Genomic DNA, 136535 nt, shown 5'->3' on the forward strand with positions numbered 1-136535 from the left:
CACACAGCCAACCCTTGCTGGTTTCATCAAAACCCCTGCTGCTCCAGCATTTCCATCCTTCCCTGGTCATTCATCCTGTGCATGGATACACCACACTTCTTGCTTTTTCACCCATTAAATCCCCATCACATCCTGCAGTGCCCCTTGTTCATATATGTGGCACAAACTAATCAAATTCCTACAGAATTCAGCCTTTCAGGAGCCTATTTGCTTTCTCCTGGGCCCATGGAGGATTTGTTGGAAGGCACTGTCTGAGGAAGAAGGATGGGAAGTCGTTGCGCTTGGATTTTGTGAGCGTATGGAGATTTTTCATATTGAGGCTGACACTGAGGGGTGCTGGTGGCTGCCAGACACAATGAAGCAGCATGAAGATGATGGAATGATGACAGGGAACAGCTCAGGAAAATGCTTTCCATCAAGCTCTGGGGCACAGCACGCATCCGATCCCTGCCGGGGGAATTCCAGCGCTACACGGCCCCACAGTGAGTGGATTGTTGTGGCACCAGCCAGCCCTGCCACACTCACCACAGGCACTTGGGAAATGTGACAAGAGACTGCCAAGTCATTAAACCTGCAGAAGGGACAATTAAGGACAAATCTTTCCCTCGTTAGCTCTCCTCCTCGCTGAATCACAGGGTGCAGCACACAGGCAAAAAAAGGGGAATAACCTCTGGATGGACAGAGCTGCAGGACGTGGGAGTCAGCAGTTTGTCAGAGGTGGGCTGGGATGGATGGGATGAGGGGACATGGCAAGATGTGGGGTTGGGGGATGCATTCCCGTTATCAGGAATTAACTTGATTCTCCCAGCTCCGCTCTGCCCACAGAGCCTGGATCTCCTGGAGAGGAAGGAGATTTAGCAGGGAGAGCTGTTGGCACTCAGGATGAAGCACATGCCTGAAAGAGCCAACAAACCTCACAGCAAGCCTCAGGAATGATGCTCTTCCCTACCCTTCCAGCACCATTCCCACCACAGGGATCCACAGGAGGTTATATGCTGAATTAATAATGAGGAATTAATCTGCTCGGGAATATTTCACCTGTTAATAATTTGCTATTATTTTACCACTTGATAAATTCCTCCGGTGGTTGATTTCTCTGCCAATGAAATCCTGAGTGCCCTGAGCAGATGTTTTTTACCTATTGATTGCTTTAGAGAAATAAAATCAGGATAAGAGGTTGGACAGACAGAATCATGCATGGGATGCTTGGGAATATCTACTGTAAAGTGCCTAAAGCACAGCTGGGAAAGGCAGAATTCCCAAACCCAGCCCACAGCAAGCAGGATTTGTTGCTAACATGGTTTCACCTTGTTTTGCCTGCAGGAAATGCTGTGCTTGGCCAGCCTGCCCTGAACGTGTCCAGAATGATCAGTACTATGAGAAAAACAGGAATTGTTTCCCATGGAAGGCTGGAGCTGTGTCCTCAGTCATGGTGTATCTTTCCTTATTCATCCCTGAGACAGGAGATGCTGGTGTGACTGATCCCTGCAGTACATGCTGGATTTGACAGGAAAAGCCTGGAGAAGGAGGTCACTGTGTTTTCCCACCTCAGGAACTCCACATTAATGGATTTAATTCATGGATGTGCACCGCAACATTCCAGCTGTGGGGGCTACCAGAGAAACCCAAGGCCTGGCACTTCAGTGACAAAGTGAAAGGAACTCCATTCAGACGTTCCATGGGAATCAGCACATGGATTTGGGATGGTGCAGACATCCAGACTGCCCATTGACAAACAAGGTGGCAAAATGTCCCTGTGTTTGTCCAGGAAAAGGGTTGAGAGCAAGAGGTTTGATAAGCATCTGCCAGTACCTGAGGGGAGTAGAACCAAATTAATACATCAGAGCCCTGATGTGGAGATGAATTCATTGGGAAAATGGATGGAATGAGGGCTCCAACAAGGCAAACAAATGTTCCTGTCAGACTGCAGGAAATGCTCTGGCATGGAGATGCCCACAAGGACAAAATGGAAGAGGAGGAAGGAGATGGAAGATGCTGCCTGTGAGGGTTGGCTGGAGCTGCTGAAGGAATCTGAGGGATCAGAGGGGGCTGGAATTTGCCAGCATGGACTGGAAGGTGTGTGTGGGGATGCCCTCTGCACCCTGGGACAGCTCCAGGCGTGTCAGAAAGCAGGGAAGAGGAGCAGCCTTCAGACCCTCCGTCAAACATTCCCTAGGCCTCAATGGGTCACTGCTGATAGGAGCAGGTAAATGCTGATTCCATGGAGGAAAAAGCAGGTAACAGGAAGGTGGATAGAGTCCCACAGCATTCCTGCTGGACAGAGGCTTCCTGCCTGAGCAGGACTGACTTCCCTTGCTGTAGTAACAGCCGAGCCTCCTGCCAGCCTGGATTCATCCCCAATAGCTTCAGACCCTTCCTGTGGCCCCAAAAATAGGAGCCCACCCACTCCAGGCCCGCTGTCATCAATGGAGAAGGGGAAGGTGGGCGGAAGGGTTGGAGTCCTCCGCATGAATCATCTCTGGAAATAGCTCCTTGCTTCCCCTGAACCACAGAGGAGGTGGCAGGTGATTTGGGGCCTTTGTAGGAGCTCTGGAAATACCCATGGAAGGAGGTGGAAGGGATCTGCCTCTGTGCCGCTTCCCGGCCTGCAGGGAACGTGGAAAGCCCAAACACTGGGCTCTCCAGCATCCCATTTATTTGTATCACAGCTATTCAGGGTGGAAAAGATCTTTCAGATCATGGAGTCTGACATCCCCCCAGAACTGCCAAGGCCACCAAGTCAAAAGTTGATGGAGAGAAAAGCTCCTCAAGCAGGAGGAGGGGGAGATCCAGGAGCTCTGCAGGATGTGAGGAGCTTTAGGCTGCCAGCTCCAGCCAAGGCTCCTGGCAGCAGCCACCATGACAGAGCAGAAAAAAAGCAGCTGCTATAATGTTTTTGGAGTGAAAAAAAGCTGCTTTTGTCTCAAAAGGAGGAGCCAAAAGTGACACCAACTGAGCATCAGCCCCGTTCCAGAGTAACAGAGCTGGGATTTTTACTGTTTCGCCCTTAATCTGACAGTCTGGGGGGGAAAAAACATGCTGAGGCTGCTGAGGTGGATCCAGCTGGATGGGCACTATGGAGCTACGGAGCATTATGGAGCTATCATGCAGTCTTTCTGGAAGAGAAGAGGGACTTCATGCACCACTTACAGAAAATAATGATAACCCTGAAATTAGAAGGACCAAATGGCCAATTTCTTCTTGCTACCAACAAGATACCAAAAAGTGCCTTGCTTGGAAAATCCAGGCATGGAGAGCCAGCCTGCAAATTCACAGGGAATAAACAGCAGGGACACCAAGAGTGGAGGGCTCTGGAGAGGCTTTTGGAGCTCACCAGCCTGGACACTTCCAGGCAGTTGAACATGTGCTTATCACCTGCCAAGATCTGCAGAACAGCAAGCTTTTGGGCATCTGAGAGAGGTAAAATGAGAGGATGCTGCAGCCCCTGAATGTTGTTCTCACTATCTCTCGGCCATGTGCAGGGAGCTGCTGCCTGCCTTGGATTTTTCATTTCCTGTGCTCAAAATCCAAGTGAGATGGCAGATACCCGTCTTGTTCATTATTTTCTGGAAGCAGGAGAGGATGTTTATGAAGTCAGCCTATTTCTCTGCCTCTGTGGTTCAGTAATTCCAGATATGGAGCTGCCTAAACCAGATAAACACGAGAACATTTATGTTTTAAATTACTCAAAGATTCCTCAGTACTCTTTGCAGCATCTCCCTGGAAGCACAGGCAATTTTCACTATTCACAGATCTTTCCCACAAACTAACTGCTCTCATTATCCACGTTGTAGGGATTGGGAAGTTTTATAATCCCTGAGGTGTGTGATAATGCAGCATCTCACTGGGCCAATTCACATATTAATACATTAAATAAATAAATGTGGAAACCACAGAAGCAGAACTAAAGGCAAGACTTGGATGAGCCTGAGGATAAGCCCAAATGCATTCCACAGAGCCTGCAGGCAGCACAGATTACCATGAAATGTCTCCAAATGTGAGAGATTGGGAAGCTGCACAAAGAACAGGGAGGATGCAGCATTCTTACCTGTGGGAGATGATGGTGGGGGGCAGCTGCTTGTGATCCCCCGCCAGGATGCACTTGGGAGCCTTCAGCAGAGGGATCCAACAGCTGGCTTCCAGAGCCTGGGCACACTCATCAATCACCACCAGGTCAAAGTGGGTTTCAGGCAGCAGCTTCAGGGGGCCGTCTGAGGAAGCACCTGGTGGAAGGAGAAGGTTCCCAAATGAGCAGGGAGGCGAGGAAGAGCAAGGAACCTGCTCTGGAAACAAACCTCACAAGTTGTAATAGTGATTGAGACAATTGAAATAATGTTTCTTTGCAGAGATTTAGGAATTCAGCCCTGCCAAACACGTATCCATTGATGTGTGTAAGTCAGGATTGTTTTTGCCAGTTCCTCTTTGTCCTTTTTTTCCCTGGCATCTGGGCCCAGAAGCTTCCAAGTATCTTTGGGAACAGCAGTGAAGCCCAGATGCCAAAGAGAACAATATGCTCCAGTGCTTCATCTGGAGCAGAGCAAGGAACACCCACCTTCCTGCTGCCCCCCAGTGCCAACAAAACTCCTCATTCCCAAGTGAGAGGGTGAGGGACTGACTGGGGATCCACCTGTCTGGTAACTGAGGGACACCCCGAGAGGGGGAGATGGGCTGAGACCCCTATGCCTCTGCTCCTCCTCGTGGCACTGGGAAAAGGGAAAGGAGACTGGAACCAGAGAACCACAGCAAGAGCTGATTTTTAACATCAGAATTCCATTTGTAACATTTGTCTCCTAACAGACATCCTGCTCTATCCCAGACCCACAGATAAGTGATCCAGGCACTGACCAGAAATCTGAATTCCAGAAGCCCTGAAGTTCACAAAGAAGAAGGGTGCAAAAGGAGGAGGGCAGTCTCCCAGCCTAGGGGATTCTTATTCACAGAAATGTTTTTTCCAAAGCTCCTGTGCTATTGCAGCTCTGAGAGCAGAGATTTGGCTTTACCACTGTAAATCCTGTTGCCTCTGCAGCTCTGCATCACTTCAGACATTCAAGTTTGCCATCAAAGACACTGTTTTCCTTCCAAAACCATTTTCTAGCCTGTATGAATCCGCTCTGGTGAGTAGTACAGTTATAACTCGATTTTTGCCACTTGCACAGACCCCCAGCTGGCTGGGAAGCTCCAGTCCCAGGGATAATCAGAGCTGACCAACAAAAATACCAGTTTTACTGGGAGGAGGAAATCTCCCCCTTTCTTTCAGGCAAGTAAAAAGGAGTGACAGGCCAGCTCCCAGGGACTAAGACACAGAAGGATTTATCTTTCCACTAACATTCATTCCAGTAACTTGCTTTTTTATGATGTAAAATTATTGATGTTTCCTTTCAGCAAATGACCCTTGAGCAACCAGATCTGAAGATTGTAAGTGAGCCCTGGGGTATGAAAAGCTCCCGGTGTCCCAGCCCAGTCAGGCCAGCCAGAAAAGCCCTTCCACATGTGCCAAACCTTCCCACCTGCAGCTGCCTGATGGACACCTGGAACTGCTCCCTAAAATCCCATGTCACATCATTTGGGTGAGTGCAGAACCAGCCACACGCAGCCTTGGGAGCAGGCTCTGGAAACACATGCTGGATTCCATCAGTCCTGGAAAGGGTCCAAGCAGGGAAGCGATCCCATGTGATTTATGCAATCGGGAGCAGATTGCACACCTCCAGCAGCACTTGTTTACTCACTGCACTCCCAGCTCCTACTCAGAGCCAACAGGGGCCCTTCCACATCCATATTCTGTGCTCAACAACATCCTGTGCCACAGTGGAAGCTGGGAGAATCCCACTGCCCGTGGTTTACCTGGCAAAGGGAAGGAAAACAACAAGCAGGAGGACCTCACACCTGTGTTGGTGGCAAGGACAACGCTGGCCTGGCTGAGGGCTGTAGCCATGGCAGCCTCTTCCCGCTCCTTCAGCTCCTTCCTCAGGGTTTTAATCTCACTCAGAAAATGGCTTCGCTCTCCCTTGTCTTGGGCCTTTTTGGTTTTTGCCTAGAAAACAGAAAAAAATGGGATAGAGCCAACTGCTGCTACTCAGTTCTGGTCATGTCTATGACCAGCCAAAGCATCTGGGCATGGGGCACGGAGGAATATTTGGGAAGAGGAGTCTTGTTTCTCTGCTGGGGGAGAGACTGGGATTTCTGATCTTGTTCTGAGGAAGCAGAGCCTTTCTGGAAGCAGGAGGGCTCCCCAAGCCCCAGCAGCAGTTCTGCCACCTCAAACTGGCCTCTCTGAGCTGCTGGAAAGGATCCAGAGCAGGATCCAGATAGGCCCAGGGCTTTTTTTAGCAGGTATTATCCACCACCCCAATCCACCAGCACTGGGCACCAGCACTGCCAGAGCAGCAGCCATGGGACCACAGCTCAGCTATGGCTCACTGAGCAATCCCAGATGGAAACTGGGATTATTTCCCTGGAGGAAAGGCTGATGATTTGGGAAGGATGAAAAGGCTGCAGACAGAAGTTCTTATATGCAGCCAAAACAGTAAGACCTACTGGTTCCTAGATTTATGCCATGGATGGATGGATGGATGGATGGATGGATGGATGAGCTCAGCCCCCTGTTTTGGTTAAACTCGGGAATTTAAAACTGTGACACCTCCATGTGTCTGTCAGGTGTGGTCGAAATGGGCTCAGGAATTCCAGGGGTGGGATCACCGGCCCTGAGGATGAGGTCAGTCTGGATGTCACCCATTCCTAGCTAGGGATTATTCCTGATTATCAGGAATATCACCTTTAATCATCCCCACCTGCCTCATATGAATGGACTTTCTCATCCACTCAGTGGTTTGGGAATCTACTTAAGGCCAGCTCATGGAGTGAGCTTTGTTTCTTTCTTGGATTCCCTGCCTCATTCTCCTGGACTGTTCCCAGATCCTCCTCAGCATCCCTGGAGCTGGACTGGCCCTGGACTGTGCTGCATTTCTTTCTCAGTACTGTGGGGCTGAAACCTTGCTGGGGCAAGGAGTATCCAGAAGCTGAGTTCCAGGGAATCTCGAAGCCAGGTGAGGGATGGAGGCACAAAGGGGTAGGAAATGCCTCAGGAGGGCACAGGTTTTCATTTCTGTTACTGCTCCTTCTGTGGCCTGGGGTGAAGGGAAGGAGAGAGAAGAGTCAAAATGTGGAGCTGCAAAGGGTGAAATTGTTCCAGTGAAAAGCAGGGAATGTGGCAGTGGAGAAACAGAGGCAGGAGGAAGAAAAGATGGGTCAGGACCTTGGAGATGAGCTCTCTGCAGTCAAGGGCAGCTTCTGTGACAGACTCCTCCCAAGGAGATAAAAGGGAAAATTAATCACCAGTGAGAAAGATGGAAAATAAATTAAGTAAAAAAATGGCTTTTGGACAGTGCTGCCACCAGAAAAGGGAAGGAAAATAACCTAACTAGCATCAAATCCTCACCCCAAGTACTGGAGCTATGTTGTGAGAGAATGTTAGGAAAAATTAGGGTGAGAAAGAAGAAATTAAGGATGCATTTTAAAATGTGCTCTGCTTTCTACTTGAGGTGGCTGAGAGTGGGAGGGAGTATCAGGACAGGCAGACAGCTTGTTAGGAAGTGAATTAATGATGGGAATGTTTCTCTGGTAAAGACGAGGGCATGGATCAGGCCAGACAGGTGATGTGAGGGGCAGCAGCTCCCCACACAGCAGCAGGGCCTGGAATTTTCCCACTTCCATGAGGGATTCAGGCAGGAGGAGTTCTGCCCTCCAGCACATGAAGATTAGAGAATTTCAAAATGGTTTTGGATTAGAAGGGATCTCATGGATCATCTCATTCCAGCCCCTGCCACGGGCAGGGACACCTTCCACTATCCCAGGTTGTCCCAAGCCCTGTCCAACCTGGCCTTGGACACTTCCAGGGATGGGGCAGCCACATCTTCTGTGAGACATCCACTCCAGGGCCTTCTCACCCTCCCAGCAAAGAACTTCTCCCTGATACCCGTGGGATACACATTCCCACCCCCGCGGGATGCGCTGCAGGGCCACGCACCCATGCCTGGTCCATGTCCCTCCTGATGTCAGCCACGATCTGGGCGTTGTCCCCTCGGGCCAGCACGGCGTCCAGGGAGTGCTGCTGGATGGGCTGCAGCAGGCGGGCGGGGTGGCCCAGCCGCAGCAGCCGCGCCCCGCGGCCGGCCAGCCGCTCCACCAGATTATCCACAGCCACGTTGGACGGGGCACAGCACAGTACCTGCCGGGGGACAAACACGGCCTTGGCACCTCTGAGGGCACCCAAAGGCTGCAGCAGAGGTATCCAAGCAGGAAGAGGCAGGGAGAGGGAGACTGGTGTGCTTCTGTTGGGAATAAACCGCTGGCATCACCACGGGTGATTCCCTCCTGGCTTTGCAGCACTTCCCTAGGGACCCCAGTGAGCACCAAACCTGAGCTCTGTCAGCACTGAGCTGTGGGGAAGTCCCTGGTCCCTTCAGGCTGAGACAGGCTCTGGACTAGTGCTGCTCCAATGGGAGCTGTTCCAGCTGCCACAAAGCCCAGGAGTGCGCAAAATAATCACAGAAACCTGGAATGGTCTGGGTGGGACCTTAAAGCCCATCCAGTGCCACCCCCTGCCATGGGCAGGGACACCTTCCACTATCCCAGGCTGCTCCAAGCCCCATCCAATCTGGCCATGGATGCTTCCAGGGATGGGGCAGCCACAGCTTCTCTGGGCAACCTGTGCCAGGGCCCCTCCACCCTCACAGGGAAGGATTTCTTCCCAATATCCAACCTAAATTTTCTCTCTTCCCATTTGATGCCATCTCCCCTTGTGGGATCCAACCCAGTTCCTGATGAAGAATCCCTGTAAAGCTTCCCTGTATGCCCCTCCCATGACTGGAATGCTGCTCTGAGGTCTCCACGCAAGGCCAGCTGGTCACTGGTGGCCACCTGAGGTGGTCCCTGTCACCACAGCCCTGGCACCAAGTCTCACCTTCAGGCCCTGCTGCACAGCCTGCAGGATGATCTCCACCAGGGTCGTGGTTTTCCCTGTGCCGGGAGGCCCGTGGATGATGGCAAGCTCCCTCTGAGCCAATGAGAAGGACACAGCTTCCTGCTGAGACTCATCCAGGGAGGCATTGAAGAACTCCAGAGGTTCTGGGGAGACAGCAGGAGAGTCACTGGGACCTCAGCCCCCACTGGGAAGAGGCTGGAAAGCACAAATCCAGAAATACATGGAGCTCTCTGCACCCAGCCCAATTTCATTTGATAATGAGGAGAACCTTGGGAGGAAAGCACTGTGGGTCATGGAGGACCCGAGAAGGTAAAAATAAGCTTTTTATGCTTCCAAAACATACAGGCTCTCTCCCCATCCTGCACTCATGCTTCCCCAGCCCTGATAATTTGCCTTCAGCCAGTCAGTGGTGGAATTCCAAGAATTTAAGAGGCATTTAGCTGCTCCAGCATCAAACAGGTAGGTTTTCCTGGCTCTGGAGGGAGCTCTGGGTTTGTTTTGCAGGGGAACCAGCATCTTTAGTGGAATCTTCAATGAAAACTGGGGAGGAAGTAGCAGATCTGGCAAACAAATCCCTGCCAGAGAACAAACCCAATGCAGCACCAGTGAAAAACCAGAAAAACCTCTGTGAGCAGAACAGAGCAGCCCTGTGGTGGTCAGCCAAGACTGGGAATGAAGGCAGGAAAAGGTACAAACAGCAATTTAAATTATAAAACTAAAATTAGTTTCTTCTTTGATAAGTGAGGGGAAAAAAAGAGAAAAGAATATGCAAATCGCAATAGAAGAGAATTGGTTTCACTGCAGAGACTGAATTCCCAAAAGCTGCTTTTTAACCTCCCAGATTTATCTCATTTAGGCCCAAATTTATTCTCATCCCCCCCTCCCCTAATCCTAATGCTAATCTCCTTGTTCATTATGGGAGTTAATTACAGCAGGGATGATGACTCATTACACCGAGGTTTCCTGAAAATAACGTTCCCACAAAAGCTTATATAAGACACATCTCTGGGCATCCTTCCCTGCTGGGCATCATGTGGCTCATCCCTGCCTTTGCATTAAGGGCTGGATTAAAAACATGGGGGTTTCTTCTGGTTTTAGGCAGGTGAACCTGTAGCTTTTGAAGCAGCACCACTAAATGAGGTTAAGCAAGAGACACTCATTGAGAAGGTGATGATGAAGAGAGAAATGGCGCTTAAATGTGCTTTTTGCTGTCACCCTGGCTCTTGGTTTATATGTAAATTTGGGGTGAGTGTGTTAATGACTAAGACAAAAGCAGGAAGCATCCCATGGGCTGGGGAAAAAGCAAGAACAGCTTCAAACCTGAAAGGCTTTTCCCACAGCGAGGAACAGCCGGGATGTGGGAGTCATTGATGCTTCCTTGCTCAAGGATGAGCCCAGGAACTTCTCCAGGCCTGTGCCCACCCTCATCCCTCCTAACCACAGGCTGCCAGGAGCTGCTGTGTGGGAAGGCTGGGATTGTGCCTCTCCTGGGCTGGCCACACTGGTGGGGAGAAGAGAAGAGCATCTTATGGGATGCTGTGGCTCCTCCAAACTCTTCTCCCTGCAGCAGCTGGGCTCCAGGTATCCTCAACTGAAGAAATCCCTGGAATGTGTCCCACTGGTGGCCAGGTAATTGTTCCCTGATGCACAAGTCCATTTATTAGTGTTAAAAACCAAATCACCTTGGCCAGGTTGGTGCCCCAGCATTCCCAGGAACTGAGATTATTTTTTTTTTTTGCACAATTTCAGCAGCTCTGGTGAGGCAGTGGGTTGGGGGCATGATATCCAAGCCCAGGAAAGGGGTATTTGCACCAAAAAGGAATGGGAACAGCCCTTCCTGGGAAGAAGAGCCCAGGTTTTCCAGAGCTGGAGGTCCTTTCCATGGTATATTCCTCTCCAAGAGCAATCCAGGCCTCCCCAGCAGCTATTCCCTGGTACAACCTCACTGCAGCCAATGCTGCTGGACAAAATCCAGGTGGGTACTTCAGCCTGGATCAGAACTTCTCCTGTTCTCCAGAGGAAATATCTGGCAGCTGAGTTGTCTGGACTGCTTAGTCTTCCCCAAGAATCTCAGAGGCCTCTCCACAGTCCCTGTGATGACAAGAGGTGTCACAGGGCACAGGGATGAGAAGCATTTCAGGTTTTTTTGCAAGTGCCAAAATGCCAAGAAAGTCTTGCTGGAAATCCTGGTGCTTCCCCAGTACTCTGCTGCCAGACTGGCTTTTCCTGAGGACATTCCTGCCCTTTCACCAGGATTTTTAATTGCTTTTTTCCCTTTTCAAATGTTTTTACAACTATGGGCAGAGCTGGACATGAGCCAGGAACAAAAAGGAACATTCCTGACTTTCTGCAGCCCAGGAGCACAGGAGAGAGCTGGCAGCTATCAGCACAGGTAAAGCAGAACCTGCTTTCCAAAGGGAAAAGGGACATGTCCCTCTTGGACGGCCAGGAGGAGCACAGCAAGCAGAGCAATGCTGGCCTCTGCTGGCAAGCAAAGCCTCTCCACTCGCCCAACCATTCCCAAAATGTATGGATCCCACATGGATGCTGGGATCAGGGGAGGATTGTTTGGAGATTCCAGGTGTGGAAGCTCCAGCAGGGCCACGAGTGCAGGTCAAATTGGGAGACAAGGAGGGAATTTTTGATGGGGGAGCACCCGGATTCTGCTTCCCAGGGAGTCTGATAAGGGCAAAATTCCTGCTCAGTTCAGACTCTGCCCTTTTTGGAAAAATTGTTCTTCCACTTGGCACCTTCCTGGAGGCAGCAAGGTGAGGTGGGGAAGTGCTTTGAGCCAGTCCCAATCTTCGCTGCAGATACTACATATCCACTGGAGAGCCCTTCCTTTCCTTTTTCCTTAGGTTGTTCTTCCCACAGCCTGTCCCATGTTTTTGTGTTATGCCAAGGGTATTTATTGTTGCATATTTAAGTGTTTTGAAAGGACTTGGGCCTTGATGTGTTGTGTTGGGCTGCTGCTGTCTGGTAATTAATTACTGAAATGCACAGCGGTGTCAGAACCCACCTACAAGATTCCCTGATTGCAAAATTAGGATTCTCCTCTTGTCCCCCACACTTAAATAAAAAAAAAAAAAAATCAGATTCAGGCTTCTGCAGCTGCACATTTCACCTGCTGGAGTGGATTCTGCCCTCTCTCCCACCTGTGGCTCCCTGGTTTCTGACGGAAGCGAGCTCGTCTCGCATCCCAGAACGGTGTTGACACAGATGTGTGTCTAGACAGCCAATTTCATCAGCTGTCCAGGGTTTATTGACTCAGCCTGCTGCTGATGGGTTTGTTTGAAACCAGGTAACGGAGGGGATGAGACAGGTCCCCAAAGAAACCAGGCTAATGGGTGCTTTGTCATGGAAGGAGAGGCTGTGACATGGAAAAGCTGCCTGAGTGCTGTGAGGTTTGTCTGGCAGAGCCCTTCAGCTCAGGGCAGGCTTATTCCAAGTTATTATCTCTTAATTCCTGGCTGGTACAACATCTCTCTAGCTGGGGAGAAAGCAGCTCTGAAGGGAGGAGGTAACTGCAAGGCCTTTGTGTTCATATTACACCTCTTCTGTCTGTCTAGTGTGGCTCAATCTATCCATCAATATTCCCAGTGCTGAGATGGAAAATTCATCTCTGCTCAGCCTGGCCCAGCTGAGCAATGTGGTGAAAAGTTTTCCTTTATTAGAGGCAGTTCTGCTCCCTCAGGGGTAAAAGTACTGTTGAGGAAAGTTGGTTGATTAAAATTTAATTATTTTATTTAATATTAAAATCTTGAGTGCACCAAGGTCCCCAGGCAGCCAAAGGGCTAAAAGGTTTCACTCAGACTGGGATCAGTGCTTAGAGAAATGGGGATAGGACTCATTAACACCCATTTTTTGTCCTTGGCACATCCTATCAGAAGTCAAGCCTGGCTGAAGGGAATGGGAGAGAGGCAAACCATGGTGGGCAGCCAAATCTGGGAATCCAAGGAAGGCAAACAGTGCAGGGAGCTGTGGAGGGGAGGAAAAGGGACAGAAGCCTGGCAGGGATGGATAGCAGGAGTGGGAAGAGCAGAGCTGAGCTCTGTACATGGCTTAGACACAGCTCACCCTCCTGGGCAGCTCAGCCCCACCCTCAGTGCCCCTCATTCCCTGACTTTTGCATCCTTCCCTTCTGTCAAGGGATAATATCCATTAGCAGTTGTTGATACCTGACACAGCTGTTGATCAGAGGCTTTGCTCTCCCCGTGGCTTCTCTGAAAGGCGAAGCTGCATAATTTCATCTTTGCTTTTTTCAAACAGGCACAACAGAGTGGATACTACTTATATCCAAGTTTTTGTCAAGGTTCTTTCCACGAGGAAAGTGTGCCCAGTATAAACCAATATGAACATAATGCTACCAGGTGCAGCACCACTGATGACTTGGATTGAACACTGGGGTCTTTTCTGGAGCAAAGTGGCTGCATGTGTGGATAAAAACAGGGATCAGAGCTGTTTGTGTTCTCGGGGGCAATTCCCAAGGATGCCCATCAAGCCTGATAAAAAAAGGATCCTTACTTGTTTCAGGGAATGCCCTGGGAGCAGAGGCAAAGAAGAGGACATCGATCAGGTCAGAGGCTGGGCCACCACGGTACTGCTTGAGTGCAGTTAAAGCTCTGCCAGAGAAGAGAATATCCAGGTTACAGGCGCAGCAGGAATTCTTTGGAGACTCCCAAGTGCTCAGAGACAGGCTATGAGTAAGGACTCAACTATTCCAAAGCTGAACAATTCTACCCCACAAGACTAATCCCACACAATTCCTTCATCTCCCAACCTGTGCTGGTCAGGCTTCCACTTCTCATTGTCCCTGCTTGGTACAGCCAAATCTGCTTTTTCAGGGTGTTTATCCAGCAAGGAGCTGTTCACTCCTACCAGGATGGAAAATGCCCTACAAGAGTGTTCCAGAGGCGATGCAGCAGGACCAAAACACAGCTGGGAGAGGGAAAGGGAAGAGCAGGACCAGCCAGCAGGTGGCTAAACTGAGGCTGTTGTGAGGCTCTAGAAGGACAAATCCAAACTGGGAAGGCTCTGGGAAGAGCTTTTCCAGACTAAACTTGTCACTCCTCCTCCTGCTGGGCAGAGTGAGCCTGGGTGAGCCCTCACCTTTTGAGCCTGTTGTAGGTGACGTCGTTGGCCAGCTTGAGCAGGCGGAAGGAGCGCTCGTGGTCCACGGCCAGCTCCCCATCCCGGGGCTCTTCCAGGGCCACCGTCACTGCCTTGGGGGTGACACGTGTCACCACGCCCGTGCACAGCGGGTCCCCCTGCCCAGCTGACTCATAGAGCCCCACGATGTCCCCTGCAAAGGTTTGAAGGGACAGACAAATGTGTCACTATCCAGGGAAGCTGCAGCTGCCCCATTCCTGGAAGTGTCCAAGGCCAGGCTGGACAGGCTTGGAGCAACCTGGGCTAGTGGAAGGCATTCCTGCCCACAGCAGGGGTGGGACTGGGTAAGCTTTAAGGTCCTTCCCAACCCAAACCATTCTAGGACTGTATGATCTCTTTCTTTGGAAAGAAAGGAGTGTCACTGACCAGGCCCAAAGCTGTTGGAGGGCAGTTCGGCGTCCGAATCCCACTTCCTGGGCTGGAATGTCACGAGGAGACGCCCGTAGAGGCCGGTTCTCTGGCTGGTGACCTGGAGCTTGAGCAAGCAGACGCCCCTCCGCTGCAATTCCTTCAGGGAGACGCTCTCCTGCCATGCCCTGGGAACCACACACGGGTGGGATCACCATGGGGTGAGGCTGAGGGTCACAGCTCCAGGAGACAGAGCAGAATGACCTATTCCTGCCTCCCGGCACCTCCATCCTCATGGCTGGGTGTCTGTACCGCCAAGGGCATCTGAGAGGATGGCTTGGTGCTACGGGGGTGAGTCCAGCAGGATTCCCCATGGATCAGGGCCCTGTGGGGTGAGCTGCTTAGGAAGGTGGGATTCCAGCAGCATTCCCACAGGTGACAGGAGGGCTTCCTAGAGGTGACAGGGGGCCCCAGGGGAGGGCTCCCTCTGTGTTGCCCATGGGTGACAGCAGCTCCCAGCTGAGGGTCCCTCTGCGTTCCCCACAGGTGACAGCGCTCCCGTGTCCCCCCCACAGCCGCTGTGGCCGCCCCGTAACCCCCCGGCGGCCGGTGCCGTGTGCCCGGCGGCCGGTGCCTGTGCCGTGAGTGCCGCACCTGCTCTGTTCCAACTCGGCCTCCCGCTCGTCCCGCAGCAGCTCCAGGTGCCGCTCCGCCGCCTCGGCCGCCATGGCCCGCGCAGGCCCCGCCCCCCGGCCCTCAGGGCCCGCCCCCCGGGCTCCCTGGCCCCGCCCCCGCGGTTCCGCGTCCGGCGCGAGGTCACCGCGATGGCGGCGGCGCGAGCGCGGCGGGCGGGAGGTGAGCGGGGACCGGGGACAGGGACCGGGGACAGGGACAGGGAGGAACAGGCTCTGCTGCTGGGAGGGAATGAGGGAGGAAGATGGCCTGCCTGCAGCTGAAAGGTGGGGAGGGAAGGAAAGGAAGGAGCTGTGGTTGCTGCTGGAATGGATGGACTGGTCTGTCGCTGCTGCTGGGATGGAAGGAGGGAAGGAGAGAGTGAAGCAGGGAGCTCTGCCAGCTGCTGGGGTGGAAGGAGGGAAGGAAGGAGGCTGACAGGGTCTCTACCGCTGACTCCTGGCCCCTCTGAGCTCTGGAGCTCTTCCCTGGGCGGAGGTGGAAGGGATTTGGGTCATTCCCAGCATCCGCCTGGGAGCTGCCTGAAAGCTGAGGAATGTTAACAAAAGAGGAGAATCAGCTTTACACAGTTCTTTCCACCTTGGCATGGACCCTTCAGCAAAATCCAAGGGGTGGGAGGGAGAAGAGACTTCATCAATCTTGGGGCTGCCCAGGGAGGTGGTGGATTTCCCATCCCTGGAGGTGTCCCCAGCTTGGATGTGGCACTCAGGGCTGGGTGACAACGTGGTGACCAGTCACAGGTTGGACTCAGTGGTCAGGGAGGACTTTTCCAGTCTGGATAATTCTGGAATTCTGTAAAGGCCCAGCAGCTGCTGCCTGTGTTTAATTCCCTTTTTTCTCCCTTTCAGCCTCCCTGCTTTCGGCTGTGGTCCGGCACCAGAGTTCCCAGAGCTCATCCCCACAGCCAGGGTAATGTCACACATCATTTTGCCTCTTCCCCCTGGGATGCTGGCCTGCAGGGTGGGGAGGGTGACTGGTTTTCCTCTGGGAAGGAGTCTTGGCTGCTCTTTGGTCACTGTCTACCTTCTGTCACCTGTTCCAGAAAGCTGCTTCCCTTCATTTTTTTTTTTCTTTTTTTTTTTATTTGTCCCAAGCCTGGGAATGTTCAAAGCCTGGTTGAAGAGGGCTTGGAGCAGCCTGGTCTGGTGGAAAGTGTCCCTGCCTTGGGTTGTGACTGGATGAGCTTTAACATCCCTTCCAAGCCAAACCCTTCTGGAATCCTGTAATACCTCTTCCAGTAGGACCTCCAGGCTTCACTTTTTCCAGCACTTTGGGAGCTGCTTGTTGTGCCTTTACTCCATTCCCTGTGCCGGGATCTCCCGCAGGACTGAGCTGCTGCTGGCTGTGACCAGGAGGGGACACTGCAGGAGCAGAGAATTCCTGCTGGGAGAATGGCAGGATGTACTGTTCCCTCTTCCTGCTCATCCTCAAGGATCAGAGATCCTTGGATCTCTGCCTGGATGATGCAGCACCCAAAATCCTCACTAAACCGTGTGAGGCTGGAGCCTGTGGTCATGTACTCACAGGTACTTGCAGTTCCTGTTAAATTAAAGCCCTTTGGGATGTTTGGCTCAGGGTTACAGAGTAAATCGATCATTGCAAAGGATTTGGAGTCAATTTTGCTTTCTCCACTGCATCTCATGTTGATTCCTGAATATTTTATGCATTTGGTGCCTCCTGTGTTATTTAGGCAAAGTGTGGATTTCTGTGTGCAGGAAAACCTGAACTGCTCACTCCTGAGGGGGATGGTATTTACTTTTTATTTTGGGATGGGATTTACAAAATCTACTACATTTTCAGATTTCAGAAATCATGATCTTTGTGTTCATCTCATGGAGTTTTCCAAGAGAAATCTCCCTCCTCTTTATATCTAAGATTGGTTTTGTGCTATTGTAGATTCTTGACTAATTGTTAACTGTAATCTGATGCCTTTTGTGAGTAATATCCATTTCTACTCCAACTCCTTTTTCCTTCTTTCCTCTCCCTGTTTTCCATCTCTTGGCAGTATCTGTTTGCTGCAGTGAGTTTTACCTTGTCCTTCACAGACTTGTTGCCAAAACTTCCCTGACTTCGCCCCCGTGGCCTGAAGTGAAACTTCCAGATCCGGTGGAAGAAGCCAAATATCATGCAGGTAAAAGTCTCAAATGTGGTCTTCCAGCATTGCCTTGAGGTCTGATTGAGCATAAATGTCTTCTGCTGGAAGTTTATGTCCTTCACTTTTTTTTTTTTTTCGTTTATCACGTGTTTTAGTGTTGCTGGAATTGTGCTCCAGCTGCTCTCCAGGTTTGGGAGATTTGGGTACAATATGATTTCTCTTTAGCTTATGGCAGCTTGCCACGCTTCCTGAGGAACCTTACCTGATGTGATGTGTGACATGAAACACTATATTAAAAAAAAATTAAAGAATAGAAAAGCATTTTGGGCAGGAGAAACGAGTTCTTTTCCATTCACTGGCTAAATCAAAGCCAGCAGGAGCAGTTGGATGGTGGGCACACGGAGAGCTGGTGTATTTTGGTGCATAAAACAGAACATCCAGCCAGCAGGAGCAGTTGGATGGTGGGCACAGACCTGCAGAGGTGGGACACAGCGTGACAGAACGTTGATGGTCGTGTCCCTGTCCCCCCAGCTTGTCAGGACTGCTGGGTGAGAGGAGATGGCCTCAAGCTGTGCCAGGGAAGAGTCAAGTTGGACACCAGGAGGAATTTCTTCCTGGAAAGGGCTATCAGCCACTGGAAGGGGCTGCCCAGGGAGGTGTTGGGGTCCCCACCCCTGGGGGTGTCCAAGGAATGACCAGACGTGGCCCTCAGTGCTCAGGGCTGGGTGACAAGGCTGATGAGCTGAGCTGACCTTCCTGCAGATCTCCCCATCACATGGATGGAGCGTGTCCCTGACTGAGGGATGTGCTTTGGAGAGAGCCTCCTGCTCCGTGTCTCCTCCTGGGCCGTTTTGATCCTGCTTTTTATCTGCTCCGTGCTCCTGGGATGGCTCAAGTGACAGATGGGTGCTGTCCCTGTGTGTGAAATAACCCAGCGGTGAACCACAAACTGCTCCATGTGAGCTCTGTGGGGAGCAGGCCCCATCCTCAGGGATTGATCCCATCCTTCTCCCATCCCATTCCCTCCTGCTGCTGCTGAGCATTGAATCGTTATCTCCTGGCTGTGCTTATCCAAAGGGAACAGCAGCGGGAGCATTTCAGTTCTGCCTCCCATCTCCTGCTGGCCATGGAAACAGCCCCGGATATTTTAGGATGGGTCTCTCCACATGGTGCTGAGATCCAAGCCAGCAGTCACTTGATGTTTCCTGCCACTGGAGGTGTTGGAAGAGTCATCAACAACTCTTTATCCTGGTGGGAGCTGCAGCAGCTCCTGCCCTGCAAATAATTTGTGTTCCTACCTCTACCTTTAAGTTTGTATCCTAGGGCTGGAAGCTTGGACCTTTTCCGAGCGTTCCTGTAAGGATTGGGTTGGGTTTGCTTGGCTGCTGGATTCCCGTCTGTCCCAAAGGGATGTTCTGTTTGCATTCCAAGGAAAAAAACAAAAATTATTCAGCCACATTTTAGGACAATGTGTTTTTCTCAGTGGCTCAGGAGGGTGGGAAGCTGCTGTTTGGCAGTGGGATGGTGTCAGGGAGCAATGCCTTTTGGTGTTCCCATGAAAACTGGGGTTGGATTCACTGCCCAGGAAGCTGATCACAGGGAATGGAGTTTGTCCATGTGCAGGACCTGGTCTCTGGGATCTGTTCTGCTCCTGGCATCACTCTGCATGCACGTGGGAAGAGGTTTTTCTGGGAAAGAGCGTGGCACGGGTCTCTCTTGTCCTTGCTGCAGGTACAAGTTCTCAGGCCAGGCTTTGCCCTGTGCTGGAAGCCTCTTCCCTGGTACTTTGCCAAGCTCTTCCCGACGTTCCTGTGTGCCTTAGGCACCACTCAGAGTCCTGGGCTGTCTGCATATGAAATGGAAATGGAGGGAATTTCCTCCAGACACAGGACGCGCAGACAAGAGCTCTTTTCTGGAATGCTTTATATCCAAGTACAGTGTATTTTGGGATGCCTGAGGAATGGACAGAGAGTCAGCAGTGTAGAGAAGCTGCACAGTGTATACAAGATGTTTACTTATGTGTGGCTTTGCCAGCACCTAAAATACAAATAAATCATTAATTTTAAGAAAAGGAGGCTCACACATCTGGGAAGCAACACTGCTGTTGATCCTTGCTTAAAGATTCCCAGGAGATAAGAGCGCTGGGGGTGGAGGCGGGGGAGAGCAGGGTGGCTGGGTGAGTTTTCCCAGCCCTTCCCAGCTCCCTGGGTGTGCTGCCCTGATCCCTGCCCTGCTGTTTGCCAGCAGAAGTGGTGCGGAAGGTGAACGGGCTGATCTCTGCGGGGCAATATGGGCGGCTCTTCGCCGTCGTCCACTTCGCCAGCAAGCAGTGGAAAATCACCAATGAAGACCTGATCATGATGGACAATGTCCTGGAGGCTGAGTGTGGGGATCGAATCCGGATGGAAAAGGTGAAAAAAACAGAGCAGATTCCCTGCAAATGTTCCTGGAGGCAAAACCCATCACCAGTTTTAACACCACATCCCAAAGTGCTGCTGGGGGTCTCCCACCTTCATTCCAGGCCTTTGCTTTGTTCCAATTCCCTTAGTTTTGTTCCAGTTTCAGATATTACAGTGATTTCTGTTCAACAGGGCTGTAGTGAGTCTTGCCAGACTCTGTGGGGAGACAGATTTTTGTTGTCCTAACTCCTTCCAAAAAAAGAAAATGACAGTTGTTGTTTCCAGAGCCGGCAGCGAAAGAGACTCCAGCACCCCGGATCACAGAATCATTTAGGCTGGAAAAGACCTCTAAGATCATCGAGTCCAACCTCTTAATTCCTTGCAGGTCTCCCAGAGGGATTGTAAACTCCTCAGGGCTCTGCAAGATCCTTATCGTGCTGGGCCGGGTGGAGGCAGAGGGATGGGGCACGGAGGGGAGGATTGCCAAGATCCAATTAATATCTTTATCCTCAGCCTTGGACAACCAGCAGGGACTTGCAGAGGCTCATTAATCCAGACTGAAGGGAAATATTATGGAGCAGGATTCTGTTGGCTTCACCTTCGTGTTGGTTGTTAGAGTAATTAAGGAGAGCTGCGGTGCTTTTGTGCTCGTCCATTGCTTTGAAGCCCAGTTTTGAAGCAGCTTTTTAGGGATGTCCTCAGCTGTGTCCCACATCCCTGTGTCCAGCAGAGAGGAGGGATTTCTGTGGTGTAGCCAGCTCAGAATGCAAAAGTCTAGATGGGAGTGAAGGAGAAAATTTGCCCGAACACCAGAGCCCTGCAGGGGATTTTTCCTGTCTAAAACAAAAGCCAGGACTTCTCCTGACCATTTCTGTGTGGTTTTTAAGTGCTGCCAGAGGGTTTGTGAGGCAGCCCTGGGAGAAGTGGCTCTGGATGTGGCACTTGGGGGACATGGTTTAGGGAAGATTATGATAGTGCTGGGTTTGATGGTTGGACTCCATGACCCTGAAGGTCGCTTCCAAACTCGATTCAGTGAAATGCAGCCTCTTCCTATTGTATCCTCTCTTATCCTGCCTGTTCCTTTAGATGTGGCTGAAATGCCCCAAAACAGCAGGGGCTGGTGAACCCCCAGATGTTAATTTCTTCATTTCCCATCTTGAGGCCTTACAGAGGAGAATGAGGGAATTGCTTCTCCACTTTTGTAGCAATTTGCTACAAATTGATTTGTAGCAATTGCTGTAAAAAATCCAGCGGTTTAGGAGCTGCCATTTGTCGTGATCCCACATGAGGCAGGTTATTCATCCCTGATTGCTTTCCATGTTTTTTTTCAGCTGCTGGTAAGCCAGGACAGGGAGGTTCAGTGTGTTCTGATCATGGAGAAAGATACTTCTGCAGTCTGTTTTAGTGGGATGAGCTCTCTGGAAGAGTAATGGCTCTGTCTCCAGCCTGTTAGCAGCTTTCTCCACTACCCCTCCAGTTAGTGTCAGGTTTGAAATGTGGGAAGGCCTGGTTTGAAGCAATTTGACTCCTTTATGGCTGTAGAATTTGAAAGGTCTTGTTTGCATTTCTGCCAGGACAATGAGCAGTGATTTGTGCCTGATTTATTTCCCCCAGGTTTTGCTGGTTGGTGCTGACGACTTCACGCTCATTGGAAGGCCGCTGCTGGGGTGAGATGCTTCATAAAGGAATTATATGACATTTTTGTACTTAATTGTGGCTTCAGGGCTCTGCAGTCCCTGAAACTGGGATTTATCAGCACTAACTTTGATCCCAGCCCCATGGCTTTTGAAAGAATCACCAATAAAACAGCTCATCAGCCTCTGGTGACTCTCACCCACCCCAGTGCCGGGAGAGCAGCAGGTCTCAGTTCTGAGGTAGCTCTTGGATATTCACCTCAGCTGGATTTTTTCCTCCTTGCACAAGCTAGCAGAACATGTTGCACTTCCAACATCTCTTCCCTCTTACCCTGAAGTTGATGGTAATCATCTTGAAATAAGCCAGAAATCCTTCTCCTTAGTCCCTTGAGCTGGGTTTTTTAACCTCTTTGCTTTTGCCATTGTCTTACCCCAGCAAGCCTTAACCCCAATTTCGGTGTTCCTAATCTTTTCCTTCCTCTTAATCACGTGGTCCAGCTGCCACAGAACTTGGGAGAAGTTTATCCCTTGGCACTGCCTCCATCCCAATGCTGTAGGACTTGCTGTACAGAACCCCAGGTTCCTCAGCCTTTTCCTTCCCAAAAGGAAGGGGGGTGTGAACCAGGTGTTACTGCTGGTGTCATTTAGAAGTTATTTGTGCACTGATAACATGGCTTGAGAGGCACTCGTGGTACCAGGTCCTCGGGTCCCTGTGTTGGACAGGATTTTGGGAGCTGCCAGTCCTTGTAACAGCACTGGGAGTGGATCTGGAATAGCAGATCATCAGGATTCTGAGCTGCTGACAGATACTGCCCTTGGGGAAGGTTTTAGGAAGGGAAATCTCATTTTTAGGACTAGAAAGGGGCTTTTAGTTTTGGGATGTGCCATGTCAGGCAAGTGAGGAGCAGCTTCCTTCCCCAGCTGATCCAGGGGCCCTGGGGTGGTTCTTTGCAGCTCTCTGTGCTGGGTTTGGCACGGGGATAGCCAGGAGCTCCAGGACAGAAAGAAAACCAGCTGTTGACTCCTGCAGGTGCTCTGAGGGTGTGGGAAGTGTTGGCATCTGCTTGAGGCAGGCCAGGCTGCGCATCTGGCCTGGCCTCCAGGGCCTTTGGCTGAAGGGAATCAGTGGGAGGAGGAAGAGGCTGGCCAGGAAGAGTGAAGGCTGAGGGGGAGATGCCATCACCCTCTGAGCTGCAGGGAAACCACCCAAATCCCAGCTCTCCGGTACAGGATGAGGAAAAGGAGAAGGGGGAAGGGAAAAAGGGTGTCACCACAGCAACGTGCACTGCAGTTCTCTTTCACAGTCCCCTAACCCACAGACATTTTGGGGAGGAGGGAAGAGGCTGGATGAGAAGAGAGGCAGTTCTGTGTTCCTGTTCCTGCATAAATAAACACCCAGTGAGTGCTCGCAGCCCGAGACACTTCACTGGAGCCGCTTCCTGTCAGCTCCCAAACCTGTCCTGTTTGGGACAGCTGGACAGGCCTTGTTCCTCTGATACCTCCTGGCATGACACTTCTTTAAATCCTGAAATGCACCATCTGTGTGGTGGAGGCTATTCTGGGAGCTTGTGACTGGCTCCTGCTCTGGAATCTGTTGGGCTCCGTGTTTGTCCAAGTCACCGCCAGCCCCGGCTGGCACGAGGGCTGGAGCCTGCATTAGGCATGAGTGGAGGGAAAGTTTGGCTTATTTCTAGACAAAATGGAGCTGATGGGAATTTTTCCCTCTAGGAAACCTCGCTGTTTCTTCTGCTACCTGCCCCTTTTTGCAGTGGAAGTGCCAAAGGCTTTGGACCTGTTCTTGTCCCAGACAGCTGGGCTGGGATTCAGTCCTGCGGGGAGCCGGCTTGGCAGCTGGAGTTATGACCTCCAAGAGTTATGATCCTGTGGGCTTGTAGCCTGCCTGCATCTTTTTCTCTGCTTCTTGACAGCATCTTTCAGCCCAGCTCAGATCCATGAGATTGCAGGCTGAGTTTTTCTCAACTCCTGCAAAAATCCAATCCGTGGAACATTTTGCTGCTGAAGGCAGCAGGCCCAGCTGTTTCGGGCTCTGGGAAATGTGTGACCCCCTTCTTATTTTTATGGACATTCCAGTCATACCTAAAACGTTTGATAGAGATTTTTATTTTTTCCTTGGGCTCTGTTTTGCTGAGAACTTGTCCTGCCCACGAGCTCTTCTCCAGAAAGTTGGTTTCTGTTGTGCTTCAGCCTCCCGCCAGCAGTTCCTAGAGCTAAGTGTCACAGAGAAACTCATCAGGGCCTTAAATCCAGGAAGTTTGGTCCCAAATTAGTGGTAAACCACGGCTGGAGTGCAGTTTGCTTTCTGGATTCTCCCTCAGGGTTGCAGGGTTTGTGTGTAGTTCAGTGGTGCTGGATCTGGAGTAAGTCCTGGAGCTGGAATGTCAGGGTCACACAGTGGTCTCTTAAAATCTGTATTATTTTATGTCCCTTTTCTTCTGTGCTGGTCACTAACTGCAGATAAATCAGTTTCCTCCAGGATGCAGTGTTTGATTTAATCACACCCCCAGGGTGGATTTTAAGAGATGGTGGCTGTCTGAAGCCTTTGGCCTCCCCGTGACCTTGCTGGAACAATTTCAGCTGGATGGGCTTCCCCCTCTTCCCCCCTCAAGTGCAGACAGAGCCGTTTGTCAGCAAAATGGTCTTTAAATGTCTTCCTGTGGCAAACTTAACGAGCTTTTAATGGAATTCTGCAGTGCTGTGCATGGAAGAGCAGCTCCTCCTCCTTCCCTGTGGCTGCTGACTAAAACCCCCCTGTCCAAAGCTCCAGTCTGGATCCTGCCTGGGGGTTCTCACCTTCCGAGACCCTTGAAGCATGTCAAGGTTGATTACAGTTGTTTTAGCAAAACTTAGTTTCTGTAATTTTCCCAAAAGTTGTGTTCCCACAGCAGCAGCTTCTGGCAAGCCTTGCTAAATGCTGGCTACAGTGGAAAATTGCTTATGGTTCACTTAAACAATTAATTGGAAAATTATTGGGAAAATTACAGCGTTTCCAACAAGGTGACATTTTTCTTCCAGCTGTCTCTGATGCTTTAGAGGAGGAGGAAGGACTTGTGTGGGGAGCAGGATGGGAGGAGGAAGGTGACCAGGGGCAGGGATGGGCTCATCCTGTGCCAAAACCGAAACAGGGCACGTGAGATCACCTGGAGGTGCCAGGGAATTTGTCTTGCCGCAATCCTACGAGTTCCTGCAGGTCCCTGTCTCTCCTGCCTGCTGTGATGGGACGATCTCATCCCTGACATGACAGGGAAGTTGTGACCTGTCACATCTCCTGATCCAGGTACAGCACCTGGAGGCTTTTGGCTGTGCCTGGGCAGGGGGCCCTCCTCCCATAGAGGATCCGTAATTCCCAGGATCTGGCTCTGTCAGGCAGGATGTGTTATCCCTTTGTCTCCTCTCCCAGGAACCTGCTGCCCAGAGTAGGAGGTAAATAACTAAAGCCTGGTGCTTCTCACACTCATTTTTAAGGAAGGACCTGGTCCGTGTGGAGGCCACAGTGATTGAGAAGACGGAGTCGTGGCCCAAAGTCAACCTGCGCTTCTGGAGGAGGCACAACTACCAGAGGAAGAAAAGTAAGAGGGAAAGGACACATTTCCTTCCCTGCTGGATGTGGGAGGGGATCCCAGCACAAGGACCTGAGGCAGGGGCTCATTCTCTGTGTCCCCAGAGCCCCTCAGGGACCAGCCCCTCTCCCATGTGTGCCCACAGAGCACCAGGATTCCCTCAGTGTTCCCTGAAATTCCTGGGTAGGAAAGCAATCCCAGTCTCTTCCCAAAGGCTTAAACATTGGATGTGTCATCACAGCTCCCAGCAAGCCTGAACAGGGTCCCACACAGGTTTTGGTTGCCACATTTCCTTCTCTGAGAGAGGAAAGAATTATGACTGTTTTTATATGGGATGGATGGTAAAGCCTTGACCAGGCTGCCCCAGTGACACTCTGCTGTCCTTGGCATCCTCATGGAATGTTGCTCTCTGCCAGCACAGCCCTCCAGGAGCCCTGGGATGAGGTAGGAACCAGGTTTATGCTGTTACCTGATCCCTTTTTTTTTTTTTCACCCTTCTTTTTCAGTCATTGCAAACCCCCAGACCGTCCTGCGGATCAACACCATCGAAATCTACCCCTGCTTGTCCTGACTGGGGGGTGTGCCTGGGAATCTTTGTTGCTCCAGGCAATTGTGGAAATAAAACTGCCTCGGCACTGGAAAGTTCTGGACTTGTTGCTGTGGTGGGAAATGGAAACCTCTATTGTGCTTTCTTTTTAAAATAATGAAATATTTTTTAAACTGTTGCTTCAGCCTTGCTTGGTGTTTATTTGCCAGGGGTTTTAAACCACCCAGGATCCATTGCTGGCTCTCCAGCCTTTTTGTGCTTAATGGATCTTTTTGCCTCTGCACCTCCCTGAACTTTATGAATTCAGGAATTCTGATCATGTAATTCCTGGCATTGTGTGGCTCCAGGGAATATCCTGGGATACAGTATGGCCCTCAGCCTGTGGGACTTAACAGAGCAGTGAAACCAGGTGACTGCAGGGTCTCAAATCTGCTCCCAGATCATGCCAAGAGGTGAAAATCCTTAACGATTAGCACTGGGAAGTGGAGCTGAAAAATTCCCATCTTGAAGGTGAGCAGCAATAAATTGTGTGTGTGCGTGTGTAACACCATCAAAATGAGACACTGGTGGCTCAGGAGGGATTCTGTGCCTATTTCAGAGTTGAGGTTTGCCCTGCTGAGTGTATTCCATGTCTAGATCCTGGTCTTTTTTCTCTTCTGTGGCTGCACGTTGAGCACTGTACTTTCCTGAGCAGCCCATACAAGGCCAGGGGGATCCAGCTGAGGTCTGCTGCTGTTTCCAGGCTGGATATCCACCAGGAAGCAGGTTTCCTGAAGTTTCCTGGAGTCTCTTGAACTGTGGGGTTCTCAGTAGCTACCGTGGGAAGGGATAACAGGCCCTGCTCACCTTGTATTCCCTAGGGAATATCTTGCTTCAAACTGGGAGTAAAAACCACGTTTGAGTGCCCTTTGCACTCCCACCGTGGCTCCTCCTGGGACAAAGGTTGCCACAACCCTGTGCTGAGGGAAATGGGATTTTTTTTCTCCATCTGGAGCTGGCCCCTGGCTGTCCAATCTCACAATTCCTTTGGGGGTCCCTTCAGGCACCACTGTGGTGGCTATGGCTGCATCTCGCCTTCAGCTGGAGAAGGATCCAGCTGTGCCAGGGTCAAGCTGCTTCTTCAGCCACTGGAGACATCTGGATCTGCAGGGGTGGACTCAGCCCTTCCCATTTCAGATCCTCTGGCACAAACAGCCCTTGGGAATGCTGTTCTTTCCCTGCTGCTGAGGTTGAACACAGAGCTTTTAGCAGCTGATGGAACATGGAGGCAGGGACAGCTTGGATCATCGCATCCTTGTTCTCAATCTCTTCCAAACGGAAAGAGTGGGGAGGCCCCCCCAAAAATCATCTCCCACCTGTTCCCCTTCTCCCACAGGTGATTGCAGTTCCATGCTGGGACCAGCAGATCCCAGCAGCAGGCAGAGTGTGCTGTGGGCTGGCACAGGGACCACAGCCTCCGGATGCAGGCTGTTCCCGGTCCACAGCGGAATTGGCGTTGCCAGCCAAAGGAATTGGACTGGAAACCCTCAGTCCCTCTGTGTTTGAGTTCTGGGGCTAAGAAACAGCATGTCTTGGCTTTAAGGGGATGTAGCAGGAATGTTCTGTCCTTCCCAAATAGGAAGAAACACTTGGAAATAACACGAGATTCAGGGCTCAGCAATACGGAGGGCAGAGGCTGCTGTGGAGTCAAAGGAAAAGCAAAGGGCTTGAGTTCTGTGAGTCTGATTCCCCCAAAAAGCCCTTGGGAATGTAGTTCTGATCCAAGTGAGATACTGCACAAAATTTGGGTGGTTTCACGGCATTTTGAGGGGGACAAAAATTCAGGAAGGGAAAAATCCAACCAGTATCAGGAAGTTTTTAGTTTGAAAAGTTTATAATGCAAAATAGGCAGGTTTTGTTGGAATTATTTATTCAGACCAAGGTAAAAAGGGATTATTTTAATGTTTTCTTCAGAAGAATCTAAATCTAAAGCTTTTTGTCATTCCAAGTGGAAGCAGGAATGCCCAGCTCCCAGGGATGAAGTCACAGGTCTCCATGGGGCTCCATGTGTCAGGGGGGTGATCCTTGTCACCCTTCCTGCTGCTAAATAGCACTGAAATAGTTTAAGAGCAGGAATTTCTCAACAAAACAGGTTTGGGATTTTTTTTTTTTTCCCCTGAACTACTGATTCACGGTGGAAATTTATCTGCCAGGACAAAACAGATCCGGGTGGAATTTGAGATGCTTTGCCCGGAGCTGAAGATCCACGTGGGTCAGACAAGAAGCAGGCCTGGGCTCCGGCCACCCCAGTGGTGTCTGTCCCCCCCGGGAGGGAGGCTGGAGAGCCGGAGCAGAGGGCATGTGCTGGGAACTGGGAGTGAATTCCAGCCCTGATCCCTGCCCGCTGGCCACAAAGCCGCTGCCTGTGCTGCTCCTGCTGTGCTTTCCAAGAATGCCGGCAGAGCTCTGCGGCAGCAGGACAACTGGCTCCGCAGCCCTGACATTTCCCATCATAAGGAAGCGTTGTTTTCTTGCCAGCTGCAAGGTTTGCTCGGGAATAGCTTTCGGGAATGATTTGGGAGGTGCCGTTGCTGCTCTCTCAGTTCCCCATGGCATCCCTTGTTTTGGGCAGGGGCACCAAGCGGATCCCTGGATCTCCCTGGATCTCCCTGGATCCCCCTGGATCCCAGGTGTGTCCCCCGAGATCCCTCCTTGTCCTCCCCTCTCCGGGAGAGGTTGAATCCCTGATTTCTGTATGCGCTAAGCCCAGCCCTGACCTCCTCCTCTGCCCTTTCAAGAGTGGCCTATGGCACCAGAATTTCTTTGTGGCTCCAGGTTTTTCCCTCCCCCTTAGCTCCAGCTGCTTTTAGGAGCCTCTTTGGAGCGAGGTTTCCATCATTTCAAAGGCTGGTCCTTTTCCAAATCCCTCCAATACTCTGGATGTTGCACCTTCGCGGGACTAGGACTTGTGTTTCACATAAAACCCTTCTTGTGACTGAAGGTAGAACAGCCCCATCCTGGTCATCATCCCACAGGATCGCTTTCTGCAGCGTTTATGGAGGTTTAAGTTACTTCCACGATGGGATTTGTCTTCCTTCCCTCAGCACAGCGCGCTGTGTTCTAAAATCAGCTTCCCAAGCAAAGCCATTCCCGCAGCGGGAAGCTTCCCGCCGTGAGGAGCTGTTTGTGGAGTCTGATGGAGCCTGACAGGCGGGGTCTGTGCCAGTGTCCTCCTTCCCAACAGCCAGCTCCTGGGGGAAAACAAAGTGCAGGACACTCTCTTTGGAACCCACGGGGCAGCAGAGGGATTTAGCAGCTTTGTCAGGACATTTGGATCACGGGCTCTGCCAGCCCACGAGCTGCCGGTGTTTATCCAGTGGCAAAGCAGCTCGGAAAGCTCTCGGGACATGTTGTTCAGGCCCTGGGGCGGGAGGGAAATGTTGTTAATTTGCCCCTTCCCTGTGTTTTTTATCCCTCACAGCTTTGGGAAGGAGCCTTTGAGCTCTGACGTGGAGCCAGATTTGTTTTCTCAGCGTGATCCGGCCGCGTGTCGGAATCCGCTTCAGCACAGACAGGAACAGGACATCAGGAAACTCTGTTGGTTGGGTTTCTATTGCACTAGAGGCTTTATTGTCTCCCGTGACCTAAAAACCAGCCTTTTATTAAAGAAAAGAAAGGGAACGTGTACCCAGTGGGTCCGTGTTGATGTGAATCCCACAGGGAGAAGTCCAACCGTGGCCGGCACACCTGGACACTGGGCCTTTCATCTGTTTTCCCTCTCCTTATTTATAGCAAATGGAGAAGCAACTGGGACCTGTGTCCCTGTGCTTTGTCCTGGATGCGAATGCAGAGGTTTCACAGCAGGATTGGTGTCAGAAGGAACAGAGCTGAATCAAGGAAGGTGAGGGGCTGAAGGCTGGGAGGACCCTGGGCCATGCTGGGTTTGCTGCAGCAACCCAAAATATGTTTATGGACAGGGCAGTGTGGCTTTGGTTGTACCCTTGGAGAGCATTCCCTGGCGGAGCTGCACATGGGAACATTTGTGCAGTAATTAATGAGTGGCAATTAAATGGGGTGGGTGAGCTGGAAAAGGGTTTGAGCCCTTCAAATGGAGGCTTGGGAGAGGAGCTAAACCTTGGGGAACCAAAGTTTGAGATACCTCAGTCATTTTTGAACCGGAGTTGGCTCCTGCATGGATCTGTTGGCATTCCATGTCTTTGGATCACCTCATGGAAAGAAGAGGGACTGGTGTTACTTCATCTTCCTTTCCTAAGTGAAAAAACACCATTGCCCAGTTTCAGAAGCTTTAGAGTTCAGTTTCTGGGCAGCTCTCAAAACAGCTGCAAGTGGTTTGAACCGTGGAGCGGGATCCCCTCGATCCGAGGCTACAGCCCAAGGGGATTTGGCTCTTTGCTTTAGGCCAACTTTTCATTTCAGCTGATTTTCTGTTTGCAGGGCTGTGATTCATGGGAGCTTCTGGCATGGTTCCCAGAGCAGACTCCGTGTCTTGAAGGACCGGCAAGTATGGAATAGCCTGACCACAAATATTTCACCAGGACACAATATCTCCTGCACCTTTCCCACCTGGCTCTGCTGCGGAGCACCGGAGGTGGATTATTCAGCGATCACTGCTGATAAAGTCCTGTTTCCACTGTCATCCAGCCAAATATTCCCTGGCAAACGTGGGATGTGGCGCTGAGCGCTCCTGTGGGAACACGCATGTGGCTTCCACCACGCCAAGGAGAGCTGTGCGTGAGGAGCAGGAGTTTCCCCCAGCTGTGCTGTCAGGGACACAAACTCCCCAGCTCCGGGACTCACACTGATCTCTTCCTAAAGAATCCAGGGGTACATTTTTCTGGAGCAGCTGGTATTGGATTAGAAGCTCATAGTGGTCCTGGAGGTGGTGGGAAGGGAGCCGACTTTCCCAAGGTGGCATTGGAATTCTGTGGCATGAGTGCAGCTGTGCTTCCATTTTGATTCCATCCTTCTCGTCCCTCTGTTCCCTCATCCCCAAAAATCCATGTGCTGTCAACACACTTGGAATTAAGGCAAGTGTGACTGCTGTGCTGCTGAGGTGCTGCAGCTGAGGTGAGCACAGCAGGAACCTGGAGCAGCAGGAATTGTTACTCTGCACTCCCCCAGCCAGTTCCTGCCTTCCAAAGTGCAAGGCTTGATTTTCCATGAAATTTTCCCATTTGTTGTCACACAACTCACAGGAAAACAGTTTTTTCTGTGGCTTCTCCCTCATTTGCCTGGAATCAGGCAATGTATTAAAAGTGGTCTTAGAGAGGATCAGGCAAGAAGAGGACTTGATTGCACACATCTCATTTCCGTAGGAAATGGGGCTAAAAATAGGGAAGGAATGCAACGGAGACTTCTTTTTCTTGATGCCTCTCTGTTCCCCAGCTGGGAATCAGCTTTTGTCCCAAAATCTGTTTATTGCCTCGCTGTTGTTTTCTGGACCCCAGATGTAGCCATGGGGCTGATTTTTGGCTTTGGAGAAGCTGGAGCAGGGCTGTTTCCAGGAGCTGATGCACAAGGAAGACACACATGATGGCAAGATGGGTTTCTGGGAGAGATCTTCTGGCTCTCCAGGCTTTCCACAACAGTCCCTGTGTTATCCAGGAACCTCCCTCCAGCACTAATCCTGCTGGCAGCAGCTGTGATCCCGATAACCCTGCGGCTGGTTGAGTGCTGATGTCCCTGTAAGGCACCAGGACGTTCCCTTTGGACACCCGATAGGGGCTATAAATACCAGCAGGGTTCATGTTCCCTCAAGCACCAAGTGGGCTGTGCCAAGTCACCCCAGATGGTTGAGATCCCTGTGCCAAAAGTGACTGCAGCCTTTGGAAAAGGGGCTGAGTCCCTGATGTGGGCATTTGAAGGCTCCACACCCTTGGCCAGGTCCCTTCTCCCAGCTTCTTTTTTTGCAGCACTGGTGTCACCTGGGATCTGAATCCCATGGGTCAGAAGCATTCTAGGGTCTGATGGAGAGAGTCAAGATGCTGTTCAAGGTGTTGCCAGGCTTGTCCCTTCTTCCCAGGATGCCCAAGGCACATCCATGCCAGCTGCAGGTGGTGCTCCGAGTTGTTACAGTTCCCTGCACCTGGGTACACCCTCACACTGCTACTTACCAGCCTGGGGGTGCTGCTGCACCAAAACGCACAAAGTTCGGTCCCAGGCCTGGTGTGGAGTCCTTGCTCTTGGATATCCGTGGGGATTTAGTTGCTGGTTTGTGCAGAGCCAGGATTCACTCCTTGCCCTGTTCCCGGGACAAGGGAGGAGGCCGGGGCTAAGTCAGCTCCTCTTGTCTCTACTAACTTGTCTTGTGCACCAACACGGGGAAAATGATGATAATTATGATTTCAGGCAGAGTTTTGGGGGCAGGCAGCACTCTGGCTGTGTTACTCTGGCTGGGGAGGTGCCGCATCACTTCCCTCTTTCCTCACTCAGGGAATCCCAGGAAGGTTTTGGGCTGGAAGGGACCTCGCAGCCATGCCGGCCTCTGCCATGCGTAGGGACATCTTCCAAAGCCCAGGTGGCTCCGAGCCCCGTCCAACCGTGCCTTTGCCCCTTTGAGTAGAGCAGCTTTCCCAGTCCGGGAAGCGCCGCCCGGCGCTGCTGCGTGCTGGGAAACTGAGGCACAATTCCCGAACCGCCTCCGGGACGGGATGAGGACCGCCTCCGCGGGCCGGGAGGAGGAGGAGGAGGGCGGCATCAGCCGGGGCCAGCTGAGCCCAGCCCGGCCCTCGGGGCGGAGCAGCGGCCGGCGGAGCGGGGAGCGGCGGATCCCGGGGCAGCCCCGGCGCGGCTCCGGGATGAGCTTCCCGCGGCCCCTGCGCCGCTCCGTGAGCCTCAGCCCGGCCCGCACCCTGCGCCTCGTCGTGCTGGGACAGAGCGCCGTGGGCAAGACAGGTAGGACGGGGCTCCCCGGTATCGCCCCAGTGTCCCTCGGTATCCCCCGCATCCCTCCGGCATCCCCCCAGCACCTCTCCGGCATCTTCCTGCATCCCTCTGGCATCGCCCTGGCATCTCCCCGGTATTCCCTCTCCCGGGAGAGAGACCAACACTCCCATGTCCCTTAGAAAGCCGGGACGAGGGACGTTCTCCCGGTGCCCCCGCAACCGGTGGGGTTTAAGGGCACTGAGTTCCCTTCCCCTCGAGTTTCTCGCATGGACGCTGCAGCCGGGGCTCGTTTCCCTTGCCCGCGGGCTCCCCAGCTGCGTGGGGGCCCGGGGTGGACATCACTGACCGGGAGAACTTTCCTAAAAGCTGGGCTCGGGATTGGGTTTTCCCGGGTGTGAGGAGTTCTCTGCTCATTCCCAGCGCCCACGGCAGCTTTGTGGAGCCTCCTCCACAGCGCCGGGCTGTTTTCCTTCGGGAAAACTCCCTTTCCCTGCGCCTTGTTCAGCGCTCTCCGTCTGTGCCTGCTGAGGTGGGGGTTTGGGATACTGTGCTGGGAGCACTGCTGCTCCACTCCTTCCTTAGGATCATCCTTCCCTACCTCCCACTCCTCCATCCCGACCTGTGAGCACTGGAGGACGAAGGTGTCGCCGTTAGCACCCAGAGTTCCAGGGCTGGAGTCAGAGGCAGGGAAAGCTGCGGATCCATCCACACTGAACCGGGCAAAGCCTGGTAGGACACAGCTATGCTGCCGCTCCCCTGGGGACAGCGAATGTCCTGCCCCTCTGGAAAAGGGAAGGCACCACAGCAGTGGCACCTGTGCCAGACTTTCGGAGCCTCTGGAATTGTGTTTCCATGTACAGCAACCGGCATTAAAGAAAAATCCGAATTCCCTGATTAAACTGAAGGAAGGAACTCCCAGCTGTCCCTGAGCAATGCTGGAGCACGGGATGGAGCTCAGCTCCGGGGTACCCAGAGCCCCGGGGGGGGTCCCTGGCGGCCTGGAAGGATCAGGTGGTTTTATGGGGTGTACGAAGCCTTTGGCTCGCCCCCACCCCAAACGCGTGTGCCTTCCTGCTTGTGGGCATCCCACCCGGCACACAGCAGATTCCTGGCAGCTTTGGGCCCCTCCTGTGGGCAGGTGCGGGGTTTTTGTGCCGCCTCCTTCTTAGGGTGGGATCGTGCCGAGGGTCTTTAGAAGTTCCTCCGGTTAGGTTCGGCTGTCAGCGTGTGTGCCTTGCAGCAGCGGGGTGACAGTGTGACAGTGACATGGGCCATGGAATGGGGGCATAGGGAGGTAATCGATACCTCGTGAAGAGGAGAGCTGGAGCGTGCCAGGAGCAGGGAGCAGCCCCCGGGAACGGCAGGCATGCAGCCTCCCTGAGTGAGTCCCTCCCCATCTGTGTCCCCTGGGCGCTGTTCTGCACGTCCTCCCCTGCCAGGGGACAATTGTGTCACCTTCCTCGGCGGCTGTGCCCGAGCTACCGGGTCCTGCTGCCCGCCAGCCCCTGCGCTGGGGACGAGGACACCTGTCCTGCTGTCCCTGCCCAGCTGGCAGGTGACATCCCAGGTGATGGATCTAGTGCGGGAGAGGCGAGGGAGGAGCCAAGAGCAGCAGCAGCGTCATTGCTTGGGCTCCTGTGGGGGGGACGAGGGAGGCAGCTGTGTCCCCAAGGTGGGGGTCACATCTCTTCTGGCCAGGGTGTGAAGCAGGGGAGGCCGAAGGTGGGTTTCATCGCCGAGCTGCCAAGCTCCCATCCTGGCAGGGTGTGAGTGGGCCCCACTCAGGAGCATCCCCGGGACGAGCTGCGATGCATCCATGGGATACAGAGTCAGGTCGGGAGAGTTGAGGGCTGGGAACAACCAAAGGGTAAATCCCACACGGGCAGCTGCAAAAGGAAAAAAACAAACCTTGATTCTAAGCAAGTTAGGGGCTTTTTTTTTGAGCAGTTTGGAAACCTTCAGGATCTGGTGACCCCAGGTCCCAGACCTCCCGAGCAGGGATGGTTTTGGGTGCAGCCGTGTGTGCATCAGGGCTGTGTGAATCAGCAGCGGGGGCTGGAAATCCAGCCCAGCTGGGGCTTGTGCTATCCTCTGCTGCTGCTGCCCAGCGTAAACTTTGCCATAATCCAGAGCAGAGCTCTGCCTGCAGCACGTGGAGCAAAGATGGATCGGCGCTGGAGCCGCTCGGCAGCGGCACAAACCGGGCAGCACGTGGGCGCGCACTCGGTGCCATCCCCAGGTGCCCAGGCTGACTCCTCGGCAGGTAAATCACCCCTGGAGCCCGCAGCCACCCCCCCGCCCCACGTTCAAAGCACAATTAACCCTTTCAGCTCCAAGGAAAGTCCTTTCCGCCGTGACTGATGTTCGGGATGGGGAGAAAAAGCTCCTTATAAGGCTGGGTGGCCGCGGCCGCTCCGCCTGCAGCCGCTTCCCCCACTGGCAGCTCCCCTCGTGTTCCTGCGCTCCAGCCAATTTTTAATCAATCTAATTGGCTCCTCTTCTCATCCCACACCATGTGCTCCAGCTTTGGGTGGCTGCCTGACATATGACACACAATCAGGTGCTTTCTAGAGACCGAGCCTGCCTCGTCCCGCTCCCCCCGATAATTCTGTCGCCTCTTTGAAGGTGCCTGCAGGTGCCTCCTGTGGGATCCCTGGTTATCTCCTCAGAGCGGTTTGGCTAAATTACCTGCTTTTTTCTTCAAATCACTTCCCTGCTGGCCAGGTTTTTAACCCACAGACAGACTGCAGCAGGTGAGAGGATGGTGAAGCCCCCAAAGAGGAGCCCAGCAGGTATGGGAGGCAGAAGTTCCTGCATCCCTCTTTCCCATCGTGTGGTTATTTAAGCCTGGCCTATGTGGAGTGCCACATTCCTGGGATAAACGCACAGATCCTGATCGGCTTGGTGAGGGCAGGACACCAGCAACATCTGCTGGTGGGCAGCTGGGACAAACTGACCCTGGGTTACAAGGGAAAGGGAGCTCCGAGTGTTGTTCCAACTCGGTGTTGGCTTTTCATTTCCCTTTTTGTTTCTGGAAGGGTTTTCATCACATCCTGGTTTTGGTGAGGTTTATCCTCCTGTCACACTCCTGATCTGTTTTCCATTCCTCCTCTCCCTCCTGGTTCTGTGCTCCTGCCTAGCTCTTTTGGGTTTTTTTCCCCCCATCTTTTCCCCCATTCCATTATTTTCAGTTTCCATTCCTGTTGCCTTTCCAAGCCAGCTGTCAGCCTCTTCACTACCTTTCACTCCCTTCTCCATTATCATCATTAACACCTCGAAGGGCTCAAGCACCACTTCCACCCTCCACTCCTGCACTCTCTGCACCCTCCCAACCGTGGCTTTATCCAGAAATTCCCACTCCAGGCATCAGCACTACGTTTCCAAAGCAGCTTCCTGGAAAAGATGTTAGGTCCAAAGGCCCCACGGAGGGTTTTGCCAGCAATTTGGGCTTTGCCTTGCCCAGGCTGTGGTGCAGGGAGATGTGTAATCAGATGAGAGGGTTTAATTGTCTGAGCTGTGGCTGCTTTTGCTGCTTCTTTGCCCTTGCAAGGAGGAAAAATGAGTCCAGAAGACTGACAACTCCAACAGGGTTCATTGTGTTTTTTTCTAGCGCTGACCGTACGATTCATCACCAGGAGATTCATTGGAGACTATGACCCAACCCTAGGTAGGAAACTTTTTTTCCTTGGAGCAAACTCCTTTTCCTCCATGGCAGAGCCAACCCTGCTCCCAAATTCACCATATCCCCTCTTCTTCCTCCTCAACCAGACAGGCAGCCCATGGACATCCTGACACCCCCCTGGGCCCTGCATGCCTTTTTCCCTTTCTGTTATTCAGGCAAAATCTATTTGGACCAGCCATTGGATTTCACAGGGAAGTGCTGCAGGCTCAGTCATGGGATCATGGAATCATTTAGAATCATAGGATCACACAGAATCATTTAGGTTGGCAAAGACCTCTGAGAGCCCAGCCACCAAACCAACAGTTCCTCCTCAGTTCGTCAAATTCCTTCCCAATCTGCTGGGAGGCGGCTTTTAAGGGACAGGAGGCTTCTAAGCTCCTGGAGCCTGTGCTCTCCTGAATTCTAGGATTTTGTGGGGGTTTTTTTTGGTTTTTTTTCCATTTGGGTTGTTTTCTGAGCACTGAAGCCATGTCCCTGCTGGAATGCCCCAGAAATATTCCCTCCTCCCACTCTCCTGCGGAGCCCCTCTCCCTCCCTTGTTGCTCTCACACTGTTGTCACTGCTGCCCTCTTGGCCACCTGGGCTGTGACTGCTCCCTGGGGGTTCTCTCACACACCTTTCCTGTGTGTCCTGCCCAGAAATGATCTACAGGCACGTGGCTGTCATCGATGGGGAGATGGTGCACTTCGAGATCCTCGACACAGCCGGACAGGTGAGCTCAGCCAGGAAAACGCCATCGGAGCAGAGCGGCCTGCCAGGCAAGGCAGTCCCTACTCTTCCACTGGCCTCATTCCTGGTGTCTGGAACATCGTGGTGGTTACCTCAGGAAAAGGGTGTTTTGGTGAATTTATGTCTAGCCTCAGTCACAGTGCAGCTTAGAGTAAATATTCCCCTATTTCTGTGCGCGGCATAGCTCTGCTTCCTGTGCCAGTGGAGCATCCTGGCAGCTCAAGGGAGCACTGATTCCCCAATATCCACACCAGGACAGGGCTGATGGCCGTCCCCACCTGCCACACCACCTAAGCCACCCCATCCCTGCCCCAAGATGCCAATATTAGCACTGCTGTCCCCAAACCCTTCATGGAGAAGGCGCCGTGCCCTCGGGAGGTTTTCCAGGGTTGCACCCGGCAGTGCTGGCATTCCAGCGGTGCTAACGGGAGCCTGTGTGCCCGAGCAGGAGGAGGACTCGCTGCAGATCGAGGAGAAGATCAAGTGGGGCGATGGCTTTGCCGTGGTGTACTCGGTGACCGACCGCTGCAGCTTTGACGAGGTGATGCGGCTCTGCTTCCTCATCAACCACCTGCACGCCAGCCCCAAGCGCAGCGGCGCCGCTGAGCAGCCCCCCGTCGTCATCGTGGGCAACAAGAAGGACCTGCAGTTCGACAGGATGGTGTCCACTGAGGATGGGGAGAATCTCTCCAAAGCCCTCAAGATTCCCTTCTATGAGATCTCCACCCGGGACAGCTACGAGGAGCCGGTGGCGGTGTTCAGCAGCCTCTACCAGGAGCTGCTCAGGCAGGGGCACTTCTCCCCGGGCTCCTTCAAGAGGAGGACAGTGTCCAAGCTCATGGAGAAGATTCCCAAGATGCAAGCCAGCTCCACCCTGAACTCCACGGGCCGGAGCCTCAGCTTTAACTCCTTCAGGGACTACATTCCCGAGTGAGCGGCCTGGCTCCAGCCTGCCATGGGGGCGGCTGCTGGGGCTGTGCCGCCTCTCTGCAGGGGAAGGTCAGGAGCGGAGAGGGTGGCACTGGGGTACAAAAGACTGTGGGTTCTTCTTACAAGGGGCTTTGTGCCAGCAGGGAAGGTTTTCTTCATCCATCTGATCCCTTTGTTCCCTCCTCCCCCTCTGGTGTGGCCCTGATGGCTCCAGTGGTGCTGGGACAGCCCTTGGAGGGAGGCTCAGCTGTGTTTTGGTGGGGCTCAGACCCAGCACAGACACATCTGGGGGGGGTTCCCCCCTCTACTGAGCTGGCTGGGTGTGTCTGTACCCCAAATCCAGCACCCACCCTGCTGGGTGACCCCAAGGGCCTTGCTGGCTCCTGGGCCAGCACCAGCCATTCCCTGGGAATGGAGCCTGCTTCCTCAGCATGGCTGGTGAGTAAAGCTCCTCAAACCCTTCCAGCCCATCCAGGCTGTGCTCATAGCATGGACACAACGGAGCTGATTCCAGAAGCTGTTTGCAGGTACCCCTCTGTCTGCTCATCAGCTGCCCTGTTCCCAGAGGGAAAATCACCATGGGCTCAGGACTTGTCCTTTTGCACAGGGATGGGGCAGGAAAGGTGTGGGAAGGAGCCAGGCTCGTGGCTCATATTCCTTCCCTCCCTCTGGGTGTTGGGGGCTGTGTGGGTGGCTGTGCTGGGACCCTGTGGTGTGACTCCCCTGTCCCCCCTGTTGTGACCGACCCCACTGTCTGCTGTCGTGTCCTGTGACAATAAAAGCCAAGTTCCCAACCGCCTGTGGCACTGCCAGGATAGGTTATTTTAGGGAGCTTGAGGAAAGGAGTGCGTGGTGTGGGATCCCCCTTAGGGCTGGGCATCCCCCTTATCCTCTCCCTGAGCCCTGGCACCATGCACCCTCCTGCCTCCCTCCACCCCTAAAACGTGTCCCTGGAGGATCACAGTCTAAGAATCCACCTATCCCACCTCCCCAGCCTGCTCCAGAACCCACTCAGGCACCCTTTTCCCTCCTGCAGCTCCCAGAAGTGTTTCCTGGTGCTGCTTTCGTCTGTCCAAGGGGTTTCCCTTCAAGGAAGGGGATTCATTATATTCCATTTCTCTTCATACACCCACATCCTTCTGTGGGGGGGAAAATGAGCCCCATCAAGGAGCTGGGCTGGGAAAGCAATTTTGGGCTGCTCTTTCTCAGCACCTTCATTAAAATCACAATTTTACTGAATTAAATTTAATTTAGTGAATTAAAATTCGCTCAGGGATCTGTGTATGGGCAGAGCCCAAAAGGGGCTGGACAAGGGGTGTGTGTGTGTTTATTTTTAGGGGGTTTATGGCATTCCCAAGGGAGCTGAACACTGGGAGCTGGGTTGGGGGTTTGTGATCTGGCAGCTGGGGTGGGTGTTGCTGCCCTGGCTGGAGAAGAGCCAGTTTGGGAAGTGCTGGGATGGGGGGAGAAGAGCTCAGGAGGGATTAAACTCCAGTGGGGTGCTGAACACACACTTGAGCCTGTCAAATGCAGGATTTGGGTGCTCTCATTCCACGTAGCTCAGTTCCCAAATACCCCCAAGGCTTGTCCAAGGGGGTGGATTTAGCTGCTGGCTGGAGCCGGGCATGGCGGAATCGTGCAATATTCAGCAGGAATTATTCCAAGTGATGGATGAGACAGGACCAGCTCATGAGCAGGAAGCCAGGCCAGTGCTGGAACAGCATCCCCAGTGCTCCTGGCAATGGAGAAGCACTCGGCACGGCCGGGATCGCTGTCCTGGAGTAACCCCAGCCCTTTTTCATATCCCAAGGAATCCAGAAGGCTCCGTGTGGTCGCTGCCTCAGCCCCTCACCAGGGCTCCTGGCCCTGCCTGCTATAATTAGCACCAAACCTCATTAGGAGAGGCAGGGGCAGCTCTTCAGCACTGGTAATTGCTAATTACTGGAAGCCTCTAATGGCTCTCCGGGGAAAGTTTCCTCTCCCTTATAAAGGAAGGTCTTGAGGATGCAGCATTCATTGGGGTGGGGAGAGGTTTTGCAGGGGGAGGAATTCTGGGGGGCATAAATCCTAAATTCCTGTGGTGAGAGGTCTGCAGGGGCTGGGCAAGGGAGAAGAAGGAGGAGGAAAAATAAAAACAAGAGAAAAAAAGAAGGGGAAGAAGATGAAGAGGAAGGTCTATGACTTACTTGGAGCAGAGCCTGGAGATTCAGAGCCCCAAGCAGGTGAGTCCAAGCCAGGTCCCTGGAAAGGAGGTGCCCAGAGCCTCCTGGGAGCCCCTTGGAGGCACAGGAGGTTCTGTGGGGATGTGGGGACCTGCAGCCTCCTCCCTGCCAAGCAGGGCAATCCCACTAAAACAACACTCCATGGGGGTTTGGGACTGGAAGCCGGGAATGAGAGCTGGGTTTGGTTTGTCTTGGAGCCCTCCCAAAAGAACCACAACTGTCCTTGGGGAGCACCAGGCCTCAAGGCTGCTAAAAACTCTTCCAGGGAACAGGGATGGATGGAGCTGGGGTATCCTGTACTGATCCCCTGGGTGGATGTTCCTGTGTGTAGCTGGGAAGTGGGGACAGGTGGGTGTCCTGAAGGTTGTCCTGCACCTTTTCAGCCTGCGGTGGCTCAGCTCCAGGGAGAGAAGCTGAAGAATTTTGGTCTCATCATTATCCAAACAGCATCTCCAGGGCCGGGATTGAATTTGGCAGCAGGCAGGCTGCAAATCTGCTCACCAGATTTCTGGGAAGTTTGGGAGAGGCAGATGAAGCAGAAAGGTCCTTTCCAAGAGCTCCTGGCTGTGCTCACCCCCAGCAGCTCCCTGGCATGCCAAGCCCCCAAATTATCCCCCTTTGTCCCCTCTGCCAAGGGGTTTCCAGGAAAACCAAAATCATGGGCTGAGGCTGTGGGGTGCAGCTGCTCTCTCTTAGCAGCCACAACTTTATCATCAGTTGTTCCTTGTTTTAATTTAAATAAATAGAGGTTTGGGGCTTTTTGAAGGCTTCTCCTGGAGGAGCAGCACATGGATCTGGCCTCACTGCAGCCCTGCTCCTAGGAGGGGTGGGGAGAGTGGAATTGCCAACAATCCTTTCTAAGCAGGTGCTGCCATCAGAGATCCCAAATCAGCACCCTCACCCCCTCTGAGGGGTTTGAGCTTGGAAAGGAGCATTGAGGGTGTCTGGGGGCTGCAGCATTCCCTGGATTTGAGGTACCTGGGCTGGGTTTGGAGGTGCAGGGGGGTGAGTGGCCCATGAAGGGGAGGTGGGGGGGTTTCCTCAGCACTGTGGGATCCTCTCTCCCCAGATTAGAAACTTTAGGGAATATTGTGCATTAGGAATTTGGGATTAATGTCCCCAGAATATCAGGGGAAAAGGGGGGGAAAGGGGTACACAGGGGCTGTGTCCATCCCATCAGTACCAGCTAAAATTGGCAGCTGGAGCTGGCGACTTTCCACCTGGAAAATTATCCATCTATGGATTATTTCAGGTGCTCCAGGCTGTTCCCCACTGCCCATAATCTGTTTTGCCCATGGGACCCTCCTGAAAATCTGTGGATTGTGGGCTGTGGATAGACTCACAGCTAAAAACAACAGCTCCCAAATCCAGGCACTCCTGGTTCAGGGGGCACAGTTGGGATGGGAAGGGACGATGGTCACTTCCAAGAGCTGCTCCTAAGGCCACGTTGTCAGTGCTAGTCCTGCTCCTCATTTTTTGTTTTTATATTTATAAATAGCTGTGGAGTTCATGGAAATCTGGGATTGCTTTCCAGGAGGAAATCTGGGCTGAGATTTCAGGAATTAGGAACTGTATCATCCTTTTTGTTTTTGTTTTTTTTTTTTTTCCTTTTAAAATGAGCAATAGCTCAGCTCCAAAAAGGAGCCCAAATTTTCTACTGAAGAATTCCAGCACAGCCAAAGGCTTTTGCTGGCCCTGAAAGGCAAGGCTGGGAACTGCAAGGGGAAGGAAAACCCAAGGAGAACGCCCACTACAGCACATTGGCTGGTTTATTCCCGGGGTGGATTCTGAAGGTTTTTTTTTTCCTTTAAACAAGCTCTGGTAGGGCAGGAAGATGGGACATCCATGGCCATCCATGCTGCCAGCTTCAGAGAATCTACTCTGGTTCATCACTGTGTCTCCCAGCTCATAGAAATCATGGATAGATGGATAAAAATGAGAGTTTGGTGTAGGCTTTTGAGGTACTGTGGGATCCATCCCCATAGGGAGAGTTTTGGGATGAGGCTGCTCCTCACTGGGAAGAACGGAGGAAAGATGCCAAGTCCTGGAGACACTTTGCTGCTCCCACCGGTTTTCCTTTGCTCTCGGCCAACCCACACATCTTTCCTGTATATTTTTTTTTTAATTAATAATAATATTTAAGAAACCCCAAACCAGAAACCCCAGGAGGGTCTGGCTGGGAAGCTGAGGTTGTAATTGCTGGTGCTTAAAGGCTGTAGGAAAATATTGATGGAAAGGGCTGTGCCTTCCCAAGTGCAACCCCATAAAAGTGGAAAATCCCTGTGGCTCTCGGTGCTCTCCCTTTTCCCTGCCAGCTGAAAGGTGATGGCAGAGCTCTGCAAAGGAGTGTGATCCACAGGGAATGCAGTGATAGAAGCCTCTCTTAGGGGACAGCGATCCTAAATCCCAGTGGGAATAACCCTGGGTCTTTGCTTTGTGGGTGTTTCACCAAAAAGCTTGGGTTCTCGAGCTCTGCTTATGGATGCTGGTGAGATACATCTGTTTCCAGCCTCCAACTCCCTGGGCACTGTCCACACACAGGTGCCACATCCCACATGGCCCAGAGAACCTGGAGGGCTGGAAAATCCCAGAATCCTGGAATGGTTTGGGTTGGAAGGGACCTTAAAGCCCATGCAGTTCCATCTCCCTGCCATGGGAAGGGACCCCTTCCACCAGATCAAGGTCCCTCAGCCACCCTGGAGCTTGGAAAGCCCCATTGGATATTAAAAAATAACCTCAAGGTCTTTTCAACCCTGAAAAGTCATGAAGAGGGAAAAGATGCTCTATTTTGCATAGGGGGAGATTTTAAAATGTTTAAAAAGACAACAAACCAAACCTCTGGAAGCAGAGGGGCAGAACACCCTTCTGGAATCCAGGGAGCCACCCCGAAATATTTTTTTTCCCTGTGGCCACTCAAGGCTAACTGGTTTTTGTTGGCAGTGGGAGGAAGATTAAGGGAGGTTTCACTCTGCTTGTGGGAGCCAGTTCATGCTGAGATTTGTGACAGGCAGGAAAACTCATAGATCCATTCTTCCTCCCAAAAACCAGGAGTTCTGGGAGGGTGGGAGAGGGCTTGGCCCAAACCCCCAGGCTATATTTGGAGTTGTGGGGGCCCAAACTTGGCCAAATATTGAGTTGTTAAAAGCTCCAGCAGGATTTTTCCCTGGGATTTGAGCTGCTTTTTAAGAAAAGGTTTTTAAAACCATCCCCATTTTCTGCTATCCTGCCTAGGCATGGCGTCCTGTCCCCGCTTATCCCACTGCATCCGCACCACTGGACGCGCCATCCCAGGGTTTCCCTAATCCCACCTTGGGGGCCCCTCTGCCATTCCATGGATGTGATTTAATCTTGTGCCATGTGACAGGGCTTTGCCTTCAGCTGCTGCAGCCAGCAGCCTCATCAGCTGCCCCCCTCCCAGCCCATTCTGTGGTGGGAAACAGGGAATTGTCAATCCTTGTGCAGCTTTTGTGGCTTTTGGGTGCTGCTGCCATGTCCCTTCCTCTCCCTTGGACAGAGGATTAAACCTTCCTGGTGTACCAGGATCCCAGATCATCCCAAAGATCCCTTTCTTTTCCCCCTCCTCTGCCTTGTTTCTGCAGGTTTTACAGCCAAACTGAGCTCTCCCTGGGGCACATGGATCTATAAATCCCCACAAGAAATTCCATTGGTTCCGGCTGATGCCGTGGGTGAACAGCTCTGAATCAAGACGGGGTTTGTTCACTTCTGCTTGTACCCCTTTTCCAGGTCATGGGGAGTGTTGAGCCCCTCGAGTGCCTGTAACATCCCTGGTGGAAGGAACACCCCTTCTTCCTCATTTTTTTTAAATTTTTCCCTTTATTTTTCCTAGATTTGGGGTCCCATGGGTCCATCACCTACAGTTTTGCAATGAACCTCTCCTGACCGCATTCCAAGGGGATCCCCAGCCCCTTTGGGAGGGACATCATGGTCTCCTAGCTCATATCCAAGCTTTTTTCGTCCTTTCTCCTTACCCTGGATCCACCTTCTCTCTGGAGCCCTTCTTGTCCTGACATGATCCACAATTTTTCCCTCCATCCAACACTGGATATTGCTCCACCTACAATAAAAAATTAATCCTGGAGAGGAAAGGCCCAATCCAGGGGCTTATTTGGGCCACAGATGAGAATTTTCCCGGTGGATTTGGCTGTCCTGAACTCTCCTGAAGAGCAACATCTTTGGCCTTGGGATCATGTGGGGTTTTACCTGGATGCAGGATGGGGAAACACTTTTAAGTCCCAAGTTTTTTATATCTTGGCAGCCAACAGGTTGTAATATCACTTGGAAAAATCCAAATCTTCCCTGATCATCTGTAGACAGGGTGAGATGAGTGTGAAGGGGGACCAGAGCATGGAAAAGTCAGTGGAAATCTCAGATTTCTGGGGTTTTTGCACCAGTGGTGATTGCAAGTGTCCTGGGAAGTGGTTTCCCTGTGGTTTTGGATGCAGGCAGCCACCCTTAGCTGCAGCACCCATTTTGGCAGCCCTGGAGTTGATCTAAGCAGGAGTCCCAGTGGCTCATGTGAAGTAGGAACAGGGATAAAATCCCCCAAAACTGAATAATAACAGCAACAAAAGCCAAAGCAGGAGAATGAGGGGGCTCAGCACTCCCAGGGCTTCAGGTGTGGATTCACAGGTGCGGAGTAAAGACTCAACCATAGCCACCTCAGCAAACTGGCAAAAAAAACCCCAAAAAACAAACAAAAAAAACCTTTAAAATTATTCCCCTATATATAAAAGCCTTTAAAAATTAATATTTTTAATGTCCTGCCCCTGCTGGGGATGCAGCCACCTGTGGCTACGTGCGGGCTGCAGGGGAGCGGGTTGGGAGGGAGGGAGGGAGGGAGCCTGGCTTAAGTAACGCTCCTGGGTTAGTCTGGATCAAGTTCCTTCGGCTCCACGGGTCTCAGACACGGCCAGGAGGGAAAACCGCCCGGGAAAAGAGGAGGAAAACCTGCTGCTGGTGGGAAAGGCACTGGGAAAAGCATCGCGGACACTTCGGGGGCTGTGATAGCATCTCCGAACCTGCTTTTAGGTAAGGGGGTGATGAGGGGTGTAGGAGTGGCTGTGCTGTGCCAGGGGAGGTGGCACCATTCCCAACCTGCCATCGGGCAGTGGGATGGGGCCTGGGATACAGGGATGAGGCAGTGTCACCCCGTGAAGCTGTCACCACAGGTGTCCCCTCACCTGGAGGAGCAGTCGGTGCCCGTTCCCTCGGGCTCAGCCAGCGCCCGGACCCTGCCCACAGGCGCTTTTGCTCCGTGCGTTATCCAAACGCTTTTCCAGGGAAGAGAGACGGGAGATGGAAAGAGGATCTTGCATCCCCTCCTTTCTCGACCCACCCTGGGATGTTTTCCTGCACCCCTGGCTGCTATTTGCTGCTGCTTCCAAACCGAGCAGGGAAGTGATGCCAAACCCCATGGAGCAGCAGAGGCTGGAGCGCGGCCGCGATTCCCATTGTCCGTGGCCCCATCTCCCTCCCGGGCTCGGGTCCACGTGTGTCCTCCTCCTCCGTGTCCTCCTCCTCCTCCTCCTCCTCGGTGTCACTGGGTGCTGCTGGCTGTGCCAAGGGGCTGAGCCCCTGAGTTTGGGCGCTGAGCCACCGTCACCGAGCCCAGCAGTGGGATTTGCTGCGGAGGAGGCTGTGGAAGGGACTCCCCTTACCTCGGGATCAGTGCAGAGAGAACAGAGTTGCAGCTTTCCTACTTTTAAACTGTTTTGTTATTTTTTTTTAAATTTCCTTAGTATTTTGTGTATGCTTTTGGAGCTATCCCAGAGGATCTTTTGGAGCTATCCCAGAGGATCTTTTGGAGCTATCCCAGAGGATCTTTTGGAGCTATCCCAGAAGATCTTTTGGAGCTATCCCAGAGGGCTTTCTTTGCTGTGCTGCTGCAGGAGGGGAGAGCAGCGGAGCCGCGGCATCCCTGCGATCGCACCATGCCCCTCTCTCGCCACACCGGCCAAATCCCGGAGTCCACCTGGACCTTGGGCATCCGGGAGATGACGGAGCCCTGGAAAGGCGCTTTGGGCTGCCTCGGCGTGGCCGTCTTCTTCGCCATGACCATCGGCATCATCTCGTGGCAGGCGCTGGAGCAGTCCCCGGAGGAGTGGGTGCTGCGGGGCCGGGATGCGGGGATGCTGTGGGAGCGCGGCCGCGGGGCGCTGCTGCTGCGGGCGCTGCCGGCCGGCCGGCCCGTGCTGGCCATCGCCGTGGGCAGCGTGCCGGCCACCGAGCCCCCGCCGCCCCGGGACCGCTGCTGGCACGACGGCGGCCAGTTCTGCTATTCCTGGGAGGAGGACGCCGAGCTCCGGCTCTCCCTGGAGCCGCCGGCAGCCCCCGGAACCGAGTGCTATGGCGTCCGCTGGACCCCGCTGCGCCCCGACGTGACCCTGAAGGTAACGGGGACCCCTCTGTCCAGCTCCAAATCCTTTGGGATCCAACAAGGGAGGGCCTGCCCCGACAATAATCCCCCAGCTCTGTTATGGGGTCACACTGTGGCCGTGGCTCCCTGTTTTCTGCAGCCTGAAGGCGCTGGGTGGGAAAAACCTTTTGGAAGCATCATGCTCTGAAGCTGAGCCCCAAAATCCTGTGGTGGTGCCACGTTGGTGACCCCGAGGTGGGAGAGCTGTGTTTATATGGAGACGGAGTAAATACCCACTGGAGATGACAATGCTGGCGAGAGCCTCGGAAGGTCTCTTCCAACACAGACACAATGGGCAGCTCCCGCGGGATGGGAATAATCCATGTCCGCTGCTGCAAACATTTTTGGTATCATTCCCTGTTTTCTCCCTCAGCTAAATAAAAGCAGACTCTGGGAAGGAGCCTTAGGAGGGGAAGGAGAAGCTGTCAGAGCAGGGTGTACGGTTGTGGGGAGCCCTCAGAACAGGGACGGAAGCAGGACAGGATTGTCTGGGATGGAGGATTGTTTCCCTTTCGCCATAAATCACCTGTTGGCACCGTTTTGGGTGGGTGGAAGGTGTTGCCTGGGCACAAACCCTGGGTCTCCTCCACTGACATGGGTGTGAGGCGTTTGAGAGGATGAGCAAGACAGAATAGGCTTTCGCCCACTTTTTTTAAAAAAACAAAGCCAAACCATTGGAAAATATGATCCAGCGAAATCTGAGTTAAGAACAGACTGTTTTCCCTCTTTCCCAGCTGGTGTAACGAGTTCAGCTGACACCTGGTACAGCTATTCCGAGCCTCCAGGGTTTCCACGTTAATAATTTACATCACCTCTCCACACCCCCTGGAGAGACTTAACCTCTCTGTGCCCCCGAGCTCAGGACTCCAGGAGGCTCTGAAGCCTTGGGATTGGGAATAAAGATGGGGTGAATTGAGAGGGGGGTCTCCGGGTCCCCTCTGCCACTCCAGACCCCCTTCAAGGCCTCAGATCTCTGGGCTTTTGGGGAAGCCCGTCCTGCCTGGGAAGTCACGAGGACGCTAAGTCCTGCTGATCCTTTGATTTGGCAGAAAGGGGAAAGTTTGAGAAGCTTTGAAGTGAAAACTGATGACTTCTGGCAGGAGGCGGGTCAAGGATGGGGATGTCCCCCATCCCAAGGCCCTGTCATGCCTGTGAGAAGTGCCCCAAATCTCCAAACTGAGTCTCTTGAGGGAAATTCTTGTTATCAGCCCTGGGGAAAGAGGGAAGCTGTGCCTTGGGAGGGAGGATGTGTCACCCTCAGTACACTGGTGACATCAAGGTGAGGCCTCAAGATGGAGCTAAAAGCTCAGGTGAGGGCAGTGGCACTTGCAGATTCACCAGAAACTCTGGGGAGGGCAGCTGGAGAACTTAATGTGTTTCTTAAGTAAAACAGAGAAAAAAAACATTAGAGGAAAAAACCACCAAACTAAAAATACCAACAAAATAAAAATTCTGACCAAACTGAAGAAACCCCACCAAACAAAAAACAACCAACCAAACCAACAAACCTGAATACATAGATTTTCTGGGTTTCTGAAAGTGCCCTCAGTGCCTTTTAAAGCCGTTTTCCTTGAATTTCCCCCTCTGTTGTCCTGTCCTACAGCCACTCACACCTGCAGAGTCTCTTTGTTCAAACCTTCATCTTTTCACCTGCAATTCAGAGGTGTTTGATAACTGTGGTGGGTGTAGAAAGTGTGATTGTCATGGCAGTTTGATTTTATTTGTGCTCCTCCACCAAAACCTGGCAGGCTTTGGGAAACACTTCTTGCTGTCCCTTTTTTTAAAAATGAAACCATAATCTTACACTGTATAAGGGACACCTTCCACTAGCAGAGTTTGCTCCAAGCCTGGCCTTTCTGCTTCCCCTGAGTATTCCTTGCTCTTTGATGATGCTTTCCTGGCTGCAGGATTGTTTTTCCATGGCCAATGTGTCCTGGTATGGAGGGCCAAGCATCCATGCCCAGCGCTGGCCCCTCAACAGCGCCAAGAGCCCCGCGCAGCCCTTGGTCAGTGGCGACCTCAGCACAAACCCCGGCGGCTTCGGGCCTGTCCTGGAGAGGTATTTCCTGGGATCCACAGGTAACCACTTCCTTCCCTGTCCTGTGTCCAAGAGCTTCAACCCCTGTGCTTCTCTGCCCCTCTAAAGCAGCTGGTTTAAGAGCAGCGTAGATTTCCCTGGGAATAAAATATCCTGCAAATGTAGCAGCAACAGGCCACATGGGATGGATCCCACACTGCCTCATCCCTGTGGGAAAGGCCGTGATGCTGAAGCTGAGCGCTTGAGCATGGGGTGGCCCAAGTCACTCCAGGGCCATCCCGCGCTCTCGGTGTGCCTGGTTTGTTTTTAAGCCCAGATCTGTGCCCATTGCTGCATCCCCAGCTCCACTCCAGCAGATTCAAGGCTCCCTGATACTGCTGTGGGATGCTGGATTCAGGCAGGAGTTCAGCTGCCATTTTTAGACACATCTCAGGTGTCATTTTATGGGGTAGATTTGTATTATTCTGCAGAACATCAAACTTCAGATATTACAAATTAATTGACCTGCAGCTGCCCTGCACTGCTGAGGCTGCTGAATGCCAAGCAAATAAAGCCAGGAAAAGGAGAAATGCAGCCCTTGAAAGGCATTGGACTCTACAAGGGAATAGCAGGAGCAGGGTGGGGATGGCTGGCACAGCTGGATGTGTGATGGGATAAACCCAGGAGGCCTTGGCACCAAGTCAGGATCTTCCCCACTCATCCCTGCGGCTCCCAGGACGAGGAGCAGCCGGGTGCTCACTGAGACACCGTTTTCCCACTTTTCCCCCAAAGGAGTGACGGTGACCGTGGCTCCTGACGTGTCCCTGCTGCTGTCTGTGGAGAGCCACAGGCAGTTCTGCCTGGAGACGCCGGCAGGACGAGCGGAGGCCCTGCACTACCAGCTCTGTGTCAGCGCTGACGTGGTGGCCGCCCGCCGGCACACGGCCAGCGCTCCGGCGGGAGCAGCTCGGACACTGCCGGACACCGCGCTCCTGGGGTGAGCTCTCCTTCCCACGATGATGGGAACCCTTCCAAATGTCCGGCTCGCAGTCCCAAGCATCTCACGAGGAATTTCCCACCCTGCAGGTCTCCGATCTGGCGGTACCACGGCCCAGAAGCTTCTGCCGCCAAAATCAAGCGAGGCCTGAGGTCTCTGGTGAGGAGGCTGAAACGGCATCGCCTTCAGGAGGGCGTCGTGGCCCTGGGGGAGCACGGCACCGCCGTCCTCGCCGCCACGGTACGGCCGTCCCGCCGCCCTGCGGGCACACGGGAGCGTGGTGCTCCTCTCCCACAAAGCCCTTATTCCGCCCTTCCTGCCTGCAGGACCTCGTGCCCTCGGAGCGCAGGAAGAGGCAGGCCCCGGCGCTGGTGGAACCTCTGGAGCTCTCCATCACGCTGTCCCCGTACGCCGGTGTCACCTCCCCGCTCTTCCTGCGCTCCCTGCGTGGTGGAGAGGCCACGGGATACTGGCTCAGCCGCCAGCCCCGACCCGGGGGCAGCTCGGTACGGGACCCCCTCAGCCCCCAAACCAAAATTAAAGCTGAATAAATCCCCTCAGGTTTATTATTTATCAAGACACATAGCCTGATCCCGCTGTGCTGGGACACAGCAGGGCTGGGGGAAGCAGCGTCTTTCCTTGTTCCTACAGAAGCAGCTTTAAAATGTCCACGTCCAGTGTTCACAAGATTCCCCAGCTCCATTTTGTGTGGTCATTTTAATGATCCCTTTGCCACTAGCTCAGGGATTTTTGGGGGATTGAGGGAGAGTTTACACTTTGATGTGCTGCACCGTGACAGCGCAGGGTGGGATGAGGGCAGCATGGCATCCCCCAGCCTTGCACCCCGGAATCAGCAGGATATTCAATGGATCCAACAGGGATTTCAATCCTCCTCCTCTGCAGATCCCGCTGCTGACCACCTGGAAGGGGCAGCTCTGTGCCCGCCTGAACGTCACCAGCGAGGCAGCTCTGGGCTGGTACCTGGCTCGTGCCCGGCGCCTGCGGCAGGCTCTGGGGGCCACCTACGTGGCCTTTGAGGGAGTCGAGGGCAATTCCTTCCTGGAGCAGGATGTCCCCGCTCCTGCTGAGCTGGCAGGTGATGGATACACCGAGGTGCTGGCAGCAGCACTGGCAACACTGGGAAATGGCACCATCATCAGCGCCGGGAGCAGGTGGGCACCAGGGAGAGGCTGTGCTGGAGCTGGCAGGCACAAGAGCTCGCTGGGAGATGGCTGAACTGGCGCTTGGAATATGTTCTTGGTATTCCGAGAGGTTTCTGGGCACCCAGGGAAGCAGTGATGAAGCGGGCTAGGGCAGTGTGTTGGAGCCAATGATCCTTGTGGGATCTAAGAGTGGTGTGGGCCCAGCATAGGGTGCTCAGCAGCTGTGGCTGGCCCATCCCTGGAAGAGTCCAAGGCCAGGTTGGATAGGGCTTGGAGAAGCCTGGGATAGTGGAAGGTGCCCCTGGCCATGGCAGGGTGTGGGACTGGATGGACTTCAATGTCTCTTCACACCCAAACCATTCTGGGACTATAATCTGGCCCTGGTGACTCCCAAGCCAGCTGGGCACCATGGAGTTTCAGCTCCTGCAAGCCCTCTAAGCACCTTGAAGGGTTTGTGTTGTTTCCCCAGATCCAGTCACCTCCCGCTGTTTGTCCAGATGAGGCCCCTGCGCTCTGACTGGAGCCATGCCGGGCTGAAGGGGCTCATCCCCTCCGTGCTGCACTACAGCCTCCTGGGCTACAACTTCTTCATCCCTGATGCAGTAGGTAAGGATTTTCCATTTTCCCCCCTATTTCTGGCTTCTCTGCAGTGAATTCTGAACCCTTTTTCCAGGCATGGGAGGTAACCTTAGGTGTTATATGGGATGGCTTGGAGAGTTTTGCTCCCCAGTTTTCTGTTATGCTGGCTTGATTGGGATGAATGTTACCAGGAAGAAAGTGAGGAATGAAAACCAGAAGAATATGCTGTAAATATTGCCAGGCAACTCCAGCAGCAGCTGAGTCTCTGGGGATGCTCTTCCCAGAGTTCCACCACAGCCCACTCCTGCAGGGCTTGCTTGGGCTAAATCCCACCTGGCACAGCCAGGATCCAGGCAACTGGCTGAGGAATGGATGTTCCTAAAACTCAGCAGCTCTGCTCCAAGTCTGTATTTCTGCTCCAAAGCAAAATGGCTGTAGAAATCCTGAAATAAAAGCATTATAAAAGGGCAAGAAACAACCTTTAATCGGGGTCAAGTGGATCCATTTCCCTTTTTCTTGGAGCTGATGGAGTTAGTGGTGGTTAAAACACGCCCTGTGTAGAAGTGTCAGATGTGGAGAGCTGAGCTAAACAACAGCCCTGAAATAGGGTTGAGAGCAATATTTCAATTTGGCCTCTAGTTTTAGCCTGTTTTCCTTAGAAAATGAGGCTCAAGCAATCCCAGCACGGGAGTTTGCTTCCCAAAGAGATGTTGGAGCCCTTGGCTTGGATGGATGGGAGTGCAGATCCTCCTGCACAGAGAGAGCTGGGTAGTTTGCTGCCAGGGGTTGTGTCCCAACAGCCTGGGAGCTGCAAGAGTTGGGAAAAGCCTCTGGAAGAAACAGGAATTTGTGGATGGCTGGGTGAGCCCTCGGCCTTGGGGGATTTGTGCCATTTCCAGGGAAGCTGTGCCAGGTTTTCAGAGCGATGGCTCCCAGGGATGCTCTGGCTCCCAGGGGTGCTTTGGGCACTGGAAGGAGCTCTGAGGTTTCCCAAAGACCTTTTCATGCCATGTGAGGCCCTCGCTCCAGCCCCATGTTCCTGCAGGAGGGAGCGTGGCTGGAGCCACCCCGGGGGACCCGGAGCTGTTTGTGAGGTGGCTGCAGATTGTGACATTCCTGCCCGTGATGGCCTTTGGGACCCCGCCCTGGCTCTGCTGTGATGCCTGGGTACGTATCCCACACTCCAGATGGCAGGACGCCGGGATTCTGACATGGCCAATGCCTCCAAAACCCATGGAAGGCCTGGCAGGGGTCTCCTACCAGCTGCTGTTCTCATTGAAGTGGGAATAAATCCACTATCAGTGGGTTTCGATTGAAGTACCAATGGATTTAAATCCAATGGATTTGTACCTGTTATCAGTGGATTTAATTATATTTCAATTCAGTGGATTCATATGCATTATCAGGGGAATTTAAATCAAAATGATTAAGGTCCTTTATCAATAGATGTCCATTGATAAATCCATTTAAATCAAATTAATTACCATTATCAGTGGAAGTAAATCCATGTGTTCTTATTCATTGTCAATGGATGTAAATCCATTTAAATCCAGTGGGTTTATCTTCATTATCAATAGATTTAAACACAATGGGTTTATACTCAGTATCAATATACTTAAATCCATTTATATCCAATAGATTAATGTTCAATATAAATGGATTTAAATATATTTAAATCTAATAGATTCATATTTATTATCAATGTATTTAAATCCATTTGTATCCGATGCATTTGTAATCACTATCAATAGATTAAAATGCAACGGATTTATAATAATTATCAATAGATTTAAATCCATTTACATCAAGTATATTCATATCCATTATCAATGTATTTAAAATCATTAAAATACAATGATTTTGTATCCATCAGCAATGTATTTAAACCCATTTAAGTCCACTGGATATAAATTAATTAAAAATTAACAATGGATTTAAATCTATTAAAATCCAATGCATTCATATCTGCTATCAATACATTTAAATCCAGCCAATTTGTAACAATTTACAATGGATTTAAAGCCATTTAAAATCCAATTGATTTATGTCCATTATCAGTGGATTTAAATGTATTACCAATGGATTTATATTCACATCAATTAATATCCAGTATCAACCCCATTTTGCACCATAACCTGATCAGGACAACCCAACTCAGTAGTTTTTCTTCCCAAGGGAATACAAATTTTACTCTTAAATTTTTAATTATTTATTTTTGGGGTTTTTTCCCTCTGCCTGCTTTGCTGTTTCCTGGGCATCGGGCTCCTCATGGATTTGTCCCCCACCTTCAGGTCCTGAATCTGACCCGCCAGTGCATCCAGAGGCACCGGGACTTCGTTGTGCCGCTGCTCCTAAAATACAGTGAGGAGTGGCAGAGTTTGGGATACCCCATCTTCCGTCCTGCCTGGTGGCTCAGCCCCACGGATCCAGTTGCATTCACCATAGAGGATGAGTTTCTCATTGGAGATGAGGTGGGAGTTCTGCGCTGTTCCTGTAAATCCAGCTCTGCGCAAGTACACACCAGGGGTTGGATCTGAGCAGATTTAAATCCAAGCCAAAGCAGCTGAGTTTTGTGGGTTTTGGGTTTTTGCTTTTTGGAAAAGCTTGGCTTTCCTCCTGAAACTCTCATTTAGGGCCCCGACACCCTCTATCAGCTTTGGAAGTGAAATGATTTAGTAGGAATAAAGAGCCTCAGAATGTTGGGAACCACTTTTGGGAACTGCTTTTCCCATAAAACAAGAGAAAAAAACGCTCCCTGAAGGTGGGATTACACTGGTTCTATCACTGGGGAGGAGGTTTTGCAAGAAACACACATTTCTAATGTGTTTTTTCATTCTGGTTTTTGAAAATATAGACTGGATGGAATCTCGGGGCAGCTGCAGGCAGGGATGACCCCAATCCCAGTCAAAGGAATGTCACTGCACTGCATTAATGTTTTTAAACTGACAGAAGGCTGGGATAGATGGGATTGGGAAGGAACTCCCTGTGAGGGTGCTGAGGCCCTGGCACAGGGTGCCCAGAGCAGCTGTGGCTGCCCCATCTCTGGAAGTGTCCAGGGCCAGGTTGGATGCAGCTTGGAGTAATCTGAGATAGTGAAAGGTGCCCCTGGCCATGGCAGGGCGTGGGACGATGATTTTTAAGGTCTCTTCCCACCCAAACGATTCCAGGACTCCCTGACGATCATCTCATCTCCACACGTGCATCCTGGCTCATCCTCCATCTCCTGAAGTTCTTTTTTTTTTATTTATTTTTTTTCTTTTCCCTGCAGGTCCTGGTTGCTCCAATAACAGAAAAGGGACAAACATGGAGGGATATCTACCTGCCAGGAGAGGGGCACCTCTGGCTGGACACCAACACTGCCCAAGTGTTTGATGGTGGCACCACCCTCAGGAATTACTCTGCCAGCCTGGATGAGGTGCCAGTGTTTGTAAAGACCTCCTGAATCCAGGCTGGGCAGCTCTGGGACAGAGACCTCCAAGGACAGTGCTGGCCACAGGCACTCGCTCTCCCCTCAGACCTCCAGCCTCTTTGCACTTTTCCAAGATCCCTTTTTTTTTTGTTTTGTTTTGTTTGTGTTTTTTTTTTATTATTATTTTTTATTTTATTTTATTTCAGCAGAAATGGACTGAATTTTCTTACTTGTCATTATCCCAAAATAGTGGCTCTGCCACCAACATCCATCCACAATGAATGCTGCATTTTTTCCAGGGTTTTCCTCATCAAATGTCTGTGTGTGTATGTTCAGGTGGGCATATCCAGCATTTGCAGGGCCCTGGAACCATGCTCAGAGAGGCAGGGAGAGAATTTCCCAGGAGATAAACAAACATCAGCTTATACCTGAGGGGAAGATTTGTATTTAATGAAAAAATTAAATCTAGGGGAAAAACTCCCAGGATAATTTCGGTGCTGTGTGTGGCCTCCTCCTGTGCTGAGCAATGCTTCTCCCACCTGAGGCTGTGTGTGGTTTCCAGGTAGCAAGAGCCCACCTTCTGAGTATATTTAGGAAAATGAGTGAACTCCAGGTCTATTTGAAGCAGGTTTCTGTGGAAGAAAAATAAATTTGATCGAGCAGAGGAGTGGCTCTACCAGAGCATGACGTGGATATCAAAGATCTTTGCCCACCCCTGTGTGCCCAGGCTCCTGCTTTTCACCGTTTGTTGAATTTTATATCTTTTTTCCAATTATTTCTTGCAGTGCAAGAGGGATCTGGTGTGACCAGCCTCCTTCTGTCCAGCAGAGAATGTATCCATAGACAAAATCCACGTCCCACATGCGGAATATGCATTTAAGGAGATGATCAGCTATGCTGATACCCCAAATTAGGGATCAGGGGGACATTGCAGGATGATTCCTGCAATGGGATGATTCCAAAGGCTGGCATTTGGGGACAGGGGCTGGATGACAACTGGGAAGGAAGTTTAGGACAAGTTTTGGCCCTGGAGCTGGGCTGAATTGCATCAGCCACACCTTGGGTTTTTGGGGAAAATATTCCTGTACCAAGCTGTGGCTCTGCTGAAAAAATGCTAAGGGGTGCTAACTTCTCCCAGCAAAACTTCCCTGGATAAAAGGCTGTAACAAGGGAAATATAGGTTGGATGTTAGGAAAAAGTTTTTTACAGAAAGGGTGATAAAGCATTGGAATGGTCTGCCCAGGGAGGTTGGTGGAATCATGATCCCTGGATGTGTTTAAAAAAAGACTGGGTGTGGCACCTGGTGCCATGGTCTAATTTTTGGTGTTGGGGCATGGGTTGGACTCGATGATCTTGGAGGTCTCTTCTAACCTTGTCATTCTGTTGAATTCTATTGAAAACTGAAGGGAAAGCAAAGGCAAAATCCAAGTCAGGTTCAGCCATTGAAAGACTGTGAGGATATGAAAGAGGGGAACAGCCCCTTGGCTCCTTCCTTCTTCCACAGAGGCACTTCATGGTGCTGGGGGAAGCTCACAGAGGGACAGGATGAACCTCATGGGGGCAACCCAAGGGCCTGGGATGCTCCAAAGTATCTGTGGAGGCTCCTGAGGTGGCAAAAACACAAAAAGAAGAAAAGGAGTGCTGGCTCAAGTGGAATTTGTTTATTTGCAGCAAGTCAAGCCCTGGAACGGGATGTCCAGGGGGAATCTGGAGGCTCCATCCTGGGAGATCACCAAAGCCTACCTGGACACCCTGGGCTGAGCCTGAGTGTGGCAATTCCCGTTTTGGGAGGGTGGGCTATGTGTCCCTGCGCTGGTGCCAGCTCCTCCCTGAGGAGCCTGGGATGTCCTGCTGGGACCTTGGAGCTTGTCCCTGGTCAGCATTCCAGCTCCTCCAGCGCCTCTGGTTTGTGGAGTGGTCGCGGGGCACCATTCCCTGGGAGGCTCTTCGGGAGCTCTGGCCTCTCCTGTGGGATCTGCCCCGGGTTCGCCTCCTTGTCGCATGCTGTTGCCTGGGGGAATCCCAGTCTTGCCACTGGTGTCTCTCACTCCTCCTCGAGGGAGTGTCACGCTGGGACCTTGGAGTGTGTCTGTCATCATCATCCCATCTTGGAGTGTGTCTGTCATCATCATCCCAGCTCCTCCAGCGCCTCTGGTTTGTGGAGTGGTCGCAGGGCATCGTTCCCTGGGAGCTCTGGCCTCTCCTGTGGGATCTGCCCCGGGTTCGCCTCCTTCTTGTACGCCGTTGTCTGGAGGAATCAGAGCCTTCCCGCTCTCTGAGTGTCTCTGGGGAGATGTCTGTGGGGACATCGTGCTGGGGCCTTGGAGCGTGTCTGTCATCGGCATTCCAGCTCCTCCAGCGCCTCTGCCTTGTGGAGCGGTCATGGGAGCCTGTCTGGGCATCCTGGTCTCTAGAGGAAGACCTGCTCTGTCGCCTGTCCCTGCCATGGGAACGCTCCCTGTCCCTGCTCCACCTGCGGTGGCCCCATGGCTGCTCATGCTGGCTCCATGACCTGCTGGACCTGCGCCAGGATTGATTTCCATGTGAGGAGGCCGGGATGGCCCATTCAAACCTTCGAATTTGTCCCTCTTCAAGTGCTTCCTCCCAAGCCCTTCTCTGCTGCTGCCACCACCTCGAGGAGTCACTGCCTCGGTTGTGCCGAGACTGCCAGCGGCCATTGCGGGGCCACCTCATGGATCTCCTTCTCCTCCTCTCCCAGGGCCTGCCACGTCTGAAGTGTCCGTAAAGGCTCCATGGCTGCTGTGCATAGTGGCTGCGCCATCTCTGCTTGCTGTTGTACACCTGGTCCTGCACCTCGTGGTACAGGGCCACGTGCTGGGGGTAGGGGTGGCGCGTGGGCCGCTGGCAGCGCGGGCACACGGCCTCGCCCAGGCTCCAGTCCCACGTGCACAGCTGGCAGAAGCAGTGCCGGCACGAGCTGGAGCACACGGTGCTGATGTGCTGGCACTCCGGGCACCCGGGCTTCTCCTGGTTGCTGTCCTGCGGCGCGGCCGGGGCCGCCTGGCTGGTGTTGGCAGCAGAGGTGCCCGGCTCTGGAGTGTCCTCCTTCGATGACATCTCACCCTGCAAGATGCACAAAGTCTGTTTGCAGGTACCTCTCCCCCAAACCCCACATCTCCTTGTCCCTCCGGGGCTGCCTCACACCTCATCAGCAGGGCTGTGGTGGGGCTGGAATAGCAGTTTTTGCATCCCACGGGCCTCACCATGGGATTGTGGCTCTGTGCCCCCCGTCCTGCTTTTGTGACATGGCCCATGTCCTGTGGCTGCTGTGACATCACTGATGGTGGTGTCACAAAGGGCCATTGTTGAGGTGTGGGACAGCCCCCAAGGGCTGAGGTGCTGTACTCGGGTTTTGGGACAGGTGTCAGCGGATAAATTTTGTTTTCTTTCAGGGCAAGAAGGTGTAACGGGTGAGAATCCAGAGAGGATCCTCAGGGGGAGGCCACAGGAGGTCCCTGAGGTGGCACCACGATGACCACAGGAGGCCTCGACATGCCCAGGGCTATGGTTCATCAGGAACTGCAGGGTTAGGACAAGGGGAATGGCTCCAAAATGGAAAAGGGGAGATCTAGGTGGAATACTGGGAAGAAATCCTTCGCTGTGCAGGTGGTGAGGCCCTGGCACAGGGTGCCCAGAGAGGCTGTGGCTGTCCCATCCCTGAAGCATTCCAGGACGGGGCTTGGAGCAACCTGGGATAGTGGAAGGTATCCCTGGCCATGGCAGGGGGGGCACTGGATGAGCTTTAAGGTCTCTTTGAGCACAAACCATTCCAGGACTCTCATCAAGAAGAAGGAGGTGGCAGTGGAGCAGAAACAACACTGACAATGACTTTAGTCTGCACCCTGAGAGCAGAGCCTCTGCTTGGGTGAGGCTCCATGGAGACAGACCAGGAATCTTTCATTTTATTGCACTACTAGCTAAGATCACATATCTGAAACAATTAATTTTCCTGGAATCACGGCTATCCAGTTTTCTTCATGATCTCAGGTTGATCTCAGCTTTGTTGCTATTGTTGATAAAGGTAAGTAACCTTCAGCCATGAGGACACAAATCCTGCCAGAATAAAGGAGTAAGTGCTGAAAAATTCAGTATCCTGTGTGTGGGACTAATTGCATAGGCTTTCTTCTACAGTGCTCTTTTATTAGAGCAGTGGGGGGAAAGGGAGATATCATAGATCAGTAAGAAAACCAGAGTTTCCCAAGAAGCTGTGCCTTGGGCTGAGATGGATGTTCTTTCAGAGCAACAAAAACAAGTATGTTTTTGGGAAGAGGCTGTAGCTGGGCTCACACCACCCCCCACTGCCACAGGCTTCCCGAGGAGGCGGTGGAGTGCCATCCAATCCCTGGAGGGATTTAGTGCACGGATGTGGATCCGTCTGTGGAACTAGGACATACAGGGGTGACCTTGGGTCACAGTAACATCCACGTGCTGTTTTCCCTACGGGCTCAGTGCCCCCGCGCACGGCCCCACGGGACTTGTAGTTTTCACCTAGTTTCTCCCCGCTCTCAGCCGCCACTAAAGAACTACAACTCCCAGCATTCCCAACAAGGCTATGCGCACCCTGACGGTCCCTGCCTCTGGGGCCGCGCGGTGCATCACGGTGCTTGTAGTCCAATCTTCTCGGGCGGCGCGTGGCGCGGCGATGCGTGAGGACTACATTTCCCAGCGACCGCGGCGCCAGGAGCGGAACCGGGAAGCGCGAAGATGGCGGTGGATAAGGAGCTGTTGGAGCGGGACCTCTACGGGCTGCTGGGGATCGGCGAGAAGGCGTCCGAGAAGGAGGTGAGGGACGCGGGCGGCTCGGCTCCTTCTCTCCCCTCCCTCCCTGTCCCGGTGTTCTCGGGAGCGGCGTGTTCCCGGCGCGGCTCGTGCTGCTCTCCAGTGCTGAGCTGGGGGGCTGCTCCAAGCGCTGTTGCGGGACTGGGGCTGTCAAATGGAAAAAGCCCGTTTTTACTGAGGTTGGCGATGTCATATCCCGGTTTTACTGGAATTGGCGTTATTCCCCCAATTCACCCCTGTGCGTTCTCAATCCTGCGGGGCGAGGCCCGCCTTTGGAGGAGGAGATGGCTGGGAGAGAGCTGCGGAGTTGGTCTGGAGCGCTGTTGTTCTCGCTTTGTTTATGTGCTTCCAGAAAGGAAATTCCCGTGTTGACCCAAAAATCCAGTTGTTAGAGGTTTGTCCGAGTGCCCCAAAAGTCGTGTAGTTGATTTTGTGCGGTTGGAATTTCATGTTTGCGGCTCTTAATTGAATTAATGGGTTATTCAGTGCTAAACACAGGAAGGAAGTTCCGAGGGAGCTGCAGAGGGGCTCTGGACAAGGGCCTGGAATAACAGGATTAAAAGGGAATGGCTTCCCACTGCCAGAGAGCAGGGTTAGGTGGGACACTGGGAAGGAATTCTTTGCTGAAATGGGAAGTTGGAGGATGGAGCCCGGGAGGAGACGCCTCTCCCTCAGCTGGACTCTTTTGCAGGAGGTGGGGTCATCTGCAGGGCTTTTCCTGCACATTCCCAATCCCGGGAGCTTTGTCCACCAGGTGGGGCCGGGACACAATTTTTTCCACTTGTTTTAGCAGGGAGTTGATTAGAAGTGGGATAGAGGGGCTTCCTTTTTTCCTTCCTCCCCCGCCCCCCCCCCTTTTTTTTTCCGTTCCATTTTTTTCTCCATTTCCCCATTTTTCGTTCTCTTTACCTCTTTTTCTTTTCTACTTCTCTTCCTTTCCCCTTTTGTTTTCCTTTCCCTCTTTTCCCCTTTCCCCTTTTTTTGTTTCTCTTTCCCTCTTTTTGGTTCTCTTTCTGTTTTTTTTTCCCCTTCCCCCATTTTTTTATCATCTCCCTCTATTCCCCTCCCCATCTTTTTCCTTTCCTCTCTTTGGTTTCCTTTCTCCATATGTTTTTCCTCTCCTCCTTTTTCTCCCTCTCTTCTTTTTTCTCTTCTCTCCTTTTTTTCCCCTCTCCCGTTTTTTACCTGAGGTTTACCTGCTGCAACACAAGACACCTGGGAAGTAAAAACAGCTTTTAAAAAGCTCCAACTCCTTCCAGACATGGCCGTGGCCTGGGCCCAGTGGGTTACCCTCAAACACAGGGATGATTTTGGTTTTCCAAGTTGCTTTTTTTGACAGAGACAAACCAGTTTCCCCCCAGTAACTCCCGGTGTGACCCCTGCAGGTGAAGACAGCGTTCCGGCAGAAGGCCCTGACCTGCCACCCGGACAAGAACCCGGACAACCCCCGGGCAGGTGAGATGGGGCAGCTCTTCCTGCTGGAGTTTTCACCACTCCAGGCTCCTGGAGGTGGCTCTGCTTCCCTAAGTCCTTAGGGAATGGCTGGGTGTGTGTCCCTGGGAATACACAGAGAGCTGGGAGTTGCTCTTGTTGGTGTTATCTCTGCTTTTTAATGCTGAACAATCCTTGCTGGGTTTAGAAATTCTGGCATTAAGTAAGTGCTGGAATTAAAACCACACCTCTCCAAACCTTCCCAACCTTTGCCTGTTTGGACACTGCTTTGATCTGTGTCTCTCACAGTTCAAACTTCACCAGCACTCCATAAATCCCATTATCTGTGGGCAGGGCAAGGAGGAATTTCAGCTGCCTGCAGCGAGTGATTGCTGTGGATGGAGGCTGTAGAATTAGCAGTTACTCTGTATTTTCTGTGTCAAGACTGACAATTCATCTTTATAAAAAATAAGAACAATTTGCCAATGCTTGTAATGGGACAAGAGGAAAAACTTTTAAGCTATATATGGCTGTCATTCAACAACTTCCAATACAACATAAGCAGGACTTCTTGTTGAAGGAGGACTGAGATGGAGAAGGAAATTGTGAGCTGCAGCTAAAAGTGGCATGAAGGAGATAGAACCCAAAATAAATCCAAAATACAAAGAATCAGTAAGAAAAAATAAGTCTGTGTGTTCCAAGATTTCTCTTATAATAAAACAATCCCAGTTTTTTGTTTCTTTATTTACTCTCAAGTTTGTATAACACCTTTGAGTTGAGGTGGCCCTGGCTAGAGGTTGGCTTACAAATCTTTTGGAGAGGTGATTTTTCTTCCTTGGAGAGACCTTCCTGTAGGATTTTTTTTTCCCTGGTTCTTCCCCAGGTCCCTAACCTGGTTTCCCTCATCTTGCCCTTATTTCTTCTCGTTCCCAGCGGAAATCTTCCACCAGCTGTCCCAGGCCTTGGCCGTGCTCACAGATGCAGCAGCCAGGGTAAGGATGCTCCCTTGGGAAGGGTGGGATTTTTTAGTGTTGCTGGGAACTGTATTCCTGCCTGTCCTGCTCTCTGGTCCAGCAGAGACTTTCCTGCCTGTCCTGCTCTCTGCTCCAGCAGAGACTTCGTGAATACAGATTTCAGCTGTTATTCCCCCTGGATCTCCATGAGATTATATCTCAGGTGCCAGGTAAAAGCCTGGAGAAATGTTTGGGATTTGCTGCTGGGAGCAGCTCTGCCCCAAGATTCTGCCTTTAGTAACTTGCTGGACTGGGGCATATCCCATTTAATAACACCAGTAATAACCATCCCTTTGGTGTTGTTTGGTCCATTCAGGAACACCAAATTTCCATGGCAGCAGTGCATCTGCCATTCCCATCAAATCAGGGGCTAACAATTGAGTAATACCTGGATCCAGTTCCTGAGGCTCCAAGCTTTGCTGTCTATGGAACAAAGGAGAGCTTGGATCCTTCTGGAGTTGTGAGGAAGTGTCTGAGAACCCACTGCCCAAAGCCTGAAAGAACCTGGAAATGTCCCTGGAAAGAATAAAAACAAAAAATGAGCAAGGAGCTCTCTCCAGATTTTAGCTCAGGAGAGGGAGAAGTGTTGATTCCAGGTGATAAGAGCTAAAAACATTTACTCCTCTTTTCAGGGACTGGCAAAGCTTGTAATCCAAGAAGCAGCATCCAAGATGCTTCACCCCTGCTGACAGGGTTTCAATCCCTGATGTTGTTGTATTCCCTGTTTTCCAGTTTCTCTCCTGGTTTCTGTAGTTTCCCACTGTTGTGCTGGTTCCTTGGCAGGCAGCCTATGACAGGGTGAGGAGGGCGAAGAAGGAGGCTGCAGCAAGGACACAGAAACTCGATGAGAAGAGGAAGAAAGTAAAGCTTGGTAAGCAAAAACAAAACTTCACATTCTCCTGAAGTCTCCCTTAGCTGGCTGTTTGCATTTCTCCTTCCACAGGAATCCCCCCAGGGATCAATCCATGCAGGGGTGGCTCTGGTTTCTTTCTGCCCACTAATGTGCAGGAGCCACCTGGAATCTCCTTCCACAGCCATAGCTGGGGTGGTCCTGCTCTGGGAAGGAGGGAATTAGGTCCAGCTGTTTGAATTAGGGTGTTGAGGACTGTTAAGACTCCTTTGGTGTGTGGGACCAGAGGGAGATGCAGCAGAGCTGTCAGGATATTGGTGCAGCTGTAGCAAAGTGTGTGATCTATCCATCTTCCTCTGGTCAGCAGGGAAAATTCAAATTCTCTTTAGACTGCTTTAATTTTGTTTCTTTCTCTGCAGATCTTGAAGCCAGAGAACGAGAAGCCCAGTCCCAGGAGAACGAAGAGGAGGAGATCAGGATAACAAGATCATTAGAAGAAGAAGTAAGGATAAATTCTTAGTTCTGTCTGCTGTTTTTGAGAAGAATTGCTGGCAGTGTTTCCATTCATGAGGAAATCCATGGGATGAGGTGCAAAAAAATCTCTGGAGAGCCAGTCCTTCAACCTTTGGGGTTAAAAGGCTCTGTGAATCAGAGAATCCTGGAATGGTTGAGTTGGAAAGGACTTTAAAGCCCATCCAGTTCCAGCCCCTGCCATGCTCAGGGACCCCTCCCACCAGACCAGGCTGCTCCTTTTGGAGCTCTCCCAGGGGAACTGGCAGGAGGGGTGTCCCAGGAGATGGGTGTGAGACCCAGGCTGTCCTTGGAAGTGTCCAGGTGACATTCCAGGCCTGGCTCTGTGCCTGAGGTGTCCGTGCTGTGTTCCCTGTGCCCTAGATAATCCGCCTGCGTGAGGAGGGCTCCCGGCAGCTGGAGGAGCAGCAGAGGCTCGTCAGGGAGCAGATCCGCCTGGAAAGGGAGCAGCACAGCCGAGGTGAGCACAGGGGAGCCTGGAGCCCTCACCTGCAGGTGGCATTGGGCTTCTTTGGCAGCTGTCCACACTCAATTTTTTCAGTTGTCCCAGCACAACCTTCTTGCTGGGGAAAATGCCTCAGAACATGTCTCCTGCTTGTATTTTTGCTGACCTGTTCCTAACCTTGATCACAGCAAGTCTGAGTTTCCTAAAAGGGAAAAATGCTGCCATGGAGTCTTCAGTCTGTGCTGCAATTCCTGTTGCACGGGATTTTTGGGACTGGAATGGTCCAGTGGAAATCCCAAAGTGTTTCATCATATGTATGTTCTCAGGGAAAAAAGAAATTGTGCAAAATGCTGAAGAATTTTCACCCATGTCCTTTCCTTTTTTTTTTTTTTTTTTTGCTTTTTCTCTCTTTAGGCAAGCAGGAAAGAAATGGGGCAGAAGGCAAAATAACTCCTAAGCTCAAGGTAAGACATCCTTAAAAAGCTGTGTTTTGGTGAAAACTGTGATAGAGCATGGTGGAAAACAGAAGGGACATTCCAGCCCTGCTGAGCTGGCACATCCTTTTTTATACTGAAGATGAAATTCCTCCATGGAATGTGCATCATCAGGTGAACAGCTCCTGTCCTTGCTGTTAGAATTCCTTTATCTCTCACCTTTTCTTTGGCTGCTCCAGATTTTTGAGCCTGGGATTGAATTGTCTGTGCTTTAAACCCAGGGAAACATCTGCTAATTACCCTGTCAGAGCCATTAGCATCCTTTCAAGTGCGATCTTTTTTTATTCCAGTGAGCAGCGTTTCTCCCTGTTCCCCAAACAGTTTGTTCCCTGTACTCACTCCCATGCTGAGATCACTGTCTTGGCAGGCCTGGGAGTGTGGCTGGAAATAGCAGACATGGTGAATGTGCACTGGGTGGGAGCTGCTTGAGCAGACAGCACATGCAAACGGGAAAAATTAACTCCTGGTGTTTGTTTCCCAGCTCAGGTGGAAATGCAGGAAGGAAGATGAGACAGGAGGGGGATACTCCAAAGATGTGCTGCTGCAGATCCTGCAAAAGGTCCTGTCTGACACTCTTCCCTATTTATTACTGTGTCTTCCCTGCTCTCAGTGTTGTAAGAATAGTGAATTCTGGGAAGCTGCGTATCACAGAACCATGGAATGGTTTGCCTTGGAAGGGACCTTAAAAATGATTCAGTTCCATCCCTTGCCACAGGCAGGGACATCTTCCACTAGACCAAGTTGCTCCAAGTCCTATCCAACCTGGTCTTGGACATTTCCAGGGATGGGGCAGCCACAGCTCCTCTGGGCAACCTGTGCCAGGGCCTCAGCACCCACACAGGGAAGGATTTTATCTAATATCTAATCTAAACAGGTAATCTGATCAAAAGAGCTGGTTTAAAGCCATTCCCTGTGTCCTGTCACTTCATGGCCTTGTAAGCTCTAAACTGGAGTGGCTCATTTCTTTCCCTGTTAAGCTTTCTCATGCAGTTTTCAGAGCTCATCAGCATGATCGTGGAGTCATTAAGGTTGGAAAAGATCTCTTAAATCATCAAATCCAACCTTTGAACCAGGTTGGATCCTTTGATCCCTGAGCTGGGAGCTGTTTCCCAGCTAACAGCTCTGCCTGGCTCCCAGCAGGGACTCTTGCTGAAACAGAGCGACTGCAGACTCTTCCCACTGGATGCTTCCTGCCCACTTAGTCTGGCTCTGTGGTTGTGGTGCACTCATCCTTCACTTCAAGCACTCCACATCCCTGCTGTGGGAAGTGCAGAGACAGGCACAGACAAGCCTTTGATCTGATCAATCCCAGCCTGGCATCTTTATTTTCCCTCTGAGCTCAGCAGCCCTCTTGCACCAGGGTCTTGCTGGGAGCCAAGTGTGTAGCTCCATGCCGGCCCAGATTATTTCCTGGAGGGACATAAATGGTGTCACAGCTCAAGCCTCATGTCTGTGAAAACACATGTTTTGTCTTTGTGTTCATTTGATAAATGAATTTGACATCTCTCCTGGCTCTGTAATTAACTTTCCTTTCTTTCTTTCTTTCCACAGTATGGTGATGTGCTCAATTTGTTGATCTCCAGCAGGAAGACTGGGAGTGCAGTGGTGGAATTTGCCACGGTGAAGGCAGCTGTGAGTGTGCAGAGTCCCTGCTGGGTGTGCTGGGGGTGGCACAGGACAGGTGACAGCCAGGACACCACTGCCCTGTCATTAAGGCAGTGGAGAAGGGTAATGAGAGTCTAAAGGCACAGAGGCACGGAGGGAGTGGCACAGCTGGAGGCACAAACCCAGAGATCAGGCACATAAACAGGTTGTGCATGGAACAGGTTGAGGGAAGAGGCACTGCCTTAAAAATCAGGCACTGAGCACTTCCTCAGCTCTCTCTGAAGATGGAATGCCTTGGACTTGGGCTTATGTGTTTTGGAGGTGATATCAAGCATTTGCCAAAATGTCTTGACTGAGTTATAATAATTCATGTGGCTGTGGGAGCAGAAGTCATCAGTTACCCTAAATTTTAGTAGTTCCATCACCTTGGGCTGTTCAAGAGTTTCCTTGCTGGCTTTTCTTTCACTCATTCCCAAATAATAAAAACCCCCCAGAACTGTATGCAACCTGTATATCAAAAGTACTGACCGGGGAATGGACCATAGAGGTGCTTCTCATGTAGGGCAGCTGTGAAATCTGAGGGTCATGGAATGGTTTGGGTTGGAAAGATCCTTACAATCTTACAGAATGGAATCATAGAATGCTTTGGGTTTGAAGGGACCTTAAAAGACCCTGCCCCCAGCCATGGGCAGGGACACCATCACTATCCCAATATCCCAAGTGGAGCAACCCACTTGGTTGCTCCAAGCCCTGTCCAAGGCCTTGGACACTTCCAAGGATGGGTTTTATTTGTGCCCTACTTGGCCTTGAGGTCATTCTGAGATGGGAACATGATTCTTAGTGACTTGTGAGGGAGCAGGGTCTGAAATTCAGGTGGTGATGGAAGGATGTTTTCTCTGTCAGGAGATGGCTGTGAAGAATGAAGTTGGCCTGTTAAATAACCCCCTGAAGATTTCCTGGCTGGAGGGCCAGCCCCAGAGCCGCCCCAGCACCGTCCTCCCTGACAGCACCAGCCATTCCAGGACCTCACAGGTAAGGAGAATGGGCTGTGAGATGGAAATTTGGTGCTGTAAATCTCAGTGTGCTCTGTGGTTGTGGTCAGATAGAAGCTCTTGGGGCCAGGCCTGGCTTTCCCAGCAGCCCTTTCTGTGCTGGATCAGTGACTTTTTAAATCACCACTTGCCTGGGCAGCAGCACACTGGGAACTGGAGCTGTTTGGATGACTGGATCTTCACACATTCCCTTTCTCCCAAGTGAAGAACAAGGATGTTCCTTGTTCAGCCTAAAGCCTCCAGTGCCATTCTGATGGGATTTTTTAATATGTCTTGACTGTTGGAGTCCTCTGAGTGAGAGCTGCTGAAAGGTTCCTTTAGAGAGTCTTGGTTACTCACTGCATTCCCAGGAGGAGGTTTCAGTGCTGGAAGCAAACCTCTATTCTTAGGGTCTGCAGGAGGGACAAATCCCAAACTAAATACTCTTTTGTATGTTCATTCCCTAAATATTTTAAGCTTGTGAGGTTGTTCAGTGCATTCACTCTCTTGGTGTTTTATTAAGATAAATATTATTTATTTTATTTATATAATTTGTAACTATGGATCAGAACGCCTGATTGTTATCTTGTCTGTGTAGGACCAGGGAGAGTCCTGCAGCCACAGAAGATTCACCAGAGTGTTTGCAAGGAAACTGGGGCAAAAAGCAGAATCCAAAGCATGTTATTTGAGAATTTTCACTAGCAGAGAGTGGGAACCGGCTCATCCCTACCCAAGGAGATTGCTGGTGCAGTTGAAGCTTGGTAGTGGATTCCAGGCTCTGTGGGTTCAGATCCCTGGGTTTGTCTTGGCCTGTTTCCATGCCCAGAGCTTGTTAGTGTGGAAGTGCAGCGTCTGCCTGTGGTGCAGGATTAGTGTGGTGGGGCGGCAGAGAGAGCAGGAAAGCAGCACACAGTGCTGGTGACTCACCTCTGCCCAGCACAGCCTCCTCAATCCCACCTGGCTCTGGGAATGCTCAGGAGCTGCTGCCAGGGACCTGCATCCTTCCCAGGAGTTGCACAGCTGGTGCTTTGCTGTCCTTTCTGCTGCTTTTAGCTGTAAGAAGCTGCACTTTCTGGGATTGCACTGGAGCCTTGCATCTCCAACTGCTCTCCTTCCTGTTTTTCCTTGTTCCTACTCCAGACCCTCCCCACATCCTCCTGCTGCATCCACTAGGATGCTTCTAAAACCTGTAATGTGTTTACAGCTCCTCTTGGCTGATCTGCTTCCAGCTGACTTAGCTTGTTCTCTCCAGTTCAAGACTGTGCAAAGTGAGCTCCCAGATCCCTGTTCCCTCTGCCTCTTCCCTTCACACCCAGCCTGGCTTCCCAGCCACCAGACTCCACGATTTTGCTTCCAGGCTGCACTTACCTCATTCTGATTCAAGCTGCCCTTGCTTCCTATTCGCTTCCCCCCTCTGTTTTTGTCTGAATCCACCCCCGTTTTGTTCCCACTCTGTGCAAAAGCAGCTCCTTCGCTGCTCTGCTTCAGGAAACAGCCCAAACCTGCAGCATTCTCATGGCAACGCGCTCACTACTCATCCTCTGCTCCCTGTCTGGGACAGGCAGCCAGGTATTCCCTGGCTATCTGACCTTGGAGAGCCCAGCCAGAACCTGAGTGTCAAAATCCACAGGTAAAGGACAGCCAAACCCCAGCCACAGGGTTTGGAAGCAGTTCCCAGGTAGAAGCTGTGCTGTGAGGAGGATGCTTGTCTTCCACAGCCTTATTGTCTCCTACAGCAACAGGTGCACGTTGTCCAGCAGTTCCTGGAGAGCTGCTGGAGCCAAGCAGGCTCCAGTTCCCCTTGGAATTCAAAAGTTGTGGCTTGGCCAGTGTTACTCCAGGCTACTGAGAGCAGTGGCTGTGTGATAGTTCAAAGCACACAGTGACTGCAGAGAGCTTGTTTTGCCACTCCAACAGCGTGCAATGCTCATTTTGGGGAAGATTTTCCCTGCTCCTGCAGTGGAATCTCCCTGCCACTACTCCCTCAGCCATTCAGCCCTGAGAAAAGCGTCCTGCCTGGTGTTGTTGTACCTGTTCTAAGCTCCTTCAGAGATTTCAGAGGGTTTATTACCTATTATCTGACTTTAGGAGGTGAATTTCACTGGCTAAGAGGCAGCTGTGCCTTCCCTAGAATGTCCCTGCACTTTGCTGTGGCCACTTCCAAAACTCCTGGCTATCTGGGGGCATGGAGGTTTTATCATTGTTACTTTTTTAAAAGAACTCTAATAGTCAAAAAGGTAAGAACTGGTAGTTTCTTTTAACCGTTTGTCCTGGTGCTGCCCAAAATGTTCTAAGCCTGGCAGAGCCTTTACCACTGTCCAGCTCAGGGTGGGGAACTGTTCCTGTCTTGCCCCAAGTTGTGTGATCTCTCCTCAGGGGAAAATCAAGTCCCAGCAGCTATGTCCTTCCCTCAGAGGTTTCCCCCCTGCCCATCATAAAACCCTGCAGTTCCAGGGAGGATGGACCTGGGCCACTCCAGATACCCTGTGCTCCCAGTGCCTGGGATTTCTGTGGCTTTTTCCCAAGGAAATGAGGCAACCAGACACTTCCAGTCACAGATACATTTATTCTTCTATGTCTGTACAGCTGGGAGCTCAGTGCATGCGTGAGGCAGCAGTGTCAGAGACATCTCTTCTCCTGCCAGAAGGATAAATCCACTGCTGGTGCTGTATCAGCAGCCTACTTGGATGCTTACCTGCTTCCAGGCTGGGAATGCCACCTGCACTGGAGTTGAGGGAAAAGAAACCCACAAGGAGGAAGAGAAAAAACGGAGGAACAGCTTTGAGCTTTCACATCCAAACGTGGTGGGAGGAGAAGCCCCAGTTCCCGTCTCTCAGCCCTCAAAGCTTTGGCTTTGGGGTGCAGTGCTGCTGCCTCCTTGCAGGCTGCCTGCTGTTCCACAAGTGATCCATGACAAATCCCTGTGTCTCTACCCCACAGTGTCACATCCCCAAAATAAGTCCCAAAAAATGCCAGTCTTCCCTGAGGAGGGGATGTGCAGTCCGGAGTGGGAAATTCCCGGGGTGGAGAGTGGAAAGTTGCCCATGAGACAGAAGACTGTGTTCTCACCTGAACACGGAGCCCATGAGCTCTGCTCCAGAGGAATCCTTGGCAAGGACAGGGATGGTCTGTGGTGGGCGAGGTGAGGACAACAAAACAGGCCACACACAACAGGCATGCTCCAGTATCCTTCCTCCCGCCGGAACTGGAGGAACTGGCAGCAGCAGTGAGTAACTGGGATGTGATGGACAGTGAGTACCTTCAAATGGCGTAATCCCTCGGGTTCTGTTTCCTGAGGGTCTGCAGCACATCCTCGAGGAGCGATAGCCCCAAATCCACTTTGAAGGACAGGAAGGGGTCAGCCAGGTCGGGAAGAGTGGTGCTGTTTGGGAGACCTGCCTCTGAGGTGCCACGGTCTGTAGCCTGGTCCTTGTGCGTTGGAGTGGCTTTGTGGTACGGAGCAGCGTCGGAAAAGGAGAGGTCAGAGTGGGAATCTGTGCGATCGATGATGTTGGGGCAGCTGGAACTGTCCAGGTACAGCCGGGGAGGCTTGGGAGGGGCTTGTGCCTTGGCCAGGTTCTGCTCGCTCTGACAGGACAGGTACTCAGACTTGTCCTTCAGATCCCTCAAGCATTCCCTCTTCTGGCCATCTGTGTCCAGAGTGTGGCTGTTCTGGTTCAGGATGATGACTTGGTTGCCCAGCTTTTTGTGCCTCCTGAGGGAGAAGCGTCGGAAGAAGGTGGTGGACTTGATGGACCCCCTGCGCCAAGTATCCATGCTGAGGAAAGGCAGCGAGGAGCAGGAATGCTGGCTCCTCACAGGCGGGAGCCGAGGGATCAGCAGAGAGCCACGCAACAGGAACAACCTCTTCCTGCCCCGTTCCCGGAGCTGCAAAGAAAACAGAGAGGCTGGTAGTGCAGGAAATGCAAAGTCCACGCCGTTGCAAGGAGCGCTTGGCTCGTCTTGGATCTCAAGGAGTTTCCCCCTGGAGTGGAGAGGAGCGGCGGTGCGTGAGGGAGCTCGTCAAACGTGTGCTGCGGCTCCGGGCTGGTGGGGAACAGCAGAGGCACAGTCACCATGAGAACAGATCTAATCTGGCATCTAGAACAGAAGGGCACTCGGGTGCCATGGTAACCAGGCACCTTCTGCGGAGGGGCACCGCCGGAAAAGCGCCGTGGGTGGCTGGGAACGAGACGGTGACTCAGTCCCACCGAAGGAACCCAGGGAATACAGGAGAAGGGGGATGTAAAAAGCAGCAACACGGGAGACAGCGTTGGGAGAACAGTGCAGAGGAGACTTACGCCCTGTTGGATCAGCCCGGAATCCAGGAGTGGAGATGAGAAGCTGCTGGAGCACTCGGAGAACTGGGCCTGCCACACTCACCAGGATGAGGAAGCTCTCCAGGGAGAGCTCAGCCAGGAGTCCAGGAATTCAGCCAGGTTGGACCCAGAATGCCAAAGCTCCCCAGCGCTGTCGCTGCCGTCCCTTCATGAGCCACCCGTCGCTACTTCCCGGGCTGCGGCTCCCTGCGTGGATGTGTTTGTTTTGAGCCAAGCCCTTGCTGAGTCAGCCACGTCAGAAACTGGGTTTTACTCGATTGGTAATTGCCAGGATTGCAGGAAGTAGGTGTGTGGAGTGGCAGAGCCTCAGCCCACGCTCAGGCACCCAGGAGCATGTGCTGGGAGCCCACCTGGATCAGGCTGCTCTCCCTCCCGCCACTCCGAGGGCTTCTCGTGTCAGCAGAGCTCCCAAACCAGGCTGCAAATAATCTCCTGGCTGTTTTAAATTTCAATCCCAGTGTGAGGTGGGGCTTCAGGTTTGTGTGGGTGATTCATCTGCATGAGTCTTATGCAGCCTCTTCCATCCAGCCCAGCAAATTCCTGGGGTTGGTGGATGGGACTTGGAAGGATCCTGGCTGAGGGCTGATACCATCAGTGCTTTCTCAGACACTGCTGCTGCCAGTACCCAAAGGTCATTTCGCTCAGGTGGCTCCTAAGACACCAATTAGACTCTTAATTTCCCTCTTGATGTTCTTTATCTGTTGTGGGCTTTCATTGTGTCCTCGCAGCAGCCGGAGGAGCCACTTTGCTGGCACGGGATAAGGAGTTGCACTCACCCATGTTTCCATGCAGAATCTTACTTAGGCATTCTATTGCCTTTGTATCCCTTCTGCTTCCTAAGAAATCCTTCAATATCTGGAGAAGCCGTGGCTGCCCCATCCCTGGAAGTGTTCAGAACCAGGTTGGAGCAGCCTGGGTTAGTGGAAAGTGTACCTGCCCATGGCACGTGGATCCAGATGATGTTTAAGATCCCTTCCCACCCAAACCGTTCTGGGATTCCATGATTCTCTGTGATCACCACTTAACCCACTTCCTAGAAAAATGCATATGAAGGGGGGTTTTTTCCATTCACCTTCTGTCAAGACACTCTTATTTCCACCTGAACTGTCAAGGAATGAGCTGGATGTTTCCAAGCCTTGCAGTGCTTTCATACATCCAAAATAGCACGGCCACCTACTAGTGTGGAATGGCTTTGGAAGCAGCGCCAAAGCACCGGAGCAGCTGTCATCTGCTGCCCACGTTCATTAGGCAGAGTCTGCAATCAACTGCCTTGACGTGACAGTTGCTGCCACACGCAGCAGAAAGGCTCTGGGAGCTTTGGAAAACTGTTCCATTCCTGTGTCAGGCTTGGGAATATCGCTGGTGTTTTTCTTTCTGCACTTGCTTAGAATCACAGAATTGTTTGTGTTGGGAGAGACCTTTAAGGTCATTGATTGCAGCTGTTAGACTCATGGAGTGGCTTGGGTGAGAAGGGACCTTAAAGCCCATCCAGTTCCACCTCAGGGCAGGGACACCTTCCACTATCCCAGGTTATTCTAAGCCCCATCCAACCTGGCCTTGGACACTTCCAGGGATGGGGCAGCCACAGCTGCTCTGGGCAGCCTGTGCCAGCACCTCACCACCATCAGACAGTTGGAAGTTTCATGACTAATCCACACAAAGGTTTGATTTTTTATGGCATTAACCTTTATAACTGGTGAAGTGTACGCTGGACTTTGGGCACCAACGTTGTTGGTGCAGGGTGATCTTGTCATCCAAAATAATGCCCCATCCAGCCTCATGGAATGTTGGCTCTGTCTGTCTCACTTTCCTCATCAACCACACTTATTGCTGGTTATTTGTAATAATAATTTTAATAACAATTCCTGGTTATTTCCTGTAGCCAGGAAGCTTTCACCCACCTCACCTGATTTCTGTGGGATCAAACCGCTTCCTGCCTGGAATGCTGGTGGTGTGAGGGGGATTTGGGGAAGGTCTGGGAGTCTGTGCTGTCCCTGATGGGTTGTGTGTGTTTCCTGCTCCTTCCTAGGCGTCGGTGGTGTCGGAGCGGGACTACGAGAGCCTGGTGATGATGAGGATGCGCCAGGCAGCCGAGAGGCAGCAGCTCATCGAGCAGCTCCAGCGGGAAGATGAGGAGGAAAAGTCTCACACTTAGCATGAGAGTATGGATTCTCCCCACCCCTCCGTCCTCCCAGAGCTGTTTCTTAATTTAAGTCAATAAACCTCCTTTCTTTTTAAAGGTGTTGTGGGAATAGAATCTCCCAGGGACTGCAGCCCTGATCCCTTTCCAGGTTTGGGGAAGGAATGCTTGGGGTTCACAAAGTACAGGTGTTACCATGTGTGTGTGCAGAGCAACTGCCCTATCCCATGGGACAGGATGTGAGAAGTGCCATGAGAACAACCAAACCTTGGAGCTTTTAATTCCTGAAAGCTCAATTTGGGATCCAGATGTATCCAGAGGGATCTGGCAGCAGTTTTAAACAACCCACAGAAGGACATTGAGCGATGTTTTATTGGTGCTACCCCCACAGCAGGATCCATGCACAATTCCAGATGTTCCAGCAGTGTTTGGATTAGCACCTGGAATAGTCACACAACCTTTCTGTGTTATTTTGGGAATCCCATGTTGGGCTTGGATGGCAGTCTGGGATCTGGAAGTTTGGTGGTGCTGCTTAGATGGAAACGGGCCTTGCTGCCAAAGGGAAGGGATTCTCAGGGCACTGGGAGTAGGTTTAGTGGTTCCCCCTTAGGTTTTCAGGGATGAGATGGGATGGTGTCCATGCTTGGTGTTCCTCCCTAACCCCTGACCCAGGAGAAGGCACAGAGCTCTCTGGGGCAGCCCGAGGAGGAGGCAAACAGGGCTGTTACTGAGCTTCCTCCGGGGCATGCTGAATACATGATTAAAATGTAAAAAGCTGGAATTTGCCAGACTGCCATCCTGCTGAAGGCAGAGCTGGAGCCATCTGTTCCCTCTGCCTGATTCTGGGCATACCTTCCTCCCCCTGCTCTTGGGAAATGAAACAGGGATGGCAAAATTCCACTGGGTCCAGCTCTGCCTCTGTGCCGTTCCTCCCCCTGCCCGAGTGCCTGGAGTCTGGGACGGGAAGGAATTTAGGGGTAAAAGATTTGCTGCCAGTCGTATAAGATGATCTCCAGCAGGATGTTGTCTGGGTGGAATGCAGGATTCTCCCTGGCTATTCCCTGTGGAGGCACCAGACCAGGGTCTGGCCCACACCAGTCATGCTGACCACGCGGTAGCCGAGGCTCTCCAGCTTGTCCAGGACCACGCGTGGAGCGTCGTTCACGTAGTACTCACAGCTGCATCCAGGAAAGATGGGAATAAGGTGAGCTGGGGGAGGAAGAGGTGGGAATTTCCTGGTGGAAATGAGCCTGCCTCGCTCCTGATTCCTGTAAGACCAGCGGCCACACCTGGCACAGGCGTGTGTGTGACACAGGGCCTTGGTTAACCCCAGGGGAAGGCACAGCCCAAGGTTCCAAACCACGGGAATCCTGTCCAGGAGGGAAAGATCAGGTTGAATGGGAATGTGGTTCAGTGGGGCTGGTGTCCAGAGCCACATGCTGCTCGGTAACTGGGCTGACGCTGCAGCTGAGGGTTCACAGATAAACACAGTGAGCACATTTTTAACACCCAGGAATTCATGGATGAGGAGAGGAATGATTCAGGTGTTTCTAAGGAATGAAATCACAACGTTCTACCTATGTCAGAGCATGTCTGTGAGATGGGTGGGTTTGAGAGGCTGTTGGAATTTGGGGATTGCAGCAAGGCGCTGGTTTCAGCCAGGTGGGAAACCTTTGGAAAGCCAGTAGGCGAGGTGGAGCCCAGGCTCCAATGTTCCAGCAGTGCCTGGCAGCTGATACTGGGATCTTTGATCCTTGTCCAGCTCTGATTCCCCGTTGGTTTGTGCTGGCTCTATGCTTGGAGCAGAAGTTGTCCCACATTCCTATCCCTCAATCCCAGAAGCTTAAGAGCTGTGACATTGCTTCCCAGTGAAGGGACCAGGCACAGGCTGGGCTGAATTGTGTGGGGACAGCTGAGCTGAGCTGGCCAGTGGGACCTTTGGCACTGGATGTGCCAGCCTCTCCTTTGGCACAACTTTTGGAATAAGGCCCAGAGCAGCTCAGCTGTAGCTGACTCGCAGTGCCGGATAAGCAGATAATGATGGGCTGCAGGATCACTGGGGATCCTGTTTGGGCACCTGAACAAAGCCTCTCCTGCTTTTCCTACTAATAATGATAAAAAAAGATCTCCAAAAGCCTTTCCAAAGCTGCTCCTGCTTGGATTTCGGAGCCGTACTGGAGCTGGGAGTGCTTTAAAGCATGAAATAACCCGAGATGTGAGAGATTTTCCAGTTTCTCAAGACAGACTGTACTTGGCTGTAATTATAGATGTGGTGTAAAGATAATGTGCATTATTATAAGTGTCTTTGAAGTCTCTTCTTTCTCCAGAAGGGTTGCCACATACCCTTCAGATTCATAGTGGGAGCTGGTAAATATTATTTGCATTATTCAGAGGAAATAGCAGACAGGGATTTGTAGGAACCTAAAAAACGGAGTAGCTGAGTTAAAAGCAGGAGGGAAGAGTTCCCAGGGCTTTATCCCAGCTGTGTGTTGAGGGAAGTGAAGATAGCACACTCTGGGTATTGGATATGTTGCTGTCTGCATGTGCATCCAGTCAGGACGGTGGGGCCGGGATACCTGCAAAGCCTTTTCTTCCAGGTAAACCCCACCCCAGCCCTTGCCCCACCTGGCTGCCCCAAGGGCTCTGACCCCAAGTGAGAGGGCAGGGACCACATCCCTGCTTCCCACACCTTCTGAGACTTAATGAGGGGCCGTGTGTCTGTGCAGAGCTGCGCAACAGGATCCGTGCGCTCCCTCGTTACAGGGATTTCGGTTTCACCTCTACATCCCAGTTTCCCAGCAGGTCTGCACTGCTCAGGCTCTTCCTTTCAGGCTCCCTACAAGTCATGGCTAAAGTTTTGGGGCCCAAGGTGCTACAGGAATGGGGTTTGCAGCACCCATAGCCACGCTCTGCTCATGAAGGAATTAGGGATGGAAAATCCTGCTAGGCCACAGTGCAGATCCTGGAGCTCCCAGCCCTGGTTGGGATTCCGGAGGAGGCAGCCAGGCTCGCCCCACTGGCACGTGGCTGTGCTCTCGGGGGTGCCAGCAGCCACATTCCAGCCAGGGGACTTTCCCCACTGCCTGTTGCTCAGGCACACACGGGGAGGACGTGCTGTGCCGCAGGGATGTGCCGCAGGGATGTGCCGCGGGGACACAGCGGAGTTCCCAGCTGTGACAGGCCGTGCCAAGGAGCAGGTGGGGCAAGAGGTGCTCAAATGCTCCAGGCCACAGGGAGGGGAGAGAGGTGGTGAATCCACCAGGGAGATCCCATAGGAAGCTTGTATCCCTTCCCCAAAGCAAGCAGAATGTGGTGCTTCTGTTCCTTACAGTGCTGCAGCTCCCCCAGCTGCTGGGGCAGGCACCACAGAGGCTTTTATCTGTCTTTGCCTTCCTTTTCCACCTGAATCCCAGGGATCCTTGCCCAAATCTCTCAGGATCCAGTTCCTTCTTGGAGCCTGTTGTGTTCCTCCCCAGCTCTGTCTCCCATCCCGTTGCACAACTCCTGGCTCTGCACGGCGGGTGGCAGCTGGCGGTGCTGCCAATCTCTGCCCACCCACGGGCTTGGGAATAGCAGCACGGAGCTGGATCAGCCCAGCAAACCCCTCAGGAATTCAGCTGGGATTGGGGTGGGGGCCTCAATACTTACATTTTATCCTCCTTACTATTAAAATTTCCCACCCCACTCAGATTTTTTAATGCTGCAGCAGCTGAGGATCCAGCCCTTGGTGTTGGCCAGGCTGGTGCTGAGTAGGAAGGTTTTCCCAGCTCCATGGATGGAAGCTTGGGAACATTTGGGATGAGATGCACTTTCTTTTTTAATGCCTTATCCTTCTCCTCCTTTTCCTACTCCATACCATGGCACATTGGACACAGCAGGAATTGAGCTGCTCCTCTCTGTCAAGTTCTTTTGCATTTGGGGGTTTGTTTTGCTTTGCCATTGTGGGATTTTTATTTTTTTTGGTGGTTTCTTTTTTTTTAATATATTTTTGTTTGTTTGGGGTTTTTTGTTTGGTTGAGGGGTTTTTGGGTTTTTTCCCCCAGGGGAAACCAAGAAGTGGTATATCAAGTGAAGAAAAAAGAAAAAAAATGTGGGTCAAACCATGAGGAAGATGCTGGTCACAACTCTGAGTGGCACTTGGCCAAAGGCTGGGGTCAAACTCAGCGTGGGCAGAGGTGGGGACATGGAGAAGTGTCAAATATCCACAACTTGGGAACATGCCAGTGGAGGGGTTGGAGTATGGGGTGACACAATGGGAAACAGCTCCAAACCCAGGGATCAGCTGCCCATGGAAACGATTTGGGAGCTGTTGGCAAGGGCTGGCTCAGGTGAAACCTTGAGCTGCACTGGAGAGCAGGATGGGATGGACAGACAGACTGCAGCTGGGAGGGACAGGATGGATAGAAATGGGTGAGCATTCCGGGTGTCTCAGCACCCAGAAAGGCCACAGGCAGAGCAAGGCAGGGATGGCACCGAGACAGGGAAAGGGGGGTCAGGTGCTAAAACAGGGTCGGAGCAAGGGAAAATAAAGAACCAAGTGAAGTACCAGGCAGCATTTCCTCATTAACAGGACACATGCGAGTCCTGGGATTAACTGTACAGCTGGAAGGTGCTGTGGGGAATTCCAGGAGTGAAAAAGTTCTGCATTTCTTGGGAAAATAAGGAGAGGAGGACTTACAAATTGTTCCCCAGCGTGCTCCTCTTTGTGGCCCCCAGGATACTCATCAGGTGGGGATCCGAGTGCTCGTCGCCCACCATGGTGGGCCCAGCCTCCTGTGGGACAGGCACAGAGCGGTGAGTGACACGTGGTGACACGGCCACCCCAACACACGATCCCAGCACAGCTCCAGTGAGAGCCCTTAAGGAAGGGAATTGCCATCAGCCCATCCTGGGAGGGGCTCAGTCCCGGCCACTGCCTGGAAGGCGCAGCTGCTCACCCGTGCAAGGGCAGGATGGGAAGTTTCCAGCCTCAGCTCAATGCCAAGTTTGACACTGGAAATGTTTGCTTTGCCCCTTTGGTAAAGAGCAGAGTTTCCAAAGTCTCTGGAGGGCAGACTGACCCCAGCTGCTCCAGGCTGTTCCCTCCAGTGCCATATTCCATGTGCTCCTTCCTCATCCAAAATCACTCAGTCATCTTGCACAATCCCAAATGCCAGTGCCAGCAGATGCTTTGGTGCTGCAGCATCCCCACATCCCCATTCCCCACCCCCTGCTGCTTCCTTTGGGACATCTCCAGTGGCAGCAGTAACAGTGCCCATCACAACTCCCTCCCTTTGCTCATTTGCTGTTTCCACTGTCCCTGCTTCCTGCCCCAAACCACACCGGCAGATCCAGGCTTCGGGACGGATGATTGTCGGGAGAAGGGAAAGCCCAGATGAACACACAGCCGTGGGCTCCTCCAGAGTGCTGCAGGATGTGGGTGCTGCCAGTGCCGGGGAGCAGCGTTTGTTTCGTGGCTTTATCTGACAGTGATAGGCAGCAATCCCACCAGTGCTCCCGGACGGTGATCCCAGCCAGAGATCCCAACCACTGCCCGGCTCCTGTCAGCTCCAGCCATGCCCGCTGCCTTGGCCGCCTTTTCCACCCTGGAATGGCTCTTTGGGGACGAGGGAAAACCAACTGCGAGGACAAGTGGAGCCGTCCCTTTGGCGTTCGCGGGATCCCGCCGCAAGTTTCCCAAGTCAGTCGCTGTTTGGGACAGGAGGGTTTGGGGGCAGCAGAGCCGGGACGGGGGCACCGGGGGCTCTCACGGAGTTGTGCCGGACACCCCACACCGGCCACGGCCGCTGAGGCACAGCCTGGCCGTGCTGGGGGTCACTCCCCGACCCCCCCTCCAGCAGCAGCAGCAGGGCCAGCACCGGAGACACCGCGGGCTGAGCGGGTCTCACTGCTCGCCCCGGTCGGTCCCTGTCCGCCCCCGGGAATTCCCCGTCCCCGAGGGTCCCGCCGGGACTCACCAGACGGATTTGGGTGCTAATGAGCAGGTAGGGCATCTCCGCTCCGCCGCTCCCGCCGCCGCTCCGGGGGCACCGTGCCCGGGGCCGCCCCCGGTCCCGCCCCGCACCTCCGCCCCCGGGCAGCGCGGGGGAAAAGGCTCCCAAAGGGGTCGGGGGGCACCCGGGGGGCTCCGATGGGTCCTTCGGGATCTGGGCGCTGCCGTCCCAACAAGGGATGAGCAGGAGGTGAAGGGCTGGAAGGTGGTGCAGCAGGAGGGAACGGGGGACAGGAGATGATGAGCAGGGAAAAGATGGACCAGGAGATGAGCTGCAGGGATGCGGAGGGCAGGGAGATGGAGGACAGAAGATGATGAGCAGGGAGGCAATGAACAAGGAGATGATGGACAGGGAGATGATGGATAAGGGAGACGAGGACAACGGAAATTAATACCAGGGAGATAAAGAACCAGGAAATAACAGCAGGGAGATGAGGACTGGGAGATGATGGAGCAGGAGCCAGGCACGTGGGGAGCCGTGGGCCCTGCAGAACATTCCCTGTCCTAGACCACAGTCCAACCAAACGTTCCCCTGAAGCAGAATATTCAGCATTACCAACATTTTTTTTGGGAAAAATCTGTTTTTCCACTGGCTGCTGAGTTATTATCTGGGAACACAGGGGTTAAACATCAGCTTGTTTTGATCATTCCCATCCTCAGCAGAGCCTCTTCCCCAAGTCCTGGAACAGCTGGAATGTTTGTTCATTGCTCTCCTGTCCAGTGCAAACCTGTTACCCAATGAACCAAGGGCACATTTCACCCAGTTGGGTTGGATTTTGACAGAATTCCCATAATCCATGACCCCTTTGGACCTCTGCTGGGCACGTGTGGCCTGAGCTTATGCAGGGAATAATATGGATATGAAATCCAGACCTTTCCAGAAATTAAAGGAAAACTAGCCAGGGTTCTGGCAGCCTGCCCAGCTCTGAGTCTGACTCTTACGTGGCTCTTTCCTGGGGAAAAAAAGATAGTAAGGAAAAAAGAGGGAAATGAGAGCAGAGCTATACGTAACATTTTAATATTGAATTTCTTGAGGAGATACTGAAATCTGGGAGGCAGCCGGACCACTGATGGATCTCATCCATCATCCCAAAGCAGCTTATCACCCTCTGGCTCCAAGCTGGCTGCTCCCAGCTCTCCTTGGACTGGGCTGGCTCGGAATTGCTCCCAATAATACAGATAAAGGGAAGCAGAAGGTTCTTTGGCTCTGTCCAAATCCTGCCGTCACTCAAACCCCCAGAAGTGGGGAGAGCACACAAAGGGCTTGGTTTTCCTTCTCCTGACTGGCACATTTTCCTAAGGAACCTTTTTGCTCTTCCAGAAAAGGGTATTTCTAGTTTCAGTGATTCTGGGATAAGTAAGTTCTTCCTGAGGGATCCCACCAGGAATGTAGCAGCCCACCACATTTCCTGCAGAAGGGAGAATACCAACCCCAAACGCTTGGGATGAGTGTTTGGCCATTCCTGTCTCCTTTGTGCCTATTCCACCTAAAATCCACTATCTCATCCCAAAAACCGGTGGCTCTGTGCCCACAGTCCCACAGCCAGCCCCGTGCCTGACTCCCTCACTACAACAGCCCTGTCCCACTCAGCTCCCTGGGGCATTCCAAATTCCCATTTTTTTGTCCCTCGCTGCCGGAAGCCGAACCCCAAACCCAGCGGGGTTCCCTCCCACGCGGGGCTGTGCGGGGACACCCGGCCTGTCCCCCCCGCACCCGGGTCACGGCGCGGGCACCACCGCGGGACAGGTGCCGAGGTGGCAGCGGGTGCAGAGCCCGCGGCCTCGGAGGGATTTTCCCCGGGACATTCCGCGGACCCAGCGCCTGTGGGTGCAGGCCCGCGGTCGGGCTCGGGTCCGCTCCCACCTCCATCTTCAGGCGGCACCAGGCGCGCGCTCACCGCCCCGCGCTCCTGGTGACGTCACGCGCCCGTAGACAGCGCCCCCTTCCCGCCCCGTTGTCGCTTCTCCGTGACGTCATCGCGCCGCGCCGCGGGCGGTGGCGCGCGCCCGGAGCGGCCATGGCGGTGCCGGTGGCGGAGCCGGCCCGGGCCGGGCCCCGGCTGGGGATGGCGCTGGGGCTGGCGGCGGGCGCCGGCCTCTGCCTCGGGCTGCTCTGGGCCATGCGCCGCCGCTCCAAGGAGACGACGAAGCCGCCGCGCCACGGTACGAGCGGGATCGGGCGGCGGGGAAGCCGGGTCGGGATGTGGGGAACGGGGCTGGAATATGCGGAGCGGGGATGGAATCGAGAGGAATGGGGCTGGAGTTGGCGTTGGAATTGGGGCTGGGATAGAGGGAATGGGGAAAATGGGATAGGCATGGAGCTGGAATGGAGGAAATGGAATGGGGCTGGAATAGGAAGAGTAGGGAGAAACGCGATTAGAGCTGGAAGAATGGGATTGAAACGGCGGGAGTGGGGTTGTAATGCGGGAAATGGGATTGGAAAAGGAAGAATGGGGGAAATGGGGCTGGGGTAGGGGAGGATAGGGATTGAATGCGGGGCATGGGGTGGAATGGGGGAGTGGGGCCGAGATAGGGGGAAGTGAGGTTGGGATGTTGGGCTTTTAGAAATGCTAATTCAGAACTCTGAACTCGCTGGGTTTTCCCCACGTCTTTGCGAAACTTCGGGAACAAAAAGTGAAACCGTGCTTTTCACGGTGATCATAGAATAATGGAATTCTGGAATAGTTTGGGTGGGAAGGGACCTTAGAGTTCATCCAGTCCTACCCCCTGCCTTGGACAAGGACACCTTCCACTATCCCAGGTTGCTCCGAACCCCATCCAGCCTGGCTTTGGACACTTCCAGGGATGGCACAGCCACAGCTTCTCTGGGCAGCTTGTGCCAGGGCCTCAGCACCCTCACAGGGCAAGATTCCTTCCCAATATCCCATCCAAATCTCCCATGTTCTAGTTTGGAGTTACTCCCCTTTGTCCTGTCCCTCCAGGCCCTTTCAAAGAGTCTCTTTCCAATTTTCCTTCAGGCCCTGGAAGGCACAGTTGGGTCACCTCAGTGCCTTCACTTTTCCAGGCTGAGCAATCCCAATTCTCCCAGCCTTTCCCTTCAGCAGAGCTGCTCCACCCCTCTGATCACCTTGGTATCCCTATCAAGCCTCCCCTGCACACAGAACTGGTCAGATTTCCCTCCCCTTTGGAATCCTTTCCCGCTTGGCTCTAACAGCCTCGTTGTGCTCTGGTGCAGTCCATACCATGCCCAGAGCGCTGCTCCCGGCGGATGCGGGCGATGGAGCCATGCCCAGCCCCCTGCTGAAGAGGGACGGGGAGCTGGAGCTGCTGGAGCGCCTGGACTGCATGGTGAGGAGCATCGTGGAGCTGAGGAAGGAGGTGGAGGAGCTGCGGAACAGCCTCCAGCACCTGGCGGTGGAGATCGTGGGGGAAGTCAGGTACTGCTCCTCTCTCCTGGGCTTGGAGCAGTCCCTCCCTGGCATGGGAAAACAGCCACAGGATCCCAGGACCTGGGAATGACTGGGCTGGGGGGGACCTCAGAGCTCACCCACCCATGGGCAGGGACACCTTCCACTATCCCAGGTTGCTCCAAGCCCCATCCAACATGGCCTGGAACAATTCCAAGGGATGGGGCAGCCACAGCTTCTATGGGAAATCCATTCCAGTGCTGCACCACCCTCACAGGGAAAGATTCATTCCCTGTATCCAACCTAAATTTCCCCTCTTCCAGTCTGAACCCATTCTGTCACTCCAGCTCCTGGTGCAGAGGCTGGATGAACATCACATCTGTGGATTCTGTTTGCATTGTCCATGGGTTGTCCATGGAGGAGGATTTGCTTTACCTGCAGAACACAACATTAGCTCCATTTGAGTTTATACAAACAGCAGTACACCACCTTGTGAGTTCTTTGGATATAAAGGGAATTGGGTGAAGTCTGCTGGAGAGGAGAAGGGGAATAGCAGATATCTCACTACCAAAGATTTATTTCTCTCCTTTTTCCTCCAGGACCCACCTGGAAGAAACCCAGCGTGTGACTCGCCGGAGGAGGGTCCCCTTCCCCAGGGAGAGAAGTGACTCCACAGGCTCCAGCTCCATCTATTTCACAGCCAGCTCAGGGAATATCAACACAGATGATGGAGAGAGTGAAGGGGGGTAAGCAGAGCACTGGGACAGATGTTTTAGGGGATTTGGTGCCACAGCTGGGCAGTACAGAACATAGGGAAGGGAATTTTCTTCCCCTGCAGCCTGTTTTAATTTGCTTTTATTACAATAAGTGTGTTACTGCCAGGGCCAGACTGAGAGATCTGAAACAATCTTGACTTTTTGAGAAAGGAAGAAAAAATAAATTTATGGGGTTTTAAAGAAATAATTTGATTAAAGAATCTTGCAGAAGGAACAAAAGTGCGAGTCCAGCCTGGCAATGGAGCCGAGAGAGTTTGCAAATCAAATTTGTGGACAGTATGTATTATATGAAAGTGATCAAATCAAAGAATATCCTGAGGTGGAAAGGACCCAGGAGGATCATCCAAGTCCAACTCCTGGCCCTGTGCATGACAGAAGAGTTCTGTGTGGTGTAAGAACATCATTAAAAATGCCAATATAGCTGTGGGTTTAGTCTTGCTAGACAGGTGACAAGTTCTCCTGCACCTGTGATTGCTGATTTTCTGAGGAAGCGCTGCTCTTTTATGCCTGAATCTGACCACTTTTGTAGCTTTTGGGGTATGGAAGTGTGTCCCAAGACAGGTGGTGCTGCTGTATACATTTTCGCAGAGCACTTGGGATGAAATGTCATTTACAGAGGGATTTTAGAGCAGTGGGAGCATTCCAGGGGGAATTTGGGCAGCCAGATGATCTGGAGGCTGATGCCAGCTGGCATTTCAGCAGGGATTTGTCCTTCCAGGACAAAGGATAGGGATTTGTGACTGCCCTAAATCATGTTTATCTCTAATAACTGGAGCTGGTGAGGCAGCAGGGAGCTGCTGTGATCTCATTGGGGTTTTAGAGCTCCATTCAGCTCAAGTGGGTGTTGGAATGAGAGGGAAATTAGGGAAGAGGTGATTCACGGTGGTGTAATAAGTAACGAGGCTGCAGAACAGATTTTGAAACTGTGGAGTTGGTTCTGAAGGCAGGACTTGGATATTTGGGTAACAGCAGGTGCACTGAGTCACCAGGAGGACAATGGTTTGTGTAAAACTGCTGGAAAAGGGGGTTTTGTCCTCACATCCCAGCCCTGGCTGTCCTCAGATCACAGAAAATTGGGAGTTGTGATAGAGGCCAAGAATTCAGAGTTACAGGAAAGACACCTCCTGAGGGGACCGGGGTGTATTTTACTGCAAAACCTCATTAATTTATTGGCAATCCTGTGGTGGTTGGTGGAGTCCTTACATTTTTAATTAGCATCTGTAATTAGCTGTAATGACCAGTGTGGGGATCGATGGATTAACAGCTCTCACCTGATTTAAAACTGGAATCTCAGGTAATGCCACACTCTGGTCCTACACAGAGGTACAAAATTATCAGTCAGGTCAGGACCAGCTGCCTGTAGTGTGCAGTGTTGGCTGCTAGGGATGTAAATGTGCTTGAAAAGTAACATTTTCAGGGTAGGAAATGTAAATTTTGGAAAAAAACTATTGAAGCTTTGGGCCAGGCACTGGGAGGAAGAATGAGCCTGTTGCCAACAGATGGATTTCAGCCGGGTGTTCCTTGCTGACAGCTGAATTCTTTCAGTGAAATTCAGAACAAAGAACCCCCATTTCAGCTTTATTTTGTAAACCACGTGGGCATGAGCAGCTTCTGCAATTTCAGACACAATTCCCAAAAATCTCCCAAGAGTTTTTAGGTAGCTTGTGCTGCTTAATTTTCCTGTGTGGCTTTAGATTTTGGGCTTCTTCACCTTCTCATCCCATGGGCTCTGTTTTCCTTCAGGATCACCATATTAAAGCATTCCAGAGCTTTCCATCATTGTAAACATTGAAAACAGGCTGGTAACACCTAAATCCCTTAATCTCCCTGAAAACTTGGTGTTTCCTTGTCTTTTTGAACTGGCAGAATCTTTTAGGAGCTTCTCTCAGAAAACACAGTTATTTTTTGAGCTCAAGGACCAAAATCTTGGCAGCTGCCAGTAACATGTTGGGGGTTAGGATGGGGAAATCAGGGAGTTAAAGGAGTTTAATTACTGGAAATGAGGAGGTCTAGAGAACTAATGATGCCATTAATGTTAAGAAATGTAAATAAATGAGGATTTTAATCTGAGACAGAGCCGTGCCAGTGTCACCTACCCTTGTGTTGATCTGTTATCCATTAATTCAGTGTCATCTCCAGCATGCATCCTTGCTTTCCTGCCTTTGCAGTGTGAGGCTGATCCTTTGTTTCTTCCTTAAAACGTTTCAGGACAACATGGTGGGGTTTTGAATGTCTGAGTGAGGGTTGGAGGCTGTGGTGAGGGAGCAGAGAGGGGAATTCATGAGAATTAGGGCTGGTTCTCAGGAAGTTTTGATAGCCAGCTGTGTCTTGTTATCTGTGTATGGGCAAAGCCCTGTCACTGCCTCTGTCAGATAGGGGCTGTGGTCACATATCTGTGTCACCAGACAAAGACAGGGCCACAGGGCTGTCCCTGGGAGGAGCAATCAGCCAGGACAGAGGGAAGCACAGCTGAAGTACCCAGTGCCCCCAGAGTGCAGGGAGTTCAGTTCCAGCAGAACTGCTGAAGTTCTCTTGGGCAGTTCCTGACTTAAATCAACAAAATCCCTGTGGTCAAGTGCACATTTTGACGTGACTGGCTGATTTGTGCCTGTTCTCTAGTTAAGGGTTTTCAGGTAAAACTGAGGGGCACAGATAGTCTTGTTTGAAAGGGAATCAGCTCTGTAAGTAGACTCCCTCCTGCTGTGGTACCACTGTGTAACGCTGGTTTAAATTTCAAATTTTAATTCCCAGCTGTAGTAGCTTAATTTTCACCATTTTCAGGGGCTTTACAGGAACACTGAGGTTGGGAGAGACCTCCAAAGTCAGGGAGTCCCACCAGCACCTCCATAATCTCATGTCATAAACCTCATGTCCTGGTTTGTCTGACTACTTTAGCTGCTGGTCATTCCCTGGGTTCTTGCACGTGTGGTGAACCCTTGCTGGATTCCTTGCTGGCAGGATATAATCCTGGTGGTTTTCCCACTGTTCTGCAGCTTTCCAGGTGGCAGTGGGAACAGGCTGTGTAGCATTTAATGTTCGGGGTGGTGGAGGTGTGAGGTGTTGCCAGGACAGCTGTTGTGCCTGACAGTCCCTGGAACAAGCTAAAACCCTGAGGTTATGTTTTTCTTTGCACAGGGATTGTTGAAATTCGCTTTTATCACCTGTACATTTAACTGCATTGTCCTGGCTCTGGTTTTAGCTGTTTAATTCTCTTATCCTGAGGTTAGAAGGGCTGAGAGGGAGGAGCTGTGACAGGGTGTGCAGAGGAGGTGGGGACAAGTAGAATCCTGGAATGGTTTGGGTGGGAAAGGACCTTAAAGCTCACCCATTGCCACCCCCTGCCCTGGGCAGGGACACCTTCCATAGACCAGGTTGCTCAAAACTGACTTGGGACTTAACTTTGTTGCCACCTTCATCCTTCAGCTTTCTGAGGGTGATACAAGAAATGAGGTTGTGTGAGGCACTTGGGTTGTGCAGTTTTCTCTGGGGTAAGCTAAGATACTCTTCCTCTTCTGAGGAATAGCTCCTCAAACTGCTTTGGTGATGTTTTTTTCCCCCAAAGTTACACCACGGCCAACGCCGAGTCCGACTACGACCGGGAGTCGGAGCGGGAGAGCGAGGAAGGGGAGGATGACGTGAGCTGTGACACAGTGAGGGCTGTGCGCAGGGATTCCCTGGATCTGGTCCCTGAGGATGAAACCCCTCTGGTCCTGGATTCCTTGCTGGAGGAGGGGCTGGGGCAGCTCCTGGAGCAGGCTGACCGGCTACACAGCGGGGATGAGCAGGACAAGAGAGAGGGGTTCCAGCTGCTCCTCAACAACAAGCTGGCGGTAAAGGTGCCTTGTTGTATTTTCCAGCACCAGGAAAGGGTCAGCTTGGATATCAGGAGGGATTTCTCCACTCAAAGTCCAACCTGGAACTGATTCCCGCCCTTGTCATCCAGCCCAGAGCATTGAGTGCGGTGTCCAGTCATTCCTTGGACATCTCCAGAGATGGGGACTCCACCACCTCCCTGGGCAGCTCCTTCCATTGCCTGACCACCCTTTTCAGCAAGAAATTCCTCCTGATGTCCAATCTGAACCTGCCCTGACACAACATGAGGCCATTTCCTCTTGTTCTATCCCTTGCTCCCTGGGAGCAGAGCCCGGTTCCCTCTGGCTGCCCCCTCCTGTTAGGGAGTTGTGGAGAAGGTTCCCCCCTGAGCCTCCTTTTCTCCAGGCTGAGTCCCCCAGGTCCGTTCTGTTCCCTTCCCTGGACATGCCCCATCCCCTCCCTCACTGTGTTTGCTGACTTGAGGAACCCAGAGCTGGGCACAGCACAGGAGGTGCCCCTGCAGTTCCTGGCACAGGGGGACAATCCCTGCCCTGCTCCTGTGGCCTCACTGAGTTCTAAACTTGCCCTCGCTTCCCTCCGCTGCAGTTCTGCTTCAGTTCCTTTGGAACTGGGGCATTCTAAGGCTTAGAAAAATCCCTGCATGACTTCAGCTGTGAGTGCCCTGTTCAGCCTTTGTTCTTGACTCCCATTTTCGGGGCCAGGCCGGGCCCTGATGTGGGATGTTTGTGTTCCCTGCAGTACGCGGGGCAGCAGGAATTCCTGTGGCGCCTGGCGCGGGCGCACAGCGACATGTGGGAGCTGACAGAGGACGCGGAGGAGAGGAGATCCTACGCCAGCGGGGGTAAGGAATTCCCTGCCGGCCCACAGGAAGGCTGGCACTCAGCTGTACCACCTCTCCACCTGCCAGCAGGGCCGTGGATTTATTGGTTTTCCTTAGAATCTGGATTTTAGGGGAGTGGGAAGCAGCACTTTAAACAAAAAAAACTTGTGTTTAGCAATTGAGCTTTCTGAAGGAGTCTAAATAGACTGAGACCTACTTAGAGCTGGGAAAGTTGTTTCTCAAGCCTGTCATCCATTTCTCTGTGATACTAAAATAAACCATAAAATAAATATAAAGTAAACAAGCTTAGGCAGCGGCACACTGGATTTTCTCTGTTGCCAGCAAATGCAGATATAAAAACAATACATATTTTTAAATTTGCTTAGGGGAGTCACTTAAATTTCATTCCCTCCTTCTTTACCACCTCAAAGGTGTCTATAAGGTTTTAGGTGAGTTAGAATAGAACAAAAATCATCTTTATTACAGAAAAGATGTGCAACAAAAGATACTAATCTAAATTTTTTTTATTATGCACAGAAGTTATTTAATACTATAGCTAATACATTTATTCTTTTCTGTAAATCAGTGGAGCCACTTAAACATGGAATTTTAAGTTTTATATTGTCCTTTTAGCCATCAATAGGTGCTTAGTTTTCAGCTTTTTGAACCTGCCAGGGGATAAAATTATGTATGGGATGTTTTCAAGCCAAATGCATTATCAAATTAACAAATATATGACTTTTATGCCATTCTGTTACTCTGACAGCCTCAGAGAAAGAAACTGGGAGAGAAAACAACTGAATTTCTTACCTCTGACTACCTTTATTTATTCCAGGGAAGGAAGAGCTGGAACTTGCCTGGCAGAAATGGGATCAAAGCGCTGAGTGCCACCAGTGGTAAGTGACTTTTGACTTCTTGCTTTTAAGAAGTGTAGGAAAAGGACCTGTAGATTTTTGTGAGCTGAGCTGCAGTTAAAAAAAAGAATACAACCCCCCCACAAACTTACTTGCTGTTACTTGCACACTGGTGGTGTTTTTCCATAAAAAGCCATTTTTAACAGCTTTGCTTAGTTGGTGTAAAGAGTAACTTGAAAGACAGTAGGTTTGGTTGTGATGGTAGGAATAAATTTGGGGTATATCTTACATCAGTTTAATTATTAATTTCTCTCTGAAGAGTTCTGGAGGAAAAGCTCCTAAATGGAGCTGCTTTTGAGGCAAGAGGGGATGTGTTTGACTCCATCAGCCAGGCTGAGTGTGAGCTTGGTGCTGTGCCAAATTCCCTATTTTCCACTTAATTCTGGAGGAAGGAGATCCATCACTCTTATCAGACAGGCTTTTAGAGTCTCCCTGGAAGTGTTTTCTGGCACTGCTGGCTCTGGTCTCGTCACCTTGCAAGGCCCTTGGCTTGGAAATGAAGTGACACAGCAGCACATGGCTCTTTTTTATTTAAACTAAGGTATTTTATATATTTGTTCCATGCTAAAATAAGAGATGATCTGCAGTTGAGCCAAGCAGCTGTGGCCAGCATTTCTGCCCAGGATTTCAGGAAGGAGGCAGGAGAGCAGGGGAAGGACCTTGCTCCCTTCAGCATCCTGGATGAGCAGGCTGTGCTTGCAGCTCATGTGTGGAATTTTTAAATGTCCTTTATAAAAATTGCTCTAAAAGAGAGTTTGTGGAGTGGTACAGATATTTGTGGAGATAAGGGAATGTGCTTTTCTGTTACTCTGGTGAATTCTTCTGTGAATGGTGTTTGTCAGCAGTTGCTTTGAAGGAGTGACAACTCTTATATTAGAATAAAAGGGATTTGTTTTCCTCTTTAATGAAAATTATTGGGAAAATAATTTTAAATTATTTTATTATTTTATAATTATGATCAATATAAATATAATTATTTTATAATAATATAAGAAATAATTTTATTATTTATTATTATTATTTATGTTAGCATACATTGCTGAGTGTACAAGAGAGAACAGGATCTGTTCTCTTAAAATGAGTAAATTTACTTGAAGGATAGTTTTGATACTGGCATCTGAATAAATGCCTTTATCATCTTAAACTGTATTTCATTTGTTGGTAATGAATTACTGCTCTCAATTAAAACTTTGATAGGAGGGAAGAATTTGGGAGCAGGAAAATCTCCAGCAGATGAAGTGTTGGGCTCTGTCTGCTGGCTTAACATCTTTGAATTACTGGGGTTTAGTTGCCAGGGTGAATCTTAACATTTGTTTTTTACAAAGGCAGGTTCTTTTTACTCCAGTGTCCAAATATTGACAGTTTTTACTTGAAATTCCAGTCTTGGGACAATTCTTGGCCCCTCAGACCACTTTCCCAAACAGGGATAAGGCTCCTTCCTGCACAGCTACATCTTGCTTCCAATTCTCCAGGGCAGCTGGAGAAAGGAAACAGCACAGCAGCATGTGGGAGGCGTGGGATTTCTTGGGAGTGAATATGTAACTCCCATTATCAGCACACAAATTACTATTTTCTGCCACCAATAGAACAGGAAATTATTCCCTTCCCCACTCTGAAGTGGTCACAAACTGACTTAATTACAATCTTTCTTTATGCAAATTGAATTCACCCTGGGAAGAAAAAACAGCAGAGGTTTTTGGGGGGGGGTTTGATGCCCCAGCTCTTGGGAGAAGCAATCAGAGAACGTTGCTCACATTTATTTAAATTACAGTTTTATTCTGTCATACTTCTCTCTAGTGACTAATTCCCTTGCTGAAGACCCTAATCCTTTATTATCTTCTGTCACAGGGGAATAATTTATTACCTCTCACCACTCATGTTGTCTTTCCAATATTCTTCTCCCTCTTCCTTATGTTTTTTCAGACAAAAGTGAAGGAATTCAGTGCAGGACACAAGCTGTGGGAGTGGCATGGCTTTGTGCTGGTGGGATGGTCCTTTGCATTCTTTCTTTTACACACAGCAGTCAACATCATCTTTCTCTTTCCCACTGCATCCGAAATGGCCACTTTAATAGAAATATTCCCAGTTATTTTGCTGCCTCTCCACACAGGCTCTGTGAAGCCTGATGGTGCAGGTCTCCTGGGCTGCCTTTTTTCTCTGTGTGCATCATTTCATACTGATTTTCTGTTTCATCAGTTGCCTCTTCAAAGTTTGTGGACTCCTTCAGACGAAATTGTGCTGGTTTTTGGTGCTTACTCATTGTCTCTTGAGCTCGTCCTTTCCTCCTGCTGCCCACATCATTCCCAGTTTTTTGAGATGCCGGGGAGGACAAGAGGTACTTTGCCTGCAGTTATCATTGCAAGGAATGCTTTCTCCCCTCGGTGCCTTGTCATTCAGTCATCACTGACATTTTAAAGAAACAAAGAAAGAAAATAACTGGGGGAGGGAAGGTTTTCTGCTGGGGAATCAGTGCTGGCCACAGCTCCTTTCGGGGTTGGATGGTTGGAAGGATTTGGCAGCAGGAGGAAAAGTGGTTTGTCAGGAGTGACTGTGTGGGGCTGTGTCTGGCCTGGCTTTGGGATCTGTCCAAGCTCAAAGGAGAGGCCTTTCATGGCTGTGTTCTGGCTGTGGAGTGGGGGACAAAGCTCTCCTTGTAGTCATTGCTGTTGGAAGCTGGCCGGTCCCAAGGGAGCCATCTCCGGCTGGAATGGAGAGGGAATTTGGTCAGAGCTGCACAGGCAGGCTCAGCCTTGTGCAAAGGGACTGATCTCTGTCCCTGCTGCCCTTTGGAAGTTCCCTTGGGAAATGTTGGAGTTTTGTTGGGCATTTGGTGCCTTAAGAGTAGATCTGTGTATGGGAAATTAGGGATTTACAGGGAATGATCTTAGAGGCTCTCTAAAATTACCTGTTTCTTACCTTGGATTTAGACACCGGAATCATTCTCTGCTTTAATTGTCCAGGATCCCTGAGCAGGTGGAATTTTTGTCCATTTAAACTGATTTCTCCATGAGCTGATTTCAGCTCTTGAGTAGGACAGAGCAAGTTCCCAAGTCTGTTCTTGCTTTTAGGGATGCATGGATGGATGGATGGATGGATGGATGGATTGTGATTGCCTAGACCTTTCAGAATCAGTGATTGCACAGACCTTTCAGAAATTAATTGAGAAACAGCTGTGGCCTCCTAGAATTCCCAGTCCATTCCCTGTGGGTGAGTCGGACATTTTACCCTGGAAATGAAGCTGAAAGCCACTGTTGTGGAAGGAATAGTAAGCTCCAGCCCCCTTGGAGTTATCCTATGTGTAATGGAAAGTGGGATTGGGTTGGATGAGTCTCCAAAATGTGCCCTTTCTTCTGGAGAGTCTGGCAGTTTGGTGGAACATCTTGATCACCAGCTCTTTTCAGTTCCGTGGGTACATCTGGCTGTCCGTGGGCAGATCCAGGATTTTTGAAAAGTCACAGCATTCCGGATATGCCTGGGAAATGGCTTGAATTTAACACCTGGCAGGGCTTCAGGATTTAACTCTTGGTGCATCACTGCCCAGATCTGGCCAATTCTGAGCTAGATTTTGGATTTATGAGCCGAGCATTTTCTGTTCCACAGGCAGATTAAACAGGGAATTTGCTGTCAGCGTGATTTGGGGCAGGGGCAACTCTGGGAATAGGTGTTAGTTCAGAATGTAGTGGAGGGAAAATATCATGGAATTAGAGCTGTCTGAATGCATCCCCCTGACTTGTGTGCCCTGGAAGGTGAATTCAGAAATGTGAACATCCAGAAGACAGGAGCTCTCCCATACGGATGTCTGTGTTTTCCCCTTGGAAAAGCCAAAGGTTTTTTTTCCCAACCTCTTCAGGATCAGCTGGTCATTAATTTCAGGTTGAGTCACTGGGAATTTTGCTGTCTCTCCCAAAGTACTAATTCCCAAATAAATTCTTACTTCAATTTTTGGTTGTTGCAGTCTAAATATCTGCCTGCTAATTCCCTGTCCCCTCTCTCAAGTGCAGGGACTCACATACATCTACCCAGTGCACAGGAAGGTGAAAAACTGGGAATGCTCACAAAATATTGGGAAAACTGTCTTTGGCGTGGCTAAAAGAGCTAAGAGCTGTATTTGGGCTGGCAGAGCACCCTGACTGTGGAGGGGAGGTGCTGGAAGCTGTGTATTCCATGGCAGAGTCCTGCTTCCAGGGAGGTCGGGATGCAGAACTCAAAAAGCCCTTCACAGTCCTGAGCCTGGGGATTTAAGCTCTCTCATCAGGCTCTCTCAGCTGGGGCTTCCTGCTTCCACAGAGTTTATTTTCTGATAAATGGGGAAATCCTGAGCTGAGATTCCTGTGGGAATTGGTGTGTCAGCAGCTTAATGAGGAGTCTGGCTACTAATTAAATCAAGGGATATCCTAAGGAAAGGTCTGGATGGGTTGAGCAGTAATGTGTAGGGCACCCACTGGTTACAAAGGATGAAAATCCCCGTAATCGTTATTTTTAATCTCTCCTGCTGCTCAGCCCTCCTGCACCTCCACAGTGCCTCTGGTGACGCTCATCCTGAGGCATCCCATCGAATGAGCTGGAATGAATGACTTCATCCTGCCAAGCTGAGCAAGCAGGGGAGAGAACAGCAGAAAGCAGAGCCTAAAATCCCAGAAGTGCAGAGTTGTGGGTGTGAAAATCCCCAGCAGTCCAGTGGCCCTGAACTGGGATCAGCAAAGCTGGGTTGGGGAGAATCATCTTTCCTGGGAATACAATGAAAAAGCAAAACAGGTGTCTCTTCCCCTATGTATTTTTTAGTTTATTTCATGGCACCAAAGTAGGACTGCAATTTAATTTACTGCTGCTTTTATGGCTTTTTCATCAACATTTCACCAGGCTGTTAAAAAACCTCTGGAATTTATATCTGACATGAGACAACTGCATGATTTATTGTCTAGGAGTATTTTATCTCATGATCTTAGAAAATAAGTTTTTTATTGGCTTGTATTTCTCAACCCCTGTCATGCTGTGGTTAGGGATGTTTAGTCCAGGCTGGTGTATGTTAAGAAACAAACTGGAGAAGATCCTAAAAACACTTACTCCATCATCTGCACACAACAGAATGGTGCAGTGGAGCCCCAGCAGCAGGAAAAGATTTTTGTCCCATAACTCACTGATCCGGTAATTCTTGACATTACCATGAAAAATAAGAATTTTAGAGCTGATCTAGAGCTTTTCCACAAGAAAGTTAATAAATTAAAGGAAGAGATTTAAGGCAAAATGCTAAATTGTTCATGCAACTTTACACACTGGAAATGGAGCAGCGAGGTGTGAGGGGATTTGTGGGATTTTGTGACTCTGAGGAAAGTGTAATTGGAGATTTAAAGGTCTCCTGACAGATTCCTGCACATCTGCTGTGGTTAATCATCCCAAAGGATGCTTTGGGAAATTGATGCCAGTATCTGTGGCAGCACTGGGTGTGGGTGTAGGAAAGGGGCTTTTTATTTGCATCTTTCTGCCTTTCAGCTTTATTTTTTGCAAGGATAAGCCATGTTATTTATTTGTCTATCTCTTCCACCTGATACTTCTTAAGCCAAACTTGGAGAAGGGGTGGAAATGTCCTCCACTCCCAGAGCTCTTGCCTGAGCAGGATTAGAGGCCAAACTTCCATCTGCATGTTGTGTCCCACTTGAGAGCTCTCTGAGCTGCTGTTGTCTCTTGGGAAGTGATGCAGGGAGGGAGGTTTTGAACCCCTGTGCTGCAGGGAGGTGAGATGGGAGGGCGCAAATCCACAGGGGATTAATCTTGAATTTCACAGCTCGTGCAGTAACTGCTTTTGCTGGGGCCTTGCTTCTCAGGCTCACAACTCACAGTCTCTGACTGGACAAAACTAAATGGCTTTGCACTTTCAGCACTGAACATGTGTCATTCTGTTTCCCAGCTGCAGGATGTAGGTAGGTTTTCCAAGTATTTCCCTGTGTGCTGCAGCTGGGCTGCTGCGTGAGGAGGTCGCTGTGCCCCGTAGTTCATTAGAGCTGCTCCTAGTCTGCCTCTTGCTGTAAGTAGAGTGAAGTAACTTCACCCTGCACTGCTCTGTGTTCTGGCACAGTTTTCCCTGCTCAGAGAAGCAGTTCCAGGTGTGGAAGTGCGCTGCTCCTGGTTTTTAGCCATCGGTGCAGTGAGTTTGTGTCACACCCAACCCCTCCGGCTGCCTCATCCTTTGAGCTCATTCCTTCCTGGGAGCTACATTTTTGCTGCTTATGTCTTTTCCCTGTGAGGGATGTGCTGTATTCCTTGTTTTCCCCACTAAGGTATGAAGCTTTAATGCAATTCACAGAATCCTGGGATGGTTTGGGTTGGAAGGAACCTTAAAGTTCATCCTGTTCCACCCCTGCCATGGGCAGGGTCACCTTCCACTATCCCAGGCTGCTCCAAGCTTTGTCCAGCCTGGCTTTGAGCCCTCATAGATCTTCCTTCTGCAGCCATGGACAGCAGGTAAATGTGGATTAAATGTGGATTCAATCCCAGCTGGCTCATGCAGATGTCTCCCCATGCAGGTTTGCCATCCTTTGTGGGCAGGTATCAGAATATGAGAGCATTCCCAAGCGCATCCAGGCTGGATATGTTTTCAAGGTGAGTGGCCAGGAGATGCTGGCCTTTGTGTGAGTACCAAACACTTATTTCTGCAGCAGGAAATAGGGAAAATTGGCTCCAGTTCTTCTTAGGGAAGCAGTAGATCTCAGAGATGCCATGAGTGGGTGGTTTGGGGTGAGGAGGCTGATTCCAACCATGCCTTTTGGGAGTGACTGATCTGCAGTTTTACACACTATAATTGCAGAAAAAGGAGAAATCTTGCAAATTAATTTAGGCAAAGGATGAGACTTAGAGCTTGAAACATGGAATTATTATGTGGTGATGAGATACAGCACCAGGTTCTCTGCAGTACCTACCTGTGAACAACCTGCACCCTCCCAGGAAGCAGTTACTGCTCAAAGAGGACTTCTTTTGTCTCAGATTCCATTTTTTTTTTATTCCTATTATTATTACTATTATTATGATGTCTTGTGGATGTTCCAGGGGAAGAGGATGTACATGGAACAGGCCACAGGTAATTGTTTCCCCATCAGCCTTTGGCAAGATCAGTGAGGTTATGGCAAAGCTCTGGAGCAGGAATAAAATGCAGGTGTGTGTCCAGTATTTCCTGTCCCTGAGGCTGGAGAAATGCTGCTTTTCCTTTCACTGAATCCACTCTTGGGAAAATTCAGGATCTGTAGCTGTAATTTTACTGATTGTGACACTGAAACTGTGGATTTCTTCCTTTGCTCTTTCTCCACGTGCTGTCGTGGGTATTTAATTTGCTTTTGACAAAGATGTGACGCGTGCTGGTGGTGCTTCCCACAGGAACACATTGATAAAGCCATTGCCCTGAAGCCACAGGACCCACAGCTCTACTATCTCCTGGGCAGGTGGTGTTACCAGGTAACAGAGTTTATTATCACCTCCTGGGCAGGCCTCTGAAGGGTTCAGAGCTCCAGCTTCAGGTTTTTAGTCACTGCTGGTGGCATGGGAGGTAAAATGGCAAAGGGTGGGTTAGGAAAAGCCCAAGCTGCGAACTCCTTTCCTGTTCCCAGGGCTTTACTCGGTAAAAACAACCTTCCTTCCACCCTCTGAGCACACAGGGATGTGGTCAAGGCCATCTGAGGAGCTTCTGTTCACAGTGCTGGTGTGTGATGTGTTGCACGTGTCCCCCTGACCCTGCCACACACAGAACTGGAGGCACTGGAAGCATGTGCCAGCTGCTTTATGCTTCCTGACGGGGAAAAGCTTGGAGTCAGATGCCATCAATCAGATTTAGAGCCTAAAAAGGGGAATAAAAGTCTGCACTGACTGCTGCTGTTCCATTTGTGCCATTGGAAAGCACTTTGTTGGGAGTGGAGCCACGGTGCAGGGATTGTAACTAGGATAATTGACAGTGGGAATTATAGAGCAGCCCTGAGCTGAACTGCTGGGAGCTCCTGGCTCTTTTTCCTGTGGGGAAAATCCTTCCTTCATGCTGAGCTTGGGGCTGCTGAGGCCATGGAATAAAACCATGGATGGAAAGTATGGTAGTGCTCCATTTAGTCTGCATCGTGAGAATTATACAGGATTAAACAAGGGAGGTGGTGGAGTCCCCATCCCTGGAGGTGTTCAGGGAATGCCTGGAGGTGGCACTCAGTGCTCTGGGCTGGGTGACAAGGTGGGGATTGTCACAGGTTGGCCTCCATGGGCTGGGTGGGTTTTTCCAACCTAAATGATCCCATAATTATTTGGTGGGCAGGCTTCAGCCTGCCTCTCCCAAGGAATCTCTGGGTGGGGGGAGGAGCAGGTTCTTATGGAAAGTTTAGACTGGGAGAAGGGAGGGCACAGCTGGGGGCTGGTTTGGCTGCAGCATGGCAGGTTGGGATCTGGGGCCATCCAAATCCCCAGTGTATGCAAGTGCATAAGCTGACTCGGGACAAGGGAAAGCGAATCGGGTTAAATTCTGTGGCCGGACTTGGATACTCCATCGGAATATTCCAACCCTGCCGAGGGGTTTGGCTTCCTTCCGGGTGCAGGAGCAGCTCCCAGGGACAGGGCAGGCCCTTTTTGCTGGGCTGGTGTTGGATGGGTGGCCAGGTTGCCCTTTTCTCTCTGCAGGTTGCCCACCTGGGCTGGCTGGAGAAGAGGACGGTGTCGGCGCTGTTCGAGGCGCCGCCGACGGCCACGGTGCAGGACGCGCTCCAGAACTTCCTGCGGGTAAGGAAATCTGGGAATCTGCCAGGCAAGGGCATCACTGACCTGCACAGCCCACAGGGATGGGAGTGGGGTGCTTGGATCCCTCACTGGTGCTTCCCCACGGCCTGGGACCTGGGTAAAAGAAAGCTGATGAGATGGAAAGTTGTGAAACCTCCGTTCCAGGATAGCCAGACAGAAGAATGGGATGTTGAAGATGTCAGAATTACAGCTCAGAGTGTTGGGAATTGGTTTAGGGGGCATTGGTTTTCCTTTCTAAGGCTGCACAGAAATTCCTTCTTGCTCAATACTGGATGCATCTGGGCTGTGCTTCCAGGGGCTGGGAGCTGGGAGCTCCTCCCTCAGAATATTTTAGTTAAAGCCTGGCTAACTTTTCCATTTCAAACTTTTCCAGACAGCTGTTTGAAGGTTTCAGGGGCATAGTGCTTTATGTATTTATTAGGATTCTCCTTCTTGCCATCAGTTTTTTTTTTTCCTTTAAAAGCTGCAATGAGCCTGATGTAAGAATTAACTGTGTCCTTGCATGTTGTAATATCACACCCTCCCTCTGTTCTGTAGGTCGAAGAGCTGAGCCCAGGGTTTTCCAAAGCAGGAAGAGTTTACATTGCCAAGGTAACCACTCACTTGTTTGTTCGGAGGGTAAGAAATACTTGTATTAAAAATCACCTTTGGCTGTGAAGTGCTGACTGGGTAGAAAATACTCCATGCAGGAGCAAGATTTTATAGAATGATAATATTTTTTTTTATCTTTTAAATCTTCTTAGGCCAAATCACCTCGTGCAGAGGCTTTAAGATTGAGGGGTTTTTCCTTTGAGTCACCCAGTGGAGCATCCCTGGTTTTTAACAGATTAATTTCTGTATAAAGCAGGAATAGTGACTTGGTAGCCACAGGCTGGAGGTTTAGTCCTTCTCCACCACAACTTCTGTGGTGATACAGCCAGAGAATCATGGGGAAAAATAAAGTATTTCTCTTTTCCTGTCCAGCAGGGGAGTCTTGAGCCCTCTTGCTGAGGGGGTTTTAGCACCCATTTCCTTTTCTTGGGTTTATTTCATGGTCTCCAAATACCTCCAAGACTCTCTGAGCACCCAAAATCTTTCTGTTCCCAGAGGGATCACTGTGCCTCAGCTGCTGGTCACATGGAGAATATTTCATACCTGCTTTAGGACCTGAGACTCCTGTAGATAATATCTATTACACTTTCAACAGTCTGGGTTTCAACATGTGCTCCCAGGAGAGAGGTTTCAGTGGAGGAAATGGTGTGAGGAAATAGCAACTGAAAATCCAAGTAGAGCTTTGAAAAGAGTAAAAACCACAGAGACACCTTAAAATGTCCAACCAAAACCCAATCTCCTTGCCCAAAATGAAAGGGAGTCAAAAATATTTAGTATTCCAAGATCTGGTGGTGCTTCTGAGGCCTTGTGGCTGATACTGCAGGAAATGCCAGTGCAGAGGGTTAAGAGGCAGGAAGAGCTCTTTTTAGCAGTTGCCCAGTTCCATTTGCTGCCTGTTTTTTTCCATTTAACCCTTCTCCCATTGCCATTTTCCCTTCCCAGTGCTACAAGGACCTCGGGAACGCCTCGGCGGCGGTGCTGTGGATGGACCTCGCTTCGGAGCTGCAAGGGAACACCAAAGAGGTAACGCTCAGCTGTTAAACCTCAGAGCAAAAATGGGTCCTGCCCCTCTCCTCTGCTCCCCTGAGATCCCAGCTGGATCACTGCACCCACAGGGAGGACAGGGAGCAAATCCAGAGGAGGGACAAATTGGTTGGGAGGGATGGAGCACCTCTGCCGTGAGGAAAGGCTGAGAGGATTGGGATTGTTCAGCCTGGAATAAAGAAGCTTCGTGATGCCCTAATTGAGGCCTTCCAGTGACAGGAAAGGTGGAGAGAGACAGTTTTACAAGGGTCTGGAATGACAGGAAAAGGGGGAGTGGCTTCAGACTGAAAGAGATTATGCTTGGATCAGGTATTAGGAAGAAATCCTTCCCTGTGAGGGTGCTGAGGCACAGGTTTCCCAGAGAACCGTGGCTGCCCCATCCCTGGAAGTGTCCAAGGCCGGACTTGGAACAACCTGGACTTGTGAACGGTGTCCCTGCCCAGGAACTGGATGGGCTTTAAGGTCCTTTTCAACCCAAACCATTCCAGGACTCCACAATGTGCTCAAAAGCTGGTTTGGGGTTGGAGATAAAGAAGGAAAATAGTGTTTTTTATTCTAATTGAGTTGTACATTTATCTGTTTCCCTCTCGCGTTTCCAGGATGTAGAAAGCCAGAGGGAACTTGAGGAGATGCGCTCGGTCTGGGAGGAATAATTTTGGCAAAACTCATCCCATTGCAGAGACAGTAAAATTCCAAATGGATTTCATGATCCTGATAATTCCAAGTACACTTCAAGGATAAACAACAAGAGCTTACAGGAAAAGACCCAGCAGCACATCCAGGAAAACATCTTGGAATTAATGGGATAAAATCGTGGTTTAGTTTCCTTTGCAGGGCACTGCATGTGTTTGATTTTAGGATCCCTAAAAATGTTACATTCCTGAAAAATGGGGGGGAGTGTGGGGGTTTATAGGTAGAGGTTGTGATATAAAAATATTTGTGGTTTTATATATATATATTTATGGCAGATATATGTGAGATGGATACTTTGTGATATAAGTATGTATTATATATATTTTATATATGTGTGTATAAATATATATATATATATATCTCTTTATTTATATATAATATATATATATGCACATATATATTTTATATCACACACTCTGCCTGTTGGGAAGCCTTGCTGGTGAGCTCCCAATTCATTCCTGAGGAAAACTTGAGCCAAATTTTTTTCTAGTTTATTTGTATTCTCTTTTCTGTAGTAATTAATGATATCAGTTGTAATAACTGATAAAAGCCTTTTGTGGATGTTTTGGGGAGATCAGTTTCCAGGTGGGACCAAAGAACATTTCTGCACAATCCAGACTGGATTTTAAGAGGTTCATTTCTTTGTGAAAGAAGCGAGGAATAGGATTTTGTTTAGGATTTTGAATTTAGGATTTTCTCCCAGTGATGTTTCTGTCTTCCCTCACACGAGGCTGAAAACTTCTGTCCCTCCAAACCGTGCTGCTGTGGTTTAAATGGAATTACTGAGTTGGGGAAATAGTTCTTGATCAAAGAACAGGTTACAGGAGCGGGAATATCCTGTGGCAAAGATGATGTTTTGCTGTGATGATCTTCTGCCACTGACCAGATTCATTCTCTTCGAATTAATTATCTCCTGGACTAACGAGGTGATGCTGAGTAGGTGAAGCCAACAACTGACATTCCTCTTGTGGCTCCTGAGGACCAAACAGGAACAGGGAACTGTGCTGGATGCTGACACAGATGGGGAAGGAAAACGTCTTGTGGAATTCCCCACATCAAGGCTTTGTTCATATCCCTTAAAATTCCAATGGCAGCTACTGAACACTAATTCCTGAGTGTCTGTTTCATGCTGGGGGGGTTGTGAGGGGTTAAGTGAGGAGTGTGAGAGTAAAACATTCCTGAAATCACTTTTTTTTCCTTTGCACTGTGATGAGTTTGTTACTTCCTGAAAATAACACATGGGGGGAAAAACGCAGCAGACTCCAGCTTTAAAACTTCCTGAATTTCGTGTCTGGATGCTGCAGGGCTGGGTGACAGCCTCGGGCACAGGCCTGGGGGAGGTGTGGGAGGGTTTGGAGCAATGGGAGGAACTGGATGGAGCGATGGGCCTGTGCTCCTGCCAGCAGGGCTGGCCTTTGGCTCCTTGTCAGGAATGTGGTGGCAGCCCCGGGAGAGGCTGGAGGTGAGACCTGGGGCAGTGTCTGGGACTGATCCAGGGCAGGGCAGGGTTTCCCGGTGGGGGCTTGGCCCCACACGCTGAGTTTAGGCAGGATCAGGGTGACAGATGCTGCATTTTGTGCATCCTGAGAGTTTCTGTCCCTCCTGGAGATTTCCTGCCGGGATGGGGCAGCGCAGGGAGCAGAATTAAACCTGCACCTCCCGTGGGCATTGCTGGCCTTTGTCTCTCTGTTGTGCCATCAGGCCGTGGGAATTTGCTGCTGTCACTGCCACTGCCACCCCACCAGGGGCTGCATCCTCCTGGCAGCCCTTGCCAGCCCCACACACGAGCTCCAGTGGTGCCTCTGCCGTGTTGGGAGTGTTTGCTGGGAATGTGCCTCACCCCTCGGAGTATCCTTTTGTTCCAGAGCAGACAGACAGAGCTTTTGGGCTTGTCAGCCTCAGAGCTGGATTGCAGAAGTCCCTGGAGAGAAGAATGACAGTGAAGTTTGCCCAAGTGGTGCTTTCAGACCCCACCTGACAGTGTTTGCTTTCTGTCAGAGGTCGCTGTGCATTTGCACTGCAGGGAACGAATGTCCCCATCCCAGTTCAGCCCAGCACATCCCAAAGGCTCTTACGGGAATATTTATCCTTTCCTTCCCCTTGTGATAATCTCCATCCCACCACGAGCCTTTCCTTGACTTCTCCTGGAGCAAACCCCATGGCAGAGGCAGTTTGCAAAGGAGCCCAGAGCTGTGTTTGGAGCAGGGAGAGCTGAGAGCTGCATCTGCCTGTGCTGCCCCAGCCTGGCAGCATCCACATGGAACAGCCTAGGGGATCAGATGGAGCAAAATCCCTTCATGGAAGAGGTTTTCTCCTGTGCAGATCAGGCATGGGGCAGGCAGTGAACTTTGGAAATCAGCTGATTTCCCCCAGGAAGCATCACTCACATCAGCATGAATGACATGACACATGTCCACCACTCAGGATTCACCCAGCCAAAATCAAAATGGGTCTGAGAACTTGAAATAACGTGGAAGGAGAAGAAATTATCTCTCCCTCTCCCCTCCCCTTTCCCCTTCCCTCCCCTTTCTCCTTCCTTTCCCCTTACCTTTTTCTTTCTTCCTTCCTCCCTCCCTCCCTACCTGGCTGTGAGTTTGTGTTCTCACTGGGAAACTGGAAATAACAATTAATTAATTGCAAAAACGTTTTCTGAAAACTTTCCCCTTTGCTGGTAGATCTTCTCTTTCTGCCTTTGAATTTACAGATGTTCCCTGCTGTCATTTGCCCTGCCTGAACTCCTTGCAGCTCCTAACTGGGAAAATCTGGGATAACTTAGAGGGGACAGAGGTGAAATTTTTAGCTGAAAACCTGGAGTAATTGAGAGGGGTCACAAGAACTGTTTGTGTAGGAAGATACGAGGGGATGTCCAGGGGAGTGAGGTGGCATTTTTGAAGGGATGTTTAGGGGAGAGAGTGCCCATTTTTGGGGTAGGAAAAGAGTTAATCAATATTGTACAGGAAGGAGAATCCTGGGGGTAAAACTCAATGTAATCTGTAGGGGACAGAATTAATATTTTGGAGTACAGATGAGGTACTCAGTAGTAGAGAAGGAAAATTTTTAAGGCAAAACTTGACAAAATCTCAAGAGTAGAGAATGAACGCATTGAGGAAAAAATGAGGTGATGAGTAGAGGACGTGTAGGGAAAATTTGGGGGCTAAATCTGTGTTAATGGATCAGGTTCACAGTTTTTCTCCTCTGTTTTTCAACTATTTCAAAATTCTTGGAATTAACCCTCAAATGTGCCCAAGAAAATTCCTGTGAAGACATCAATCAGAGGAACATCCTGAAAAGGGGAAACCACCTCCAGCAGCAGCTGGAATGATCCCATTTCTGTTCTTACCTGGTCTCCAGGTGCTCGTGCCAGAGTTCCCACCAGCCATTGCCATTCCTAAACAAGAGCTATGGAAGACATTTGTGCTGTCCATGAGGGTGAGGAGGCAGTTTGGGATGTTCTTTGCTGTGGAATCAGACAACAGAGTGTAAATGATCTTTGTGGCTCCTTCCAAGCCAAACCAGCCCATGACTCCATGGTTATGATCAGCCCCTGTCACAATTCCATTCCAGAAACATCCTCCCACTAACCCAGAATTTCCCCCCTCTTTGCTCCCCATCAGGGCTCTGTTGCCGAGTGCCACAGGCACAGGGTGCCTCAGCATTCCCTGGGGGTGCCATTCAAGACTGAACTTGTGGCCTCAGAGCTCTGAAATGACCTCTCGGCTTCAATTCCAGTCAGGAATGTCTCAAATGCCACCCCCTACCCCTCTTTCTTCTCCCTCACACCCCACCACTGGGACAGTTAAGACAGAATGTTACTTACTGGATCTGGAATTCCTGGCTCAAAAGGCAGGTGTTGGATACCAGGAGGGGTCCATTGAAGCCACAGGCAGACTCAGATGAACAATCCTGAACAGGTTTTCAGGGGATGCATCCCCAGCCTGTGGCTGCAAATACTCCAGAGCTGTTCCTTCCCCTTGGGACAGCCAGGGAAAACATCCCCATCATGGATTTCTGACAGGAAAAACAGCTCCAGGATACTCTGCTCCTCCCAAATCCAGGCCAGCACTACAACAGGCTCTAAGGAATAAACAACAGGAAAGGCCATCTCAGGGTGCACACCATGAGCTGGGCACCACATTCCTCACTGGAACTGGGCTGTTCCCACATCTCTGTGACAGCTGGGAGCGTCCTCATTTCCTCACTCTTCCATTCAGGAGAAAGAGAGAACAGAGCCCTTCAACACCCAGTGTGCAATCCCAACAATCCAGGGAAACCCACCTCACTCAGGGGATAAATGTAACGCCCACTTTTGGAAAAAAAAAAAAATAGCAGAACTGGAAACATTTCCAGGCATGGAGCCTCCCAGCTCTGGAAATGCAGCTCCCAGGCTTCTTCCCATGGAGACCCCAAACTTACCCCTGACTGTGCTCAAGGAGAAAACCCTGCCAGCCTGGGACAGAGTAAATTCCATGGACAGCCCAGGAAGGTGTCCCTGACCATGGCTGGGGGTGGGAACAGGATTATCTGTAAGGTTCCTTCCAACCCAGACCATTCCAGGAATTTAAGGCAGATCTGAGCCACTTCTCAGCTCCTTCCCAAGCCTCATCCTCTGGGCTGCCTTTCCCAGACCTTGCTGGGAAGGGAAGTAGGGGCTCCTCTCCCCAAACACCACTGCCAGTTGCTGTTCCCTGCCCAAAACCACTGGGTGACACCAGAGGTTGATCCATTGCCTTGGCTGTTTTCCATAATCCAGCATTTCAGGGATTCCAGAGTCAGTCAGGATCAGTCCCAGGTTCCAGGCACAGGCACAAAGCACCTGCTGTGCTGGAAGGGGCAATTTCAGAGGCTCCCCTCCCCTTAGCTGGGAATTCAGTGCTGGAAAGGGCCTGGCAGTGATTGTGGATTTATCTGTTCCTCTGGATTAAGCCCCAGCACTCACTACCGAGTGCTGCTGGAGCATCTCTCCACAAAAAACACTGCCCAGTCCAGAGGGTCCTCAGTGGGGTCCCTGCCCAGTTTCCCAGGATGGGAAGCTGTTACTGACAGGCTGGAGCACTTCAGTAATTTGCTGGAAGCTTCTAAAACAGAGTCTTCTTTCCAAGTGTAAGGTAGCTCAAATCCAATGGCCAGCCAGGATTCCTAATAAAGTGCTGCATAAATGTGTCTGTGTAGGGGAATCTTCTTTTAAGGTGATTTCAGGGAACAGCTGCCTGGGATTTTAGTTAAATTTCATGTAAATGTAAAATTTACATTGGCCTGTGACAAGTCAGACAGAAAAAAATACCCAGAAGCTCAAGGTTGACTGACAGTTCCTTAGGCAGTGTCTCCTACCTGGACCTGTGCCTTGCCCAGCCTTTGGTGGCTGCTGTCTCCATCCTCCCACACCTCCTCATCCTCCTCCTCGGCAGGGTTGGCTTCCTCATCCTGCAGAGCAAACAGGGACATCACCAGCCTGCTCATCCCAATCCTGGGCAGCAGGGATGGACTGGTGGGACCCTCTGGATGGTCACCCCTGTGCCTGGTACCATCCCTGCCCTGCAGCCCATTCCTGTTCCTGGCTTGGCATCCCCTTTTAATGGGGGATTTTATGTGGTTTAAAACACTTGGTTTTAAACCACAAGTGTTTGCTCTGCTGGGTTTTGGGACATCAGAGACTCCCCTGAGGCACTGGGCAAAGCTCCTGTTCCCACATCCTCTGCCTCCCAGAGCCCTGCTGGGGCTGGACAGAGCAAAGGAAACGTCTCAGTTCCTGCTGGAAATTTCCTCCTGTGCCCATAAACCCACAGAAATTGTAGCTGCTCCATCCCTGGAAGTGTCCAAGGCCAGGCTGGACGGGACTTGGAGCACCCTGGAATAGTGGAAGGTGTCCTGGACTGAACTCAGCAGTTCCTGGGGTTTCCTGTGGCTGTGCTCATATTGCTGTGGCCTGAACGTTTTGAACACTGAGTGGTTCCTGCCCAAATTACAAAAATCAGCATTTTCAGTCACGTTCTATTTATTCCCCTTTCCCATTGTTATTTCTGTGACATTCATTATTGTTGCAACAAGAGAAATAAACAGGAGTGGAAATTTGAGAAACAAAGGACAAAAAATGGTTTTTGTGGCACATTTTTTGCTCAAGAAATCAATTCTACTTTTGAAGCAGGACTTCAGTTTCAAAGGGAGCAAGATAGAAACTCACTTGGAGGGAGGTAAGAGAGAAATCCTCTACTTGGAGGAGAGGGGTTTGACCCAGCTGGGCAGGTACAAAAAGAGACCTCAGGAACTCCCGGAGTCTGAGGAATGAGGGTGGTGCAAGGACCAGCACAGGATCTGAGCCCACCACGGCTCATCCTGGGACACTGGGACACAGCAGCCAAATCCCACGTAAGGACATTGCCCAGGGCATCCTCCTTCAGGGAAACGGGAATGCCTCCAGATCCTGACATCTCTGCACAGTTAAGGAAAACCTGGAACTCCCCAAGGCTGTTATCCCAAAATGTGTTCCCTCCTGAAAACCAGAAAACAAGGAAAACACCTGGGGAGCACTGGGAAGGAAAGCTGCTGGAACAGCTCTGATTTCACACACGGATTTTACAATCCATTTTATCCCTTCTGGGACTTTCCCCACCTCCACTACAGATTGCCTCGCTTTTACCTCAGAACGCTCATCCTCTCCCCCTCACATTAATTTTACTTTAATTTTACAGATTTTACTCCCAAAACGTTAATTTCGCCCACTACAGAATCCGCCCCGGAGCGACGCCCCGGGCCCCGCACGGCCGGTCCCAGTAGTGGTCCCGGTCCCAGTAGTGGTCCCGGTCCAGTTCCACGTCCCGGTCCAGCTCCACGTCCCGGTGCCGGTCCAGCTCCACGTCCCGGTCCAGCTCCATGTGCCGTTCCAGTTCCATGTCCCGGTGCCGGTGCCCGGAGCTGCAGTACCGGGTGTCCCCACAAGGCGGCAGCACTGAGGGCGTAGCAGCCACCGCGCATGCGCAGCGTTTTCAGGCGTGCCAATAAATCCCAATTTCAATCCCACCCCGGATTTCGGGTGTTCCAGCGGGAGGAGACAGGAAAATTCCGAGTACACAGAGCCGTTTCTATTTCCTTCATTCAGATCGTCTTGTCTTACCTTTTCAACTCCTTTATTGTTTCATTTATGTACACAAACATTGCATTTGTATTTTCAAGCCCTACAGATCCATATTCAGAGTTGCTTACAGTCTAAAATCCTGACTATAGCACAGCAGATGGGGGGGTTATTTTAAAATCAATTTATATATAAATTAAGGTTATTTCTCAATATATATATAAAATTAGAATCTTTGCAGTTTTAAGTATTTTACACACAAACCCCTCAAGAATTTTCAGACATTTTTTGGCCTATAACCTCCCTTGGGTTTTGGGGGGACCGTGCCTGACCCCCCCTCATCCCTCACTCACCTGCTCCCCCCTCTGCAGACATTGGTGTGCCCCAATTGACACCATCACCCCCTGGATTCCCCCATCTTCCTTTTTCCTCTCCCCCAGAGAAGGCACAAAACAAATCCAAGTGCCCACACCAGCAGCTTGGGGCTTCCTTTCCACATGGACAGCCCCCAAAAAAGAGGGAAAAATCAAGGGAGGTCAGGGCAGGCCCCCAAAGGGTTGGAATCTCCCCAGCTCCTGTCCTGCAGCACAGGAGTGGTGCCTCATCTCCCACCCAGGCTCTGCTCTGCCGCATTCCTTGTGCGTTCCTGCACTCCTGACAATGCCAGGAGATGTCTCATCCCTTCCCTGCAGTGCTGCTGCAGGAACATCACGGCACCAATGGCTTGGAAGATGAGTCTGGATTATGACCCTGGAATCCTGAGGGTCTGATATGCATCCCCTCTCCCTGAGGGGCCAAAATCTAACACAGAGGGGTTGTCCTCTCCTTCCAGCTCACCGGGAGCCACGGATGGACCAGGCAGTGAGGATCCTACTTTTTGCTTTCCTCACGGCATTCCTCAAGTCTGCGTTCCTGAGGCTGTAGATGAACGGGTTCAGCATGGGGACGGTGACGGGATACATCAGGGAGATGAACTTGTCCTGCTCTGGGGAGTGGCTGGAGACGGGCTGCAGCTACGTGGGGATGGAGCTGCCATGCTACAGAGCGATGGAGGCCAGGTGGGAGGTGCAGGTGGACAAAGCCTTGAGCCACCCTGCTGCTGAGTGGATCGGCAGGACAGCGGAGGGGACGGACGAGTAGGACACCGGGATGAAGGCTGTGGTGCTCAGCACATTGAACCCCACCACGGTGGCCACCACGGCCTCGCTGGCGCGGGTGTCGGAGCAGGGCAGGGCCAGCAGCGGGGGCTCATCACAAAAAAGGCGCTCGATGGCGCAGGAGCGGCAGAACGGGGCGTGGGATGTGGAAACCACGTGTAGGGTGGAGCTGAGCGCTCCAGCCAGGTAGGCCCCAGCCAACATCCCAACGCAAATGCTCTGGGACACGAGCACAGAGTAGAGCAGAGGCCTGGAGATGGCCACGCAGAGGTTGTAGGCCATGGTGGCCAGCATGTGGCACTCAGTGGTGGCCCAGGTGGTGAAAGAGAAGAGCTGGGTGACGCAGAAGGAAATCACCTTCTTCTCTGCCAAAAAATCCCTCAGGCTCCGGCGATGATGGTAGAGGAGAAGCAGATGTCCAGCAGGGACAAGTGGCTAAGGAAGAAGTACACAGGGGTGTGGAGGTGCAGATCAATCCAGATCAACACAATGACTCCTGGATTTCCCATGTTTTCCACATAAAGGGCAAGGAACAAGACAAAAATAACATCACCTGCAGGTTTGCTTGGGTGGTGAAGCCCAGGAGAATAAATTCAGATGCAAATGTCTCATTCTATCCAGCCATACTGAACATTTTATGTATGCAGTTCACCTGCTTTCTGCCTTTAGATGGAAGTGTTTAATGCACATAAATCCATTGATAATGATAACAATGTTAATTTTTGTCAGGCAGTTACAAAACCTTCAGTCAATAAAAGGTAAATCCTCCTTGAAAAAACACAAGTTCCTGGCACAGATATCCCTGTTCAGCCCACATATTTGAAAGCAGGGGCATATTTAAACCATTAAGAAGGGAAATACCATACCAAAATAAATAAATCACAAATAAGCTGCAAGGCTTCCTCCTAGTTCTTCTCAATCCACTTATACATAGAATTCCATTATTTTCCTGATAATTCCTGGGAAAATGAAATTATTTTTCATCTTTTGACCACTCCCGATCCAGCCTGAGCACTTGAGGAATAAATACCTGCTCCCCGTGTCCCAGGAAGAGATTTTCTAGAATTGGAAAATGGGACTTCTCTTAGTGTATTTTTACCTGATGTCAGAATAAGAGCTGGGATTTGTTTTACCTCACTTTGCTTTAGACATGATGCTTCATTTGGAGGTAAGAGATGAATTCAGGCTCCATCTTGCTATTCACCAGGGGAAGATCAGCAGCTCCTAAAACCCCACTCTGCGACAGATAGGATAAATAAACATGGATTTTTCTCCTGGATCATCATGGCTTGATGGAGTTACACCAGAGAGTAAAGCAAGGATAGCCAGTGCTGGCTCCTGAAAAATGGATCCAGAGCTGGAAATCCTCATTATTGCATGAGCCTTGGTTGAAGGGCTGAGTTCACCCCCAGAACATGACATCTCCTTTCAGGTGTTCCATGGTCCCCTGGAGTTATGAAGGAGGACTTAGAGCTGCTTTTCATTACCCTCATAAGATGACAGAGGTATTAAAATAAGGAAAGTCAAACATTTTTGGGGCTGGATTTCCCCCCAGAGGCAGAATCCATCTGCTTCCATTAGAGAATTGACCTCGACTTCTTGCTTAACTAAAGTCCAGCTTCACTCTTCCTTACTCAACCAACCAGCTTTGTTTTGTGTGATGGATCAGACACCTGGAATGAAAGTAAATTCAATTAAAACCCATAGGTTATATTTTATTCCTGCTGAGAAGCAGGTGGTTGGTGTGAAATAACTAATGGAGTGTTCATCCTTGTCCTCCTGTGCTGAGGATCTCCATTGTGGCACCCAAATTCCATAAAATCTTTGGCAAAGCAGTGGAAGATCTTCCAACGAGCTGCCCTAGTATCAACCAAGATCACCCCACCCAACCTGGCCTTAAACACTTGCAGGACAGGGGCAGCCACAGCTTCTCTGGGAAACCTCTGCCAGTTCCTCACCACCTTCCCAGGAAAGAATTTATTCCCAGTATTCCATCTAAACCTACCTGAAGGTGGGGTCTTGCTCCTCTTTGCTCCCAGGTCCAGTTGAAGCAGTTTTTATACTTCCAGCTGCTCCCAGCTCCAGCTGGAGAGTTACACCAGGGCTTCTCCCATGTAACACCCGTGTTTCCAGGGCTTTGCCCTGCGGAGGATTCACAGAACCAGGGACAAAACAAGTCAGGGAATAACATCTTACCCTCCAGGGAGCTGTCACACCAAGCGAGGGGCAGCCAAAGCCCTGAGGGGTCCCGGGATCCTCCACTGCCAAGTCAAGAGATGATGTCAAGATATGACGATTTGAAAATTAATGGCAGCAGAAGTTGTTATTTAAACAATAACAGCTCAAAAACATTGCCTTTAATTGTTCAATATATCCTAAAACTATCCCTCTGGGACTTTCTCACAACATCTGTATTATGGAATGGTTTGGGTTGGAAGGAACCCTATGGATCATCCCATTCCATGGGCAGGGACACCTTCCATCAGCCCAGGCTGCTCCAGACCCCATCCAGCCTGGCTTTGGACACTTCCAGGGATGGGGCAGCCACAGCTTCTCTGGGAACTCCATTCCATGGCCTCACCACCCCCTCAGGGAAGAATTCCTTCCCCCTAACCCATCTAACTCCACCTGAAGGATTCAGACAACCTGAAGCATCAGCTGAAAATTGTCCTAAGACAAAAATAAAGTGCAGTTTAAAGCATTGTTTCCAAATGTGAGGAGAACTTCAAACACCCAATATTTTCAACCAGCTCAGGAAATGATGCTTGGAAAATGAAATACCCATGTGGGATCAGGCACATGATGCCATTGTTTTATTTATTGCTGCTTCTGAGTTTTCTGAGCAAGAACAAGACACTTTGCTACCCAGGGCCTATAGGAAAAAAGGAGGTTTTATGTAAAATAAAAAGGAGATCATGTTCCCAGCAATGTCTAATAAATGGTGGTGTCATACAGGAAATTCTGCTGGACATTTTTAACCTTATTCCCCTTCCAGTTCTCTATTTCATACCTTCAAAGGATTTTAAGTTTACTTTAATATCCCTTGGGATTGACAATGGAGCAACATGGTGCACTAAAGGACCAAAAAAAAGTTGTTCATGTGAAAACAGGAATTAAATTCATTCAGAACTAGAAGAAATTAAACTTTTTACAAGGAAAGGGTTTTAGCAACAAAAACCAGGTTGATTTGTCATCCTTGCCAGCACCAAGTTTTCATCCAGAGTGTGGTGAAATGAGGGAGCTGCAATTTCTGTCAGGAGATATTTCTTGCCTAAAGAAGGAACTTTAAAAATAATTATCACCCTTCATTTTTTATTTCGAGTTGTCCAGGTTTTTTCTTGCTTTGCTTTGTTATTTTTCAGTCCCTTCTCCCCACTGCCAAAGTGCAAATCTCTGGATATAAACTCCACTGTTAGCAAACCACCAGGGGCATAAAGTGGAAAACTAATTAGAGCTTTGTTTGAAGTTTTTGAAAGGCAGAAATTGGGAGTGGAAAAAGGACAGGGAAAACGTGACTGGTTCAATTGAACCTGGAAATTACCCTGTTTTCAAATCTGGAGCTATTTGTTAATTAATTAATTGACTTGGCTTATGGGTGATATCTCATTATCTACAAACTGCAAATTAATCCAGTTAGATGTTGTCTTTCCATCTTTCCTAGAAGGAACTTTTCATGGGAGCTGCCTCCCTGATCCAGCCCAGAAATCACAGAAACCTGAAACATCTCATTTATTAAACCCACATAACCTTTTTACAGGGGATCCTGACACCTTTCACACAATCCTGGAATGGTTTGGGATGGGAGGGACCTTAAGGATCATCCAGTTCCACCCCACTGCCGTGGGCAGGGCCACCTTACACTAGCCCAGAGTGCTCCAAGTCCCATATCCATAAATATATATGGATATAAATGTATAACTTGCCATCCTAGTATCAGGGATCTCCTAGATGTCTGTCCTTTCTGATCCCAAATTATAAATATGGAAATATTTTAAAATACAAATATTAGATAAATAATATATAGTAATATTATACAAATATTATATAAAATATAAGTATTGTAAATATAAATTTTATATAAACATATAAATATATAATAAATTCCAATATCAAATGTATACTATCCCATATATTTATATGAAAAATCCAAAAACATTATTGGGTTAAATGTGTGCACCAACACCCACATATTACTGGATTTTCTTCTCTCTCACAAATCTCCATGAATCTTACTTTGTTTCCAGCTGTAAACAAGGTCTGGATGAGAGCCCTGGCATGAGGGAGGGAAAAAAGAACCAGACTTCCCTGTCCCTGATTATGCAACAAATCAGAATAAAAGGATTAAAGATAAAAATCCAATTCCTACCTCACCAGAGGAGCATTGGGATCAGAAGTTTCTTTGAGGAACCCTCTCCATCAGCAAAACATCCTTTAACAGGAATATTATTTATTTTTTATAGTGAATATAACTTTACTTCAGGGTCAGTGGGGGGTTTTGCTCCAGGTATCCATTGCAAACAGCTCAGGCTGTCCTGGATGGATCCCTGGAGCAGCCAGCTGGGATTACAGGGGGTGAGGGCTGAGCCAAGCCTCCAGGTAAAGAATGTGCCCAAAATGCATCCAGCCTACTCCTGGCTTAGCACTGGGAGGTCTGTACAGGACCCACCTGTCAGAACATGATCCAGACTCCATTAAACCTTATTCTGCTCCAGGTATTCCCAGGAATATCTCAGCTGCCCACAAAGTACAGTTTGGATCCACAGATGGGATTTGTCTGTCAGCTATGAATAACATATCAAAAACAGATATCAATAGCATTAAGCACATCCTATCTTAGGTGGAATTAGAGGGATCAAGAGACTCCAGGCAGGCTGGAAGAGGATGTGCCATGTCCAAAGGAGACCCATGCAGGGTCACAGAATCTTGGAATGGTTTGGGTTGGAAGGAGCCCTAAAGATCACCGAGTTCGTGCTGATGTTTTGGTTTGGTGTTGCTCTGCAAACAACAAAATTTGAACATCAGTGTTGGAATTTGGTGAGTTTCTGTACCAAAATTTCACCACTGACTCTCATTAGTTCCTGCTTTATTCCCAATCCCCCAGGCACAACTTCAAACACCCCTTCTTTTCTCAAAATAATAAATAAAACCAGGAAATCTAATTATTTCCATGAGAAACTTGCAATACTTAGAAAAGAACCAGGAAGGTAAAACAGCTTGTAAAAGAAATTAAATAATTATCAGGAAATTAAGTATAAACCTTTGAACTGTTTATCACTAAATTCTTCTTCTACCTTTATGCATTTTCCAAGAAAAATTGCAATTTTTGCTTTCATGAGCATTTCTGCTCCATTTCTCTGGCACTGGCCCAAATCAGATTTGTTTTATCTTTTTTTCAGGACTGTATTGCACAAAATCACTACTGACTTCCCCAAAAACCTTCTTTTTCTACCTTCCAGCTTGCTTCATAAATCAGAACCAGATTTTTTCCAGGCCAAGATGTTCTCTGGGCCAAGACTCCAAACCACCAGGTGAGCTGGTGACAATGAGGCAGGTCCAAGGATGACCTAAATTCTATATTTTGTAATTTATCTGTTATTTAATTATGAATCCTGTCCATCAAACTCTTATGTATCATTCACCCTGGATATAGTTCACATTGATAAATGAATGTTTTGTACCTTTATGAGGTCCAGCAGGCTGAAACATCTGAAAACCAACTCAATCCTTGGTCAGGGCTGGTGGATCAAGACAAACTGCAGATTTAAGGAATCCAAGGATGTGCACATGTTGTTAAACTGGCAGCCCAGACTTGTAACTCCAGAGGGCCACAACCTCTTTGGGCTGAGCTTAAATAGAGTTTGAGGGTCCAGGTGTAGATGGAGCCCCCAGATGAGGTGATTAATGCAAATTAGTTCACTTTGGGACAATTAATGACTGTCTGAAAGTGCCCAGAGCCAGCTGCTCAGGTGTGGACATCTGGGCTGCAGGTACCTCAATGTGGGTAATTCTATCCTTGAAGGAAAACTGGGCTGTCTGGTGTCCACAGATGGACATCAGCAGCTCCAGAGCCTCTTGGGGACCCTCTGACCAGCTGGTGCCATGTGTCCATGTGACGTGGTGGCTCATCCACACAATAGATATGAGCTCTCTGAAGCACAATGGATTTCAGAATTCCATTCTATCCCTTCTTTTCCCTCTCTTTTCTTCTTTTGCTGTGCCATGAGGAGCCCTGAGGGTTTTGTCCCAGGAGAGCAGAGGGAACATATATACAGCCCTGTCACCCACAGGCTCAGAGTCAGAGGAGCACATCCATCTCCACATAATCCTGGGGGTTCTCTGCCGCATTTGGGATAAACCCTTGGCTCCCACCACCACAATGAGGGCACAGGAGGAGCTGTAAATCCAAGAGAAATAAGTTGACTTCTTTCTTCATGTCCTGATATCCTCTTTTTCTTTCGGGCTGTGTTGGAAAACAGCCTCCCAAAAATAGTCTTTTTTTATAATAGATGGGAACAATGGATTCTGTAAATCAGTTTTTGTTTTCCTTAGGCAGCTAAAGCAAGATAAATGGATTTATGGAAGTGGTAAGGACAGGTCCTACTTAATTATAAAGAATTGTCAGCAGAATGCAGTTGTTACCAAATCAGCCTCTGGAATTGGATTGTTTTATAATTCATTCCCATTCCAAGTAAGTTTTATCTTAATTCACATGGTTTTTGGATGTTTCAGCCTGCTGGAGCTCAGAAAGATATAAAACATAAATTTATCCATGTGATTTTTATCCAGTGTGAGTGATACGTAATGTAACAGTTTGATGGACTGGATTAATAATTAAAAGACAAGGAAAAATGTTCTTAATGTGGTGTAATCTGGGATTTCACTGGCACTGGGACTTTCTCCCACTCCAGGTTTACGTTATCTCCGATGAGATTCCTCCAAGGTGTCTTCTGAAACAGATTTCTTTCAAACCAAAAGGGAATAAATATCTGATTCTTTTCTTCATTCTTAATTAACATGTGCCAGAATAAATCCATAATTTTAGGTATCCAAGCACAAAAAAGCAAATTTGCCATTTGTGTTTCTTCAAGCTCTGTGTTCTTTTCTAAGCACTTTAGTTGATAAATAAAAAAGTATGGAATTTATGTTTGGAAAACATATGGAGTAGACCAAATTAAATGAAATGCAAATAATTATTTAATTAATTAAATTATTAATTAAATGCAATTAAAATGGTGATTGATTTGAATTAAATATGACCCAAAAGAAAAATTCTGGATTTTACAAGTCTGATGTATTTCTTCCCTTTGCCTCAGCAGGTGACACCCAGCCATGGGAGGAAACCACACACAGCCCAAATTCATCCTCCTGGGAATTACAGACACTCCCTGGGAACAGGCCCCTCTTTTTGGGCTCTTTCTGTTGATTTACATCGTAACTTTGGCAGGGAACATTGGGCTGATAGTCTTGGTTTGGGTGGCTCCCAGCCTCCACACCCCTATGTACTTCTTCCTCACCCACTTTTCCCTGGCCGACGTCTGCTATTCCACCATCATCTCCCCCAAAATGCTCACGGATCTCTTACTTGGGAATAAAACCATTTCCTGGGCCGGCTGCGTGACACAATTCCACCTCTTTGCTCTCTTTGTCACGGCCGAGTGTCACCTCCTGGCTGCCATGGCCTACGACCGGCTGGTGGCCGTCTGCCACCCCCTGAGCTATGTCATGGTCGTGTCCCCCCGGGCCTGCTGGCAGCTGGTGGCCTGGTCCTACCTCGTGGCCTCCCTCAGCGCCCTCGTCTACACCGGCTGCACATTTGGGGGCTCCTTCTGTGGGCCCCGCCACATTGACCACTTCTTCTGCGACGCCAGCCCCGTGCTGAGGCTGGTGTGCTCCGACACCCGCGGCAGCGAGGTCGCCATCTTCGCCCTGGCCACCGCCAATGGGCTGGGCACCAGCGTGGTCATCCTGCTCTCCTACGGCCGCATCCTCCACACCGTCCTGGGGATGCGCTCGGCGCCCAGCAGGGCCAGAGCCTTCCACACCTGCGCCTCCCACTTGGTGTCCGTGTCCGTGTTCTACGGCACCCTGTTCTTCATGTACTTGCAGCCGGCGTCCCGGCACGGCAGCCGGGACAAGGTGGCCTCTGTCTTCTACACCGTGGTCAGCCCCATGCTCAACCCTTTCATCTACAGCCTGAGGAACAAGGAGGTGAAGGTAGCGCTGGGGAAGTGCAGGAGGAGGATGTTAAACCTCTGCCGGCATCAGAGAGGTGCAGCTAATGGCATCAGGGAATCCTGGAATGTTTTAGGTTGGAAGGGACCTTAAAGATTGTCTTGTCCGACATGCCATGGGTGGGGATACCTTCCAGTATCCCAGGCTGCTCCAAACCCCATCCAATCTGGCCTGGAACTCTTCCAGGGATGGAGCAGCCACAGCTTCTCTGGGCAGCCTATGCCAGGGCCTCACCACCCTCACAGGGAAGAATTTCTTCCCAGAATCCCATCTAAACCCACTCTCAGCTTAAAGCCATTCCCTGTTGTCCTGCCACTCCATAACTGTTCCTCTAAAGCAAGAATAAAAAAAAAAATAAAATTTATTTGGATTTTTCCTTGATCCTCACAATTTTATGTAGGTTCTTCCACAGTTCTTCACAAAATTCAATTACAATATTTATCCTGGAGAAACAGACCTCAACAGCCACATCTTCCTTGGGAGGAGACAGGAGTGGGAGCCTCAAGCTTGAATTCCCTTTGCAGCCACAAGGCTGTTGGAAGAAATCACCCAGAATTATTCTAGGCTATTATAAACCTCTCTTTCTCTCAGGAAGAGCAAATCACAGTTTTATTGGTTTATCACTTATTTTGCACTGATCAATATGTATTTTTCTTTCAAGATTATTGTCCTTATCCCTAAACTCCAATAAAATTCCTCATTGTTACCTGTGAGTTATTTATTAGAGCTGGTGGGAGGGAGCATTTGGGAAGAATAAGTGGATTTTTTAATTTGATAAATGAGTAAAATAAAAGGCTTTAAAAATGCATTTTTTCTGACTTAGAGGGATAAAAAGCTCATGTGAGTCAGGATCTCAAAATACACCATGAAATAAGGGGAAATACCAAGAGCAATGCAAGTGTCCAAGTGCCAAAATACATAATGAAAACCTAACAGGTGCATTTCACCCAAGCTTTAAGCACATGACTTGGTTTCCGTAGGTGAAAGAATTCTCAGCACCTGATCTATTCATAGTTGGGATCTGTTTGGGTCTGGAAAAGGTCCTAAAAAAGCCAAAAACAATGGTTCTCCAAATTATGGCTCAGTCATGGCCACAACACTGGGGAGAGACCAGCAATCATTCATATTTTCCTGACAGGCACTAATAATGGAAAAAACCTCCTAATTTTTACCTATCCTAACAAATTCAAAATAATATTTGCTGTTTTTGAGGGCAAACTTAGTGCAATCCTGCAACTTCCTTTCACAGTTCAGGTGGTCTGGATAAGCTCAGCAGACACTTCCCCCTCTTCCTCCTCTTCTCTGCACCCCTCATTTTGTTTGTCCCTCACCTGTTGACACTTTTGGGGGTGGGATGAGCTCTGACTCTGCAGAGGGAAAAGCCTTGGCTGTGGCAGGGAAAGGTGGAAGCAGAAAACTTTTCCCTTTGGTGTTGTGTTGTGTAGATGCTGTGTTCTGAGGAGTTACGTGAGAATTCACTTCCATTTGAGAAGTAAATGGAAGGTGAACAGTGTCCTGCTCTGGAGAAAAACAGCAGGAGAAGAGCTGCTTTAGGCCTGGGGGGAAGTGGGGAAGGTGGATTTGGACCTGGATGAAGAAGTTGGAATTGATATAATTAAATGATAAAGGTCTTGGCAAGACACAGACTTTTGATATCAAAGTTGGGTGGGAAGGGACTTTAAAGCTCATCCTGTTCCAACCCCCTGCCATGGGCAGGGACACCTGAAGCCCTGTCCAACATGGCCTTGGACACTTCCAGAGATGGGGCAGCCACAGCTTCTCTGGGCAGCCTGTGCCAGGGCCTCACCACCCTCACAGGGAAGGATTTCTTTCTTATATCGAGTGTAAACCCACTCTCGTTCAGTTTATGATTTTCAAGTTTAAATGAAGACTTGAGAAAGCCCACAAGCTGGTTTGAGCTCCAACATCCCACCACACAGGTGCTTACAGCTATTTTTGCCTCAAGGGATGCTGCTCTCATTCCTAGAGCAAGAAGTGATCCCTTGGGGACCAACCAGCCCTTGAAGGGATCACCAGCTTAACAAGATCTTCTGGGCTTTGCCAGGAAAGTTTCTTAATCATCATCATGGAACTTCTCAGAGAGCTTTTCAACAAGTTCTTCCATTCTTCTTAACAAGCCATGAGAGACTAATTAACAAAGGAAAACAAGGAAGAAACTTTCTTCCTCATTAAAGACAAAGTGAACTTCTCCAGCTGCTTTGTTTGTCAGGTCCAGGCCCTGGAGCCAAAAAGCTGGAGGATCAATGTGTTTTCATGGACTGTGTTAAGAGACCTTAAAGCTCACCCAGTGCCACCCCCTGCCATGGTCAGGGACACCTTCCAGTATCCCAGGCTGCTCCAAACCCCATCCAATCTGGCCTGGAACTCCTCCAGGGATGGAGCAGCCACAGCTGCTCTGGGTGACTGGTGCAGGGCCTCTCCACCCTCCCAGGGAAGAATCTCTTCCCCATATCCAATCTAAATGCTCTGTCAGTGTAAAGCCATTCCCTGTTGTCCTGCCACTCCAGGCCCTTTCCCAGAGTCCCTCTGCAGCTCTCCAGGAGCCCCTTTAGGCTCTGGAAGGGGCTTTCAGGTCTCACCTCTACAGACTGAGCTTAGACATGGATTAGTGCTGGTCTTAGAAGAGCTGGCTTAACAGTTTGGCTCCATGATCATAGAGGGCTTTTCCAATCTAAATGATTCTGGGGTTCTTTAACTGTTTTTACCCCATATTTGCTCCTAGTCAGCATTCCTGCCACTCCTTCTGTGCTCATTTTCACTTTTTCCTTCCAGTTTGTTTTTCCTTCCTCTGTGTCTCATGGTTTGTTTTAGAGGGGAAATTGCACAATTGCTCAGAACTAAGCAAAACCTGTTAAATGATAAAACCAAAATAAGGACAAAATGCCAAGACAGTGGTTGTAATTCCACCGTGATCCATAGGAGATGCCAGATGAGGGGTCTCACTGCTCTTGGAGCAAGCTTGGGCCTTGAGTTGGGTCACTGCCCACCTTGTGGTGGCACACCAGAAATTCCCTCTGGAGTGGATGACTTTGGAAGCAGCTCCTTCAGCAGGAGACTTGCACTGGTGAGTAAACACCATCAGTTTCAGGAAGTTCAGTGGAAGCCCGAGGGTTTGTGTCCCACTTCTTTATATATATATTTATATATGTAATTATATATATATAAATTTATATGTATAAAGAGCTTAAGATATGTATTTCTTTATGTATATAAAGAAAATTTATAGAATTTATTTATATATTTTTCTTTAAATATTTATAATTTTAAATATATACAAATTTGTCCTTGAAATATATAATTGGCTTCTTGGCATCACAGAGAAATAAAAAGAACTGGTGTAAGAAATGGAGATTCAGGGACTGGGAAACAGCTTGGGATTTGAAGAAGTGCTGCAACTGCCAATTGGGAAGAAGGGAGAACGCTTTAGAAACTCTCCTGCTGCATTTTATTTTTACATTATCTGGGATATCCTGATGCCTGAACACCCAAAGAGTGTCAGAATCAGGCGTATGGAGAAAAGTTTCTCTTTTTATTCCCCTGAAAGGAGGAAATGGTCCCAGATAACTGTAATCAGAACAGATGAAGAGTCCCTGGTCCTCAAGCTCTACAAGTGGTCAAGAAGGGCTTAAATTCCTGAAATTAAAATACCAAGCAGCAAACACAAACAAAATAGGAAATACTATTTTTCAGCTGAATGTTTCCTCCCCATCAGTCTCCAGAGCGCGGCCTTCACCTCCTGGTTCCTGAGGCTGTAGATGAAGGGGTTCAGCATGGGTGTCACCACAGTGTAGAACACAGAGGCCACCTTGTCTCGCTCCCGGGAGCTCCTGGAGCTGTGCCGGGAGTACATGGACACGAGGGATCCGTAGAAGAGCACCACAACAGCCAGGTGGGACGCGCAGGTGGAGAAGGCTTTGCGCTTCCCCACGGCCGAGCGCGTGCCCAGGACGGCGGCCAGGATGAAGCCGTAGGAGAGGAGGATGGCCAGGACGGTGGCAGCCAGGTTGAAGCCCGCCATGACGAACATCCCCAGCTCATTGGGCGCGGGGTCCGTGCAGGAGAGGGCGAAGAGCGGGGGCCCCTCGCAGTAGAAGTGGTCAATGATGTTGGGGCCGCAGAAGCTCAGCCCAAGGGCCAGGCCCGTGTGGAGGGTGGCATTGGTGACCCCAGCCAGGCACGAGCCGCCCACCAGGAGCACACAGATCCCTCGGGACATGGAGAGGGAGTAGAGCAGGGGGCGGCAGATGGCCACGTAGCGGTCATAGGCCATGGCGGCTAGCAGGTAGCACTCGGTGGTGGCGAAGGCCACGTAGAAATAGAACTGGGTGAGGCATGCGGCATGAGAAATGACCTTGTCCTCATCCAGGAGATCCCGGAGCAGCCTGGGACTGATGCAGGAGGAGTAGCAGAGGTCGAGGAAGGCCAGGCTGCTCAGGAAGAAGTACATGGGGGTGTGGAGCTGGGCAACCAGCCGGATCAACACCAGCAGCCCCACATTCCCCAGCAGGGTGAACACGTAGATCACCAGGAACACCACGAAGAGGGCAACCTGGGTGTTGCCCTGCTCTGAGAATCCCAAAAGGACGAAGTGAGCACTGGGTGTTCCATTCCCTTTGGCTGCCATCCTAACGCAGGTGCTGCAGGAAAGCCGAAATGCAGAGTCAGGATATCCCTGTTTTCTTCACAAACATGTTAAAAATGCTTGTGTTTTTATCAGCACGCACAGCCTGGAGATGCAGGAACTGCAGAATTTACTGTTTGTTCAAAATACATTGTTCAAAGTACATGTTCAAAGGTCGTCAAAGTTCACTACTGAGTTTCTTTCTAATGGTTTTAGTCTGGTTTAGCCACTAATTTGGTTTGGTAAATCACTTTGCACAGTGGAAGGTTTATTCCACCTCCCAAAGAGGTTTAGGGGGTTGTTACTAATCAGATTCAAAACATTAACCCCAGTAATTTATCCTGACTTTAGAAGTAATTATGAATTTTAAAACCAAACTGAAAACAACAAAAAACACCCAAAAAACAATCCCAAACCTTCTAAATCTGGTTTAGAAGATCCAAAAGAGAGAAAGCACTGTTTAGAGATCAGGACATCTTTAAAATTTTCTTTAGGAGAGTCAGAACAAATGAAAATAAAACAAATTTCTGTCCTTCCTTCCCATGAAATTGAAATTCAGGTTGAAGCAGGATATTTGTATCAAAAAAACCCCTCTAAATATTGTGATACTCATGTTATTCCTGTGAGAAGTGTGAAGTGGAGGAAGAAAAGGGTTTTAAAAGTCTGTAGGGACCAAAATTGTTGTGGTGCCATGGGGTGAGTAAGATGCTGATAACACAGTTCAAATAAATAGAAATAAATATATATAATTTAGGAAATAATCCAGGTAGTGCTACTATGAAATGAATGATCTTCAAGGCCAGGTTGGACAGAGCTTGGAATAACCTGGGCTAGTGCAGGGTGTCCCTGCCTGTGGACCATCACTGGAGGATCCATAAGGTCCCTTCCAACCCAAACCATGGATTCCATGATAAATTCCTGGTTTTCACCTCAGAGGCCCTGAGGCTGGATGATTATTTGTTGTGAGAACAGGCTCCCACCTCAAGCCCTTTCCTTGCAACAAATAACTCCTTCAACCTGATTTTGGGTAAAACTCACCTATTTCCTCACATCTTGGGGCCTTTTATGTTTGACCAGATTTTATCTCCCAGACCAAAATTTCCAGGGAGAAATGAATCCAGATTTCTCCCAGTATTAGTGTGGAAGACAGGAATAATTTACCCCCACAAAGAGCATCAAAACTTGACCAAAAAACCTGCTGTGTGTAGTCTTCATTCACAGGAACACCAGGGGGTTTGTCATTGCCCAGCCCTGGAGGAAGAAATTTCCCTTGGGAATGGATGACTTTGGAAGCAGATCCTTAAGGAGGAGACTTGTGCTGGTAAATAAATGTTATTAGTTAAAACAACTCAATTGGTTTTGGGAAGTTAAATGGCAGCTTGAGGATTTATTTATCACTCTCTCTCTCTCTCTCTCTCTCTCTCTATATATATATATATATAATTAGATATATTAACTTTTTAATATATAAATAAATATAGATGTTTATTTTATATATGCAGTTATAGATATAATTACTTAATACATAGAAATATTTTCCTAATAGATATAATTTTATTTTATATATTATATGTAATTACATACATTTAAATGTATCTCTTGGAATATATGATTTCCTTGAATCACAGGGAATTAAAAAGAAGTGATGTAAGAAATTGAGAGTCAGGGATTGAGAGACAGCCCGGGGTTTGGAGAAGTGCTGCAATTACCAATCAGGATGAAAGAAAAACTCTGCCAGAACTTTCCTGCTGCAATTTATTTTTACATTTTCTGGTAATAATGATGAGCTGAATTTAAGATTTTTAGGCTCTGATTGACCCTTCAGTCAGTTTTCCCAGAGTGTGCCTCCTAATTCTGCTGATATGAGGAATATTCATCCAAAATTTGAGTTAAGATTGAAGGTTCAGATGCACTGGAATACATGTTTTACCATCAGGAAGGACCTTCTCAATTTCCTGGACTTATTTGCTATTATATTCCATAAAAACATTCATGGAGAGGCTCCTGCTTCTGCAAACACCTGGGAAGGACAATTTTCCCCACCTGGAAAAAAGTTGTCTCAAAAACCAGTTAAAATTTCAGCGTTTCTGATTAATAAGATACTCACAGTTCCTTGAGCTGAAGTCCACAAGCTCCATCAGTCTGGCCAAAACCAGGAAGTTTTCTGCTTCCACCCTCTAACGTGGCTGGAATATTTAAGTTTTACCCCTTCCCCATGCGACCAATTACCACAGGGTCTCTTAGGCACCTGAACACAGAATGGGCCTTCCCCAGAGGCCCTGGGATCCATCCCGAGGTTTCTCCCTGGAGTTTTAGGGATGGGATGCCCACAGCACATTGGAATTGATGCAGGCAGAGCTGGGCGATGCCATTTGTGAACACAACGCTGTCAAGAGGAAACACCAAAACAAGAATTTTTGCTAAAGGCTTAAATTGGAAAGATTTTTAAATTCTTCCCTAATTCTGTATTTCTCTTCTCCTCTCACCCTCCCAAAGAAACTTTTCCTTCCCTGTTCCTCCAGCTCTCAGTCAATGTTTTTCTCCACCTGCTGGTGCATGTTCTTGCACCCAGGAGGTATCGATGGCTCATCTCAATCTTGGTGGCCACCACAACCTCCACAGCTGCTCTCCAGCCTGTCCCGGTGTCTGAGACAATTATTGCCCATGGGCAACACTCGGCATTTTCCCTTTTCCAAGTTCTTCTCGCTCCCATCTGCCCATTTTTGACCAGAAAAGCTCATTTTGAAAAGCCATTTTGCAATGTGTGCTTCAAAATGGGTTCAGGAGATTCACCAGGAGTAAACTGTGTCAGCCAGAGCATCCTGGAAGGGCTGGGGTTGGAAGGGACCTTAAAGCTCATCTCAGTCCAACACCCTGCCATGGGCAGGGACACAAGATGACCCCTGAGGGGCGGTGCATCCATCAGAAGCAAACATCAATGCTGGACATTCCATCTCCTTCCCACACAGTGGCTCCAGCTCCTCTCATGGTCAGATGCTGTTCCCAGAGATGCTGGACACAGTTCACCCTCCTTTACCCAATCCCCACTTGCACAATAAGCCAAAATCTTTTGGTTTTGAGAGCAGCGGCTCCAGCACGAAGCCACAACGTGCACAGTGACAGTGCCTTGGCCACAGGCTCGGTGTTTAATTCACTAAGGGCTCATGTTCCTGCTTAAAGGTCAGGTGATGGTCAAGGCAAGACTGGCTGGACAAAGTCATTGAATGGTTTCTCAAACTATTATTCAAATATTGAATATTTCTCAATTTTTAAAAAAATATTCAATATTTTATTGCCAAACAATGGTTGTAAGGCCCCAGTTGCTCTGGAGGTTATGTTTTAAATGTCTTCATGTTTTATTAAATTTATAATTATGGGGGGGTTATGTTTTAAATAAAACATTAAAAATAATCTATAGTCCTGTTTAAAGAAAAAACGTACAATCTTTTCTGCACTTAAATCAAACAATGTCCTGAGGGAGGCAGGGAGGAGCAGATGAGTGGGAGAACAGCAGGAGTTACACAGAGGTCCCAGTTCCTGGTCTTGATCACAGAGTCATGGAATTGGTTAGTTTGGAAAAGCCCTCTAGGATCATCAAGTCTGCCCATTCCCACAGCAGTGCCAACATCACCACTAATCCATGTCCCCAGGTGTCACTTCCACATGCCTTTTAAATCCCTCCAGGGATGGGGGCTCCACCATTGCCCTGGGCAGCCTGATCCAGGGCTGGACAGCCCTTTCCATGAAGGGATTTTTCCTCTATCCAACCTAAACCTCCCCTGGTGCAGCTTGAGGACATTGATTCCACACCTGGAGATGTGTGAGTTGGGGACCTCTGGGGTCCCTGCCATGGTGGGGTCAGCACAGCTGGTAAGAAAGGAACAGGAGCATAAACAGCTCAGGGGGATTGATCCAGGCAGGAAGACTAAATAATAATCAGGGAATTATCAGGAAGTTCTGGTGATGCCTTGAGAGGCTACCTAGAACAGAGACTAGACAGAGTAAAGAATAAAGTAGGTATTTATTAAAGGCCTTCAAAGGATACACCTTGGGCAATACAGGAGCCCAGCAGAGGCTATACCCAAGATGGATGCTGGATCACGAGTTTTCACACTTTTTGTAGGTTTTGGTCCATTTACATATTGGGGTTAATTGTCAAAATACAGCTTCAGGTAACGAAGTCCCATCCTCCCAGACTGCTCTCCTCAATTCGCTGTCGTTTGCACTTTTTGGGCCTGAAGCTGTAACGGTGTCCTTGGTTCTTGGGCTGGAAAAGGATTGTTTTGTCTAACTGAACTGTGAGGAGAAGTTGCTAACACTTTCTATGAAGTTCTGAGAGTTATATACTTATGCAGTACAGAATCTGAAAAATATGAAAGCTAAAACTTAAGGCATCATTCCCCCCTTTAGAGGCTTGACAAGGCCTCTACCTCGTCGAGCCTCTATTCTAAACATCTACTAATAATAAAGGAACAAAGGGAACAAAGGACTCAGCTCATTGATCCTAAGTGCCTGTGAGTTGTGTGTCATCAATAAATCAGCAAACTACCTTGACCCAACCCAAGTGAGCAGCTTCTCTTCCATCCCAAGTTATTCCATGTCTCTAGGAGAGTTCCATCATTCTGGATTTTACCATGGACCTGAGACAGGATGAGATAATGCACTGACTGGAGGTTTTGGGGTTTTTTCACATATGCAATGCTTGTGCACCAAAACATTAAGACCAAATATATCTCAGAATTCTGGAATGGTTTGGGTTGGAAGGACTCTCAAAGCTGATTCAGTTCCAACCTCCTGCTGTGGGCAAGGACACCTTCCACTAGACCAGGTTGCTCCACGCCTCATCCAAACATCGAAATTGGAGTGAGATTACTATTTTCAGCTGATATTAAATCAGCCAGCACATCATTTAAATCAAAGTGCAGAGGGTGCCAAAAATGTCCCTCTGACATATTTCACAAAATTCCCAGAGTAGCACCCACATCTCCATTGTGGCTGGCCACAAAGTTAAAGCTTTGCTTTAACGAAGTTAAACAGAGTTAAAATCCAAGCTCATTTTGTTTTCCTGAGTCTCCTCCAAGCCTCCTTCACCTCTTGGTTCCTCAGGCTGTAAATCCAGGGGTTCAGCATGGGGGTCACCACAGTGTAGAGCACAGCAACCCATTTTTCTCCTCCCCTGGAGGTGTCTGACCTGGGGACTAAGTACATGAAAATCAAAGCCCCATAGAAGATGCTGACAATGGTGAGGTGGGAGGCACAGGTGGAGAAGGCTTTGTGCTTGCCCTCAGCTGAGCTGATGCTCAGGATGGTGGGGATGATGGCCACATAGGACGCCAGGACCACCAGGATGCTGGGAACACCAAGCAAAGATGAAGCAGTCCTCAGGATGGCGAGGCTGAGGGTGGTGTCGGAGGTGGAGAGCAAGATCAGCAGGGAAATGTCACAGAAGAACAGATTGATGGTGCTGGAGCCGCAGAAGAACAAGCTGGACATGCCAATGGTTTGTCCCATGCCATTGGTCAGCCCCAGGAGGTAGGACCAGGTCACCAGCTGGGAGCAGCGCTCTGGGGACATGACAAGGGGGTAGAGCAGGGGTTGGCAAATGGCCACGTATCGGTCATAGGCCATCACAGCCAGTAGGAAGCACTCAGTGACCAGAAACAGGGCAGAAGTGAACACCTGAACCATGCACCCAGCATAGGCCATTCTCTTCTTCCCCAAAAAAACCCCAAACAACATCCTGGGGGTGGTGATGGTAGAAGTGCAGAGGTTCACAAAAGCCAGGTTGCCCAGGAAATAATACATGGGGGAATGGAGCAGGGGGCTGGCTCTGATCAAGGTGATCATCCCCAAGTTCCCCAGGATGGTGACAAGGTAGGTGAGCAGGAACAGCAGGAAGAGGGTGACCTGAGTTGCTGGGTTCTCGGTGAATCCCACCAAGCTGAACTCAGTTGCTTGGGTGCAATTGCTTCCCAGCATTCCTTCAAAGAGTGTTGTCTGTGTGAACTCCTTGCTGGAGGTTTCTTCCAGCTGGAAAACCCTTTTTGCAGTGGGATCTGCTTGGAGACAGTCCTACAAAATCTAAAATGAGAGTTCAGGCACAGATTGATTAGACAGTGCTGGGTGGAAATCATGGCATGGGTAGGGAGAAGCTGTAGGTTACACAGCCCTGAGGAGCTTTACCTTGGTGCTGCGTTTAATCCCCCTGTGTGTGTTCAGCCTGGGACTTTGAAATTATCCAGCACAACCTGAAACATGGAGAAACCAAATAAAAGCTGTAAAACACAGCAGATTATTGATTATTCATCCTTGTCCTGACAACCACCTGCTTTGTCTGTCTTCTTCATAGAATCTGGAAGGGTTTGGGTTGGAAGGGATCTTGAAGACCATCTCATTGCACCCCCTGCCATGGGCAGGGACACCTTCTACCAGACCAGCTTGTTCCAAGCCCCCATCCAGTGTTGTCTGGCTTCCAGAGAAGGGGCATCCAAAACTTCCTGACAATGAAGTCTACCCTCCCTCCTGATTCAGCTGGTTTTGCCCTAAAAGATTTTCCCAGCTCTTTACCCTGTTCCTGCAGTCTTCAAACAAAAATACGCAACACCCAAAGCTGAGCAATCTCCTCCTGAAAATATTCCTTTTTTGGGGAAAAAAATAAATTAAAAATCACCTTTTGGATGTGTCTTATATCAGCAAGAGTAAAATCCGTAAGTGTTCCTTACAGGAAAGCTGCCAGTCCTCATCCAGGAGCCCTTTGTGGTCAGTGAGAAGTACCCAGAGCGAGTGTTGCGATGGGGTGTTCTCACCACACACCTGCAGGTGCAGATCACCTGGATTTGGTGCTAAGCCCAGAGTACAATAAGGAACTGGAGCACAGGAGCCTCCAGGTAGGAGCGGAGATGAAGACTGAAGTTGTTTCTTCTTTGCAAGGGAAAACGACGGGAGATGGGTGGCTCGGCACACGCTGTCCTTGCTCGTGGTTCTCCAGGATGATCCTCCCCTACATCTCCACGCTCTTCCTGCTTGCCTCCTGATGCTCTTCAAGGTGGATATTAAGGTGCTCTGCAGGTGAGTTTAAAAATATATCACTGTCAGCAAAGACCTTTTTCCATGTAATTTGGGGATTTAGAGGCTCTTGGAGACCCAGGAGAGTGACAAAGCCCAAAGCAGGTTGTTATCTCTTCTCTGAGCTTTTGAGTTTAGAGGCAATTACACAGAGGAGATGATCTCACCTTGAGTAAGCCACAGGGCTTTGGGGACTCCACGGAGCAACCACAGTGCAAAACCCCACCTGTTGTGTCAAATTTTTGAGCATTTCAGATATTTTCAGCTCTACAAATGCTGTGTTTGGCCTTATCACACCAGTGAATTGAGTGGAATCTCACTGGTAGGGCACAGTCCCATGGGAGCTGGTATCCACCAGCAGTTCCAGTCACCAGAGATGATGAATCACCTTTCTACCCATTCTAAATTCCTTAGACCCAAACCACACTCACCTGTCCCATCCCTGTAAGTGTTCAAGGTCAGGTTGGAGCTATCCAGTCTAGTGGAAGGTGCCCTGGCCCATAGCAGGGGGGGATGAACAAGATGAGCTTTAAGGTCCTTTCCAACCCAAGCCATTCCAGGATTCTATGAAGTTGGGCTGCAAGAATCCAGGAGAATCACAGAATATGCTGAATTGGGAGGGATCCACGAGGAACATCAAGTCCAGCTCTCAGCCCTGCATAAGCCCATCCCCAAGAGTCACACCATGTACCCAAGAGCATTGTTTAGATGTTTGTTAAGCTCTGTCTGACTTGGTGCTGTGACCACTGTTCTGGGGAGTCAGTTCCAGTGCCCAACCACACCCTGGGTGAGGAACATTTTTCTAATACCCAACTCAAACCTCCTGTCACTAGGACAGAAAAGACATCAGTGTTTGCCCCTCTTCTTCCCCTTGCGAGGAAGCTTCAGACTGCAAGGAAATCTCCCCTCACTCTCTTCTTCTCCAGGCTGAACAGACCAAGTATCCTCAGTCACTCCTCCAACAGCTTCTCCTCAAGGGCCTGCACCACCTTTGTTGCCCTCTTTTGGACAGTCTCTTATAGTTTCATGTCTTTCTTATATTGTGGTGCCCAGAACTGCCCCCAGGACTCAAGGTCAGGCTGCCCCAGTGGGTTGTCTTGTCATGAAAGGAAAACAGGTTTGATAAGCAGGACTTTCCCCTCATGAAGCTGGCTGTGATTGATGACTGTGTTGTCCTCCAGGTGTTCTTCAATAGCTCCCAGAATCACTTTCTCTATAACCTTCCCAGGCACTGAAGTGAGACTAACAGGCCTGTACCTTCCAGGGTTCTCCTTCCTGCCCTTCTTGAGAATTAGAACAACTTCCAGTCAGCTGGAACCTCTCCAGATTCCCAAGACTGCTCAAAAAATTGAGCGAGGTTTTTTGATGACATCACCAGCTCTTTGAGGATTCTTGGATGAATCTCATTGGGGCTCATGGATTTATAGGGATCCAGCTGGAGCAGCAGTTCCCACACATTTTCAAGCCTGTCTTGTTACTAGAGGTTCTACCCACTCTCCCTTCAGCACAAGACAAAGATCCCACTTCTGTGCTAGATCCAAATACAGAACAGGACCAGCTGCCTTTTACTGATGGGGTAAAGAAAACGCCCAGTTTACAGAAACAGAAAGTGCAGAATAATCAACAAAGACCATACTTTTGGAATTCAGAACTGGCACTCCCCTGAGCAGGAATAGGTGTTGAAATGCCCCAGACCCCAAGTCTTGTTCCCAACAGAAGCAAAGGTCTGAGCTGAAAGATGTTTCTGGATTTCAGGTTTCCTGTGTCTGGGATGGGAACAGCCACAGGACTGGGAACAGTTCCACCTGACATGCAGCAGATCCCCAATGGAATAATAAACCAACACTGATGTTTTCAATCTCTGAGTGACACCAGCTTCTAAACTTCCATCTCCTGGCCTTTGGGGCTCCCTAGAAAAAGAAATACTTTAGATAAGAGCATGGGCAGTTAAACGTGTCCTCAAGCAGACACACAGCCTTGTAGCTCTGTCAGACACCAATCACACCTGAAGTTTCCCTCTGGGATAACCAGCTACACTGGGGACATTTACATTCCACCTTGGACACCTCACCAACTTCCATGGCACAGTCAGAAGGCATTTACTTAGCTGAAGGGAGGCAGATGGTAGGAGAGTGTGGGAAATGGAAAAATAGAAACTTCCATGGATGCTGAAAGGTTCAATCTGCAGCTTTAGAAAGAGCTTGGGTTAATGTAATGATAAAAGTACACAAACATTAAGTTGAAAAATTATAAACTTATGTTTCTATAATTGTAAGATGCCTTGAGTAAGGAGGAAATTATATTAGGTAAAATAGTGAGAAGTTTAAGTTGTAATAATGCGATTTACAGGGTAGGCTAAGACTCTAGAAGCTATAATAGAGGGGGCTGTGTGTGGGTACATGACCTATCAGTTTATTGGCTGAAAGACAGATACAGTGTGGCAGAATTAGCCAAAGGTGATGGGTTATTAAGTAGAAATAAGTTTAGTGTTAACTGTCTATTGGACCAAAATGTTACATATTGCTGTGTGAGGAAGAAAGAATACCTTTAAGCTATGACTGACTTGTTGCTTCTCTCCAAATCTCATGTCTTTGAGACTGATGTCTTATCTGGCTTACTTGAGCAATAAATCACCTTAAGTAGCATGGGAGTCCCATCCCTCATTTTTCATCCCCACAGGAGAGGTTTCTGCAGCTGTGAAGTTCAGGAAGTCAGACCAACCCATAGGCATCCAAACCCAGGGACGGGCTCCTGCCACAGCCTGGGCTGGGAAACAGATGGGGGAATCCTTTAACCTCTGTAGGGAGCAAGGGATAATTGCTGTTTTAACACTTCCTGCTGGATTGCAGTTATATCTGTCCTGCAGAGTGAGAGAAATAGAGATGGAAATATGGAGCTGTAAAGCCAGGCTGTATGGAAAAATCAAATATAGTCTGGCTAAGGTATAGTCTCCCACTGGGCTGGAAACATCCCAATGCATTAGGGAAAGGAAGGGACACAGAATTAAATGCTCCTTTGACACCATGGCATGTCAAAGCCCTTTCCAGAGGCTGGGAAGAATTTACAGAACTTTGCAAGAGATTCTCCTTTGGGTTTTTGTTATTCCAAGCAATGCCAAGCAGAGAGATGGCCATGGACCAGGGATGAACACCCTGATTGCTCCCACCCCCCAAACACTGAGGGAAGTCCCCTACCCTAGCAAGGGACAACATCATATCCAGTACTGATCTTTCAAAGATTTGGATCATTTCATGTTATGGGTGACATTCTGTGCTTCCAGCCTGCGAGATCCCAATAGCCAGTGTCATTCCAAGAAGTCCAGCCTGGATTCTCCCTGTGCTGCCCCATCTCCACCCCAACCATCCAAGCAGCCTCCTCCTCTTCTGAACAAGCTTTTGTCATGAATATTCCAACCAATCCATTAAAAAAAAGCAGGAACCAGTCCCACTGGAAAGACAGAACCCTTCTCCTTGACACATCAGATCCATTGCTTCATGGAATGATGAAGAAAGAAACACAGGTTTTTCTCAGTGAAACAGGGCAAAAACAATGAAAAGGCTGAATCATTTCTCAGGTCTTTCAGCTGCACAATCACCTTGAAAACAGGCACTAGTGGTCAGCAAGGACATCCATGGATCCACTGGCTTCCACCATGAAAAACCCAACTGCTTGACCTTGGTTTCCATCACAGCTTGGGAATACTGTGTCAAGTACACCCCTGGTGCATCAATACCCAACTCCCAGGTGTGGGCAGGACATTGAAATCACTGTTCCCTGGGCTAGAAATTACCCTTAAAAATAACAGATGTGCCAAGAAGACTCAGCTTTGTAATATCTACAAATATCTCCAGTGCTTGGCTGTGACAGGGACTGCCCAGCTGCAGTTCTGGAGGACGGTGAAGTGTTAGGGTCACTGGTGCTGTATCTCAATCTCTGTAGGGCTTCAATCTTTGGTAGCAATGATGGGGGTATTGCTGAACTTCTTGTGTGATTCTTTGCTTTGAGCTCTAGTAAATGACACTTAATTCCTGAAGCTGGTGTCTGTGTCTGCTGCTGACCCTGCCCCATGGCAGAACAAAAACCTGCAAGGATTTAAGGTTTTAGGCCTGGAATTTCCCTTGGTGAGCTTGCTCCAGGTCCTGATGATGTACTCCTGCTGGAAGAGCCACAGGACCTCCCAGGACCCAGGAGCTGTAGGCTGGGTGCTGTCTCTGTTCTGCACTGGGAACAGGGAGCCACTTGGAGGATTTGGGGAGAAACCTGAAGATGGGCTGGGGAAACCTGATCTGGGATATTTTCCCTTCCTGATGTTTGGTACCAGTGCAGTAGGAAAATCCAGGTTTCCATCTAGCTCAGAATTTCTTGGTCAAATCAACAAAGCTCTGGAAGATCCTGGAAATTGAGGGGGTATTGTTCTAATTCTGATTTAGAGCCACCCCCTGTCATTAAGTAAACAGCATTTCCTGCAACTGGCAGATTTCTGTCCATCTCCATCCAAACATTTAGACTGCTCTGTAGCTGATGTGCTGTTACCAACATGTGCAAGATCCTTTTCTGTGCAATGTAATTAATCTTACTCCACCTAAAACTGAATGTCATTCCAGGTATTTGTGACCTAATGAACTGATTTCTGGACCAAAGTTCCCAACCTGAATGAGGTTGGCTCTAGTAGACACGTAGATTCCTGGTAATTGTACCCCTCTGGCTATGGAGCACCTTGGGTAAGTCAGAGACTGGGAAATCTGTGGCTTCTCCTCATATAAGTAAATGCATTTATGGATATGGCACTGCAAAATCAGTTGTGTTATTGCTTATCTACAGAAATCAAGTATTTCACTATCAAATAAAGCTTTTCTGCCTTCTGTGTCTGTTTGTCAGAGTTTTCAATAAATTTTCATATTTACTTCTTGAAATTCAGAGTTCTTCCAAAATACACAGGGAAGAAAGTGAATGAAGGTCACAACACTTAAGCACTTGTGAGAGGCAAAGCAGAGGCTTAATTCAAGAGCTCTGCCAAGGAAAATGTCAATAGAATTAGGTACAAGCCTCAAAAATTGTTAAAGATTGTCTTCTAATAATGACATAATGAAAATAAAGGAATGGAATAGATAGTATAATTTTAGTACAGTAGTATAGTATATATATTATATATATATTTAGTATAATTATATATATATAAATATGTATAATATATAACATACAGCATATAGCATATAACATATAACATATATATATAAGATATAATATACAATATACAATATACACTATATATATTATAAATAATATATTATAAATAATATGCTCTATATTATATTATTTATATTATAAATAAATAAATAAATAAACAAACAAATAAATAAATAAATAAATTTTAGTATAATGTTCTCGGAGCTAAAGATGATCACAGACATAGATGAAGAGAACCTTTGTTTTTTGAACAGCTCATCCTTAAAGCAGTACCCCATCAATTGACATGACACATAAATTCATGTGTGAAGGCTGTGAAAATGGGAGGAGATTCACAATTACAGACTTTTTTTCACAGGCAGCTGCTATTCGTGGAAATGAAAGGCCATGAGAGAACTGTTTCTTGTGGAGAAGTCTCCATGGCATAGCAAGAGAAAGCTCCTCTCCCTACAAGGACTGATAAAAAACTATTGTAGAGTTGGTAACTGATTCAAAATCCCAGGTTTTGTCTCTACATTGTCAGTTTGGAAAAAAAAGAAGTCAGGTCTGGGGAAGAAAGGTGTTCTGAAGGTTTTATTCTGATTTTTTTATTCTTTTAGCTCTGTTAATAAAGTTTTCTTCATACCTTTTAAGTTTTGAGCCTGTTTTGCCCTCCTTCTAATCCATATCTCACAGCAATAAATGAGTAAGTGCACTGTTGGAGTCTGAGGCACAGAGTGCGTGCCCTTATCTCTGATACCTGACTCTGACATCCAAGAAAACACTGAATTTCATATAACACCATGAAAATAACTGTTAAAGTTAAATAGAAAAACTAAAAGTATAAGTGTGTAGATTAGAGAGTTTTTTTAAGTCACTAGGTGAAAAAGTTAGAGTTTAAACTAGTTTAGAGAACAGAAGACAAGATGGAGGATTTAGGGTGTTGTCTTTTTTCCTTCTATTTTCTTCATCTTCTTCTAGAGGTTTTTGGGTAATAGTAAGTGATTAGATCGAGAATGCCGTAATGCAGCACACAGGTGATAGGTCATTGGGTTGCTAAGAAAAATAATTTACATGTCTATTGTTAATTGGGTGAAAATAAGTATAAAGATAAAAGAGCTGTGTATTTTGGGGCCATTTTGTGCTTTTCAAGCCAATTTGAGCCAGTTGATGGTGGGTTCAACTTGAGAAGAAAGTCTGGGGAAGACCTGCCAAGTCTTTTGATTATATATTAATAAACATGAGAAACAAGAAACTAATGAGCCTTTGGAGTATCCTTCCTGAAACAGAACTGAGATAAGAGAAACTCCCCATGAGGGAGTATCCCAAGGGGCTCAGCCCTGAGGAGACCGAAATCTCCAGCAACAGTGCACTGGTGATTTTAGCCAGCGCTAAACCCACCACATTATTTGGTGCGTTGGCTGGGAAACTCAAATCAGCGAACCTAAACCACTACAGCAGCATTTTGAGAGTTTTGCAACACTGTTAAAGTGCACAGGGCTTTGGCTACCCTAGGTCTCACCACACATCCCTCACCTCTGTTTTTCAGAGACACATTTTACCTGTGTCAGTATGTTTGGTTATGGTAAGCTGGTGATAGTAGCTTACAATTTTGTAAACAGGTTGTGCTGCTGAGATTAATACAATCTTTTAGGTCTACAATCAGAATATCCCAGGTGGCAGGAATCATTGTAGGAGATGGCATACCAGGTTGCAAAGCATCCATGCTTTCCATGACTGCATTGATTTTTCTCAAGTCATGGAGCAACCACCATTTACTGGACTTGCACTCCGGATTTCTAACCAACACAAATCTACTACTCAAGCAGCTCTGTGTGGTCTCTCCAAGGCCAGCAATGGCAGAACCCCCAGTTGTGGTGGGCTATGATGGAGGCCAAATGTTGGCAGAGATGATGGTGACGTGTGCCCCTGTGTCAATCATTTCACTGACCTTTATTTGCAGGGGGCTCGCCCGAGGCATTGTGACAGTTCACACCATGTTAGGTCTTTGATCGCACACGACCTGGGTCCAATATACCTGGGGTTCTCCTGTTGACCTGAAGCCTCAGTCTGCTTGCACCTTAGGAACTGGTTTTTGGGATAGAAGACTTAAAAGGGATGAGTTGAGCAATTCAAGTTTTAGCAGGGATAGTCACAGGTGGAATAGGGGTTGATATCATGTGTGGTAGTTTGGCATTTAGGAAAAAAAGTGAGAAATATCCATGGAAGTGATTCCTCTGAGAGAGGCTGCTGGGAGTTCCTTCTCTGCTTGAGATCAGGCCAATAGCTAGTCAGTTTTGAGAACTGACAGCATTTTGGACCCTGAAAAGAGAGATCACCTTTGTGGATACCACCCTCCAAACCCAAGCCGGGGCACTTCTTGTCTGTTTGTTTCTGGCTTCAGAATGTATCGGAGCTCTGGTGCAGCTGGCCCCACTCCCCCTCAGCCTGTCTGGGCAGGGCAGGGGAGGCTGGGCCGGACTCCAGCAGCTCCTGGGTGAAGGATGGAGACTGAGGGGCTTCCTCAGGCTGGGCTGGGCTCTGCTGTGGCCACTGGCCCTAGGCTGGGCCAGGCCACGGCTGCTAACATCTCACCGATACGCTCCCCCATGGCCCGGTCAGACATCTCCAAGCCAGAAACCACCTGCTCTCCAGAGGCTACTGAGCTGAGAGAGACACCTGAAATCTGACCATGAAGGCCTGTGTGTCTTGGGCCAGATTTAACCTTTTCACTACACAGATGAGACCTGCAGACTTAATCCCCTCTCCAGAGAGAGGAAAGTTGGAGTGACCACCATGTAAAGAGACAACATGAAACATCAAGGTCAGTAAAGAAAGGAGTCAAGCCTCAGACAGAAGAATGAGGAGATGCTTTAATAAGCTGAAATACTCTTTTTGTTGGGCCATGGAGATGGACAATAATGTTCTGAAAAACTCCTTTAATTCATGAAAGAGTATTGGAGGGAATGAAGTATTCAAACTGTAGATCTGAGCAAAGGTATCTATTGATGAAACTAAGTAGATGGTGGAGTAATTGTGATCCCATGAAATGTGTAAACAGAGAGAGAAGTGAGAGTTGACGAAGACCCTTTGCCCCAAAGGAGAGAATAAGCAGACCTCTGTCCCCAGGGATGATCACAGATATAGATGAAGAAAACCTTTGCCTTTGAATAACTCGTCCTTAAAATAATACCCCTTGAGTTCATGGCCCATGGACACACCTCTGAGTGGTGTGAAAATGGGAGG

General features: G+C 49.9%; 12 protein-coding genes across 21 annotated transcripts in view; 6 read left to right on the forward strand and 6 right to left on the reverse strand.

Moving 5' to 3' along the window:
- Nucleotides 1-15235, reverse strand: part of IGHMBP2 (immunoglobulin mu DNA binding protein 2) — a 23042-nt gene extending 7807 nt beyond the window's left edge. Inside the window, exons 1-8 of one of the 2 annotated variants that reach the window (XM_015630634.1) lie at nt 15152-15235; nt 14516-14685; nt 14090-14282; nt 13505-13602; nt 8960-9123; nt 8024-8224; nt 5884-6031; nt 4049-4223 (exon numbers count right to left, since the gene is read on the reverse strand). In XM_015630634.1, the coding sequence (XP_015486120.1) occupies nt 4049-4223; nt 5884-6031; nt 8024-8224; nt 8960-9123; nt 13505-13602; nt 14090-14282; nt 14516-14685; nt 15152-15225 (1223 nt within the window). In that variant the 5' untranslated portion in view covers nt 15226-15235. The remainder of the gene's footprint in view (nt 1-4048; nt 4224-5883; nt 6032-8023; nt 8225-8959; nt 9124-13504; nt 13603-14089; nt 14283-14515; nt 14686-15151) is intronic. The other variant, XM_015630635.1, reaches the window with a different exon arrangement.
- MRPL21 (mitochondrial ribosomal protein L21) lies at nt 9638-25621 on the forward strand. Of its 4 annotated transcripts, none has more exons than XM_033515293.1 (7): nt 9638-9668; nt 16039-16099; nt 17236-17321; nt 19533-19696; nt 21299-21351; nt 24802-24905; nt 25403-25621. In XM_033515293.1, exons 1-7 carry the CDS (start codon nt 9653-9655, stop codon nt 25465-25467), a joined length of 549 nt encoding a protein of 182 aa, XP_033371184.1. In that variant the 5' UTR covers nt 9638-9652; the 3' UTR covers nt 25468-25621. The 4 variants fall into 4 exon arrangements, with proteins under 4 accessions (XP_033371184.1, XP_033371185.1, XP_015487747.1 ...); XM_033515294.1 differs by lacking the exon at nt 9638-9668 and adding an exon at nt 13665-13683; XM_015632261.1 differs by lacking the exon at nt 9638-9668 and adding an exon at nt 15294-15352.
- A 6560-nt stretch (nt 25622-32181) lies between these two features.
- LOC107205273 (ras-related and estrogen-regulated growth inhibitor-like) lies at nt 32182-38467 on the forward strand. 2 transcript variants are annotated; one of them, XM_015629602.3, is made up of 4 exons: nt 32182-32337; nt 35939-35995; nt 36649-36722; nt 37188-38467. In XM_015629602.3, the coding sequence occupies exons 1-4, from the start codon at nt 32241-32243 to the stop codon at nt 37671-37673; spliced, it is 714 nt and encodes a 237-aa protein (XP_015485088.1). In that variant the 5' UTR covers nt 32182-32240; the 3' UTR covers nt 37674-38467. The 2 variants fall into 2 exon arrangements, with proteins under 2 accessions (XP_015485088.1, XP_015485087.1); XM_015629601.3 differs by lacking the exon at nt 32182-32337 and adding an exon at nt 32354-34591.
- A 7313-nt stretch (nt 38468-45780) lies between these two features.
- Nucleotides 45781-55223, forward strand: LOC107205414 (SITS-binding protein-like). Its single transcript, XM_033515428.1, has 10 exons — nt 45781-46301; nt 48235-48406; nt 49137-49341; nt 49431-49581; nt 49668-49847; nt 50245-50513; nt 50974-51110; nt 52129-52250; nt 53375-53554; nt 54352-55223. Exons 1-10 carry the CDS (start codon nt 45843-45845, stop codon nt 54523-54525), a joined length of 2049 nt encoding a protein of 682 aa, XP_033371319.1. The 5' UTR covers nt 45781-45842; the 3' UTR covers nt 54526-55223.
- Nucleotides 55224-59165: 3942 nt separating this feature from the next.
- Nucleotides 59166-73271, forward strand: DNAJC17 (DnaJ heat shock protein family (Hsp40) member C17). 3 transcript variants are annotated; one of them, XR_004497917.1, is made up of 13 exons: nt 59166-59295; nt 60678-60747; nt 61657-61715; nt 62520-62607; nt 63006-63088; nt 63481-63577; nt 63977-64026; nt 64538-64615; nt 65608-65688; nt 66565-66693; nt 69279-69496; nt 69633-69834; nt 69999-70483. XR_004497917.1 is itself a non-coding variant. In XM_015630354.3 (11 exons), exons 1-11 carry the CDS (start codon nt 59218-59220, stop codon nt 73185-73187), a joined length of 939 nt encoding a protein of 312 aa, XP_015485840.1. In that variant the 5' UTR covers nt 59166-59217; the 3' UTR covers nt 73188-73271. The 3 variants fall into 3 exon arrangements, 1 of the variants encoding a protein (XP_015485840.1); XR_004497916.1 differs by having other exon boundaries at nt 69279-69834; XM_015630354.3 differs by lacking the exons at nt 69279-69496; nt 69633-69834; nt 69999-70483 and adding an exon at nt 73062-73271.
- C5H15orf62 (chromosome 5 C15orf62 homolog) lies at nt 69828-70491 on the reverse strand. Its single transcript, XM_033515204.1, has one exon. It carries the CDS (start codon nt 70467-70469, stop codon nt 69954-69956), a length of 516 nt encoding a protein of 171 aa, XP_033371095.1. The 5' UTR covers nt 70470-70491; the 3' UTR covers nt 69828-69953.
- Nucleotides 73272-73526: 255 nt separating the features above from the next.
- Nucleotides 73527-80992, reverse strand: GCHFR (GTP cyclohydrolase I feedback regulator). Its single transcript, XM_015630358.3, has 3 exons — nt 79130-80992; nt 77851-77945; nt 73527-74350 (listed from the first exon to the last, which is right to left on the reverse strand). Exons 1-3 carry the CDS (start codon nt 79163-79165, stop codon nt 74227-74229), a joined length of 255 nt encoding a protein of 84 aa, XP_015485844.1. The 5' UTR covers nt 79166-80992; the 3' UTR covers nt 73527-74226.
- A 175-nt stretch (nt 80993-81167) lies between these two features.
- Nucleotides 81168-101149, forward strand: RMDN3 (regulator of microtubule dynamics 3). Of its 2 annotated transcripts, none has more exons than XM_015630350.3 (12): nt 81168-81327; nt 82361-82562; nt 83132-83278; nt 86871-87144; nt 87881-87983; nt 88798-88858; nt 95398-95473; nt 96242-96319; nt 97517-97615; nt 98171-98224; nt 99167-99247; nt 99868-101149. In XM_015630350.3, the coding sequence occupies exons 1-12, from the start codon at nt 81183-81185 to the stop codon at nt 99919-99921; spliced, it is 1374 nt and encodes a 457-aa protein (XP_015485836.2). In that variant the 5' UTR covers nt 81168-81182; the 3' UTR covers nt 99922-101149. The 2 variants fall into 2 exon arrangements, with proteins under 2 accessions (XP_015485836.2, XP_018862520.1); XM_019006975.2 differs by having other exon boundaries at nt 86871-87138.
- Nucleotides 101150-107381: 6232 nt separating this feature from the next.
- On the reverse strand, nt 107382-109931 carry LOC107205674 (olfactory receptor 5AR1-like). Its single transcript, XM_015630351.2, is given in 2 exon segments — nt 107382-108576; nt 108579-109931. Coding segments are annotated over 2 exon segments (831 nt in total). The 5' UTR covers nt 108694-109931; the 3' UTR covers nt 107382-107860.
- Nucleotides 109932-115506: 5575 nt separating this feature from the next.
- Nucleotides 115507-117099, forward strand: LOC107205335 (olfactory receptor 8J2-like). Its single transcript, XM_015629653.2, has one exon. The coding sequence runs from the start codon at nt 115514-115516 to the stop codon at nt 116507-116509; it is 996 nt and encodes a 331-aa protein (XP_015485139.1). The 5' UTR covers nt 115507-115513; the 3' UTR covers nt 116510-117099.
- Nucleotides 117100-120116: 3017 nt separating this feature from the next.
- Nucleotides 120117-121061, reverse strand: LOC107205675 (olfactory receptor 1019-like). Its single transcript, XM_015630352.1, has one exon. It carries the CDS (start codon nt 121059-121061, stop codon nt 120117-120119), a length of 945 nt encoding a protein of 314 aa, XP_015485838.1.
- A 4218-nt stretch (nt 121062-125279) lies between these two features.
- LOC107206177 (olfactory receptor 5G3-like) lies at nt 125280-128397 on the reverse strand. Of its 2 annotated transcripts, XM_033515417.1 has the most exons (3): nt 127729-128397; nt 127242-127306; nt 125280-127139 (listed from the first exon to the last, which is right to left on the reverse strand). In XM_033515417.1, exon 3 carries the CDS (start codon nt 127035-127037, stop codon nt 126111-126113), a length of 927 nt encoding a protein of 308 aa, XP_033371308.1. In that variant the 5' UTR covers nt 127038-127139; nt 127242-127306; nt 127729-128397; the 3' UTR covers nt 125280-126110. The 2 variants fall into 2 exon arrangements, with proteins under 2 accessions (XP_033371308.1, XP_033371309.1); XM_033515418.1 differs by lacking the exon at nt 127729-128397 and having other exon boundaries at nt 127242-127322.
- Between the last annotated feature and the right edge of the window lie 8138 nt (nt 128398-136535).

This window comes from Parus major, chromosome 5, assembly GCF_001522545.3.
Source record: "Parus major isolate Abel chromosome 5, Parus_major1.1, whole genome shotgun sequence".
NCBI lineage: Eukaryota > Metazoa > Chordata > Aves > Passeriformes > Paridae > Parus > Parus major.

Excerpts from the sequence above, each read along its gene's own strand:
- MRPL21 (XM_033515292.1), top strand. The coding sequence starts at position 16,590 with ATGTACTGTTCCCTCTTCCTGCTCATCCTCAAGGATCAGAGATCCTTG. Across the intron at positions 17,322-19,532 it reads AGAAGCCAAATATCATGCAG|AAGTGGTGCGGAAGGTGAAC; the intron begins GTAAAAGTCTCA and ends GTTTGCCAGCAG. Across the intron at positions 24,906-25,402 it reads CAACTACCAGAGGAAGAAAA|TCATTGCAAACCCCCAGACC; the intron begins GTAAGAGGGAAA and ends CTTCTTTTTCAG.
- LOC107205273 (XM_015629601.3), top strand. The coding sequence starts at position 34,492 with ATGGATCGGCGCTGGAGCCGCTCGGCAGCGGCACAAACCGGGCAGCAC. Across the intron at positions 34,592-35,938 it reads CCAGGCTGACTCCTCGGCAG|CGCTGACCGTACGATTCATC; the intron begins GTAAATCACCCC and ends GTTTTTTTCTAG. Across the intron at positions 35,996-36,648 it reads AGACTATGACCCAACCCTAG|AAATGATCTACAGGCACGTG; the intron begins GTAGGAAACTTT and ends TGTCCTGCCCAG.
- LOC107205414 (XM_033515428.1), top strand. The coding sequence starts at position 45,843 with ATGCCCCTCTCTCGCCACACCGGCCAAATCCCGGAGTCCACCTGGACC. Across the intron at positions 48,407-49,136 it reads GTATTTCCTGGGATCCACAG|GAGTGACGGTGACCGTGGCT; the intron begins GTAACCACTTCC and ends TTTCCCCCAAAG. Across the intron at positions 51,111-52,128 it reads CTTCATCCCTGATGCAGTAG|GAGGGAGCGTGGCTGGAGCC; the intron begins GTAAGGATTTTC and ends ATGTTCCTGCAG.
- DNAJC17 (XM_015630354.3), top strand. The coding sequence starts at position 59,218 with ATGGCGGTGGATAAGGAGCTGTTGGAGCGGGACCTCTACGGGCTGCTG. Across the intron at positions 59,296-60,677 it reads AGAAGGCGTCCGAGAAGGAG|GTGAAGACAGCGTTCCGGCA; the intron begins GTGAGGGACGCG and ends TGACCCCTGCAG. Across the intron at positions 66,694-73,061 it reads GCCATTCCAGGACCTCACAG|GCGTCGGTGGTGTCGGAGCG; the intron begins GTAAGGAGAATG and ends GCTCCTTCCTAG.
- C5H15orf62 (XM_033515204.1), bottom strand. The coding sequence starts at position 70,469 with ATGGATACTTGGCGCAGGGGGTCCATCAAGTCCACCACCTTCTTCCGA.
- GCHFR (XM_015630358.3), bottom strand. The coding sequence starts at position 79,165 with ATGCCCTACCTGCTCATTAGCACCCAAATCCGTCTG. Across the intron at positions 77,946-79,129 it reads TTAGCACCCAAATCCGTCTG|GAGGCTGGGCCCACCATGGT; the intron begins GTGAGTCCCGGC and ends CCTGTCCCACAG. Across the intron at positions 74,351-77,850 it reads AGCACGCTGGGGAACAATTT|CTGTGAGTACTACGTGAACG; the intron begins GTAAGTCCTCCT and ends TCCTGGATGCAG.
- RMDN3 (XM_015630350.3), top strand. The coding sequence starts at position 81,183 with ATGGCGGTGCCGGTGGCGGAGCCGGCCCGGGCCGGGCCCCGGCTGGGG. Across the intron at positions 96,320-97,516 it reads TGGGCAGGTGGTGTTACCAG|GTTGCCCACCTGGGCTGGCT; the intron begins GTAACAGAGTTT and ends TTCTCTCTGCAG. Across the intron at positions 97,616-98,170 it reads CGCTCCAGAACTTCCTGCGG|GTCGAAGAGCTGAGCCCAGG; the intron begins GTAAGGAAATCT and ends TCTGTTCTGTAG.
- LOC107205335 (XM_015629653.2), top strand. The coding sequence starts at position 115,514 with ATGGGAGGAAACCACACACAGCCCAAATTCATCCTCCTGGGAATTACA.
- LOC107205675 (XM_015630352.1), bottom strand. The coding sequence starts at position 121,061 with ATGGCAGCCAAAGGGAATGGAACACCCAGTGCTCACTTCGTCCTTTTG.
- LOC107206177 (XM_033515417.1), bottom strand. The coding sequence starts at position 127,037 with ATGCTGGGAAGCAATTGCACCCAAGCAACTGAGTTCAGCTTGGTGGGA.